Raw genomic sequence first — 117342 nt, 5'->3', positions numbered from 1 at the left:
CTCTTGTACTTCACCACCAGTGAATGAGGATCCTACTTTCTGTGGCATCTTCACAACTGACTCTGCTTGCACGGGTCAGCCTCTGTCGGTGCCGGTGCCTAGTGTTGCTGATGGGAGGTGTGAGGTACCTGGAATTTAGCATCTGCTCACCTTTTTGGACTGTTGTCTGCTTTTAAAAATTATTCCATATGAAAATGTAATTTGCTCATTAATAGCTATTCCAGCATCATCCACAGGGTGGACCACAGCCTGGGGTCTCTGCTCTGCTTGGAAACAAAGCAACCAGCTTCAGTGGAAGATTTGCTAAAGTATAAATAAGAAATGTCAGTTCTGCCCCGTGCTATTTTTCTCTGGATGTTCATATATGGGAATGAAGGTATATGATGTTGGTTGTACACTTGTGAGCTGATTTTTCTCATCACTGAAGAGGGGTGATGATTCCCTTTCTCTGTGCTTCACCTCCCTTGCTCTGGGGACCAAGATACTCAGTGACAGACATGAAGTCTGGAATGGTGTACCACAATGACATCTTAACGTCTCCAGTGCTTTTAAACATGCTTAAAATCACTCAAAAAAGTACAAACCCCTCAAATTCATTAAGCACAAAAGAATTTTTCTGACCATAAATTTGGTAGTTGTTTAACTGTGACCAAAGAGCAAGTAACCTACCCAAAATTCAACCAGAGAATCTTGCAGAAGCATGTGAAAAGCCTGGCTTCTTGCACCAAAGTCCAGCCCCAGTATCTTGCTGAATTAGGTGGAGAGATGAAACATTATCGTTGAAGTATGAATAATCAGCAGGCTACCGTACCTTCCAGACATCACCTGTCAGCCCTCTTGGTCATGTCCTGAAGAGCAGGCTGGGGGCTGAAACTGGCTGCTTCTCATTTCCCACCAGCTACCTGCCCACCCTGGTTGCAGTGCTCAAAGCCAGGCCTGGAGGAGGCCATGGGGTGGCCGACCTGGGTGGAGCGTCTCTCCTTGCTGGTTTAGGGAAGTATGGGAAAGCACAGCCCTTCCCTTAGGGTTCATCAGAGGCTGTAGGTGCCAAAACAGCGTGTGACTGACGCCGCAGCACTGGGACATCTTCACCAGGCTGCATTCCGCTGGCCAGGATTGACCAAAAGCCCATTATCTGGGTCTGCCCAAGCTGTCATTAGGAGAAATGCTGGCAATTCACCCGGTTTCTAAAGCAGAAGAGAGTTCCTCGGTGTGATCCAACTAAATCATGTTAGAAATCCTCTTCCATCTCTTTAAATGGTTCAAATCTACCTCTAATTAAATCCCCATTAGTAATGCTTTTGGCTGTTTAGTTGCTGCAACAGGGTTAAACATTCCCTAAGCCTCTTGGTTTAATTGACTTTGATAATGTAGCTAAAGCAGCTAAAAGAGGTTCAGCGTACCTTTTGCAGAGATGGGGTTTGTTTCAATGTGTATGAGGAGTCGAGCCTTTGGGTACACACCTGACCTCCTAAACGAGCCCGATGTTTCGTGGCTTTGCCGGGCGATCTTTCTGCTTCACACCGTATTTTCTGTCCAGAGCTCAGAATAGTTTGCTGTGAAAGCCTGGCTCAAAAAACCCCTGAAATCTGATAAAATGTATAGATTTATTGTCGGTTTCCAGCCAGGTCAGGGGCTGAGCTCTAGACAGGAAGTGGTTTCGGTTTTCTGACACGTTGGATGATTTGGCCAACACAAACTGAACACAAGCTGTCCCAAGCCTGTTAGTAAGTCAGACGATGGCACTATCAATGCTGGTTTTGAGACCGATAAAAGACTCTTTTTAATGTGCTACTGTTACGCTGTTTTTTCTTCTCTAAACTGATTTACTGATGTGTGTCTCTCCAATACAGGCTGAGAACCAGTTCTCACAAATAAGCTTGATGTTGATCCACACATTGCTTTTTATTTTCCAGTGCAGAGGAGAAATTAGCAGTAATTCTTTGATGTAGTGAGTGGATTGTGCTGGTGATCTCAGCACTGGCACAACAGTTATGTAAGAAGGACTTGACCACCTTTAGAAGCAGCAACATCTCACGGAGGCAGAGATGCTCCTGGGCTCTAGGGATGGCCGTTAGATTGCCTGACTGACTGTGGCTTTTTCCCCCCATCTGACATGGAGCAAAAGCTCCAGTGGAAAAGGGATTTTTGCTTTGAGTGTCTGTGTGTTGCTTTGAGCACTTCTGCTTTGTTTAATTTCTTGTTCTTCTCTAGGCGTTCTGGTGCTACCGCCTCCAGCTGGAGGAGACATGTGTCTCCCTCTGCTCTGTAAAAGCAACCAACCATGCTTCACTGGTCTCCCTGTTCCACAGAAAGGGAAACTGAGGTGTGAAGGAAAAGAAAATAACTCACAGAGTATCATGGACCCAGTCAGAGGAGGGAGGGAAATTGCAGAATGGGTGAGCGTGATCCTGGTCTGCTCTCAAAACCAGGCTCAGTACCTGAGACTGCAAGAAAAGCCTCTAAAGGTCTAATCAAATCCCTAGAGGCTGCCTGCAGGTAGATCTCATGGCTGGGGGAGACGGGGTTGTGCTCTATGCCGTTGCAGAAGTGTTTTCTTTTACTGACACAGGAGAGCCCTCCTTGAGGCTCCTTCCCTCAGCCTTGGGCTGCTCCCAATGAAACAAGGCTGCAAACCCCGGTTATGTGCTGGGAGTGCTCCCATGCACCATTCACAGCCTTTTAGTCAAACCTGTCCGCTGATGGGAAATGTTTTCTCGTGACGGTCACCAGCGCAGGTTGCTCCAACAACCCAGGGCACACCTTTTTTGTAAGAGACTCTTTGACATGGAAACGCACTAAAACTTCTGATTCTACAAATTCTCCTGGATGTTAAACAGGGCCAAAGCTGGCAGAAAATACAGTGTCAGTAAAGCCTCGGGAGGATCGGAAACAGTTTTCTGGTGCTGGCTTCTATCAGACTTTGAAACGGCATCCGGAAACATGATGGAACTGCTAACATCTTGGCAAAAACAATGCATAATGCAATAGGAACAACAGTGCTCAGAACCAGGCAGCTCAAGTCATCGCATCCACTGTGATGGAAAGGTCTCTCCTATCCCAAGGGTATTCTGATGTCCGTGAGTGGGTATAAATAGACCTTGAAGAGGGCAAAGACAGCAACTTGGCAGCATTCCCTGGCATCTCCTTGAGCTGATGTAAGCCAATGGGCTGCCTGGCCCTGGAGCGGCGGAGGGAATCCCGCGTGATGGATGTGTGGCGTCTCTCCAGGAGCCTGTCGCTGCAGACTGTCCTGCACCACGGGGACCGTGCTGCCCGTCTTGGTTTTCCTGCTGCCTTGGTTCTTGCTGATTTGAATGACACCTATAAACCTCCCAGGATTCAGACCCCCAGAGCCTGGGACAGGCACCATTAGAATTGCATAAATCAAACATCAAAAAAAAAGACGGGCTTTAGCTTTCCTGCAGACAGTTCATTAAGATAATTACTCGCTTATATCACTAGAATGAAGTCGCTGCAACTGCTGTCCCTGGTGGTGGGCCCAGAATGACAGAAATTGGCTGTGTGGTCATGCATCAGCCCAAATCCTTTTGCTGCCGTTTGCTTTCTGTCTCCGCGCTCATCCATGGGCCAGACGCCCCCGCGGCCTCCAGCTGAGGAGCGCTCTCATCCATGTGCCTGCCCGCAGGATCTTTGCAACATTTCTGCTCGTGAAAGTTATTTCACAAAGACGATCCCAGAGTCTTTATTATTACATCTTCCTACCCTTTTGCGCGCTTTGCCTTGATCCAGCCGGTGCGTTGGCTCATTCGCCTTAGCGGAAAAGAGCCGCCCACACAGTGACCTTCATCTTTACAAATGATGTGTCTTATACTGCTGTGTCATTCAAGCAGTTCTGTAGGACAGAGACATCCTGAGGGACTCCTGGGCCCGGCCAGCATCGCCGGTGGCACTGTGCAGGTGGAGAAATCAAGGCACGGAGGGAGGCCGCAAGATGCCCGAAGTTTTGCAGGTGGTCAGCCAGGAATAGCACCCAGGAGGCTGCTGGGTCCCAGGGGGAAGGTGTGGGCAAGGTTAACATGGCAAATAAAAAATGATCCCTCTAAAGTAAATGTGACCCATAAAATACATAAACATTGACTAGCCATAAACAGCATTTACTATTTACAGCATCAGAGCACAAGGCTATTCGCCAGCCATTTGCAGCTTAAAGGATAAACAGCAGCTCTTTTGATCCCGAGTTGTCGAAAGGGTTATATTTAACACCATTCATTTCTGCCCAGTCTTTCACCCTTTACATCATTTGTTTTATGCTTTGCGCTGATCCCACGGCTGTAAATATCACTTTTGCAATACAGTGGTGGTGCAGTAAATATCCTTGCTGGTAATGAAGGAGGACTCCTCCGCTCCCTGTAACAAACTGAAATAGAAACGCTGTGGGGATGAATTGGAGCTTTGACTAAATGGCAGGTTTTGTCACCATTTCTCTGAGCATTTGAAAAATGGAGGCTGCAAATCCAGCTCAGAAACACTCACCTGGGAACATCAAAGGAAGCCTGAAAAAGATTAAAAAAAAAAATAATAAATAAATAAATTACTGAGCATTTTGCTAAATCTTGGAGTTTTCTGGTGCCTGGAGGGCAAGAAAGCTGTGCTTACTCCAGCTAACAGGTTTGTTTAGAATAAAACAAAAATCAGCAGTCAAGTACTCAGGGTTTGGCTGTTTGTCCCTTCCCAACCCTCTTCTTGCTCTGCTGCCACAACCAGCATGACTTAGCCACATCTCCGCACCCCGGCTAAGAAATATTTATTGTCCAGGGCTACAAACACTGCACTTTTTTTTTTTTTTTAAAGAAAAATCCAATATTTTAAATGCCTTCTGCCTGAATCTTTTAGAAGTTTGGAAATTTCTTGAGATCCCTGAAGTCTGATTTCCTTTTTTCCCCCAGAAAAACCTTCACATTCTTCTGTGTCATTTACATGGAAGCGCCTCAGAGACTGATTCATTTTGACTTTTATAATTTTGGTTTGTTGCAAAGTAAAATTTATACTATTATTAAATGTAATAATGGTATGGTTATCAGAAATATGTAAATATAAAGCTAAAAAACTGTTTTAAAATAAAACCTGAACAAAACATATTTGGAAAGGAAAATGCCAAATCAAAACAGAGCATGTCTGCACTATTGGAACTAAAATGTCGTTTCCCTTGGCTTTTCCCATCTGATCTACATTCCCGTGAAATGTTATGCTTATAGTGATAGAGAAATACTCTGCATTTATATAGTTTATGCCATCAAACTTGGCATTTATATAGTTTATGCCATCAAACTTGCTTGTCTTATGACAGATGAGAAGTTACCACCTCTCCCAGCTGTAACACTGCCCATCTTAGTATGTGCTTGGTTGTTAGCACTTTTAGTCCTCAGTCTTAAACTAGGCTTTGCTCTTTCCTGGCCCATCTCAAGGCTGGCCGATTTGGCCACCCAAAGAACAGAGGCATCCACTCAATACCACTCTGGTATTTTAGCATCAGGATTTTACAAACCAGGAAAAAGTTGTTAAAGCACAAGCGAGGCTCCGAAGGAGAATGCACGACAGTGAACAAAGCATGACGATGCCTGGGGCACCGCGCAGAGCTTTGAGGCACCAGCTACTGAAGGAAAACCACTCTCTTGCCTGGGTGCAGAGGATGATGCTTCCCTGGTTGGTCCTGCTGGGGAGGACAAGTTCCCCTGCCTGTCTTCTTGCTGGAGTCTTCTGCCGGACCTGAGTGCCCTTGGAAAGCTGTTTGTTTTAATTCAGTCTCATTCACCTGCAGGCAGAAGCCTTGGCTGTGGTTAGGCTGTGCCGGTTGTTAGGGCAGTGCAAAGGCTCTCCAGCCCTGCTAAGCCCTTACGATATTATTATTTTCCAGCTGAAGTCTCCCAGCAGTTTAAGCACGCTGCCGGAGAGCTTCACGCTGGCACGTCTCACCTGCGCTGTGGCAGCCAGACACTGCAGACAAGCTTAGTGCAGCCAAACTCAGCCAGCCGAGCTGGCTGGCAACGGGCATCAGCAGCCATGGTCTCACACCAGCGGCAAGAAGATGGCCCCAGCAGCTCCAGCCCCTCTGCCCACCCGCTGGTGGGAGCACGGAGGCTGCAGCTGCCTGCAAAGCGCTTTTACCCATAGTGCTGGTGGAGCAGAACAGATCATCCCGTCGGGTATTGGCTAGTTCTCCAAAAAACGATGTTTGTCACCTCCGTCCTGAGGACAGTCCCAATGGTCACGCTCTGAACAGAGATATGGAGAGCAAGGGACTGGGGTGCAAACCCAGGCCAGAAAAAACCCATATGGGTGCAGGCGTTGTCTTTCACTGTCACCTCCTTTGCCTTGATACAAAGCACCTACACGCCTTTTCTCCTCCATCTGCAGGCAGAGACTATACAACGGGACTGTTGTTTGGGGAAGAAAACCCCCTGCATACGCACACAACAACTGCCCGTCGGTCTGAAGCATTTGATTTCAGCAGGAGCAAGGTGGGACCAGGATCTTCTGCTGCCCATCCAGCAGTGGCAGGAAAGAGGGGATCTGGTATTTAAAACAGGCAGGTTTTTTAGGAAGGAGACACGGACGTGAGTGTGTTGGAGGCAGAGGCAGGGCCTCCTTGTGCCAGGACACGTGAAGCTTACAATTGTGGCTCTGCAGAATGGCAGGGCCGCCCTGGGGCCAGCATGAGCCGTTAATGGTTTGTCTGTTTACGTTGCAAGCAGGCTTGGGAAGAGTCTTAAATGCATATTTTCCTCTTGAAATATTGAATCCAGTGTTTTCATTTTTGGAGGCCTGGGGAAAAATCATGTTTCATATTTTAAAAATAAATACCGCTTTTACAGAGGTATAAATGCAGACCTATAGTATCCAGCACACCTTTGCCTCTCGCCTTATTTTCAAAGCTTTAATGTTGCTTGTGTGCCACAACCTCTGCTAATGAAAATATTCACCTGAAATGTATTTATCTTTCTTTGCTAATTAACAGCAAAATGACACAGAGCAACTTTACAGTTTCCTGTACAGCCATAGAGACTTCATTTACGGAGGGCTCTGAATGATCCCTATTCATGGCAAGCAAGTACTGTCTGCACCAATAGATCCTTGTATGCATGGCAAAGCAAGAGGAGAAACCCCATCGCAGACAAGGCTGGAGGTAAAATCTCCTGGATTTTGTGCTTTTATTTCACTTTGTTCCCGAAAAGTCATAAACACGTGGCTGTAGCCATTCTACATATTTGGGGAGCAAATGTACCTCTGTGCATATAAACACACAAGGCTATCGGTGAGTAGTATTTATACATATTAGCACTCATCTACATTCACGCGTATATAAACACATGCATGAAAAGCATGCATGGAGGAGAGTTATGTGCCCGCATGTATGTGCCCACGTGCATATTTATATACATAGGCACATTCATGCGATCATGTTTATATGCATGTATGGTCAAAGGCATATGAATTTATGCACCCATTCACAGGCATAAGCATTTATATAGTTTTCATACCGAGCTCTTTGTGCATGCCCATGTATACACAAATGTCTGCATGTGTTTTCTATACTACTCCATGGTCATAATCTGCAGTTTCACATCCTGCATGGCAGCCCTTTTAATCCCAGGGGCTCTGAAATAACGAGCAAATAAAATAAGATGCCACCAAGCTTGGAAAAGAGCCTAAATCACAGAAGGAGTTAAAATAAGAGAAAAAAAAAAAAGCTCACTTGGAGCATTTGCTCCTTCTGGTTAAAAATTTCCAGGTAGGTCCAGAGATGGAGGAAAGGCTGTGATTGATGGTGTGTACCTGGGAATATAGCGGTGGGACAAATCCATGCTGATTTTTGCACGAGAACATAACCATCTTTTAATATTTTAATTAACACTTTTAATGTTGAAAGAGTTAAGAATAGCCTGGCAACTTCACTAGGGACAGGTCCTTTTTTTCCTAATCAAAGAGCCTTTCTCCACAGGAGCTCTCGGTCTCTGTTGAAGCACTTTTGGAGTAAAGAGTGACTCTGGATAAGGGAAGAGAAACTGGACTTTGAAGTAAAGGTAGTTTGCCATAGCACTGCACTAACACAATGCAGATGAAATGGATGAGTGCTGCAAGGGTGTGCATCTGGAAAGGTGAGCAAAGAGTAATCCGTCAGAGGAGAAGGGCTTTAATCAACTGACAATCGTGTAATACAGTAGTTAAAAAAAAGAAAATAGATGCACTGCTTTGTGATGAACCCATCATTAAATTCATCTTACTCTAGTACCAAATCTCCCTGCTGTTCTTCCATAAAGAAAACATTGGCTTTCTGCTCACTTGCAGCATCATCAGTCTTATTTGTTGATTTAGATTATTGGCTTTTTGTGGCAGGAGCTGTATCTCCCTCGTGTGTACAGACCTGAACGCTACGCTGTAAAAAATAAATCAAACTTCTAATCTGTCTGTCTATCCTGAGTTTCTTGTCTATTTATCTAGTTTAGGCTACTGAGTTCTTTCCTTCCCTCCCTGCTCTCCTGCACAGGGGCACAGCCTCATACAGAAGTAACTGTTTCCCGCAGGAAGAAATTTGTTCCGCATCCTACGCATTCGCCCCTGCCTCCCCAAGCCTGGCTCTCCTCTTCCTCTCCCCTCCTCCTGCGACTGAGCATTTGCCCGCAAATTGAGCCAAGGAAGCGAAGCCCCCCAGTCCCACAGGCTTGTTTCCAGCCCTGTGCCTGGCAAACGCAGGGACTGAGAGATGATTTGTGTGACCCTACTCCTGTCCCCCGCCTCGCCACCGCCCCCTCCGTGGGCTTTGCTGCAGGAAGGACACGAGCCTGGCACACTGCAGACCGTTTGCTTACTGTGGCAAAGCTCAGGATTTGCAGACGGGAGCTGGTGATTGACAGGTTAACCCCAGTTCCCCAGGGCTGGTTTCACTGGTCCCACTGTTACGGTCCCAGATTCCCCACATACCACGCCGTTGCGGGTCCCTTTATAGCTTCCCATCCCCTTCGCTGAGCAATGAAGCCATTGTGGAGGGGCTGGGGGCCAGCAGGGCTGGACATCCTCCCCCTCCCCACCTTCATGCAATATTTTCTCTTAGTCCTTCTTGCTTGTCCCTCTCCCCACGGTGCCCCCCGCCCCCAGCACTTCACACGTGTCAGGGGCTGGCCCCATGCCTCCCCGAGGAAGGGCAGGTTAATACCTCTGGGCCAAGGCTCCTGCTTGCCACTCTTCATCCAGCCTCTGGCTCCTCCGCAACCATGGACAGGATTTTCTCTGCCTTGCTGCTCTCTTTGCTGCTTCTCCTCCAGAGCTATGGAGTTTGCGGGGCACCTCCACAGCCAAGAGGTAAGTGGGAAGCTCAGCGGCGGGATGCACGGTGTCGGTACTCTTCCTCTTTGCCACCAGCCTGCTTCGGAACTGGGAAGCAGATGAAGGAAAAAGAAATACCCAACATCAGTCAGGGAAGCAAAGGAGCTTTCTCAAATATTTTCCCAAAGCAGAAAAACCTGGAGATGTGTTTGCTTCTGCCCTGTCGCATTGTTTTAGGGAAATGGCGGGGGGTCGGGGGTCTGTAGAGAGGCGCAGCAAAGGTGGCATCAGGTCAGCCCTGGCCCCGCGGGTAGCATCAGCCTCGGGGCTCGCTGCTTTTGGCTGGAGGAGGCCCAGGCAGGAGAGAGGCTCCGCAGCTCTGCAGCGGGCTGTGTTTGCCAGGAGCTCGAGGAGGAGCTGGCCAGACACCCCGAGCTCTGGTTAACCTCACTGAGCAGGAAGGTCTGGGTCAGGCTGCTTAGGATGGGCCTTTCCTAGGTTTTACTTCATCCCTTCTTGAGCAAAATCCTGCTCTGTTTGTCTTCCAAGTGGGGTGTGAAGCAGCCAGACGGGAGATGAGCTGCCTGCCCTTTGAGGTTGCACACTCTCTAACTCCTAGGCTGCAATTAGTGTCAGCAAGTACCTGGTAGCGAGGCAGCACCTCTCCTCTGCCAGGGGCAGGATGCTGCTGGGGGCTCCGGCCAACCCGGGGAGCTCACTGCAGGAGAGGTGGCCAAGGCAAAAATGACTGCTGGGCTTTAAAAATGTGTGAATGAACTTATGATGACGCATAATGCGTATACCTGGGCAGATTGACAGTTGTAAAATAGCGTGACAGCGACTGCAGTCAGCTGTTGCTTATGAAGGGCAGTCTCCTGGTGCACTGGCCAGTTTCTCCTCAGTAATTTGGAAAGGGAGCGTTACCTCTGCTGCAGAACCGCCAAGCGCTACCGAAGACAGGAAACTAAACAGACCAGTCATTCAATTCAGCTCTACCGTGAGCAATTGCTATTTCTAAAATAAACACCTTTTAATTCTGAGTTACTAGGCAGGTTTCCTGTTCTTTTAAGGAATATGGCAAAGATGCCCTAAGAGATATTTTCTGCTAAATCAGTGCGTGAAGTTCAGCTATTCCTGAATAACTTCAAGTGTGGACATTTTTAAAAATAGAAGACGATTTTATTTTCAGTTTAATTCAACTTGAAAATAAACTATGCTGAGCCAAGATGTCGCTCAGCGCAATCGTGCCTGACCGTCACCTCCCGCAGATGACCAAGGCCTGTCCTGCAGACCCTGATGTGCACACAGTGGCTGTGACCAGACAGGCTGAAATCCCAAAGTTCCCATCTGATCTCTCCTCTTTTCTCTTCAATTCCCTGAAATATACTTCACTCATAAAAAGAGGTTTAAAATGTTATTTAGGGCAAAATCGCAGAGCTTCCATGCAAAAAAGAAAATATACTTTAAAAATTCTATTGGTTCCAACTGTTCCTAGGGAAGAAAACCACATTTCTTCCTTGGTTTTTACTAAAAACAGAGGCGATTCGTCAGCAACTGTGGCAAAGGGGAATCTGCACTTTATTTCTGGAGGAACTGATTGCAAGAATTTGAGCCTTTCTCTGTACCTTCATTTCTCACCTGTAAAATGGGCATAACCAACCCCTGGTAAAGGGTTTGCAATGCTGTAGATGGACTGCCAAGTGGGTTTTTCCTTCCTCTGCAATGAGTCATGGTGGCAAGGCAAAAGTCACCCACATGGGAAGAGGTTATATTGCATTTGAGTGGAAACTGGAGCATCTGACAAAGTAACCACTGCCTGCTTCCCTTCTACACACAGCATCTTTTAGCAAGACCTTTCTGGGCGCCAGAAGCAAATTCAGCATTAGTGTCTCTCAGGAAACTAACCTGATTATATTCTTTATGGATATATCGCTGGGTATTTATTTTCATCTGTCTGAAAGACTGAAAGCTCCATTAGATTTCACACTGAGGACTAGCTATAATATTTATGTCATAATTTGGAACAGATTTGTTGGCCCAAAAGCTCACATTTAGAAATCTGTCCACAGAAATCTCCTTTATGATATAACCTATATCATCCCTCTCTGCGGAAATCAAATATTAACAGAGCACTTGATGCCCTACAGAGACAGGCTAAATGATAGAAAAAAATTAACGGAACAGAATGCTATAGATCTGGTGGGGAAAATGGGACAATTCATTTAGAAAATCATAAAAAATATCAGTCCTTTTTATATTTTGCCACAGCTGAAGATTAGGATGGAAAACAGTATTAAACAGAATTTAAAAAAAAAAAAATCACTCGGTTCTTTGCATTGCTAATGCTTCCTGTTTATATCATTCACATTTCACAGTGGATATTCATGTCTTAGTGTAGAGTTGTAGAGATTAACTGTCAATTACGTGGTTCTACATCTCTCTATTGGATTCTCCCTCACCAGCCCACAGAAATAAAACAGGGCTGGTCTTTGCTGTGTTACAGTATTTCATTATTAGTGCCATTAGCTGAAAAACAGGAGACTGGTTCATGTTATGTTCGTTAGTTAATCTGGGTATCTTGATTCACAGCTGAACCCGAACTGCTGAGTTTCATGCCTGCTTCTGGTCATGCATGATGAAGATATAATCTCATTAATTAATATCCATGTGGATTGCTTATCCATGTCTGAAATGCAATAACTCCTTTTGAGATTTTGATGCAGAAAAGCACGCAGAGGCTTCAGGTCACAGCTTTATTGCTCCCTCCATGCTGCCATAAGTGAATTAAGTTTCATGTAGACACTAGCAATAGCCTGGGCTTACACGTGGGTAGCCCGCTCCCACAAGAGCAGCGCTGCTTTCTCACCAGCTCGCTCCTTCAGAAGTACAGGTTGTCAACTGGTGGCTGGGCTTTTCTTACAGACACTTTCCTGTGAAAGGAAAAAGAACATTTAGAACTATTAGGTTAAAGTGGTCTCGCTGGGCCTCTCTGAGACAGGCAGAGAAAGGATTGAAGCTTGCAGGTCCTCTAGCCTCAGCTTCTGCTCAAAGACGACCATCCCCTCCCTCCTGGTATACTTTTCCCTTCTTGTTTTATTTTTCTCCTCCCTCCTTATCCTTTCCAGGCACCCTGTGTAGAACCAAACCCACCGATCTGGTGTTCATCATCGACAGCTCTCGAAGCGTGCGCCCACAAGAGTTTGAGAAAGTCAAGGTCTTCATGTCCCGGGTGATCGAGGGGCTGGACGTGGGTCCCAACTCCACCCGGGTGGGTGTGATCAATTATGCCAGTGCTGTCAAGAACGAATTCTCTCTCAGGACCTACCAAAGCAAAGTGGGGCTCCTGCAAGCGGTCCGGAGGATAGAGCCGCTCTCCACTGGGACTATGACTGGCCTGGCTATCCAGTTTGCCATTAGCCGGGCTTTTAGTGACTCAGAAGGGGCCAGGCTGAGGTCTCCCAATGTTAATAAGGTAAGCAAATTATCCATTTCTTGGACACTCCTTCTTTCATGTGGCGCATCATGGAGCGATTGGAAAAATCAGAAAAGGAGGAAAGGTGATTTTTTTCTGTGCTTTGAGTGTGGGGGGTTTAATTGTCAAAGGTGACAAACCTCTGGGAGGAAGAAACCTCCCAGCTCTTTGAAAACAAAGCTCAACTTTCTTTTGGCCACAGCTGGCCACAAGTTGCCGACATAAATTTAATCCAGCCTCGCTCTCTCTCCTGTCTGCATGGAGGGTCTGTCCTTTGGGACGTGGCTCCCTGCTTCCAATGTACCTGCGACACCATACCACCCTGAGATGATGATCTTGGCCAGGTTTGCTGGGCGTGAACCATGCTCACCTTCCCCAGAATATTGTAATAAAGATGCTTCAGATTCCACCATAGTAAAAAGTGAGGTGACCTTCTGAAAGCTCCCACTGAAATGGCCCCTTCCAGCTGCAGGATTAAAGCAAAGTGCTGTTTCGGTGTCTTCCTCTGCTCTTCCAGTTTCTCAGAGGCTGGCTGATGCCTATGGCTTCCATTCTGGGTATTCTTTTTAGGTACACAGTCTTTACGGGCCATTTAGGGTTTAAGGCTGTGGTATAAGGTCAGCTTAATTCTACACGTGGCTGCAACAGGCATTGCTGCTCCCGACCCATATTCCCTGTCCAGAAAGCTCAGTCTTAAAAAAATTATTCCCCAGATACTTCATTCATTCTCTCTGGATGTGACCATGAATGAAACCAAACCTCAGGCCTGTGACCGTAATCAGGAAAACTCTCTTCTAAGCTTGTGGAGAGTGTATATTCTTGACAATAAGTGTTTTAGCTAAACATGGTGAACGCACTTTCTAGGCCTTTATGTCCCATGCCAGCTCCTCTGGCTCTCTGCTATGAGACCAGACAAGAAAAATAAGCAAAGGCATTAGCAAGCAGCTAGAGCTTTCCACCAGCTGGACAAAGCCCAGCTGGTGGAGCGAGGAATCTTGGAATTTTTCTCCCAATTACAATATTTTTGGAACATCAGTCACTTTCCATTTCTCTCACTGTTAGTACTGCTCTAGGGAGGGCAGAGCAGAACATGGAAAACCTCCCCAGGGATGGCAAGTCAAAAATAACACTGAAAAGTAAAAAATAGGCACTGGCAAAGATGTGCCAACTTCAAAAATCAGCAACCTGAAGGCTCTGCTGGTCTGGAATTCACAAGATATCTCTAAAAATGAGGCTGTCACCTACAAGGATGATTTAATTAGATGCCCTGTGTGCTCCCTCACTATGTTGCACTATAAGCAACTTGCAAATATGAATGAATCAATCCTCATACAGTCTTTTATTGCGGTACTTGCAGGAGGGAAAATTCTATGTATCCTTAGCCTAAACCTGGTTTGACACAATAGGAAGAAAACCAAGAGTGATAACAGGAGAAAAATAATGCTCCAATAAACTTTCACTAAGTCTCATTGACAATCCGCTCCAGAGAGAGAAGCTGGTGCAAAATATGATTTGAGAGCCCGGCTCTCACAGGGGAACTCCAACACCTAACTGCAATGGTTTTTATTCAAAAGGAGTGACATCAGCTTGTTTGCCAAAGTCTCTGAGGTTCACCGAAAGAAACCATAGAAAAAATGCAGGCCATTATTAATATTATATTGTTGTTATCATTATTTTTTTAGTAAAGAGCTTTAAAAACCTTTAAGTGCAAGACTAATTGTTCTCATTCATTTCACTGAACTACTTCAAAGAGACTAAGTGTGGATTCAGCCTTTAGCTCAAATCTGCTGTTTTCTGGAGGTTCAAGCAACCGTCTGTTGCTGCCAAGATGTGTTTTGCTCCTCCCCGCTTTCCCAGCAGCAGAAAGTCTGCCTCAGGGCCGCGGCAGAGACAGCAGCGATCCATGCTGCCACTGCTCTCCAACGCCTTTGGAAAGGACTCATTTCTCAGCTCAGGGCTGCCCAGTTTCTCCAGGGATGACTTCACTGAAGAGCTGTTGCAGCTATTGCATGGGAAAGAGATGTTTCCTCCAGTAAAACCACTCCAGGGGAGCTGCTGGGAAGGTGACAGGTCTCCAGCAGAGCCCTTCTGCTGTCTCAGCCTGGACAGAGCACCCTATGGTGGAAAAACTCGAGCAGAGTGGGTGCTGCAGGTCTCCTCTAAGCAGGATCATCCATAGCTACACAAAACCAGTGTCCTTCTGTCCAGAAGGAAAAAAAGTAATGGGAAATGTTTGATTTTGTTGGGTATTGTTTAGCACAAAACCAGACAGCCAAACTGAAACCAAAACAAAATTATCTGGATGATAATATCTGTTTCTGCTTTTGAGAAATTTTTACTCTGATTGAAGTGCAAAAATTGTTTAATAAGAAAAAAAAAACACAAGAAAGTCCCAACAGTTTGAATGTCAGACCACAGAAACATTTCAGTTCTTGAGTATTGATAGGCCAAAAAAGACATTTATTTCTCGCTACTTCCAATATGCCCTTGCAAAAAGGCTTATTTCTCATCTCACGCCATCAGTCATTGTTCCAATGTCCAGAAGTGCCAGAAGCAGCTCCAAGCAGCAGAGAGGTTCAGATGTGCTTCTCCTGCCTCCTACAGTGTCAGCAGTGGCTGCCCACTGTGCAAGAGTAAAAGTGGGAGCGATGCGGGAGAGGGCGGAGGCTGCTCCTTCCCCTGGCAACGGTCAGCTCGCGCTAGAGGTGTGGTTAGAGTATTTGCTTCTGAGATGTGCCTCACAGGATCACAGAGTCGCAGACTGGTGGGGGTCGGAAGGGCCCTCTGGAGCTCACCCCGTCCCACCCCTGCTTGAGCAGGCACCCCCAGAGCAGGGGCACAGGGCCGTGTCCAGGCGGGGGGTGAATGTCTCCAGGGAAGGGACCCCACAGCCTCTCTGGGCAGCCTGTGCCCCTGCTCTGGCACCCGCACAGGGAAGGGGTTTGTCCTCACGTTCAGGGGGAACTTCCCGTGTTCCAGCTTGTGCCCGTGGCCCCTTGGCCTGGCGTTGGGCACCACTGAAAAGAGCCCGGCCCCATCCCCCTGACACCTGCCCTTCAGATATTTATAGGTATTGATGAAAACCCCCTGCAGTCGTCTCTTGTCCAGTCTCATGTGATCAGACTTCCAGTCAAAGCTGCTGAGCACCTTTACAGATACATGAGGGTGCATGAATGGTGCCAGTCCATGCACAAAGTTTTCTTTCCAAAACCTGGGAGCTGTTGCATGGCTGTGCATCAACAGAAATCACAGGCAGTTGCTCATTTGCCATTAAGTGGCCTTTGGGACCTGAGAGCTCAAGGTATTTGAAGGGCTCCATCCCTTTTGTCTGTCTTCTTCAGTCCAGAAGATTTACTTGTAGGGAAAAAACAGTCAGGGGCACCAAGATGGCTGAAGCTGTTCTCCTCACCATTTGTCCTCTGAGCAAAGGAGGGTGGGCAGAGGGGCAGCAAAGGGAGTGAAGAGTGTTTCATGCATTTGCCATCCCCCACATGAGGAGCTCATTACTGGAAGAGTAATTCCAGTGCTCTCCGTGGCACCGGTGATCCCACACTGAGCACAACCATGGCACAGCCCCAGCAACCCCCACAGGGCCCTCAGATCTCTGACTTGGGCAGACATCCTCACCCAGCAGATGGAGGAAACCAAGAAACAGGAACCCTATGGCCAGTCGTTGCACGTAGAATGGTACCTGGGTTATAAATGAAGGATCCTAAAAGAGGGGTCTGATTTCCAGTCTTGTTGTATGAAGGCAGCTCCCATTGATTTCACTGGTTTTCTTGTTGTCTGCCTTTCAAATGGAACAAATAATGGGATCTTTTCAGACTCACTTTCCTCTAGGACGGCTGCCCAATCCATTCACGACCCTCAGACATCTCACCCTATTTCTTTATTTTCTCCTGTCTTTGTCTAATTCCCCAATGTCTATTTTAAGTAAAGGCGACCATGTTAGGTCAGGACTGGGACACAATCCTGTTTTCTACAACACTACTATAATACTTTCAGTATTAGTCTCTATTTTTTCCTTAATACAGCCTGACACCTTACACGCAGCATTGACCATTACTGTAGATTGAAGAGACATTTACACAGAGCTGTCTATGAAAATGCCTGGATCTTTAGCTAACTAGTCCCTTCCACACCATTTAAGTAACCCCCTTCCATGTGCACTACTTTTCTGCTCCTGTCTACTCTGCAGCTGGGCTGCCAGACAACTCACTCAACAAGCTCTTGCAATCCTTGCAGCTTCCTGTCATCTCAGTACACACAAGAGCTGCTGATATGCCAAACAAGCCTTTAGTTTAAATATCTGAACACTTCAAAAAAATCTGATTTCTTTAGTGGCTTACTGCAGTAGCATGGCTGAAGCATGAATCTTTCTGTGGACAGTGGTACAAAGACCTCTAAAGCTCTTTTATCTCCCTGATACTTGCTGGACATCTGAAAAAACAGAATAGGAGTGGTCTTTTTAATGATTTATCTTAAGCATTAAAAAAGAAAAAAAAATCACTACAGGTTATTACCTCTCTCCTTCCACCTTGGACCTGGTCAAAGAACAGAATCACAGAAAGGCTGAGGTTGGAAGGGTCCTGTGGAGGTCATACTGAGCAGCCTGTCCCTGCTCAAGCAGGGCCTAGAGCTGGTTGCTCAGGACCATGTCTGGACAGCTTTTGAATACTTCCAAGGTGGGAGATTCTACAACCATTTGCGTTCCTTGGTTCCCTGGTTGTTTTTCTACTTTTTTCCATAATGCCTTGAAGTCCAGCAAACTTCTCCCTTCTGTGACCCTCATGCTGCTCAGGGTGACCCCGTCATCTGCCTGGGAGGAGGAACAGGTCACGCAGTAATTCAGGGAGGTGAAGCTTCCCGAAACATTGGACACAGTCTGTGCTCCTTCACACAGCAGACATCCAGCCAGACCTTGTGAAAATCGGTGTGATGATTGTCAGCCATGTGGGACACCGGTCAAAGCATCACGAGATCATTCGGTCTGGCTGTGCTCTGTGCAGCAAATGTCACCCCGGGACAGGGAAAAGCACTATTTGTTTCTGTAGGAGCTCAGAGTAAAGTCTGTTTATACCTTTGTCAAAAACTACAGGGGTTCCCAATTACTTTTATCTTCCTTTAGGAGGAACAATAAATAGATCGTCAAATTGCCGAGAAAATCAAGGGCTTATTCAACTTTCTGCCCGATTCTCCTTTCAGTGCTGCTACAACGGTCATGTTACCCAGGGCATAGCGAGACAAAGCTACCTCATTAGCTGCGGGGTTGCCTACACATGGCAACCCCCAGGTATGAACACATAGGGATGCCCGTGAATACCTTGGTGTCTTAGTTAACCAAGAATAAATTGTGTCATGAGAACACGGGGGATTTCTGTAGGACAGAACAGGAGAAGGATCCAGAAAGTTAGGAATTCACAGGAAAATGAAATGTGGTTGGTTAAAATGAGTAAAAGTTTTGACCTTGAAAAGTAAAAGTTTCTGAGTTTCCTCAGGGCAAAACTGGAGATCCTGTTCACCTATTTGAGACAGCAAAAGCATTCACCCTTTCTTAATCCCTCTCACATGGCTCCCTGCTAAGTCCAGCACAAGCCCCGCGCCGCAGAGCAGTGCCAGCCTCTCCAGGATGCAGCGGGTGCTCCTTTCCTCCGACCTGTCTCTTGCTCCTTACCAAACAAGGCACACACCAGGACTCTCAGCTTTTTAAATGAGACAAGGTCATAATACAGAGAATTACAAAGAACCTGTGACTGCAAATAATGTGGAGGTAGGTTTTGAAAGCAAAATGATGGGGTTTTCTCATGCTGGAACTCACTGCCTCAGGCTGGCAGGGAGGGGGAATCCTAAGAAAAATCAGAATTTCCTAATTATCAAGAAAACAACGTATGATACCAAGATCACTTTGTACTTGTTCTACTTCTTACATTCTTTCTGTAAGCACCTGGTCCTGGCCATGGTCTCAGAGACACTCCCTGGCTGGTTGGCGCTTGGTCTGACTCACTGGTACATTCATTTTAGCTGTGGGTTCCCTGGTTAATTCCCGATGCCTGATCCAGACTCTTCATACCCAGAAGTTTTGTTTTCTCTGACAGCAGGTCAGAAAGCAACATAAATTTTGAGTGCTGTAGAGTAGATTTTCACACAGATGCATTATGAAGACCTTTCCCACCACATCCAGATGTGGATGCTCCTCCTGGGTCATATCAGGAGCTCAGGCCTATGGGAAGATGCCACCCTGATGTGAAGAACCAAAGGAACGGCTTAAACTTGGAGAATCATCTTATTTAGGCAGAAAAATGCCGGGAGGACATGCAACACCTCCATCCTGTGACAAACACTGCAAGAAAGATACACAGCTACTGACAGGAACCTGTTCATAGGGCCGTGTTCCTCGCAGAAGCTACTTGATAATACATCTTGTTTCCTGACAGGTTGGCTTTTGATAAGCTCTAATTGGCGGCCCCTGTCTCAGCGCTGCGGCCTGTTCGCAGCGAGCAGGGCTGCTTCGGCGGCGGCTGAGCGGCTGAGTCGCGGGCTCTCTCTCCTGGCAGAAAGCACGACTGCACGGCGGGCTCTGGTCCAGAAGCCACCCGCTGCTCCTCCGGGCGAGCTTTGATTTCCATACTCATTCCCCTTTACAACACACACTGACATCTGCCACGGGTGACACTTTTCCTTATTTTGGCCACAAGCAGAAGTGAAAAACTTGAATTTTTTTCCCCCCTTGGAATCAGCCAGTGACAGAATTATGATGCGACCCGGAATTTTTAATTCTGTAGCCCTTAGGAAGTGCAGATAATCACCTGAACTTACAGCCCTGCACCTCCAGACTGAAAAGCTCTACATTTTTCCTGGTTCACCCACATTTTGCATAGAAGGAAAGCTCTGAACGGGGCAGCGGATTACTTTAATATTGCAGTATTACTGCGGGACAGATGGCTGCAGCATTCAGCCAGCCCTCGGCTGATGGGTGGGCAGAGGGGGAAGGAGCCGCTTCATCTGCATGGCCAAGGCCCCTTGGGCACGTGGGGCAGGGAGCCCCGCTCCTGGCCTTACCCGAGATGACTTTTTCTCCTGCCTGAGGATGTAAAACACCCATCACACTGTCCTAATGGAGCAGCTGGTGGGTCTGATTTTATCCTCAGAAAGATGGAGAGCATATATGGCATAGAGGAGAACAGCAAATACTGCCTTGATGACCAGATGACAGCTCATTCAAACTCACTGTTGCTGCCAGATAGATTTTTTCCCCCCCCTTTTTTGTTTGATGTTTCTTTACTTTCTATATTACTGAGCGCATTTGCCTGTGATGTAGAGGTTTTTTCTGCTTAGTGGCTCACCTGCTCCTGCTGATTCTATTTCTCCATACTGCATTACATCCCGATGATTTGCTCTGGAGCTGACAGTGGTGTCACAATAAAACAGTTGTGAGGAAAAGTGGCAGGAGTAAATGAATTGGCAAAGAACAAAAATGAAGGTTTTTGTGACAATGTCACTTAGCAGAAGAAAAACAAAGAGGAAAATGGACAATCTAGCAACAGGAGCAGGACTCTTGGAGGCTTTCCACCGGTTCAGGGCTCCATCTAATCCAGGGTGAAATCCAGTTCCCACTTTAAAAAGCTGTCAATTTAATGTTAGCGTTAGTAGGGGTAGGATTTCACCTCTTCTATTTATTGTGGAACAGGGAATCAGAAATCATGGCAGGCACTGACAGGCATCGTGACCTTGGGCAGATCTCTTCCCCTGTCTCTGCTTCAGCTTCTCCATCCATAAAATGGGGAAAAGTCTTCATCTCATGATGCTTCCATTACATTTCCTGAGATTCTTTCAAGTTCCATACTGAGTCAGAGCTGTCCTTAGTGTCAGCTGGGGGTTCATGAAGACACTTAGATTTTGGCTTGAGCATTAGTTTGCATATGAAGAACATAACCTTTACTTTGGTTCCCTTAGGGGCGAGATGCACCAGTTGTCCCTTAATTAAATCAGTCACATCCATGGCAGTTTAACCTTTCCACTGCAAAAAGAAACCCCACATAAAAAACATGGCTTGTGTGACCTCAGGAAGAATGGGAAGAGGGGGAGGAGGGGTTGACATTTCCTTTTTCTTTAATTTTAGAAATGCGAAACCTCCTTTACTAACCCAGCCCGTTCCACAGCAATAGTGCTATTAACACCTAGTCAAGCACACACCTTGCCTCTGCCCTCCTCTGCTTAGGTGGCGATCGTTGTGACCGATGGGCGTCCCCAGGATGGAGTGCAGGATGTGTCAGCAAGGGCCAGAGCAGCTGGCATCGAGATCTTTGCCATCGGGGTTGGCCGGGTGGACATGCACACACTGCGGCAAATTGCCAGCGAGCCCCTGGATGACCACGTGGACTATGTGGAGAGCTACAGTGTTATAGAGAAGCTGACCCACAAGTTTCAAGAAGCCTTCTGTGGTAAGTCCTTGCCACAGCCCCGGGTTCCTAGCCAAGAGGTACAAGTGGCTGCCAGCAAGCTTTTCACGTGGAGGTTGTAGGTGTGATCAACCTTCATCCAGCTGCTTCCTTGCTCCAAGGACCTGGGTCTGCAGGGGCACGAAGCAGCAATGGAAGAGAGAGGCTCTTTGAAGTTGCCTTTCAAGAATTTCAGGGGTTTTTTAGGGAATTTCAGGCTTTATTTAGAGAAGTCTCCAGACTTCATTTGCACTGAAGAGTTTGTAAACATGACTGACGTACTCCTTGAGGCATTGAAAAAGAACCTGGGAAACATGATCTTTATATAAATAAAATCATTGTCCTTTTGTTTAAGCCTATCTGGGCAGTTCCGAGAATCTGGCTTGTAATTTCCCCCACCAGTATTGTCATCTGAATTCCCAGCTGAGCAAGGGATGGTTTCACTTCCCTGCTAGAGGCTGAACGGCCTTTGCCCGGCTATGCTGTTGTTTTTGCAAGCCTTGTGAGGCAGGAAACTCTCCTGGCTGGTGCAGTTTCTAATGCCTTTCTGCATAGCATATAAAAAGAGCCTGACTATCCTACAAACACATATTCACTCCTACATGAACCGGTGAATGGAGTGAGAAAGCTTTATTACTTTCAAATGTACTCACAAGACTGTAGGAGGTGGTCTATAAATATCCATTTTATGTGCCAGCAAGAGAGGCCTGGGGGTTTCGCACACACATCCTGCCGAAGCACAGACGTGTGGCAACACTTTTTAAAAGGTGCAATACACCACGGTGCCTGTGGCAAGGCATTGCGAACACATACACGCAGATGGACCTGTAAAACTCTCCGAGACCAATTTCTTCAAGAGGTGTAAAATTTCATGATTCAACTTTCAGGCTGAAAATGATGGGGGTGAGCAGCTTTTCGTCAAGGAAAATATCTTCCTTCGTAGGAAGGAGGAAAATTTTGAATATAAAGTGAGTCATGTTTTATAATCAGGTGTCACTGCACCAGAAGCTCATGAAAGAGGGGAACAAATACTACATACTAAAGGGTGGATAGAGACAAAATTTGAGACGGTGGAATCCAAGCCATGAATATTTGTAGGAGGTTGTGTTGGCTGCCCTGGAGTCAGAAGTCAGCTGGAGACGGAGAGGCCTCACAGTGTGTTTTGAAATTCAGGCATTGGTGTCATTTAAAAAGATAAAGACAAAAAAAAATCCTTTCTGTGCCTTGCTTTTCAAATTTGTAACATGCAGATGACAACGTTCTCCCCATGGTAAAAACCCTCAGAGATGCATCTGACGGAAGCGTTGTGCTAAGGATTATTATAGCTAACAGAGAACAGCACCATATTAACTGCCAAGTGGGCTGTTATCGTGCTATGCAAGCAGCTGCACAAAACCATCCTTGGAGATGTACCCAAACACCACCTGCTATTGCAAAGCAGGGTTTGTGGGTACTGACAGCAGGAAGAACTGTGCGGCACTGTCCAAGCTGTTTCCCATAATGCTCAACAAACACATGGGAAAAAAGGGAGACCCTTGGCAATCTAGCCACTGGTTAGACTAGTAATATCTCTGTAGGCTTCAGAGAACTCAACCTGAGAGCCCAATGTTACAGCCACCTGCATGGTTAGTAATATTCCTAAATATACAAGCTACACATCTGCTGAAAAGGTCTACCAGTGTTGGCACAATATGCACACATGGGACCTGGGAAGGCCAGAAGAAGTACAAAATACATGCAGAGCAGAACACAAACAGCTTGAAATAATGAATAGAAGCCCCTTAACTTTGAAAGACTTTGCTCCACTTCCCATCATTATGACAGAACCAGAAATGCTCATTTTTCTCCACAGATTTCCCTGGTATCTGTAAACTAATTGCTTCAACCAGATCTGTTTCAAGTTTGTGTTCCATCATCATTGCTGTAGCCATGTCAGTGCTGTCGGTCACCGAATGCTGCTGGCTCAGACTGCTGCAATTCAGCTTCTGTTTGCTCAGCATCTCAGGCGTCACATCCAGGTTAAGATCAGCAGGCAGAAATGTTTGTAGAGAGCAAATCTGGAAGCTGAGCGTGCAAAGATAGCTCCGAAGCGAATTCCAAGTACGTTTGGACATAAATCCCACGCAGTAAAGAAAACTGTACACGGGGCTGAACTCAATAATCATAATTGTGCTACATAACTGAAAAAAATGGGTATTGGCCAGCCCCAATGGTAGGTTGGAAACAGATCTCAAGCAGTAGCTTTGGAGACTGAAGTACCTTGTGATATGCTCAACAGGCAGACGGTTTTTGCCCTCAGTATGGAGACTGTTTCTAGGCCGGGTGGTGCCGTAGAGTCAGGAGTCCTGTGAAAATTTCTCCGTGCCTCTTGTATCTCAGTCACTACCCAAAAGTAATGACCTCTGCTGCCTCGTCTTGCTGCAGAGCGCGTTTAGTTGTCACTGAGCGCACGGGACAAATATCGTGCCTTGTGGATGGGCTGAGCAGGCGCTGGGTTGAGAAGCCTTGGCATGGTCTCTGATTTTAATCTGCGCCCTTGCTTGCAGTGGTATCAGACCTGTGTGCCACTGGAGACCACGACTGTGAGCAGATCTGCATCAGCACCCCAGGAGCGTACAAGTGTGCTTGTAAAGAGGGTTTCACGCTGAACAGCGATGGGAAGACCTGCAGCGGTATGTAATGATTTTCATTTGCGCTGAGCTGAGCTGTGATCTGCAGCGATATGGTGGTGATAGGGCTGCGACAGGATAGACCTGTTCTGTTCAGAAAAGGCAGAAGAGGAAACCATGCATTTATAACCAAGAATTATTTTGAAAATTTTAGCGTGCTTTGTTGTTAAGTTTTGATTGATTAAACCTATTTCATTAACGATAAAATTACTCTAGGGTTATATTGTCCTACATAATTAATTGGGGTCTTAGTTGCTGTCTTCTTTTGCCCTCTTCTCGTATTTTGCTTCAGCTTGCAGTGGTGGGTCAGGATCTGCTCTGGATCTCGTTTTCCTGATTGATGGCTCCAAGAGTGTGCGGCCTGAGAACTTTGAGCTGGTGAAGAAATTCATCAACCAGATTGTGGACTCGCTGGAGGTGTCAGACAAACAGGCCCAAGTTGGTCTGGTTCAGTACTCCAGTTCTGTCAGACAGGAGTTTCCACTGGGGCAGTTCAAGAACAAGAAGGACATCAAAGCAGCAGTCAAGAAAATGGCCTACATGGAGAAAGGAACGATGACAGGCCAGGCTCTGAAGTACCTCATTGACAGTTCCTTTTCCATCATCAACGGAGCTAGGCCTGGGGTTCCCAAGGTGGGCATAGTCTTCACTGATGGGCGGTCACAAGATTACATCACTGATGCTGCTAAGAAAGCCAAAGACTTAGGTAGGTCTCCTGAATTCTGTGGCTTGTTTCTCCCTTGCCCCAGGTACTGCATCTAGTGTCAACCTAGGTATGACTCTTCCCCTGGAGATGTCTCTTACTTTGGATAGAAACAGGTTACTAGAGAGGGACTTTGTCAGGCTGTTGCCTGACTGTGCTTGCACGCTCATAAAGAACTTGGAGCAGCTCTGGCTGGGGTTCAGAGAAATCTTGGTTTGCCAGCAGCTGGTTTTTGTTCCCACAGCCCCTCTGTGTCTTTGATCTAAGTCTGCTGCAGGTGTCTCTGCTGGGCAGGATGGAGTTTCACACATTTGGCATGGGGCGCGTGCTGGTCTAGCATGCTTCACACAAATGTGAAGGGAAGGACAGGGAGAAGCTGAGGATTTGTCTTAAGTTAGTAATGAAAGTCAGGTCAGCATCAGTGGTACTCTCGGAGAGGCAAAAACGCCCATCAGAGAGCCCCTGGGAGAGTAACAGGAGCTGTAGGGCCAAGTGTGGCTTGGCTGTAACAGCCTTAAGGCCTGGAAAAAGAAAAAGAATAAATAAAACAATAAATAAAGCAAAAACACAGATTAAGGGAGTTACTCTGGACTCCCTGTCCAAATCCCAGACACACTAATAAGAAACTTTCTTCAGCTTCTACTGGAATATTAAAAGTGCACAGCGGGTCCGTATTGATATATTTATATGTCTAAACACTGTGAAGTATAAATATCTTGAGATCTGCCCCTTTGCTGACCTGCTGAATAAGTTCCCAGTCTCCTGACATCTCTGTGTTAAATGGATGCAGCCCATGTGAACATGCTCATGAATTGCTAAATCCTCTACTTCCTTTTAACTTCAGTCGACCACTAGATGGGACTAGGGTCTAGCACATAATAATAAAGGTCAGGTACGAGCTCATGAAAAGCTGATGTTTACAAAGCATGTTGGTATATTATGTGGATGTTTCGCTTTTACAAAACAGAAGGTCCTTATAAATGGTATCTACGGAAATTATTCCTCTGTGGTGATAAAACTTTATGCCTTGTTTCTTCCTCCTCTCTTGTCCCTACGCAGAAATCTCCAACATCTGCTCATAAGTGATTCTAGTGGTATAAATAACAAGATGCTTATAACTAGACTCCAAACATGCTCCTTGAGTTGAACTTTGAAAAAAACAAATATTGGATACATCCAGAGGCAGAAAGACAAGGCAAAAAGGAGAGGAGGGGAAAGCATTGCCAGTCCCTAGACATGGAAAAGTAGAGGCAAATATTTTAAAATAGGGGTTAAGCAATGTCACCGTTCAAGTCAATGGGAAAACTGCAGCTCAGTTCAATAGAAACTAGTTTAAGCCAGAGATGGCCAATAAATCTCCTGGCAGTGAAGCATAGTACCTGGACATGTTCTTAACTCACAGTATGGGTTGCTCTTGACAGTCTATGTATGACTTGCAATTTTAGAAAGAAATTCACCTACAATTTTGCTGAACCACAGGTCTCCATTGCACCAGGGACTTTGCCACATAGGTTAATTAATGGTGGCTGCGGGCTATTTTGAAAACTTCCAGTTTCCTTTGCTGTTTTCCTTTGTTTCCCTACTAGCTGGATGCATGATCCTGTCAAGGTGTTATGATCATCTGTCCTTTCTTGTGTCTCCAAAACATTGTTCTTGTGGTGAGAGTGGTCATTGTCTGGATAATTCCAGTAAGACTTTGCCTGCAAAGAGTATTCTGGAGCCCTGGTTGACCGGCTTGAAATAAATCTAGAATAGTAGAGGGTAAAGGGATTCATTTCCCAGTTAACATCTGCAGAGGTGTGTGGAGACCGTGGTCCAGCAGGTGAGCAAGGATGCACAAACTGACAAGGGGTTGGTACCAGAGCAGCGAGATGCTCCGTGGCTGTCCAGCTGACAGGCTCCCATTGCTTGCAGGCTTTAGGATGTTTGCTGTGGGAGTTGGTAACGCAGTTGAGGATGAGCTGAGGGAAATTGCTTCAGAACCAGTAGCCGAGCACTACTTCTACACGGCTGACTTCAGAACCATCAGCAAGATCGGGAAAAAGCTGCAAATGAAAATCTGCATCGGTAAGAGTGGGAGATTGGGGAAAGGGGGGATTTAGTCATAGAATCCAGGCTGGAAGCAGAAGGACAAAAATGCCCCTTCAAATGGATGTTACAAACTCACTGTATCGAGTTTGTAGGGTACTTGGATGGATCATGAGACATCGACATTTTGGGTGGTTACCTGAACCACAGCCATGCCTACACCTACCTCATCCATCTCCCCTCTCACGAACTGCCTTCTCCTTCCCTTCCTCCGCCCTTCTCCCCTTCTCTCCTCCTCTCCCTTCCTCGTCAGTAATGATGACTTCATGCTGTACCAGAACCTGAGAACAGCCAAAAGTGACATAAGGAAAGAAGAGTTGCTCTTAAAAGAGAAGCTAAGGGTTGATTTATTGGGCATCTGAGTTGAAGCCTGCTAACCACTGGCTGCTCCTACAGTCAAACAGGCACCACAAGGGTGATGCATTTCAAGCCAAAATAAGCATCTACTATCTTCCACATGACTCATAGGTGTCTAAATTTGGGAGACATGAATGCTAAGTTGCCCAGGTTTGGATAGCCTAGTGAAGCAAAGGCTGAGAGGACTGACTGGAACACAGGCATGACAAGAGGAGGTAAAGAATAACATAAAAGTTAAAGAATATTAACCTGTAAATAACCTGAGTCTAAAAATTGTTAAAAAAAAAAACTGTCACAGTTATTCTGGATTTTTATTTTGAAGGAACCATATACCTCCTATGAAATATTGGCCCTTGCAATGCATCTGCTTGATCAGGCAGACCACGGTGAATGTGAAACACTCAGGCTTCATTTCAGACATTGAATACCTTGCAGCACTGCTGAGAGCTACGCTGCCGGCCTCATCAGGGACTTGGCACTCTCTTGTGGAGACTAGGTGCTCAGGCTCCTTTATCCTGCCAGGCAAATATTTCCTTCTAGTTCCCAGCAAGATACACTGCACACAGCTCTGATGGGGCCCATTTAGTCCCCAAGAAAGCTCTGCCAAGCTCAGCTCTACTTTCAATTAGTGTAGACCTGCTCTTGAGTGCCCCATGACCTCCACTGCTCTCATGGCATGCAGAGATGCTCTACAACATCAACTGGACGAAATAAGACACATTGCCAAATGTTAATCTGCTTTTTCCTTTTCTTCGCGATTTCTATCATTATTTGTGCCAAGACTAAGAGACACCCATGTAAATATTAGTGGCTTAGCAGAAGGTGACTCATCTGTTTTTCTTGCTGAATGTATATTAGAGGGAAAAAAGTACTGAGGAAGTTAGAGGCCTTGCCTCAGGGAAATCATATTAGGTTCTTGCTCCACTATAGACGACCTGGGCAAGCGCCCTGCTCTCTAGATTCCTGAAGATGGGACCCTCCTTTCCTCCTGGGGAAATCCAAGAGGGACAACACCCTCCAGGGTCCTGTGTCTGCAGAGCCTGGTAGCCGGCTTGCGAGACAGAGAGTCTCTTTGCCATGGCTACTTTAAAAAGCAGGAGTCAATCCAAGAACAAGATGAGAGGATCCATATGAAAACCCCCAACATGTTGTATTTAAATATCTTTTGAGAAAGCAAATACTTTTAGACTTCAGCATTCAAAAGAAGTAAAAATAGGTTTTGGAAAAAGTACTTGTTTGAAAAAAATTCCCTTAACATTTGAGTTTAAAGAAAAAAGGAAAGGAACTATCTGTATTTGTTTGATTTCCAATGCCAGCTTGTATTTATCAACAGATGGCTAGAAATCTTCTCTTAATATCCAGCTTTAGTTTACTCATGACTGGTTAAATTCCACTGCATTTTTGTGCACCTTATGTCCTTTCCCTTAAGAAGTCCATCTCCGGTTTACTGCTTCCATTTGCCAGGCAGTTGACCTGAGTCAGAGTGATCTTGTAAACACCCCCTTTGTTTCCCCAGTCATCTCAGTACCCTTTTTTGCTCCTATTTCAATTTAAACTGATTTTTCTTGAAGAACATATGTAAATTATCGACATAGATGAGCAAACTGATTGATGCACATTGCTCCGCCTGCTCAAGAAACGGAAAGCTTAAACAAGACTTGACTCTCAGCCTGTACACAGCACCTCCAAAGTTTCATTTCACAGAAGTTTACCAGCAGCAAAGCGTACGGCCCTCCATGGTGATGTTATTGGGCCTAAAAGTGGCAAACAGATTGTTTTGAGCACTGTATGTCGTAAGATTCAAATTCTGGGGGGCAAATTTGAAGCACCAGTAGCAGAGCTCAGTGGGTTTTCAGGAAACTTGGAAATCCAGGAAAGACAATTTTGTGCAGAGCTTGGCCTATATAACAAGAAAATGTGAGATTCTTTAGTCATCTGAGGTTAAAGCCAATGTGATCAGTCAGATAATTAGAAGGAAAGACATTTTGATTTCCTTCATGTCTGTGACAAAGAAAATAAGAGTTGCTTTCTTTCACTTGTCTCAGTGATTTTGATTTAATCTCTTTTTTTTGTGCAACTTAACGCAACTTCTTGATATTCTGATCCACAGAGGAAGATCCATGTGAATGTAAATCTATTGTGAAGTTCCAGGCCAAAGTAGAAGACCTCATAGATTCACTGCAGCAGAAACATATCCTTCTGAAGCTGTCTTTGTTCAGAACTCAGTGGGTCGGGTTGTGCTTTCAGGGGGGACCAGTGGGGAAGGTCTACACGTGGGGGAAGGGAGTTGGGCAGGTGTTCAGGAAGCTGGGAAAAAGGCATTTGGGTTATACGTGTCCATAACAAGAATCCCTGCACCAGAGTGCGCAGCTACTGCTCTGACACAGAATAAGTAGAACAAAACCAACAGAGCCAAAGTAGAATATGTCAAACCATTGCAAGATAGCAATGAGCTGCGGGCACCAAGACCTAGGTCAGTTTTTAGAAAGATGCTTAAATGCTGCCGCTGTGACGGCTGTGGAAGCATGGCTCATGCACGGGCTGCTGCTGCTGCTCCTGCAAGCTGCGGGTCCTGTGAAGCAGGCCAGAATGTGAGGGCTGAGAGCAGCGGTGGGTGACGCTGGCCTGTGAGCAGATGGCACCACTGGTGCACACGTGCAGCTGATTCACCCAGTCATTAAAACTCCATGGACTGGATTCTTTTTATCTGACAGGAAATGTCTACAAGGAGAACATCCGAGTAGGCTGCCTAAATTCCTCCACAGCACTGGAGGGGAAGAGGGTCTTCTAAAGCAAACCACCTCTGTATAGTCGAGGGTCTGGATAAACTCAGAGGGATAGGTCCAGTAGTCAGACGGACTGGTCCAATTTCTCCCAGCTCTCTAAACCTCAGTTGCGAGAGGCTGACTCTCATGTACCTGCTTGCTGCAAACATCTCCAGTGAGGCGAGTTGGATCCCATCCGAACTGAGTTTGTGGGACTGCATTTTGCCATGCTGGGTCCTGTCACATTGCAAAAAGAACATAAGTAAGTGATTGAAAGAGAAACAAGAAAGAAGTTGTCGATAAGATGCAAACGTCTCATGAGGAATTAGTGAAACCTTGGGGGGGGCTCACACAGGGCTAGGGACATTTTTCATTACTGACAATAAGGAGAGAATATAATTTTAAAAGCAATGTCCTAATTTATTCACACATTTCTGTGCTTTGCTATGGCAGTTGCACGGTATATTTTCTACTCTTTAACTCAAATTGAGTGAAATCCACGACTTAGGTTATGCGAAAGGTCAGAGTAAATCAGTAGTTCTCACCCAGTAGGTTGCCGCTCTCAGGCACATCATGAAAAGCAATTAGTGAAAAGAGCAGGAAATTGCAACGCACTATATAACTCTAAGAAAAGCACTCCGCTCCACTCTTCATGCAACCCATACTGCTCAAGGTCAGGGATTCTGTCAACCACTCAAAACACACCCCAATCATCCTCACATTTTTTACCCTTCCTTTTATAGCAAATTCATAGGTGCATGCGAGCGTGCGTGCCTGCATGAATATTTCTACCTTCAATAAATGTTCATCAACCTGGACAGTTCTGGAAATGCTGATGACAGCATTCCTCTGCTACCTGCTCCCAGCAAGGCAGCTCCATTCGTTACCTGTTCTGCAAGCCAGGGCAGGACTTGAGCAATGAATCACTAATGTGCACTGTCATTTTTTCCCCTTAACTTAACTTCCTCACTGGAAGCTGTGGCAAAAAGGATCGAAGCCCTGGAGAACAAGATCATCTAAGATCCCGAAGCAATATTATTTCCCTCCTTCCTAATGTAACAGAACTAGAACTCCTTCACTTACAAAGGAGGGCAGCTCAGCCACAGTGTTATGGCCAGCTTGTATTGTTTTAAAGAGTCTAGTCTACCTGCATTTGTTTAAAAGGGAAGAAGTATAACAGTAGAGCAGACATTGTGTAACGGGCAGAGCACCGTGTGACTGAGCGCTACACCATGCTAATGTTTGTTGCGTCATATAGAGTGCATATATTAAAAAAAAACTGGAAAGATTTGGTTTTGATTTAAAGCTTAATATATATATGTGTGTTAATAAGTACTTGACTACGAGTTCTGTGAATCCTCGCTGTGTTCTTCTGCATCTTTTGTTTCTATGCATGGGATAATTTAATTTAAAAGTCACAGTGACTTGAAATCAACTCAGATGCTGAGTGTAAAATGTCAAAGCCTCTGATCAGCTTATTATTGTAAGCATGACGCATTTGTTGGTAAGTAGGTGAAATATAGTAATGATCTCCGAGCGTGCGTTGCGGACAAGATAGGATAGGATGCTGCTGCTAGCTGGGTTTATCTATCGCTGCTGTACAATATAAAAAGGAAAAAAGCTCAGCTTTCCTAGCCAGCGAATGCTCTCACAATGTCTCAGTGAACTAGCGCCTGAGCTAGACCTGTTCTGGGAAAGCCCTGATAACGGGCAACGAGCCAGCGGCCGTGGCTCTGTGTAACCAAGGTGGTACTGTTACACCAGCCCCAGGAGATGAGCCCCCGCTCCTCACCTCTAGTCTCCACGTCCTCAGCTGAAGCTACAAAACGTCAGTAGCACCTAAACCGCAGGGAGCCGCCGCTGGAACTGCTGCCGATGGAAGCGGTGCCTTCACCTCTGCGGCGACCAGCGGCTCGCTCGCGCCTTCCTTACCCCACAACTCTAAGCACCTTCAGAGCCAGTAAGTTCATCTCAACACCTTTCAGACTCTTCTTCTGTTCCTGGATTCCTGGCACTGGCAGGACAAAAAACCCGGTGTGGGCTGGAGGCATCTAACGCTGCCTGTCTCCTATGGCTGTGGGCCGGCTGGGCGTGGAGCGGGGAGGCCACGTCTATTCAGGGCACGATGGCACGCCATTGAATGTGAGCACAAGGGGTTGGGTTTGGAGGGGGGGGATTTTTATTTTTTTGTATCAAAATATTTATACTTGAGACTATGTGAAAAGCTTTTCAGAATAACTTCGGCCTGTTCACAAATGTCACCACAGCAGATGTGTTTTGGGTGAATATTAAAAGTATGCTGAAAATATTAAAAGTGAATTTAACTTCTTTCTTTGTGTAAGCTTTGAGGTAGTTGCCTACATCACCACCTCTCTACAGTCTTGGTAGTGGGTAGGAAAGCCTCCATCTCATGACACAACCTTTTATTTCAATGGAAGAGAAGAAACAGTTCCATAGAGAAACTGAGACCCTTCTCTCAAAACAAAAAGCTTCTTTTATAACAAAAATCATTTATTGTGCTCTTGGACTTGCAGGAATGAGTCAACACATTTCCGAGCATTAGCTCAAGGACTGGAGTCAGTTCTTGATACCAAGACCTCACCCTCTCAGTCAAATCTTGTATACTGCAGATCCCAGAGTAACCCCTACCAGCTCTGATCTTCTAGGGATAAGTTTTCTGTTGTCTAATTTTACACATATAAAATCTAGACCTCTAAGCTTGAGCTTATTGTTTGTTTCTCAATAGAAATAGACACCACAGGGCACGCTTGTCAGGATTATCTAAGGTGCACCTCTTAGGGAGACAAAGCAGCACCTGAGCTTATTTCTCTTTATAGATCACCACTCCTTCAGACTTACCCAACTAACTTATAAACACCTCACACGGGGCAACTGAGTCTCCTCTACTGCCATCCAAGGGATCTTTTTTCCTGGTTATGTGGAAACACCTTTCATCTTAAAGAGAATATATTTATAATGGGGGAAGGAAAACCTCCACATTAAGCAGACGACAAGACGCTCCTGCACGCTCTGGTTGTCGAATTCTCTTTTTCTCAAGGACTATCCGCAGCTGAGCTCCTGATACAGTGCAGAATCTCACCTTGCTGTTGAATAACATTGGGATTCAGCACAGCATTGCAGCCAATTCCAGGAAAAAGCATTTGCAAGCCAGGATCCTGAATTCGTGCAGGCAAAAAGCATCATACAAACAAGCTATGGGAAGGACTGGTGAGGAAGCAAGTGAGTAGCAATCCAGGAGGTGGGTGTGAAAACAAGGAGGAACATACAGGGCTGTAATGGTTCATCTCCATGAGTCAGGAATAATGGCTGTGGATGAGAAGACCTGGAGGTCCAGTACTTGATTAAACAAACCTATGTGTCATCTTTTCACTGATGCTTAATGAGTTGTTGATCCTATTATCTCTCCCTGTTTGAAACCAGGATTCAAGTATAGCCCAGAAAACATCAAAGATGATGGAAATAAACAATTCTCACCATGGCCCCTACTGGCTTCGCTAGGTAATGGACTGGGCTCAAAAATCCTTCCAGCACCGTATGCCCAGGGATGAGTCAGAGGGTTTTTTTTTACCATGACAATGCCAGGAAAACAGATAACAGCAATTCCTGACCAAAGGAAAATTCAGGAAGCAACTGGGCTTTGAGAAATGCGGAGGGATCTGTGCAAACCACAGCTCAGGGGCTGGAAACCTCACTGCTTGTCAGGCTGCTCCCACCAGATGAGGTGGGGATGAAGCCATGGGTGTACCTGGGAGCCATCAGAAATGAGATGAGACTCTAGCTACGTTGAAATTGTTGTCTTGTGACACAAGGTTTCAAAGAAAATAGAACTTTCTGGCCAGTAAAGTGGCTGTTTCTGTCGTGTTCATACAGCCTAGTACTCATCTGGTCCTCAGGGAATACATGGTTTAATGCAATGTCCAGGTTCCCTGGCATATTTCTGGACTTCTTAATCTTTACTCTGTTTTTCTCCTTTTCCTGTTTCTCCTATGTCTCTTTAACCTAACAGCTGATCAGAGGCAATTCACTTCCATCTGATAAGATGATGACAGTATTATTTTTCTGGGTTTTTTTTTCCCAGCTATAATCAGTTTGGCAGTCATGGAGATGAGCTCCTGTAGTTAATTTTCTTATATGCCTATTTATTCTTTAAATGCCTTGAAAGTAAAATTTAATAGTCTCAGAAACTAAAAGATAGATTTGATTTTAATTCCTGTCATGTCACCCATGGAAACATCTACATGATCAGATATTACTGTTGTTCTTCGGCGGTTTAAGCTGTTTGGCTGACTTTCTCTGATAATGGGATAAATTCATGTAAAGTGAGGGCCGGATCTTCACCTCCACAGGAAACCGCATCCATTCAGCCTCCCTCGTCCATTGCCGGTGTAATCCAACGACTTCCATAACTGTCTTTGGGGAGCAAAACCATTCTCAGCCCTTTCTAGGGAGGCTGATCTAGGTAGGACCATGCGTGGGGGCTAGTGACCCAAACTGGGGTATGGATATGCCAAGCATTGCTCCTCCAAACCTCTGCAGGCCACCTTGAGGAAGGACCTAGAGGACACAGTGTCTTCCTAAATCACCAGCTCCCTTATTTCAGAGCAATACTCCTGGATGCTGCAAAGACGCGCCCCTACACGCAGACATAGCAGCTCTTGTTTTCAGTTTTTTGGCAAGCCTAGCGTTACACCTGTCTTTCCCTAGCTATCTTTCCATCCATCCGTCCAGCCACCCATCCATCCCATCAATGGGTCGAGTGGCAATCTTCGTATTTCTCTGTACTGCGGTCCTTACTCATTGCAAACCTCAATCCAAGCCAACCTTTTGGCATCACCAGACCTACTTCACACAGCAAAATCCTCCTCGAGGAACACAACGTAGGAGTGGGCGATAAATAACTTGCAGGTGTAAACAGAAAAGAACACTTTTGCGGTGCCCTGCAATGGCAGGAGGGCCAAGATATATTATCAGGCATAGAATTGTTTCTGTAACTAATATTTTGTTTTGTGTTACAGATAAAGCAGAACTAAACTAATTAACAATTATTTTTCCTCCCTTCTCTCCTGGCTTAAAACAACAAAAGAGCTCTTGCATCTCCAAAGTCAATTAGTCACTGGGCTAGAACATAGGCTTTTGACATTGTAATTAGACTTCATTAATGGATCGCCAAAGGCAGCAAGATGGAAACCTACTAGATGAGCCTCCCTTTGCATTTTCATTCAGCTAATTACATGCTTATCTTGGAAACAAAAGATGCTGCACACAACGAAAAAAAAAACACTTCTTTGTCCGAAATTGTGGAGCAGTGGGCTTATAGCGAAAGTCTCCCTGCTGGAGGTTGTAAAATCGTCCTTCTGCAGACATGGAAATTCTTTTCCCTCTCTTTGCTGCTGCATCCTACATATGACCAACGTTGCCACCAAGTCCCAAGTTCCTTTAGATCTTTTGGCGGAATAATTTATAAAATTCTGTCCTTTGGGTATGGAAAAAATCCTTGACCACTTTTTCCTCACCTCCCTGTGGGTGCTGAGCAGGCCCTTGAAAGACTGAGGCCCCCACTGCTCCCAAGGGCAGGAGGAAAGCTCTGTCTTCCAGCAGAGCTCTTTTGCCAACAAGATCCCACTGGGGAAGCAATTTTCTCATGCAGGTCATTGATATTATAACACAGGGCCATTAGTAATCAAATAAAAAAGTGCTTTCAATTAAACCGAGGGCTTCTAGCTTGGTAACATCTTTCAATAGCAATTTGTAACACTAATACAGTGTAATTGCTGCTAATGAATGGGTAGGTAGCAGACCAGTTATTATTATGATTTTTCTCCAAGCAACATCAGGCAGCGAAACCTGTCTCAGGCTGTATGAATTTACTGTTCTTTGTGAAAAGCAGCGAGCTTCCTCCCTCTTAGTCCTCTGAGGTAATTCAGTGAACAGACAGTTTAAGGTCCTGGTAAATTTATGTTGTGCAAATTATTATTTGTCGTTTTATGTTCAACTTGGGAAGAGTCTTCAACAAGCCAGAGTACGCTACCCTGCGTAATTCCTTTAATGATGAACTTGCTAAGGATCAGAGCTCTGGCCATAAATTGTAAGTGGCTTCATACTTCAGATAGTCGTTTGGACTTATTTATTTTTTAATCACCCATCATGGCTGGAACTGTTTTGCGAGTTTTACAGTTGTGGTACTTCACTGTTCTGTGGCCTCTTCCCACTATTATATACTGTGTAGATTAGACTAGAGGTAACTGCTCAGCATTTATTGTTATCTGTCCTCAGGTAGTGCTGTGTTCTTCGGTGGAGATCAGATTGCTATCACTCTCCTCTGGATGGAGAAAGGGAGCCCTAGGGATGCAGAGCAGGCAGCATCGTGAAGTGCTCGATGCATCGTGCAGGGCACTGTAGGGATGGGGAGGCAGGGAGAGTCCTTGCTCTCCAGGGCTACCCGAAGGCAGGTGAAGGACAAGGCGCACGGGCAGTTTCACAGCGAGGCAATGAGGGGCGTTACTTCCTACAGCTCTGAGCACACTCACACACCTCTGATTCTCCACCCCGGATGATGGAGACCTGTCCACAACCAACAGACTCTTGGCACAGCGATGGAGGGCTCCTGCCGAATTACCATGTACGAGCATCTCTGCAGGCAGCAAGGAACATGAATGGGTATTGCAGCGGTTGCGCTCGCATCGTGTGCCACGGCTCCCCGGAGCCTCAGGGACTGCTGTTAGACCTTTCAGAAAGGCAGAAAATTAATAAACCACCTACATGGGGGAAATCACTCCCTGACCTTTCACACAGTTAAACTTCAGAGTAATCACCTGACACTTCTGGTTTTTATCAGTGTACCCACAAATTAGCCACAGTGTCTCACCAACTAATAGGAAGAAAGTAATTACTGGTGCTACCGCTAGAGCTGGTAGCAAGGGCTACTCTGGGAAATAAAGGATTAATTTCAAATATATATGTAGGAGATCTTGATAGCAGCAGGTGTAAGGGGAAAAGAAAATTTAAGGTAGATATAAATGCGGGAAGAGAGATACAATAGCAGAAGTGAAAGTCTATTTGGAACTGAAGTGCAATCTTTTTAGCATATAGGACAGTGATGGAAACTTCTCAAAGCCAGAGGTCATTTTCTTTTAGTAATAACTGAACGAAGTGAGAAAGCTCACCGAGTCTGTAGTGACAGAAAGGTGTTTTTTCTTCATGTCTCCGGGCCTGTCCCTAAAATCAGAACTGGGGGGAGGGAGGGGTGAGATCGGGCTGGCATAAGCCAACAGAACTCCATCTGCTTAACACCGACCGTCCGAGATGACACGTTGTAGAAAACCCCCATGTGCTGTGCTGGGATGGGGTGCAAGGGCAGGTAGGAATTTGGCTGAAACAGGATCCAGCCTGTGTCTTCCTGGTCACCAGGGTGTACCAAGGGGCCTGGGATGCTTCTCCTCTCCCCACGCTGGCCCCTCAGCATGGCTAGGCTCGGAGAGCTGCGTCCTCTTCCAGACAGGCAGCGGGGGCTTTGAGAGCACGTCTGGGTCACAGCCTCACACTCTATAGGATCATACTGGGCCACGTTTTTTAACCGAGACCTCCAGTTTCTCCATATCCCCAGCCTATTCTGGAAAGCCTCAGAACACCAGATGCTGAGAAAATAGGGAGATAGCTGGCTGGGTGTGTAAAGGGGAGCGTGATGGATGTGGGACAGAAAGGAGCATTGCTTTAAAAGGCATGCGGCTTCCTGGCCTGGATGAGGCTGGCTGCCTCGGAGCATGAATAAAAGAAAAGAAAAAGCTGTGTTCGTACTTTTCAGGTAAGTTTTCCTGAGCAGAGGACATTTGGGACAACAGCTACAGCAGAGAGGGGCAAACCCCCCCCCCCCAGCAGAGCAGCTGGTGGGCTCAGCGGCCCCCACGCCACGTGCGTGCGGTCAGATGCAGACCTGCCCTGCAGGAAACCTGGCTCCGGGCGACCACCCACAGCCTTGGCCGTGTGCTGAATGAAGAAACAGCTCTGGACGGGCGAGACACAGAGCAGGAGTCAGGTTGGCTTTTCTGACAGTGTGTTGCACCACAGGGTGGACCCAGAGGTGGGGAGGGACTGGGCGCAGCCATTGCCCAGTGCCTTGTGAAATGAACTGGGAGCATGGGGACCCCATCCCTCCCGTCTCCCCATGTTACACCCTGGCACGTTCAGTGGAGGCTCACACAACGCAGACCCCCTGGCGTGCGGGAGCATCCCTGCCACCATGTACATCCCTGGGCACCCAGAGGAGCCCAATGCTTGTGCTGGGCTCTGCTCATAGGGCACATCCCTTGCCCCACACCGCACTGGATGGAGCCTGCTAGGGAACCTGTGGTGGTGACTTGGCTTTGGGGAAGCCCTGCACCGTGGCAAGAAACACAAAACCCCACAATCCTTTTGGAGGCAGCAGGATTAGGCCAGCAGGGTGTCCCTGGGACACCCTCTCAAGGGTGCCCTTCGCAGCAGCAGGTGAAGGTGAGGTGGGGGGAGCAGCGTCAGCAATGCAAAAGCTGCTTTTCAGGAGAGCAAGGGGGCTGTAAGCCAGGCTTTCCATCTCCCTCACACAGTGCCGGGATGCTCAATCCTTGCAATATGTCACCGTGGTCACTAGATGTCCCCATCTGAATACAAATGACAACGTGCCGCCCCCAAACCAGACCTACACCCCCACACCACTACCCAGTTGTTCTCCTTGACACTGACAGTAATTAAAGATAACACCACTTAGCCTTCTGTCATTTGCACTGAATCAGTAATGTTTGATTTGTTTAACCTTTGCATCAAAAAAAGGTAAACAAACAACCAAGCACCTCTGCCGGGTGTGCGGCGCTGATCGGGGAATCAGCGGCGGCTGCGGGTAGCAGGGGGCTACAGGAAGGTTGCACCGAGGCCGTGCTTACTCCTTGGCCCCAGTTTGATGCACCCGGTTCGTATCTTGCATCCTCTGTGCACCACCGGGCCGGTAGGACTCTTCCCCTGTGCTGCCTCTCGGCCCTGTTCTTGGAGGGAACAGGAAGGAAAAGACGCTGGTTCTTTCCCGAAATGGTGCTGAGCCGAGCCAGAATGGCAATAGCGAGCGCTCCCATCTCACTTTTTGTGTTGGGAGCATTAATTAACCCTGAGGTTGAGCAGAGTGGTCCGATTGCCTCCCGGTAGCCTGAGGTGAGGGAAGGGAAGGCACAGAAGCGATGTGAACTCCCCGGGTCCAGGGAGTGACGTTGGAGGTCGGAAACAAGGACGGCCAAACCAAACAGCATGAGCTGGCCACGAGTAAAGGATGGATGTGAGCTTTTCAGTTATCAGAGGTTCAGGAGAGGGCGTTCATGGCAGGGAACACTTGAAGTGTTTGGAGATGAACTGGACACAGCCTTGAGCAACCTGCTCTGTGTTTGCCCTGCTCTGAGCAAAGTGCAGAACCAGGGACCGCCAGATGTCCCCTCCCACTCATACCACTCTGTCCTGACATCCCTGCTCCAGACTCTTTCCTGGCCCCTGTTGGTACAAGCCTGTAGCTTGGCTGCCGCTGTCTGGATCCTGACGTTACCCAGCTGGCTGTCACCACGCTGCACCACTGCACAGAAGTCCTCGCAAGAAGATTAATGGCATTACAGCATCCTCTGCAACCACTCTGTCCTGACCTAAGGCCTGCGCCAGCAGGCTTTTGGTCCCAAACCGGCTTCTCTACCATCAGACTTCAGGAGGGCTCAGAAAGCTGTGACCTCCTCTCATATCTCCCTGTCTGCATCCCTTGACGCAGTGCATGAACAAGACCTCATGGAAAGGCGTTGGATGCCTTGTTGCACAGGCTGTTTCCTCCACAGGGGCAACCTCCATCCTTGATCTTATACCGAGGACAGCCAGAACATTTTCTCCCACGGTGGGCTGGTTCCCAGACAAGGATGGCGATGAAGGAAGCTGGGCCGTTCCTCTGGCCGAAGCCGGCTGTGGGCAGTCCTTGTGGCAGCACTAAGCTCTCCCCTGCTGCCCGCACTCCTTTTTCCAACTCCTCTGTCTTGTTTCACCTGGCTGCTTATCTCAGACTTAATATTTCCAGGTCATTTAAGCTGCTTTATTTCCTTAAGGAGAGGCAAGTGGAGACTCTAACTGGAGTTGATAAATCCTTAGACTTTGACCTCAACATTTATCTGCTTAGGCCGATGCTTTCCATTTCTCCAGGCTGTGCAGAGGAGGACAAGTAGCTCCATTTCCCTTGGAGACAGGTTTTCATTTAATGGCAGAGGGTGCCTCCATGGCAGACCTCCCCACCTCCTCTTGCAGAGTGCCCTCCTTGGGGATGCTGATCTTTACGCTCAGGGTTTATTCAGCCTGGGATCAGCCATTCCCTCTTCAGTGGCCTGATTTTGTTATGCCAGCACACAAACGTCCCACAGGGATGATGTTGTTTTTTCTCTCTCAAAAGAGAGATCAGAGAACTGATTGGACTGTGTGACAGGGCTGATCCCATAATACATCCAGGAACTGCAAGGCATCGTCTCCCACATCACAGGAAAATGGCCCATGGCCAAAGGAAGAAAAAAAAAAGCAAAAAAAACCTCTAATAGCAGGCCATTATCTCATGACAATGTCTCTGTTAACACACGCTAACCCTTCCGATGTGCTTAGAAATCTGAGAAATTAAATGAAAGGTGCTGTCGCTAAGGAGTTTATATTTAGTGTTTCTGTCCAAGTGGAGAAATGGGAAGTGGAATTTGAGACAGCAGTCCTGCAGGCTTAAGGAAATAGATTGAAAAATGCATTTGGAGTGCGGAAACAGCATAAAACATGTTGCAGTTTGGCTCATTTGGGATTCCAGTCATACGGGCAGCAACACTGTGGAGGATTTAGCTTGCCAATCAACATCTTATTTATTTCCTCTGAACAGGATATCTTTATTCTGTGGCCGTCTCTGCCTCCAACATCTATGGAGATTGCAAAATCAAGCGGCTTGGCTCATTTTTTTTTTGTTGATTTGTTTTGTCCAGAGCAGCATGAGAAGTAGGAAAATATCAATACTAAGGAGAGAGCTCCTTGGCACCGTGGGGTGGATGCAGACTCATTCACCTCCAGGTCACCCAGCTGTGTCTGGCTCAGATACAGGGATTACACGGTGGTGAGGCTCGAGCTCAGCTTGACAGGGATCATCTGCTTGGTCTTGGGTAGAAATACCTGCCTTAGGCTGGGGTGGATGAGGAGAGGAGCAAAGCGATTTAGAGAAGGACAAAGACAGACTGGAAAAGAAAATCCAGCTTTCCTGCCTCGCATACTCTCGCCGCCTGAAGCAGGGTCCCAGGTGCGCACGGTTCACGTCTGGTGGCCTGTGCGACACGAGTAAGGCCCAGAGCTCAAGCGGGGAGCAGTTCTCAGCTGCCGGCACCGGAGGCACAAACCCCGGCAAAAGGCTGGACCCAGAGCCTGCGGGGTCCTGTCCAAAGCCCAGCCTCTCCCCAGCAGGGAATGCGGTACCCAAGGCAATGCAATGGAGCCACTGCCCCCAGGGTTTCCAGCCTCTCTGGGCTGCAGCAAGAGCGTCCCTTCACTCCCCTCCAGGACCTCTTGGATGGCTTCAGCTTCATGGGGCATCCTCATGGTCTTCCCGGATCCCTGGAGCTCCCAGAAGTCAGAGGGGGTCCTGCTCTTTTGTAAACGCGAGGGCTGCCCTGGCAGCCAGGGGACAGGTATTGTTTCGGGGGGGGGAAACAAACCAGAACAAACTACTTGAAACAGAAACAACTGTTTGAGGTTAGCTCTTGTTTTGGTTTGGTTTTTTTTTTTTTGAAGCTTCTCCAGAACTCCCAGGGTGGAAGAAAGCGTTTAAATTCTCATTTTCATTCTGCTCAAGAAAAAAACCTTTTCCTGCAGTTGTTCCCTCTAAAAAAGAATCTGATTTTTTTCCACTAACCCCCCCGAATCAAATAAAGAAAAAGGGTCATTTAAATGAAAGCCAGTGCTCAGAAGGATTAATACATTAAATTAGATGTAGTGATATAAAACCACGCTGGAACCATTTCTTCAATGAATTATTTAGATAAGAGACCTTCCTATTAAAAATGAATTTTTGCCATTGTTTTTCCCTGAAAATATTTGAACTCTACTAAAAAAGAAACAACTTTCCAAAAAGAGCCATCAGAAAATATCTCTGGATTCAAGTTAATATAACATTATGTTTGGTTTGGGATTTTAGAACTGGAAAAACAGACTTTTTTGCAGACAAAAATACAGTAGCTGCAAGGCAGTGGGGAGGAGGGCCACACACCAAAACATTTAAGCAAAAAATGTTTTTTGCATAAAAAATAATATCAAGATTCACAGATTAAGTTAGAAAGAAACAGTATCATTTCAGTGTGTTGAAACACAGCCAACTGTCATTTTTTGGGAGGTTGTTTTGGGGTTGGGTCCTCCCCCCAAGTTTCATGTTCCTCCCACTTAAAAAAAAATAAATGCAGTATACCAAAATAACGTCCCTCACTTAAACCACTTCTAACAACAGGTTTTCCTACCTCATTTTCTGCAGGGAAGGTGTTGGTTTCCTGAGGAGCTCTGCGATGGCCCAAGCGTCTCGGTGGTGAGCAGACCTCAGCCTTCTACCCCTCCGGGCAACCAGCCTGCTCCCAGCTCAGCTGGGGTCAAGGTTTCTCACAGAGCCTAGCGGACAGCTCTTTACAAAGACTAGCACCATGAATTTCTACTAAATTAAATTACTAAATGCTGCAGGACCTCTGAAATGCTGGTTATCTTCAACTCTCCACATTCCTTCATCGTTTCGGTTCATCGCATTGCAGCTTCAGGCGGCGCCACCTCCGCTTTCGCGCTGCTCTGCAGCTGGCCCCGAGAGATCTCGCCCACCGCGGCACCCCCGTCCTCACGTCTGGAAGGCCGAGAGGCACAAGCAGGCACAAGGCTCGACAGCATCACTTACGGGTAGAGCTGACAGTAAAAGCCCAGGTCCCAGCTGTGAGCGTGAGCTCATCTGGAGCAGGCTGAGCGCCTACACTGGTGCATCAGCCCCCCCGGACCCAACGGAGTTCGGGTGCTGATGAACTGGGTGCTGCCCTCTGACAGGCAGAGAGGTGCCGTGTCTGAAGAACTCGCAGCCTGACTGATAAAAGACACCTGTGTGGTGAAAGGGCCACGGGGCAGAAGGACGGCAGACCTGACGCAGACTTGCCTTGCTAAGAAGGAATGGCCCACAAAGCTACTTTACGCCTCAGGGCAGCACCAAAGCCTCCCCAGGAGAAGCTTCTGAAGGAAAAAAATGTTCTGTGGGTGAACGTTCAGAGGGTGAAAGTCAGCACAGGGCACATCACGGTTAAAACCTAAAGTCTAGAGATGTTGCCTAGCAAAGCTAGTGTCTAGGCTTCAGAGGAACTGGTGTGACCCAGAGGCTCATTCATCGCCTCTGCATGGGAGTCGGTCCCACCCAGAACGGATACTTTTTCTTTCTTTTCTTTCACTCATTTGTTTCATCCTTCAGGGGAAAAAAAAAAAAAAAAAAACAAGATAAAACATCAGTCCCTTTTTAGCGTGGGGCAGAAGGGAAGGAATCCTATTGATAATAACAAGTGCTGATGAAGAGGAAGCACATCTGCAGAGGATACTTTCCAATAGATTATTGTCTGCTGGGTGTCGCCGGCCCATTTCCTCCCATCTGAATTCTGCTGGTGGAAGCACTCCCGAGAGACACAGCTTCACATCTGTACACAACACCAGAGCTTAGAAGAAATGTGAATCCTGGCTTTCAAATGCCAGTAATGAGAGGAGAGCGGGGGAGTAAGAATTGCTTCTTTTATTAATCAAATTCCCCCCTCCCATCTGCACCGCCTGCCATCATCCATTCTGGAGAGCATCATCTAAGCACGAAGGCATGCCTGCCTCGCTGCTTGTGAAGTCTATTGGTAGAGTAGCCTCAGGTACCAGGTACTCAATTTGACAGTGCTACCACTGCCAGGGCTCTGGCAGCTAATGGAGGACTTTGTTTAGCTGCCTGGAGGGGTGATCCATCACACAGAGTTCAGGCCTGACTGCAGATGGAGGACGCCTGGCTCACGAGAGTGATAGCAATCAGGGTACCTAGGGTAAGGACAAGGAAAGAGAAGCATTCATACTCATCCGTTTAATCATCAGCGATTCCTAACCCATCACTCCTCAGCACCAAAGCGCTGCGATGCCTGAGGGGAGAACGCAGCCTAGGGCAGAAGCAGACTCGCAAAGAGGAAGCTGTCAGGAAATACAAGGGAAGAGCAAATCGTCAAGGCACAGGCAAGGTCAGAAATCAAAGATCTCCTAATGCTTCCTAGCAGAGGAGGAAACCCAGCTTCAATTTATTGCAAGGGAAATGGATAAAACGAGGATGTCTTTGCAGGGGAAAATCATAGGAGCTGGGTCTCAGCCAGGTCTCCAGCGGCGCTTCTCTTGCGACGGGCGGCTGACCAGGGATCGGTCATTCCCGGGGGCTCAGACAAGCAATACAGCCATTAATTCCACACGGGGTACAGCTGCCCACCTGGGACCAGTAAGAACCAGTTTCGAATTTTCAAATTCTTGTCATAGCCAGTGTCACTGAGAAGGCATGGGGCTGGGAGTCCGGCGTCAGCACCTCTGGCCCAGGCCTCCATGCACTGCTGGCCCACTGAGCCCTGAGCACAAGGCAAGGGCAGGAGCGGGGGTCCAGGCTGTTCCAGCACGATGCCTCTGCTGACAAGCACTAACCAAAATCATGTCAGCACCGAAGTGGAGGTGTTTCCTCCAGACTGCAGCTCAGGCTCTCAGCACAGCTGTTTTGCTGCCGTGGGCTGCTCTTACTGTAACCGCCTGCGTCTGCAGACGGTGCTGTCTCCCCAGTGACCGGGATAAGTGACATGTGGGACATGGGGCAGTGTCCACCTGCAACACCCCTGGTGACCTGAGGCCGTCAGCTCATTTCACCGTGTCAGCGCTGGCCAGCACCAGCTGCTGCTCGCTCCTGGACTGACAGGCCTCGTGATTCCAACCCTTTTTATTTTTTCCTTCTTTTTTTTTTTTTTTTTTTTTTTTGAGATTTCTTTGACAAGCCACTGAGCTCAGCTGCAAAGCATCAGCTTCTCCCTGGCCTACCAGGGATATAATTTACACCCTCAGAAGTGAAGCAGCTGTGAGATGATCCACGTATCAGAATGGGGATATCTCCACTGCAGAGTGGCAGCAGGAGCAGAATACCCGTGGCTGACGCCAGGAACACCCACGGTCCAGGGGTGGGAGAACCAGCAAGAGAGCACTGCTGCTGCAGCTTTTTGCTCTCTCCCCAGTGCTCCTCTTTCGGGGTCCAACAGCTCCTGGGAACTGAGTTTAGGGTTCATGTACATCACGGCATCTTGCAGCCACTGGTACAGGCCTGTGGAAACCCCTGGTGCTGGCCAGGTACGCTGGAAGGCTGATCTGAGCATCAGCCTGACTGACAGAGCTCCCATTCAGGGCACTGTGCCATGGTGGTATCAGGCCTGAGAAATTGTACCTGAGCACTAGTCCATGCTGCAAAACTCCAAAGAGCGCAGGTCCTGCTTGTTCTTGGAGGGTGGAGATGCTGGAAAGACCCAGATCTGCATTAGATATGATTCAAATCGCTTGCAAGAGCTGACTCTTGTGAAAAGTATGAGGAAAATCGGGTCAGGAAAAGGGGGTTAGTCCTGCTTTTGCAGGTAAAAAACCTTCAATGCAAAGGGTAAATGACTCACCCTACATCACCACACGCCTCTTCAGCAGAGCAGTCTCTCCAACATACTGCAAGACCCTCTTCAGACTGGGGCGCTTTCTGATACATGCACTCTATTATTCTAGACAAAGCCATTTCCAACTTGACTTGAGGATAAAAGGATTTGTGTAACTTTCTGTGGCCCTGTTTACCAGCAAGAACGTGTGATTTCCATTAGCATCAGCAGAAGTGATGAACCTGCACCTGTGAGGGGGAAAAAAAAGGAAACGCACGCCCCAAAATAAAAGTGACACCATGTAAAGCATAATACATTTGAAGCTTTTCATCAATCCCATTAAGGAGAAGTGGTATCTGCACTCCTGCAGTCAAAATCCTACCTGCAACACTGCCAGTCTGGCTTAGACGAGCTTGTTCCTCCTTGAAGCCTTTTTCAGATATAAAGATTGCCTTGTGCTGAGGTGATATTGAACTGATTCCAAACAAATTTTAGGATGTTTCAGGCATTAAAGTTCTTCACGAAGGTCACCGGTTATATGGTACAAGCGGCTCCTTTTCAATCTACCCTTTAGTTTCAATTTACAGTTCTGCAGAGAAACAGAGTGCTGATTCCTGGTTTCAAGAGAAAATAAAACAAACTCGTGGGGAGCATGGGCAGAAGTCTTTGAATTTGATTGCAGCAACTCCTTTGCAGTAGCTGGACCTTTGATCTTGTGTCTAAAAGCACGTTCTTTGCTGGTATGAGATTAAAGAAAAGTGCAAAACCAAAGAAACGTCGCCGCCTTTGGGTCTCCTTGGTGTAGAGCCGTCAGCCTGCTCGCTTACCTCTGGGCACGTGGCAGGCCACCAAGGGGCCTTGTGAAATCCAGGGGGGAAGACAGGGAGGGCGCAGGGGGAAAGTCAGAGACTGCCGGTACGGAGGCGGACTCTTGTGCGCGGTAATGCAAAAAAGGTCATGCCTCTGACTCTTTTCATGGGCTGCTGAGGAGAGAAATGTGACAGCGAATGATCGGCGGTACGAGCCTGCAGAAAGCGGGGGCAGAGCTCTGCAGGTAGGGCTGCTGGGAGTCTCCTGGAGGACAATGTGGTGAGGCACCCGAATGATGGAAGAGTGTTAATGAGACAGATGTGCAAGAGAGGAAAATGGTAGTGGTGCTTTGACCATGATGGTCTAAGGATTCCATGGAGACATGGTGTGCAGGGAGAGGTAATAGCTTCTATTAGAACAATTGGTATCATTGAGGGGAAAAAATGACTAGCTTTTGAGCACCCGGTCATTGCAGAGCTAGGAAAAGGAAATTGGGGTGAAGTATTACAAAAAATACATGGAGAGAGAACCTGACATACGCATTTGTATAGCTGATGGGCTGGGTGGTAGATCTGTTGTCTGATGCTCTTTTGGGGCATTTCCATTCATGCTGGCAGGGTGTAAAATGTTTCTGAATCAGAGTGGAATGACTCACATTTCCCTTGTTCTCATGTTTACTTATGTAAATGATAACAGTAAGCTCAGGACAGATGGAGCTGGATCCTCCTTGCTCTCACACAATGTACATTTTTCCTTCAGTAGCCAGGACTACTGCTATGCGTTGTTATGTACTGCAGTCAGAGATACATTGGTGCAGTGAGCCGTACAGGAGATGTATAGACAGTAGGAATCAAACCAAATATCCTCAGGGTGAGAGCCAGTGTTCTCTATTTATGGGGAAACAGGAAATTCACTTATTCGAAAACAGCAGGTTAGAGGCAATTTTCATTGCCAGGGGCAGCTACTAGAGGGAGACATTGCCACACTCGCTAAGCCGGGGCTGCCTAATTCGTGGCAACATGCCCGTAATATCGCTCAAATAATGAGCAAAATGAATGCATTAGTATCAAACCTAACTGAAGAGGACCATTGACCCAACTGAATCACCAGCAGTCCCTGGTATCGTCACATCTGCTTCCACCTGCAGGTGGTCCCCCACTACCTCCACTGCTCTAGAGGCCACGGATTGTTCTGGGGAGCCTGAATAGCTTGTCATTTTTCCAATGTTAAAAACCCAACCTTTCTCTTCTGCTGTCATTTTTGCCCCTGTTTAAGGAAGGTCCCTCCCCATATGATGCATTCCTTCAGCAGAGGGGACTCTGCGGTTGTTTGTTGGCTTCCCCTGTGATCTCCAGGGTCTTCTGCTTTCCAACTCACCAGCCTGTTTGCACACTGAATTGTTCCTTTTATTTCTGAAAAGGGCTGATGACCTCTCTTAGTAGAGCATCTTGGAAGTGTCGCTTGTCTGCAGGTTATTTAGCATTTCAATGCCAGCACACAGTGTAAAGCAGCACCAGTACTCTTTTATTCACTAGCAGTCCTTAAGTCAACTTGATTTGTTTCGAGGGCTTTTTTTTTTTTTTTAATTTAGATTATATTAAAAACTAACACGAGAAATTTTAACTTATTATTTATCCTTTGATAAAGACGAATAAAGTAAGATAAAACGTTACCGGAATTTTTCACAAAACAATGCCACAACTGCAGAGTGGATTTCCTTCTTTTCTGACCACTGATGGCTGGGTTTAGGTGCCAGCAGAAACTGTTTGTCCTCTCTTCATTAGGACAGAAAGCAAGCGCAAATACGATGGAAATACTTGAGACTTGAAAGCAGAAGCAGACAATTCTGTCCACCTCACTTGTCTTTAGAGAAAGCAGGAGCCATGAATCAGAGGGAAATTGCTTTAATCTTGCTATATATTAATAATACTCAATTTCATTTATTGTGAGCAAGAGGAATACAGACCCCCCCTGCTCCTGCTACGTTCATAATTTATCCCCAGCCAATTAACTCCTGCTGATGCAGAATTAATAAACTATTATATTATTGATGCCAAAAAGTGGGCATGGCATTCTCTGTCTTTCTGACAGTGTTGTGAAAAGTTATGTGCATGATTGCAAGAGCAAGGAGAATTTTCCACACTTCCTTTTGAGCGAAGCTGTGGGAGGCGATGCCCTGTGGGAACCATGCCTCAGTTCTCAGCCCACTACTAACGCTGTGGCCACCCTCACCTGGCTTTGCTCAAAATGCTGAAACCTATCCACGTCCCTCAAAGTTTCCAGGGGCAATGGTATTGCTGAGGCCAATTAACGAGGTCAAATGGTGGATTTTCCATGTTTGCCTCATGACTAAGATGCACAGCCACTTTAGATATTAAAAATAATTAAAGGTAGCAATTAAGTTCAGGATAGGATTCATCTCACTTAGCTAGAAGTCAGTGAAGTGTGCTGCTACGGCTCAAATCGACCCTGCAGACTCCTTTCAAAGTCAGTGAAGAGAGAAAGGCACCATGAGGAGCAATTCTTCTAACCAGTGTAGACACCTATTTCAAGAAGAGGTGAAACGCACCCCAGGCAGCCCTGACTCCGCCAGCTGGAACCGCAGGCGAGAGGCCTGCGCTGCCAGCACCCGCACGGAATGGGAGAAAGCCCCTTGCTGTGCAATCCCGGTACTTTCAGAAGGTCACCCATGCCACCTTCTCCTGAGGTGGGTGAGGTGTGGAAGTGAAAAGGGGACTGCATGACTAGCTTATCCTGGTGCCAACCTTTTAGACAGCCAGGGTTTGGGCAGGTGAGCCTCAGGACCTCGGTGATGTGGGGAGGCAGCCTGTGACTATGGTGATGAGGTGCTTAGTGATCCCAAGATGCCTTTTGTAAAATACCGCAGCCATCTGGTCCCAGGTGGCATCTTCAATTCCCTTCCTACCTAATGACCTGCACAATGAACCCACCCATTACCAAGAGACCGCTGATGGGAGCTGGCTCTCTTCTAAGTGCTACAATCGTTTATGCTGCTTGTGCAATACAAAAGGATTTTTAGTGCAGTAAATGTAAGTTATTCCCACAAAAAAAGCCACTCTGCAGTGTCATGACGATGAACAGCTTTTATATTGCCTCAGATCCATACCTCCCCTGCCCTCGTAGGAAGCTCTAAAGCGGTGGGTAGTGTTGGACAAAGCCATGGCTCTGCCAAGCAGGTCCTTGTTTGGAAATTTGGGTTTGTTCAAACCTAACCTATTTGAGGGAATATATCTTTTCTGTAAGCAAACATTTCTTTGACCTACAACACCTCTTTTGTTTTGGCCAGAAACAGTAAACGGGGCCTGACTGCCCCATAATCAAGGACAGGGCTGTTTTCTTTTTGGCTATGACGGAGGTCAAAAGGCTAAAGGCTCCCTAGGGCCTCTTCAGTGTCTGCACTGGAACCTCTGGCTTCTGTGGTCCAGGCAAATGCCCTTGCTGCCAGCCCGTCACCTACTCTGGATGAGTGACCTTGCTGCTGCATTTCTGTCGGAGCTTCTCCATTGCTATAACTGAGCCTTGCAGCAGAGACTGTCCCTGCTGAACACCCAAACTCTTACTGTCTCTTCCCAGACACAATTCTCAACTTTTCTGGTCTCTCAAGGGGGAAAAGTAAAGCCCATAAAACAAATAACTCACTATCTAGCCAACCAAGCAACTCGCCCCACCTCCCCAAATATTTTTGTTTCAGTGCAACATGAAATAGAGAAACAAATGTTGAAATATTTGTTTAGTTTCTGCAGTGATAAATTCCTCCCTGCTCTGCAGTGGGCTCAAGGCTCAATATCTGGCTCATGTAAAGTTTTATTTAAAAACTGAAAAGTCCATGTAAACAAAGTTGAAGTGCTATTGCTTCTAAAGACAGCTCTGGGCTTTTCTCTATGGTAACCTCGCAGAAGGTAATTAGGGAGCCATAGCAACAGCTACACCTCCTAGCATACTGTCTGCTCTCTCTCAAATACTGTGCAAGCTCCAAAACATACAGGCAAGCATCCTGGGGATGCCAGACTGGTTTACATTATGTAAGAGGCAATTGATGTTTCCCAACATCACTTGGGGCTTTGTTTTTGGCAATGTTCTGTTTATTTCTGCTTCAGTGTGTGAACAGGAGACGCTGGCCAAAAGCTGTAATCATGTGTCCCTGCCTTATGTGGGAAGCCAGGCATGCCGTGTGTCTGTCCATGCTGTGCTTGGATCCATGTCCTGCAGCCATCGCTGCAGTGGGGGTGATGCTCTACAGCTGGGGCGAGATCATGGCCTCAGTGTTCAGCCCTCCCCAGATTTGAGCTGTGTGCTTTGGAGCTCTCGGGATTTTGCGCCATTGCTGATCTAGGTTATATGGCCTTTGGAGTTATTTCATTTGTATTCTATGTCCTATTGTTCCCTGGTGAGTATCTGCAGCACTGGTACCCGCTCCTCCCCAGTGGGCCCCTCTTGTCCCTGTATAAAACAGGAGCTCTGAGAAGCCCAAAAATGCTGTTTGGCAAAAATCCCCGAGCAGGCGTGGAAAAGCAGGGAGGCTTTGTGCTAGTTGTGACATCCAAACACCCGGAAGAGTGATCTTCCCCGGCTCGCCACAGGTGCCCTCCTCGTTGTAAATGGGCCAACACTGCTCTGCTTACAAAATTCTTACAAAGACATTCAAAAGCTCTTTTGTTACAAGAGGGCAGAAAAAAATGTCCTGACAAGGTGACAGTTTCCATCCCTCTTACAGAGCGGCTCCATGTAAACTGCGATGGAGAGTGGAATATTGCAAGTAAGGTAAGTTTGACCATATAAATTGGGCATTGCCCCCCTCTCAGGTGCACAGGACACAAGGCACAGGTGTCCTAAATAAACCTTAGACTTCGCGTTCTCCTGGGCATACAACCGTGCCAGCGCTCCTGCTTTCTTTGCTTTGAACAAGCCCATGGAAAGCATGGCCTGCCAGACTATAACTTCTGAATTAGGATGGACAGTGGGCCTGGGAGGTCCCAAAAGAGAGGTCTTCAGAGGGGTGATTCTTCTGAAATAGGATGCTCTTGCAGAAGCACAATGTGCTGGTAATAAATGAAAGAGGCAGAGATGGCAAAGCCCTTTGAGACACAGAGTGGGACTCGGGGGCCTGGGATTCACATCACTCATTTTCCCCCGATCTACTGTTCTCAGGTTGCTTCTTGTGCCTCTTGCCTTCATTTCCCATGCCTGTAAAAAGAGACTTCCTTTGTAACACAAACCAAAGCCCAGTGGCAGGACAGCAGCTGCCAGAGCTGTTACTAGCAGCATGCACATTCAGCCTAGAAAGGCAGCGCATCTTCCAGCAGCTGCCCACCGTCTTTAATTCAGTGGCCATCTTCCACCTCTGCAATGAAACTTTTGCTCACCCGGATGAGGACGGAGCTCAGGGTGTTTGCTCTTCACTGGCGAAGCTGCTGTGGTGTTTTAGAGACAGTCACTTCTTGGTGCTGCCATATGAGGTTCAATGACGAGGCACTGGGGGCCACAGGGGAAGCAAACGCCCTGTCCACCTTCCACGTACCACTTGTGCCTCTTCCCAGACACCGAGGACAGCAGCAGCAATTTCTGCTGAAAAGAAGGATGATGTGGAGTGGTTTTAAGCCTATCCACCCACTTAAGCAAGGTATTTAGACGCAACAGGTCCCTGGTTTGGAGCTGACAGGCGTTTAGTCTATGAAGACATGAAAGCTGTAATTTCCCATAATGAATAGCAACTGCTTATTAGCTGATCTCTCCTTTCCTAATTTTGTTTTATGTGCGATCTTGGCAGAAGTGCAGCCGTTCAGCTGCAGGTGGGAGATAGGAAATAAACTTAAATATGCAGGAAGAAAGAAAGAGTTTATCAGAAAAATGCAGTAAGAGAAATTTTTAAAAATTGCAGAAAGGGATCAGGGAAGGTGGGCTCAGGAAACATTTTCCGCCCTGGATCAACATTTCGGTCTGACTCACCTGCAGGTGGGAGCACAGTGGTTTTGGTCCCCTCTCTACAGCAACTTGTACCCGATACTGCTGAATGCGGCTCTTCAACATCAGGACTGGACGCACCATTTTAATTTCTCCTCCTCAGGAGGCTGTTAAAAAAATACAGTTGTTTCAGTTCAAGGGCCTAAGTGGCACCCAGTGAATCGCTCAGCGGTTCTTCCAAGAAGAGGGCATGGCAAAGGCTTCTCTGCCTGCCTGTTTTTGCTGTCTGATTTCTATTTCCGATATCTCTGAGCCTCACCTACAGCTCTGTTTCCCTGAATGATCCCATAAATGAACACAATTTGAGTGTTTTGTGACCTCTATCTTGTTGGAAGGAATGGGTCTTTTTATCTCCCAAGAGCCTACCAGGTCACAGGACTGTAATTACCACCGAATGATCCCGACGGGAGTGAGACAGGTGGGTCTGAAGATAAAGGACAAGCAGCCACACCATAGTCATCACAACCACTAAAGCCTAACTAGGACTCTGGGGCTGTCTCTGTGGGAAGGCTGGCTCTGAATGGACTGTGGAGAGAAAATAACACTCTCATGCCCTCTTGGCAGTCCCATTAGTGTTGTCAAGAGACTGGCAGAGCAAGGCAAGGGTTTGAACTGTCATTGTCTACCTTGCAATCATTCTGCAAGGGGAGTAGCATCATCTTCCAGGCTGTCCATCAGGGAATAAAATTTCCTCTCCAAGAAGAGGAGAATGGAGAAATGTCTCGATGAGGATCGTTAACACATAAATGCCGTCACCCTGAGTTCTTATTTTGCTGTTTTCCCATCCCAAGAAAGTTCTGCTTGTTCTAAACTCTTGGTTTCCCTGTTTGCAAGAAGGAATAACGCAGACTTGGTTCCCACTCTGGTCTTTGAATGGGGTTACTGAAGGAGGTGGGGTGGGGCGATGTTGGTAGTTGGACCCAGCCCTTTTCACTACCAACAGCACACAGACCGGTGGTTACACCAAAGAGTTAAAAGCAAACCGGAGTGATCAGCTTTAGAAGGTGTCATTATGTACAGAACCTAGTGTCAGACACCGCAACCTTAATCGTTACCTTCTAATCCGATCTACAAGGGGAAACCCCGGAGCCCAAGAGTGTCCCCAATAGGTGAACCAAAGGAGCAAACACGGTAACAGGGCGATAACAACCAGCTCCCACCCTGTGTACATGAAGTGACAGCCCAGGTAAGGCTAAGGGCTGTGTGGGGTGGAGGGCAGAGCAACAGCCCAGCACAGGCTCTGTAGCAGCCTGCTGCAAGCAAAACAGTCTCAACTTGGGGAATTTTTGCTTAATTTAATTTCTTGCCAATTAACACCAACTTCTGGTGTCTGATTTGGGTATTGAGGGGAAAAAGAAAAAAGAGGAGACTATTAAAAAACACTTAAGAAAACACATTACGTCCTATTCCCTGGGGCTCAGCTGAAGCCAAACGCTTTCTCTCTCCCCCCCACCCCATCTAAGTCTGTACCCAGTAAGGGCTGATGCTGCCCTTTGCTTGTTACTGGTTTTCCTCCACTCAAGCATTGGTCACCCACGTCCGTAGTCCCTCGGGTGTGCTCCTCTCCCACTGTGGGTCACCCGTGGCCACGTACCTGGCACGACTCAAACCCTGCGATTTATGCCTGACACAGTGATGATCGAGCCCTGCAGAACCTTGACAGGAGGCTTCAGCCTCCCCCGGCGGATCTCTGAAACAGAGGTTGGGACATTAATATACATCCTGCTGTCGTTTCGTTGAAACGACAATGGATTGATTGCATTAAGTGCCCTGTCAGCTATTCATTAAACGCCTGATTGAAGACTGTCACTGATGCCTTTTCTCTTTTAATTAAGACAGGCACTTCTGAAGGCCGGCTGGAAGCCCGGGTGCGGGATGGGGCGGCAGGCACGGCTCCGGGCTCCTGCTGCGGGTGCTGGGCTGGGGGAGCACCAGGAGGACCCTTCCCCTGCTCCCCGCGCTGGCCTCGGATTCTGACTTTGGAGAGAGTGTTAATTAAAAACTGTTTCAAGGATTCATCTGCTGAGGCTCCTTTCTTAATTAGCACACCCTATTAGCAGTAAAACTGTGTAACACAAACAAGGTTTCACATATCTTCCCATTTTCTTCTCTTACATTTGCTGGAGCGATAATGGAAGATGGATGATCTGGGGGTGTTTCAGCTGATTAGGAGCCAAATTTTTGTTTTCTCTGTCCCTTTCTGCCCCAGCGTTACAAACATCCAGCTGCGGGAGATTTCCTCCGTGTGAGCGGCCCAGGGAAGGGACGCTTGTGCACGCAGAGGGCTCACTAATGAAGAGGTTTGGATGGCAGTAGGCACACGCCGAGCGTGTTAACATGGCGAAGACCAGCTCCCAGAGGTGCCCCAGAAGACCAAAACAGCAATAGCAAAGAATAAGTATATTGAGCCAGAAAAATGGCTTTGTTGGTGCTGAAATACATGATCTCGAGCCTTTCTGCACGCTTCGGTTACAGGGGACAGCATTAACCCTTCTGGAAACCACAGCACCTCACTGAGGGAGGGAGAAACGCTGAGTTATGCCCCACTTTGCACGGCTGCGGCTGGGTCGTGGGAGATGCAGCCGTGCATCCTTCTCTGCTCACTGGTGCCTGCAAGGGGGTCCCCTCTGAAGCAAAGGGCACAGCCCAAACCCCCGCTGTGGAAACCGTCACCCGGCTGGCGGCTCTGATTCATACCGGTGGTGTTTATCCAGAGCCACATGCCTGTGGCTTGAAATGATGGAGGGTGGTAATTTCTGAATTCTTCAGAGGAATACAAAGCCCAAATATTATATTCAAGTACAGAGCCTTCAAAAACCCTGTTAACAGGCTTCTCTTCATTATTCCTTTGATTTGCATAGTGCTGTCTTAATGCAGACTAAATGTAATTATTTCTCATTGTTGTTTTCCCTGTATTAGTAAAAGCTAATGCCACAGGGCCTTGTTCAAAAACTGCCTGTATAAATATTGTTAAAAATAAATGCATAACATTAATTCTCCATCGTTCATGTCACTTTATTTAATGCTCTAAAAAGCTAATTACCACTAATTTTATTCTACATCTTCTACAGGTCTTACAGTCTTGGCACTATAAGATAAAAGAATTAATTGTTAATTAGCATACCTTTTTTTGGAGAACACTTTTTTCTTTATCAAAGATTACAAGAGGAGGAAGAGAGGGGGAAGGGGAAGAAATGAAGCTCTCAATATTTCTGCCAGCCACGGTGCCAAAATGGGCTTTTTCTTAAACAACACAAAACTTTTATCTGGCCCCGGGGAGGAGTACAAGCTATGGTGTGTGAAGCCAATAAAAAGCATCAGTATTATTATTAGTTTTCCTTGCACTGGATGTCTGAACACATTGTACCCGACTGTGTCTGCAGCCTGATGGATTTGTAAAATGGGAAATGATGTCGCCGGAATTTTAGACATCCACCACCAAAAGCCAGGGTGCCCTTCACTGTGAAATGACCGGGGCGGCAGCACGAACGTTAACTCTGAACATTACCTGAACATTAGCATGGTGGTATTGCATTTGAAGGAGCGTTGGTGGGGGATGCCAAGCATTGCGGTGCCCATTCCCAGGCATCCTAATGCCCTGGGGAAGCCAAGAGACCTCCAAGCCGAGCAACCAGGCATGAGATATTTCACATTACCACCTCAAAAAGTCTTAAATACAATCAAAACCACCACACAGGATTAGATTTATGGCACTCCCCTGAAGGCCTGTGCTCGTTGCCTCACGTTTCTCCGACCCCCCCGCCATAGCCGTGCCGCTCACAGTCAGACAACACGGGTAGAGCCCATGTAGAAGACATCCAGGCAAGAGGGCAGAGGTAGAACTGCAGCGTGCACCGCCCCACAGTGCCTATATGGCTCCTGCACCCTTTTTATCCTGGGGAGGAGAGGGTGTCATAAATTTCTACAGAACTTGCTTAGCACGGACTACCCGACCCTTTGGGCTCACCTCCACACGTAGTGCCTCTCCTCTACGGAGACCTCTATGGAGAGACCATAGGGCACAGGAAACTTTTCCACCTTTCTACCCTTTTCTGGGGCCCCCCTTGTCCAGCCCAGATGGGATTTCAGGGAAGGGATAAATCAGGGGCGGGGGGCTCCTGTGGGAAGGCAGTGGTCCTCTTCCTGCCCTCGTTTCACGGCGCAACCCACTGGCCTCCATTCCTTCGCTTCAGTGCAGTTGCCCATCTCGCTCGTGTGTTCCGGGCAGAGATGTTTACAGTGAGCGTGATCCTGACAGCAGCAGCTTTGCAGGTCACAGGCAAGTGCGTTTCATCAACTTTGTCTTGCAGAAGCCAGGACCCTGCGGAACATCACCATGCTGACGCACCACATACTCCCCTCCCCAGCTTAACCCTCAGCTCAGCCGGGAAGGGCAAGACTGCGTTTGGTTTAGCCTTAATGGCAGTTTCTTTGCCCTTGCGCCCAAATTTTCAGCCACCCCCCACCACAAATTCTCTAATACCTTCCCAGGGCAATGGGCCACCAGGCCATTAATCTCCGCTCCAACAAGCACACCTTGGAGCCTCGCCGTTCGGTGTCGCGATGGGAGCGTGCTGTTTATGCCAGAGCAGACTTGCTGGCTTTGTGATATATTTATAGTTGTGTTGCTTTTCTCTCCAGCTAATTGGAAATGTCAGGGAACTTTTAATTTGTAACAATGAAGTGAAACTCTTCCGCCTCCGTATTTACATAAATTAGGGGGAGTTTGCACACATACATTTCCTGGAAGAAAAGACAAAAAAGAAACAAATTCAGGATGAGTTTCCTACTTGAAATATTCATGAAGCCAAGCATAAAAATATAGCAACTCACTAGACAGACTTGTCAAAAAGGAAAATTAAGGACAGAGCCATGGGGACAGTTTAAAAGCACATCTTGGTCGGCTGTTTGCCCTTCCCACTCATTCGGTGGTGGATTCTGCCTGCTCAGGCTTCATCACGGGCAGGAGGGGACAGTCCCTTGCACCGCTTCTGGTGCTGCCCGGTCAGGAAGGCAGCACATCAGAGGTGGGCTGTGTCCGTCCAGCCGCTCAGCCCCAGGTCGTGGATGGGCTGGGGAGGGCTGGCCGGTCGGAGCAGGACATTAAATCAGTCTGGCACGTCGGTCAGGCTCAGGGCCCGCGGAGCAGCCTCCCCCGGCCCCCGTTAGCGCGGGTCGGGACCCGCCGAGAGCTCCGCTGCAGGCGGCAACCGCAGGGCTGCGCCGGGCTGCGGCGGGTCTCTGCCTCAGGCCACTGCCGAAGGGGGTTTGTGGGTTGTTATTTTTTTTGGCTAAAAAGATGGTTTGATTGATTGGCCGCTGCTCTGCAGAGGTTCACGCAGCCTTAATGAGATGCCTTTGTGAGGAAATACGAACCAAGTGCCCCGGCCCGGGCAGGGCTGAAGGAAACGGAGGATTCTGGGGTAGAAAATGAGCATCTATTCAGCAGCAGCCAGCAGTGGATTCTGTTACTTCTCAGCAGGAAGGGAGAGCCTGAAAAATTCAGTGCTTATGGCTTGTCCTAGCTTCCTCTAAGCATCTGTCCACATCCATGACCTATCACCTACTCCCAGTAAATATTTAAATCTCAGATAGCGTAGCATTTTTGGCTATTTTTATTGCACCTGCAGTCAGAGCACAGCAAGGGTCAGTGATTCAGCTGCTGGCATAATTCATACACGGTATTCTCCAGCGTTATCCTATGAATCTACTATTAACCTGCATTATTCCATTAATTCAATATTTATCTCTGGTGCTGTTAATGGAGTATTTGATTTAACAGTACATGAATATTGCATCCTGCAGCAGTAAGAAAAAAGGTGAAATTAGAATTTAAAACCCGAACAGGATAATTGCTAATCTAATATACTTGCAAAATTGTTAAACAGAAATTCTGCAAGGCTTACCCCAACCGTGGGGCTGACATTTCAATCCAGTTAGCACAGATGGAGCATTTTGTAATTTGTACAAAGGGACATATTCCAGGAAGGATGCTGGAACCCTGATAAGTTCACATCTGTTAGACGTTTCATATGGTTTGCTGCAGCTACACAAAAATTCAACTCCAAGGGTAAAAATATGTCTTGGAGGAGCAATAACAGCTTGATTTAGTCTTGACGCTTTGTCATTTTCAGTTGTGATGGCACTAGGACGCAGCCTGTAGAAAAGGTCTGGGCCCCACATGAACAACCCATATGGAGGAACTGGGCCTGGAGAACTGTGAGTCGATTCCCTATTCGTGTGTTCTTGTGTCTTCAAAATTGCTCAGAAATTCTTGCTTGCAGACCTCGTAAGTTCCCAGACAGACTGAAACCAAGTAGTGATGGTAACATAGGCTTTGAGAGAAATCTGATCTCTTGGATAGCTCTATTTTGGGCCGAACGGTGGACACCTGACAGATGCTTGGCTAGCATCTCCCAGATAATTGCCACATTTTCATTTGAAACTGCCAAAGATGGAGAATCTTCCACTGTTTGTTTTAGTGGCTGATCATTTGCACTGCTGATGTGTTATGGCTTCTTTCTCGTCTCTCTTGCTGTAGTTTCCAAATACTGGCTTTTGTTGTTCTTTCCTACAGTCCGCTTCAAAAGAGCCGAAGACCAACTCACCTTTAGGTTTCCAACTTTAAGCTATGTTAAGAACTTAGCATTGGTCTGAAATGTTTGCAGAAAAATACACAGCTGGAAAAACATAGAAAGGGAAAGCTGGCCAAAGCTGTCTGTCAGCGCTGCCACCCCGAAGCCCTGTGTTTCATGGCTTGGATCCAAGACCTGCACAGAAGCTCTGTGCTGCCATCTGGGCCGCTGCACGCTTGCTGAGCCGGTTCCACCTGGCAAACCTTCTTCTTCCTGAAATTTCCCCTCCTGCACTAAAGACAAGGACTTTGTTCATAAGTTGACAGCCTGTCCCGCACCTCTTACTGCACTCCTAATGCGCAGCTCATGGGAGGGTTTGAACATCTCTGTTTCCTTTCATTTGAAATACTCTTGCAGATTCCTGATCAGAGCTTTAATAAACAAAGAAGATGCTGTCTGCAGACAATCCCTTTTGAGTTTTATCTTGATTCCACTGCACGCTGGGAGAGGGGATTTGAAGCTTTTACCAGGGCTTTGTGGTTACCCAGGCAGTAGGGATCGATAAAGCTTGTTGATACATACCTCATTATCCTGTCTCTGACACAAGAAGCTCCTGTTTACCCAGGTCATCAGAGAATACCTTTAAGTAGGTCAGTCTGGGGGAGGAGGGGGCACTCACCCACCCTGCCTGTTTAGTAGTCAAAATTTGCACTGAATTTCCCATCTATCATGGGGTGGTGAGTGTTAATTACACGGGTGATGAGAAGCCAGGGAGGGTGAAGGCAGCATCAATCTTGTCCTTCTGGTACTTGCCAGAATATTCATGCAGAGTTTTTTCTTTTTCCCAGATTTGCTCAAGCGTGTAATGACGAGAGCTTTTTTTGTGGAAGTTCAGACTTCTCATACCACGAAAGCCTCCTGTTCTGACATGATGTTTCCAGCACTGCACTCCTGCAGCCTGCGGAAAGAAAAGGACTGTCTTGCTCTTGCAGAATACAGAGAGCATTTGCAAGTTGTCGGTGTTTCTCCCGGTCTCCTTTCAGCATCTGAAGATGTTAGCAAGCAAAGCTTTTATGGGGAGTGTAACAGACCAATGTTGAAAAGAGATAGCTGCTATCTTGTACGCGCAGGCAGTGATGAAAGGAAATCAGGGTCAAGGATCAGAGACTTTGTATAGAGCAAACGGATCAGACATGCAGTGTATCAAATTGATGAGATAGCTCTCACCTAGATATTTACAATATCAAGGGCCTTGCTGGAAGAGCAGTACAAAGGGAGTTTTTTCAGATTCGCTTGCTGCAGCGTGGTCAGCCACGTCAATATGCCACAATTACTGCCACGTGTAGAGGACCAAACTCCTCCTCACCTTCCCCACAAAGTTTGATCCAGGAAGAGATTTGGACGAAGTGCTGAATAATAGTTTTCTTACTGATGCTGCATGATTAAAACTGAGTCTGGGCTTTGGTACTGGACCTCGTCCAAAGTAACACCTTGGTAAATGTCTGCAATTGTTTGTTGCAATAGAAAAGTGCTAGTCAGCCGGTCCAGTGCCTTCCACAACCATCTCACAGCTCCCAGCAACGGCCTGCTTGGACCTTCTCATTGTTTGGACCTTCTCATTGCTTGGACCTCAGCGCCTGTGAGCAGTCCATCTGCTGATTTCAGTCATGCCTGGGCCTCTTGGCTGAGGTGTTTTAGCTCGGGGGTTGCCCAGAGTCAGGGCTGCTTTTCCTCACAGAAGGAATATCAAACCCTCATTTGTTTAATCCTTAAACATTAGGTTTTTTGAAATACCAAAAGTTCCCCACAAAGACATATAACCTTTCTCTGTGCAATTCTAAAGAATATTAAATCTAAGGGCTGCCGAATGAGGTTCTAGCTTGGCTCAGGCTCAGGCAGGCGTCAAACCACAGTTTTACATCTCAACAGCTTCCTGATAAAATACTTCTGCAGTCCATGCTCTACCCACAGGCCAGCCTGGGCCCGCAAGCAGTGGAAATACTGCATCTCTGAGAAGCTGGGTGCTCCCCACTCTCCTTTGATCTCACTTAAGCATCAGCACCAAAGTAGAATTAAAAAAATGCAGGATAGAAGAGGAAGGCTGCTGAGGTGATCAGCTGCTTTAGTGATGAAGGCCCTGGCTCCATGGATGGACTCAATTTGGTTCCAGCTGCATTTAAGTCATATACTGCAGCACATTTTTGTTTGGAATCATTGAATTTTTTAGGTTGAAAGGAACCACTGGAGGTGTCTGGTCCAACCTCTGGCTCTGAGTAGGCCAAACTGCAAGGTTAGATGCAACTTTATGGTTTTAATGAATCTCCCTTGATGTCTGCCGTCATGTTTGTCCTTCCAGGAACAGGGAAAATGCAGCTGTTTTCAACCAGTTTTCCCATAGTGTCTACACGATGGGGGCAAGTTTGGGAAATGAAAGAATTACATCAGGTGACAATTAGATGTTTCCCCTTCTGAATCCAAGCTGTCATATTTTTCCAGTTACTATAAAAGATACACCTCCAGATATTAATTGGCAGCTGTGTGCAATGGACTTGTTTCCATTAACACCAAAAGAGGTGGAAACCCCCTCACGCCAGGCTCTGTGGTGCCTCTGAAAATCAGGACGATACCTTGACTTTTACTGTCAGACAGAAGTGGTTAATATAGCCTGGTGACCTCTACCAGCATTTCTCACCTGTAATTCCCTCTTTTTTTTCCTCCACTGCTTGTCTGTATGTCCTGAATCCCTGTGTGAGTGAAGGGTGCCTGTTGTTGCAGGTAGTCCCTGATTTAAGACTCCATTCCCATGTTGGGAACAGATTTGCCTCAGGATATGTGAGAAAGTGATTAATTTAAATCACATGCAGTGATGAAAGAACACTTGTCTGACAGCAAATGTATCATCGTTCTTTGGTGGGGTACCTTTCTGCCGGGCTGAGGCATGAATCTTTGCCACACTCAGCCAAGGAACTGCTTTCCTTTGGGGCTCCTCAGGGTCCCCCGCTGCAGCCAGTTCTCTCCCCTCTGAGCATATCTGCGCCACTTCAACCTCGTCTATGCTGGGAATCAGGCAGGTTTTCCAAAACTGTTAGTCAGATACCACTGTTGGTCTAAATGAAACCTCTTTTTTTCCCTTTGTGGTCTGCCCCGCAGATCTGCAGTTGCGCCGATGCTGGCAACGTCTGATAAAAACTAAGGCTTTTTTTTTTTTTTTTTCAAACAAAAAATAGAGTAAGAGCCTTGAGTTTTAGTCAGAATGCTTTTTCAAGTAAACATTTCCAGCTGGCTCCAGTAATTACCTTCAAGGAAGCTGTCTGTTTGATTACCTGTAGCTAAAGGGAAACCTGCACCAGTTCACATTAATGCCCTTTCTCTCTCTTCTTTTGTTTCGCTTTCATCACTCACTAGAAAATCACTAATGATGTCAAACTCAGGGTTAAGAGGATTTTTATGATTTTTCTTATTGTAGCATTCTTCTGATCCAGGAGATTGAGCTGAGATAACTGGGACCTGCACCCAGCCCTTCAGCCCTTAGCAGGCATAAGCCTGATAATTCCACGTAGGCACAATATTCCTGTGGAAGACAAATCCCGGCCTTTAGCCGTCTCCTGCTCCTGTCCTAAGACAAAACCTCTGAAAGAAATTAATGATTCAATTTCTACTTAAGGCATCAGCCAGGAAGAGAGGCAAAACCTGTGAGTTGCTCCCTCCGTGGCACGGCCAGGTAAGAGCTGGCAGTCGGTGCTCAGCCGGCCATTGCAACCCTCCTGGTGCTCCATGGAGAGAAACAAGCACTTCCACAGGCCATTCTTCCTTCCACTCGGTCTGAACATGGACCAGGTGCTCTCTGAAAATGCCGCCTTCTTTCTATCCACTATTGGCATAGCTTAAGCAATTCAAATGAAGTGCCTGACTTTTAAAAGGCTACAGTTAGGTGCAATGAAACCCAGCCTCCCCTAGCAGAATGGTGAGAATAAGCGAGGGTTTGGTTCTCTGATCAGCCCTGCGGAAGCCCCCGCTCATCTTAAGCAGATCGAAAAAATTCAGTTTTGCTTACCTTCTAGATGGAATGAGAAAAGCATCAAGAACGATCTGGTAGGTCAGAGAGTACCTTGGGTTTAAACTAAAGTGAAAGGGTTCAGGTTGGAGGTTTCTGTATCCCTTTAAACCTTTTGAAAAGTTAAATTTAGGCCAATATCAAAGTAAAACACCATTTCAGCATGCCAAGGCAAAGTATTCATTTTGCCAGTGTAGAAACAGACTTTTAAAATTTTGATGCATTATTTTCCCTTTTTCCCTCTCTCTCTCTCTCTGCCTTTTGCTTGCAAACATTTGTCAAAGGTGGTTCAGATTCACAAATAATGATTTTTAACCTGGCCAGAAAATGGAAAGAGCAGAGCTGAAACTCACAGTCATTTCCCCATCTACAGCCTGCCAACCTGCCCAGAGTATGGACTTCTGTGCTTTGAAACAAGAGCAGTACAGATAAAGGATCACTTAAAATGGGTTTTTTGCCCAGTTTCCCCTCTGCCAGGGTTTCTAGCTCCAGACACAGCCTGAAGTGAAAGGTGATGACGGGATCATGGCAGAGGATTCCTACTTACCTATTTATTTACTCACCTGTTTAAAAAAAGGTGATTTCCCCACTTGCACATCCCTCACCACAGCGATAACTGCAACAGAGCATCGCCCATTTTCTATTAGAAATTAATTCTGATGTATGAACGTGCCAATGTTTATAATTAGCACAGTAATGTATTGGCCCTGCTCTTCATGGCTAATTTTTCATCTCTAGTATTATTCACTTGTTGGTGACAGTGACTGTTTTCCACCTCATAAAGTGACAAGACTCGCATGTCAACACTGTTTAATGCATTAAAGGTGTTTCACATTAAAAAGATCCACAAAACCCAGATGCACTGTAAACAAGGTAGAAGAGAGCACAGTTAGAGTGGGGCACCGCATACAAAGAATTCTTTCCTGTATAGGGTTTTCTGATGTTATTGCCCCTGAACAAACCCAAAGAAGCCCATGAAGACGTGATAAATACATCTGTCAGGCCCAGGCACCAGGAACATCCTTCTCCTTTAAGCATCAGCATTTCAAACAGCACAGTTGTCATTTTTGCATCAAAATGAATGGCTGGATTTTCAAGGGGCTCGGTGAAGATATGATGGCTGCTATGCAGAGACAGCTGACAACACTTCACGCAGGCAAACTCTGTCCAGATACGCAGTCCCATCAGGACAGAAGATTATGCAGAACTGTATTGATACCATCAGTATTTTATCTTAGAAGAAAATCCTGAAAATATTGACATATCCCTTTCAAGGCTGCTTTTATTTTAGTAGAATATTTTCATTCTGCAGTTTGAAATTACTTTTCACTTTGTAGTTATATTTTTAATCTCAAAACTGACCTTAAAATTAAGTATATTTACTCACTAATCTTTGTTTTCAAGATCAAAAGTCCTGACTCAGATTGAACTTCACCAGGAAATAAGTGGTTTCATTCAGGCTGGGAATAAGTTTTAACTTAGATTTGGCATCATAAATACAGAATTAGGCTTTGAGACAGTTTTGGAAAGCAAATTGTTAGTGGTTTCCATAATTAGAGGCTTTCATGGCTTGAAAAGTAACCTTCAGATCTTTCCTAGAACTCAGCTTTTTATCACCCTGCTGCCCACGGAATATTGCACCCGTTGCTTCCACCCACCCCACACAGGTACCGTCCACCCACCCCAGTCCCCGCTCTGTTCCCAGCTGCAAGCCCGCCCGGGGCGCTGGGCAGGCAGGGTGTCCCCAAGCACTCCGCTTTGCATCTGCTTGGGGGGTGGATTAGAAACCACCCGTGCAAACGTCGCTGAATCTCCCTGAATCTGCTGTCGCTGCACCTCTATCAGCCGCAGGGGAATCAGATTTACCGCAGGCACCAGTCTCCCCTTTCTAGCATCGGGGCAGGCACCCCCAGTGCTCTCCTTCGCAGAGCCAAAGAGCTGCAACACCGTGAATCTCACTTGACTTATTGCTTTCCCAGGGCTGAATTCAAAATTTCCATGTCTCATTAAAAGATGAGCTTTAAAGAGTAGTCCTCTCCCAGTCATCAGCACCCCCTCTGGATTCACTCTCCGGGCTGTGCAGTGAGGTAGGTTGTACCCATATTGTGGTAAATGCAGTAATACGCATTCTACATGACCCAGGGGGCTAGGCAATGATATTGCACAGCACAGTAATGTTTCATTCAATCAGATAAGGCACAAGAGAGGACCATGTTTTAAAACGAAGGGAAAAATTCTATTAGTTAGAAATTGGTTTCAAAAACAGAGCCCCCACTCAATTGCATTTCTTTCTCTCTTGGCCAAACCCTTAAATGCTGAGAGTCGACCCCTTGACTGGTGTAAATTGTGAAAGTTAATGTGGCCATGATACTTTATGATGAAGTTCTGGCTTGTATTAGTTGTATGCCAGTGTAAGCCCTCTGAGTGCCAGGAAATTATTCCAGCTTATAATTGAGATCTGTATCTGGCCCCCAAAGAGTAACTGCAGTCTATAGCATACAGGTAATGGTTTTATTAAGAACTTTTCAGTTCTCCTGCTCCTTTATGGGAACATTTTTGCAACAGATGAATAAGTATTTTCTCACTAGGAGCAGAAGAGAAAAATACTCCCTAAACTTTTCTGGACACTAGAATGCCTACTCGTAAGCAAGGCATTTTCTCCGTGCTGAGGAGCAGCAGGATGAGGTGACGTCATTACATGACGATATAGCCTAGGGTGGACCTGCATGTCTAGCCAAAGTGCTGTCTCTTTTAAAATAACTGACACATTTTCTCCTTACCCATAAGTATTTTTATCAATTATGTTGAAATCCTGCATGGATCTTATGTTCTGCTTACTCTGAATCGGTGAAACGGAAAGACCGTCCCATCGTATCGCGCTTTTCTTGTGCTTGCTCTGTATCTGGCTGCGTCTAAACTTTAAATCTTCTTGTGGCACCTGCTGGACGCCAGAAAGACACACGTCAGCATCAGCACTATTACCAACGTGTCCGCTCCATGCTGAGGTGCCTGAAAACTAGTGGTATTTGGGTTTCTCCATCCGTTTTTAGGCTTTTTAAAACCCTACACTCCTCTGCTCCCAGTTGCCGAAAACACAAGGGTAGTTAGTACTTAACTAAATGCAAAACCCAACATTTTTTTCAGCTGAAACTTGAGGTTCAAAATGCCCCAGAGAGCCCTTTTTAATGCCCATGTCTGTCTCTTCTGATGCAGACGCTTAGTTCTCGCATCTCTGCCCTCCTCCTCCTTGCGACGATGGCAACTAACTCCCCTCCTTTGCATTTTGTAGCTGCTCTTCTACTACAGCCCCTTTGTCAGGAGGGATTACCCCAACCTCCTCAGGTTGTGCGCGCAAAGTGCTGCGGAAAGAGAGCGAGCCCCAGCTGCACCCCCGCGGGGCCCCAGGGCGAGGGAAGAGCACCCGAGGAGACGACGACCTGATGCCTGGCACACAGTGGGCTTATGATTCTATGCTGATTCCCATCGGCATAGAATCATAGAATCATAAAATATTTGGGGTTGGAAGGCCAACTAATCCACTCCCCCTGCAGTGAGCAGGGACATCTTCAACCAGATCAGGTTGCTCAGAGCCTTGTCCAACCTGACCTTGAATTTCTCCAGGGATGAGGCATCTACAGCCTCTCTGGGCAACCTCTTCCCATGTCTCACCACCCTCAACATAAAAAAAAAAATAATCTCTTTCTTCTATCTAGTCTGAATCTCCCTCTTTTGCTTTAAAACCATTACCCCTTGTTCTACCACTACAGGTCCTCTTAAAGTCTGTCCCCATCTTTTTTATAAGACCCTTGAAGTACTGAAAGGCAGCAATAAGGTCCCCCTAGAGCCTTCTGTGCTCCAGGCTGAACAATAGGCTTTCCTCATATGAGAGGTGTTCCAGCCCTCCAGTCATTTTTGTGGCCCTTCTCTGGACCCACTCCCACAGGTCCATGACTAGCATTTACTAAGGCTTCATTTAGACAAGAGGCGTTCACTGAAGTGTTTAAACAAGATGCTACATCATGATCCCCTTTCTTTCCACAGAACTGGGAAATCTGGTTTTTGGTGACAGCACACCTGTAACTCCTGCTGTGGAGGATGCTCTGCACTTCACTGCCATTTATGCAAAAATATTACAGTGCTCATGAGTAATTATGTCATCTGTTCACCCTGCCAGCTCCAGCACCCCTCTGCACACAGAGGGAAGCCAGGCAGGGCCGTCCCGTGGGGAGCAAAGCCCACAGGGCTCACGGCACCGCTGCTGCCAGCCAGGGCTCGATGCAGCAGCGTGCCCAGCCCCATCCTCGCACCGGGACCGGAGAGCCTGCCCGCCCAGCCCAGAGCCACCCTTGGGTGCTGGCTCTGCATCGACACCCTCCCCTCTGGATTCACAGAGGCCCAGAGAGGCAACAGCCATCACCAGAACCCCCTTCTCACCTCTTCAGTTACACTGTCCTGCAGAGCGGCTCTCGTCGAAAACAGCAGAACAGAACAGCTCCATTGGAAAGGACCTACAATGGTCATCGGGTCCAACTGCTTGAACATTTCAGGGCTGACCAAGAGTTAAAGCATCCTGTTGAGGGCATGGTCCAAATGCCTCTTCAACACTACCAGACTTGGGGCATTGACCACCCCTCTGGGAAGCCTCTTCCAGGGTTTGACCACCCTCTTGGTAAAGAAATGCTTCCTAAAGGCCAGTCGGAACCTTCCCTGATGCTGCAGAGAGCAAGAGGTTGCCCCTCAGCTTCCTTTTCTCTAAACTAGACAAACCAGGGTCCTGAGCTGCTCCTCAGAGGTCGTGCCTTCCAGCCCTCCCACCAGCAATGTTGCCGTCCTCTGGATGCATTCAAGCACCTTCACATCCTTTTTAAATGGTGGGGCCCTGAACTGCACACAGTGCTCAAGCTGAGGCTGCAACAACGCTGAATACAGTGCAGCAATCCCCTCTTGACCAGCTGGTAAGATTTTCCTTACAGAACCACAGAAAAGTTGCAAGGGGAGGCAGCAGTTCCTTATTTGTGACTCAGAAGTGCTACTGAGCCCCAGCTTGTGATCAGGGATGGCTGTGCAGCAAAGGCAGCGTCCCAGGGAGTTTGATCCTGGAGGCTATGCCGGTGCTGCTCTGCAAGGCAGGGGAGCACAGGAGCAGCCATAAGCTTGACTGCTTTGCTTCTCCTCTTCTCTGCGGCCACCCCTCCAGCCTGCCGAGCATGTGTGCCTTTCCAACACAGCAGGCTTGCATAAGGAAACGTGCTCACGCAAACTTTTTTGTGTGTCATCAGACGCAACCACCACCGGATTCAGGAGCAGATGGTCCCTAAAGCAGATTTACCCATGCAGCCAGCAATATTGGGCCACGCTGAGAATAGATGAGAAGAAATCAAATATCTCATTTATATTTTCTCTGGTTCTGCGTTGACCTGTACAGCATGCAAGGCATAGCGTGCCACGGAATAGGCTACAGAAAGCAACATGCCCACAGTCATCTAGAAGAGCATAGCCCCCATTGCCCTGGCTCATCACAGGGGGGTTGGAGGAGATGACCTTTAAGGGTCTCTTCGTTGGAAAACCACTCTATGATTGTAACAGAGCTGTCACCAATAGAGAAAGTTGCTTTATTTCCCCAAAGCAGTGCCCAGCACCTGTAGGCGAGCCTGGCCCTCGTCTTCTGCAGACATCCAGAGAAAAACGCTGTGATCTCCTTTTCTGCTACTGCTGCCGGGCGCAGGACGGGACTTTTGATGATGTCGCAGCAGTGGGCCACACTGTGCTGACTGGGGCGGTGTGAATCTGGGGTCCCTCCTGAGCGGTGCGGAACGGCCCTAGGATTGCGCTGCCCTCTGTTGCCACACTGGAAGTGGAGTAATTGGAACTGAGTTGACAAAGACTTGGAACAAGGCCATCGTTAGTGTTCATTAGTAGAATATATTTTTTTAAATCTACCTCTAAAGTAAACAGCAGTTCCCCAAGACCAATTTAAAATCTATTTTTACTCCCATCCCTGAGAGTCTGGAAAAGAGTTTTGAAGAAAGCTTCTTTCAAAGTCTCTGGTGACTTGACTAATTAAATCAGGGGCCTCATGTGGGAAAAAAGAGAGATAGATACACTTTTGTAGCCTCATTTTTTTCATTCTGCAATGAAAAAAATCTATTTTAGAGCTTTTTTTTTCCTGTTTTGTGCTCTACAAATTCATGAGATTCCAGGAAAGCTGCTAAAGCAAATTACTGTCAAGAATAGCTTCCTACTTTTTGAAAAGGTGCTCACTAGCCCTGAAACACCACATAATTTAGAGATGCAGAACATGAAACTGTGATGACTTTTGTCATCCATGTACTCAACCTTCATGTTTCCAGGCATTTAGCAACCAGCTCATTCCCACTGTTCTGCAACTTTTTACAAAGGACTGGCCAGTACGGTGCGCTCTCTTGGACACTCTCCTTTCATTATTTATACTTTTGTCTAAAATATATGCAGTTTTAGATTGCAAGGGCATCTGGTTTTCCTCTTTTAAAATGTAAGTGGGTATTTAGTAATAGCACTTTACAGTTTTCTAATGGCTCCTCTCAGAGCGATTTGCAGACACTAATGACTGTTCTCTAACAACACTCCTGAGAGCAAGCCCTGTCATAATACTGTCCTCGGTTTTAACAGATTGCAAGACAGAAGCACCGATGTGGTGTCTGTGGTGGTGGTGAATCCACATCACCTAACCAGCATCCATGGAATCAGGAGCTCAGTGGTTGTCATTCACAGAATCCCAGGGTGGTGGGGGCTGGCAGGGCCCTCTGGAGCTCACCCCGTCCCACCCCTGCTTGAGCAGGCACCCCCAGAGCAGGGGCACAGGGCCGCGTCCAGGCGGGGGGTGAATGTCTCCAGGGAAGGGACCCCACAGCCTCTCTGGGCAGCCTGTGCCCCTGCTCTGGCACCCGCACAGGGAAGGGGTTTGTCCTCATGTTCAGGGGGAACTTCCCGTGTCCCAGCTTGTGCCCGTGGCCCCTTGGCCTGGCGTTGGGCACCACTGAAAAGAGCCCGGCCCCATCCCCCTGACACCCGCCCTTCAGATATTGATAAGCATCGATGAAACCCCCCTCAGCCTTCTCTTCTCCAGGCTGAACAAGCCCAGGTCTCTCAGCCTTTCCTCCCAAGGGAGATGCTCCAGCCCCTGATCACCTCCGTAGCTCTCCGCTGGCCTCTCTCCAGCAGTTCCCTGCCCTTCTTGAACTGGGGAGCCCAGACCTGGACGCAGAGTCCCCATACAGTCCATCACTGGAGAACAACAGACACTGTTTGAAGCTCTGAATGACTTTCTGAAATATCTCACTTGCTTGTAAATGGAGCAAAGTCCATGAGGACGGTAACTTAAACATCTGGTTTTATAGTGACCGTTTCTAGCTCTCCCCCTCTCTACCCCTTTGGGAAGACATTTGCATGAGGGACACTCAGGAAAGAAAAGGCAATTTAATGAAGAGCATGAAGGCAGCGTAGGGCTCCTTCCCATCATGCTTTGACATGTCCAGGTCTGTGCTGGCAGATGTTTTCCAGCAGCGCTTTCCATATTCACCCACGGACATTTGAGCAAAGCCCTCTGTATTTCAGCAACTCTTCCCTGAGGAGCTGAAAATGGGCATGAAAAATTGGATCTTCTCTCCCCAGCATTTGCCCCCATTTCCCAATCCAAATCCAGACTGCTGGAGGTATGGAAAGATCAGAGCTCAGTGATGGAACCCTCCAATAGGCCTCACTGCCTTGTGGTGACATTTGCCATGCCAACAAGCAGACTGGCATCCCAACAGGGCCTTGGGTGACTTAGACTTGAGCTATTGCTTAAGCTCATCCATGTCTGCTGAAGGCCAGCCCACGGCAGAAGCCTCAGATGAGGCTCTCCATGAGAAACAAAATGCCTTTGTTTGGGAAGGGAGGGAATTAGCATCCTGTCCCGAGTTATAGCCATCCCTGGAGTATATAAGATATTTTTCCTGCAAATGGTAAAATTGCAGCCTCTTCAGAAAATTCCTATTGAAAGGAGTATCAATGTATGAATAACAAAGAGGGAAGCGACTTGTTGAACTTGTCAATTTGATTCACCATTTGCAAAGTTGACGCAAAAAAAATACTGTCTGCACAAGGCTTTTATTCTCCCAGCATGCAAAGCATTAGACATAATTAAATCCATATAGCTGAGCGTGCCTGGCTGAGTTGCACCTGAAGCATGTTCAGTCCTGTTCCAGTCCTGACTGCTGTTTTGTCTGTCGGTTTGCTTCACAGAGAGCAAATATGAAAGAAGTATCTGAAATACAATACCCGTGAAAAATAAAATAAACTGCAAGTGTTTTGTAGCTTTTTACAACCAAATCCCATATTTCTTTGAGTAAACAGACTTTTTAAAGTTCCCTTACCCTTTCTGGTTAGAAAGTATATTAAAATTAAACAGAATTTGGTTGTGGATTTTAAGTCCTCCAAAACACAGAAGACCTTCAAGCCCTAGACAGTGAAGTGGCCCAGAAGAAAGCTGGACACCATTTCCCAAGCACAGGCCTAATTTTGAGCCCATTCCAAAGTCATACAACTTGTCCACTGAAGAGGTTTCATGGTCACAAAGGCTGGGCCTTTTGTCTGGAGGAGGTCCTTAGTGCAAGAGTTCCTAAGCAGTCACATGTGAACTGCTCATGATACAGAAGCCAGGACAAAGTGGCGCAGGCGTTAGCTCAGCACGGGGAGCCCCTAGGCTGGCCAGTCACAAAGAAGTCAGTCTTCTGGTCCTGGGGCTTTCAGTCTAGCAGATGGAGCTATGAGAGATCCAGTGACCTTAGAAATAGTCTGGACCATTTCAGCAGTGATACTAATTAACCACTGGAACAACTTCCACAGGTTGACAGGAGATTCTCCATCATTGGAAATTTTTAGATGATCCGTGAATGTTCATCCAGGGAATTTCTCTGATTACCTTGCCCAGAAGGTTGGATAGGCTTATCATTGTGGCTGTTCTGGACTTATTATCTCTAAGTCTTTATAACATAAATTTAGCATGTTTATCTTGGTCTCCATTCAGTCTTACTATAAAACTAACTTCATCTTCATCATCATTCTCATTATAAAATTGACTTCCAAACTGGAAACTATCAGAACGCTTCGCTAAATGATTCCCAGGTATGGCTTATGCAATGATACGATCTGTAAGGATATATAATGTATATACACTCAGACAGATATACTGTGAACTATATACTGATCATCACAGCAAAAAATATGGAAACAATGTTCTTCTCTCACGAATGGCATTTAAATGCCCTCTCGTTCCCCTTTTACAGAATTACCATACACGTGGTAGTTTTGGTTTATCACGTGCTCATTCACACGAGCACAAGTACATAGTTAGCATATACAAACCCTGAACTGGTAATTAATGCCTGTCTGAGTACTTGGAGCGACAAACTGGGGAGGTTATAACTTATACCAGGTCTGCACGTGGAGCACCTTCCCCTCCTGTTGCCTTGTTCTCTCCTTCCTCGGCTCTGCTTGCACCTGCCCTGTGAACTTTGTTTCAGCAGTCACCTTGTAAAATTACACAAACAAACAACAGAAGGAGGGAAAATAAATAAGAAACAATTTCAGGTCTTAATATAATCTGCTTCTTCAGTGCTGCAGTTCAGAAGTAAGCCTAGTTCATCTAGTCACTGTATTAACAGCTTTACCTGGGGAAGATCACAATCTCTTTTACGTTTGCCGTGGAAAAAATTGACAAAATATTCCCTTGTTCGTGCATTTCTTCAGTTATTTGGAGAGATTCAAGGGAATCACAAAAAGTACATGCTTGCTTTTTATCTCTCTCCCTTTTCCCAGCCTCCACCTTGATTCATCTTGTTATAAACTTTAGCGATTTAACACAGTGTGTTGTCTCCCGCTGAGCAAACGGAAAAGTGACAAGAGACAAGGTCGAGCTGCCCTTTGCTCCTCCCGATACACAAGCTATTTCATGTGTCTAAAGCTCTGGCTATAACAGGACTGGAAAAATATCAAAAGATATTAAAGTTAAGAAAACAAGCCACCAGGAGACTGTAACCTTCATCAAGTGGGAAAGCAAAAAGATTCTTATTCTTGGCTTTCCTGGTTGCTGTGCACTTGTCTGAACCCACAAGGCTGTTTTAATGTTCTTTTTTATTTCACCCACTCTTGTTTGAAATGTTATAGTTTCAGAATTGAAAGCAATTTTTGTGAATTGATAGCTGAGAGCCGCTGGAAGGTATGTGTGTGTGCATGCATGCGCCAGCCAAGAAACCCTTAGTTGTCCCAGCAGAGGGACAGTAAATATGACCATAAATGCCAATAAAAACAAAATGCTGGGTTTTTTCTGATGATTGATTACAGAGAAGACTTCTGTGAAGATAGTGATTACTGGTCCCTCTTGGATATTTTATGCAATTGTACAAGCACATCAGGGCAACACTGATTTTTACTTTTGGTGCATTCAAAAGATAGCAGCAATAGATAAATAAATAAATGTATTTTGACAGTCTTTGTTTTGTCCACAGTAAATGCAGACCTGGAAAGAAAATCTATAGTTTTTTCTTTTATTGCTGCCATTTCAAATATCTAGTAGTTTTGAATGGGGAAATATATCTAGAGAGTGATATGCTTTACTCTGTCAAAGGTTTCAGAGGTAAATAAACAAGTTTTATTGGTTGCTTTTACATCTAGATGTAGTATTTAATAGATATATTAAACAGTGATACAGCTGCCAGATATTCCAAGGAAATATTGCGCATATCACAGCTAAGACTTACAATGTCATAACAAATCTGTATTTTACTAATGGAAACAAGGCTTTCTCACATAAACTGCTCAGAGCTCTTGAAGCTCATTTTCTACTGCAGCCGTTTCTCCCACACTCTCCCAGACGCTTTGCAATTACACCCAACCACTGGTGCAAACACGGCTGTGCTACACAAATGACCTTCATTTCCTAATGGTCGTGTTGACATGTCGAAGCAGGAAATGAGATGTAAACTCGGGCTGGAGTAAGGCCTTGGCTGAAAAGATGCGAACAGAAGGACTCTTTAATGGACCATGGTAGCTCTTCAAGCAAAAAGGATGCAGGAGAAGTACCATATCAAAAATAAGACTTAAGCAACTAAAGTAGGACCCAGGTAGGTGAATTGTCAATGGCTAAATGGAGAATTAAAAAGAGACAGAGCCCCTCCATATTCACCACATCTCTATGGCAGCCAGGCTGTTTTCTTAAGAGCAAGAAACAGTGAGTTTTAATCTTTCCAGGAAGCAGAGAGAATAAGACCCGAGTCTCCTACATCTTTGGGCTATTATTGCTATTTATAGCCTTTAGTCTAAAAGGCTCTGTGCGTTGGAGGTGGATTTCAAATAATCTCTTTCAAAAGAAGAATAAATCTCAGGCTTTCCCTTTCTTCTCTTTAGGCAACGGCAGGGGTACCTGCCCTGTGGGGAAAGTTTCAGGTCACGAGTCCTGAGTGCTTCGAGTTTTGGAGCTGGCCTCGTTACACCTATCTAAATTAATCCCAGAGGAAGCACCTACAGCAATGATCTGACCCCTATTGCTGCAGCTCAGTGCCAAACCTCTCTTCCTTCTCCCCACCCAGCTGCAGTGGTCATGCTGACGGAGTACCAAAGGCCATCAGGCCCCGTGCCCCTCCTGCCCCCACGGCTCCGTGGTGCCCTTGCATGGAAACCAGAGTCCTGTATCACGCAGGGTGCCTGCTCTTGCAGCCATGTGGCTCTTCTACAGAGAAAACCCACTGGGGCTGGATGAAGGTCAGCAGATGATCAGACTCATTAACAATGTTATTTGAGCATAAGTCCAACCCACTCAAAACCAAATTCATTCACCCATTGCTCATGTTACAAGTCCACACGCCTGCTTTGAGAGGTTTTCTCAGCCTGAGTTTTGGAAAAATCTGCAGGGAAAGGGCTTGGGCAAGGTCAGTGCAAGGCAAGCCAAAGGTCTTGTTTGTTTAGGCAGCGTGTACAGGACTTGGCACAAGTAGTGCAGTAGCACAGTCTATCAACAGATGCTCCAACTTTGACTCTTCCAAACCTCCATGTGAATTATTTCAGTCCAAGATACAGTCATACTAGCTGCTAGCAACAGGGACATAAAGCGTAATGCTCATGTAGCTAGGCAAAATTAAACCTGGATTCAAGCCCACTCTTAATCTTGTAGAAGACTCCTGTCATGCCAGCTTTCCTTCTATATTACAGAAAGCACATTTTCATGCAGCTGTTGTCTTCTGCCCCTTTCTTGTTGATGCCAAGATGTAATAGCAGGGTTATATTGCTGGCCCCTGGAACAAAACACTTATAGTCACAGTACTGAAAGTACTAAAAGATATTTGAGGGCAGAGAATGTAATAAAAGAATGATCATAGTCAGCTTTAACTCCCTACATATTAATGGGCCAAATGTCACTTCAAGTTGCAATTTAGAGAAGTGATTTCTTGACATGAACACTAGTTCCTAGGAAGAGTAGCTCTTTGCTATATAAGCAGAGGGAATAATCCTAGAATTAACCCTTACTGCAGATTTCCGTCCAGAGAAAAATTTACCAGGATGCAAAGACTTTATAGAGAGTTTCTCACAGATTCTTGGGTGATTTGGACATAGCTTTTTGTTGCTTCATCATGAAGGCTTTTTTTTTTTTTTTTGTGATTAATTGCAGAGATATTTGTCACAGCTCAAAGTCTTTGGCCATGGCAGATGTAAAATAAAGCTCTGCAGAGTGCTCAGTTCTCAATGACTTCTTGCCGCATACTGACCAGACTGACCACTAGTTTGAGATGTCTTTTTCAAATCCAAGGTTCAAAAGGCCTCCATAGTCTCAGGATAAAATATGCTCAGACCAGCAGGCAGGGCTGAAAGCACTGTGCTTGGGGAATGCGCTTATTAGGCTGCTTATGCTCTCTAAATGAAGTGCCTGAAACTAGGAGAAATAGTCATAATTTCTGTGAGCTTCCTAACAGAGCCACATCTAAGGTCAGTGACTCTTGTAACTGACACTAATAAATACATCAATCCTAAAAGCCAAAATCTTTTACCTTCCTCCATGAGAATTTTGAGGAGAAATGGCTGAACCTTCATTGAGTTCATCTGAAACTGATCTGAACACTCCAACACCATGTGTCTTCTTCACTCTTATCTTCTTCTCCTTACTCATGTAACCAATCTCTGAAACCCCCATGGGGCTTCAGCGTGGATGAACTTAGCCTCTCACAAAACTTTGGTTCAAGGCACATGGACTATGAGAATCCCGCTGAACCTAAAGGTTTGCTGTGGGATGGATTTCACAGAGGCTGAGTAAGACATTAAACCACCCTTGTATCAAAGCCTCAGTGAGAACCTGAAGTTCTTGAGACCATGCCTACATAGGAAATTTTTCGAAAGGAGGTAGAAAGGTGAAGTCCAGTGAAGACGGGATAAAAAATGTATCAAACTTCAAGGAGAGTGGAAGAGATGAGAGAAAAACTAAAAATGAGGAGCAAAGGGAGGATCTGAAGAAAATTCTTTCTGATATAGTACTCAATAATAAATAAAATATGTACTACCACAATATGCTATAGCAACCTGTCTTTGGGCTGTTCCTTCTATATCTGATATAAACAAAGTTCCTACTGCTTATTAAATTTATCATAGCCATGCCTTTGCTGCCTGGAGCCACTTGGTCTCCTCAAATACTTGCATTACAAAACTGCTTCAGGGATTTCATTTCTAGTTGTTATCAAGATCTGCTTTCATCAGGATTTCAGACCAAATCTAATCATCATGCTAATGAAATGCTATCTTGACTGTACACCGTATGCTTTGCTCACAGCCACTATTTATTTTCCCCCCAAAACAGTCCTTAAGAACAGTCTTCCAGATGCAGGGAAGAAATGTCACCATTACCAGGGCCAGTAGGTCTTTCCATCAGTGTTGGGTCACTGTAAGTGTTTCTCTGCTTGCTGGTACGCTGTCAGTCACACTGTATTCTCTGAAGTCCATGCTAAGAAACCACTGAGGGAGGGGCCCTGCCAGTTTGATACCTGAGTGTGGCTCCGACCTTGCCCACCTGTGTGAGTTAGTCATGCCACACTCAAGCTACGAGCAGCAGAAACAGGCAAATGGTAGGGCGCAATGTGTTCATTTCTGTTCTTCCTTCATTACATATAATGAGTGTATACATTGCATACAATTATATAGATTGTATAGCAGGGCGAGGGAGGTTCTCCTCCCCCTCTGCTCTGCCCCAGTGAGGCCACATCTGGGGTGCTGCATCCAGTTCTGGGCCCCCCAGTTCAAGAAGGGCAGGGAACTGCTGGAGAGAGGCCAGCGGAGAGCTACGGAGGTGGTCAGGGGCTGGAGCATCTCCCTTGGGAGGAACGGCTGAGAGACCTGGGTCTGTTCAGCCTGGAGAAGAGAAGGCTGAGGGGGGTCTCATCGATGCTTATCAATATCTGAAGGGTGGGTGTCAGGGGGATGGGGCCGGGCTCTTTTCAGCGGTGCCCAACGCCAGGCCAAGGGGCCACGGGCACAAGCTGGAACACGGGAAGTTCCACCTGAACATGAGGACAAACCCCTTCCCTGTGCGGGTGCCAGAGCAGGGGCACAGGCTGCCCAGAGAGGCTGTGGGGTCCCTTCCCTGGAGACATTCACCCCCCGCCTGGACGCGGCCCTGTGCCCCTGCTCTGGGGGTGCCTGCTCAAGCAGGGGTGGGACGGGGTGAGCTCCAGAGGGCCCTGCCAGCCCCCACCAGTCTGGGATTCTGGGATTCTGTGATTCTGTATACATATCGATATATTCCCAGTGGCAGTAGTTGGCACTAGAATAGGACCTAAATAAGCTATGAAGTATCTACATATGTTTAGCCACCTTAACAACGTCTCCTCTTTCTATTTATTGCACTCAAGCCTCCTATTCTCTGCTGTAAGAGACATCAACAGTCTCTGCTTTGTTATACTATAATTGTGTACTTTTTTGGTGGATCTATAAGGGCTGCAGCTTGCCACTAGCACCACGCATATATTCTGTGATGGCGTTCTGACCATGCAGCTCTGCAACCCATACTAGGGTTGGAGTCACCCCTTTATCACAAAATTCTCCAGAATGAAGTTGTCCGGTTGCCCAGGCAGAGAGCACAGTATTCCTGAGATTCAGTCCCCTATTTAATAGACAGAGCAGTAGCTGATCCCTTCCTTTTTTTGATATCCCCAAAGTCCACCTGGGCCCTGGAACGGCCCCTCTGCTTAACATCCAAGTCTTGATCCCAACACAACAATATTGTTCTCTTCAAGACTGCTTTGCCTTGGGCAACCTGCTAGTCACCTCCTACCAGTGTGGGCAGAAGAGCTCAGTGCTCTGCTGTTCTGGGGACATCATCTCATGAAGCTATGGCTGGATTCATTCTTCCCCGCCTCAGAAATGGGTCCCTCTGGATGACAGATATAGGCTTTGAGTGACATAGGCTGGACTGAATATCGGCAGGGCTAGGAGACAAAACACCAAGCAAATGGAAAGGACCTGAAGACAACAGCAGTGGGGATAAGTGACATTTGCTTATGGCTGTAACAGTACCCAAGGGAGGGCACTGCACGGCTGTGTTAGGATAAAGACAGCTGCAAAAACAGATGCTCTGTGTTCTTGGTCTGGTATAAAAAGAGGCTAAGATTGACCCTAAATAAAATGGAAGGCAGGGCTCTGGATCAAAACAAGCTGTGTTTTCCACAGGGGAAAAAAGCCTAACTAGGAGAATGAGTCAGTCCAATGAATGTCACAGAAAGGGAATCAAGATTATATCAATTCCCAGTGACATATGGCACCATTAGATTTAGACTAAAGCTGCAATGTCCAGACCTAGTTTGGGCCTCCTGATTCTTGGTGTTTCTAAACCTTCAGACTGGTGCAGCCAGTAGGAAATACCAGGCACAGAGGTTGAAAAATGTGGTAACAGATGGAATCAAACCGGTAGCGTAGCCACAGCCTGTCAACGTTTCACAGCTAGGACCAGAGGCAAATGGACTCAGCTGAATCTCTAGTTTTAATTATCTATTGAATCTATTTTGATAAGAATTGCATTTTCAAGTAAAACAGACGTTCTTCTGAAACATTTTTAGTCCTGAAAAAAAAATACTTTTTTTCACTCCTCCAAACTTATTTTTCATTTTTAGTAGAAAAACTGGTTTGAAACAGTAAAATCCATTTTCCCCCTCCCACAAACCAAAACCTTTCTGCCACAAACATACTGCTTCCAGTTTCTGAAAATAGAGACAGGGCTTGGGATGAAGGAACTAATAGAGAAAAAAACCCACTTTGGTAACACCACATCTACAAGCCCTAGCTTCTGCCTCCCAGACACACTAGGGCTTAATTTTCCTCTCACGTGCAGATGTAAATCAGCGATAATTCTGCAGAAGATGGTGGTGTTGCTCTGATGAGAAAATTATGTAAGACTGTAGTAGTATGAGGTCTTTTTTAGTTTAAACAAATCAGTTAAATGTAGAGTGTTTTTTTGTAAAATTCAACCACTTTTCTTGCTCCAGATCCTTACAGTAACTCAGACTCTGGTGAGCCCTTACAGCTTGGATAAACAGCAGAATCTGAACTAAGACCTCGAAAGATAAAAAGCAGAAGGAAACTTCCACAAAAAAATAATTTTATCTTCAGAAAAAATGCATGAGAAAACTCAGAAACTAAGATAGAGAAAATCCCATGTTCTCCTGGTGCAGATCACATCTGGTGACAGTGATGGGGCTGGCAGGCTTTAGGGGCATTCTGCCTAGGTGGGACAAAAAAATCATCAAACCTGCTTTTTGCAATCTCGATGCTGTGGGAGGCTCAACACAGAGCCATGCTTTGCTGACAAGTTACCTACCAGCATGATTTTTTAATGCTAGATGGAATATCAGAGAACTCTATCTTCTTTCACACCCTCCCTCCTTGCACTCATGTATGCAACATTTTTACTAACTCAGTGTATTTTCTTTTCATTTGCAGTTGAAAGCAGAAATCAGTTTTGTACTCTCATGGAACTCTTCAAATTCCCACCCAAATTATTCTAGAGCTGATCTCCTAACCCAGAGCAGCTCTGCTGGCAGTATTTTCATCGAACATCATTTATATTCCCACTGAGTTCAGCGGTAAAACTCTCCCATCTGAATAACTGAGGTCAGCATACAACACTACCTTGCTGAGAGAGTCCATTCCCAATCGGCTTCGTGAGCCGTTACCAAGTTAGCTGTCATGCTGTTATGAAGCCGCTCTCATTTGGATCCTCTCATTTGCTTGCTGAAGTATAACAAATTATTTTTCTCTTCCTCTTTCTTTTTTCCAAATTATACACAATTGCCGAAAGCTAAGCAATGGCTTTTGTGTGAATGTGCAATTGAAGTGGGATCCTTGCTACTAGTTATTATTCTGTTTCAGTAATGGTCATACCTTGAAAAGCCAAAGGAAAGCAACAGAGCATAAAAGAGAAGCTCAATGAAGCAGAAAAGGTTTGATATGATATTCAAAGCTCATGTTCTGTTCAGCGGACAAGGTGGGAGACTATCCTATCCAAATATCAACGCTAATATACCCTCCTTATGCCGATCTGGAAATCCAGCTCCTAAATATTATTTTCTTCTTTCTGAGCCATGAAAACCCAGATTGTGCGTTAAGCACCAATGGCTTCTTTCATCAGATATTAGCCACAAGGACTACACACGTTTGAGGAAGAGAGGGGAAACGGATGCTGGGACTCACAGGCCCTGACTCTGCTATATCACACTCAGGGTCGTCACAGGACACTGAGGTGGGAGCTCCCACAGATGAAGATTAACCCAGAGAGTCACATCTGAACTTCTGCTGAGGGCCAAAGGAAGGAGAGATTTCTTAAAGGGATTTAGAGCAATCAAAATGAAGTTCCGGATCGGGCTTAGCCTGTAGAAGGGACGATGTCGCTCCCCGCTGACTGTAGATATAGGCTTGTATTTCACCTTTTCACTGAAAGCTTGCAGGGGAAATGCAAGAACAAACACATCAGAAACTTGTCTTCTGCCAACATCCATCAATAGGGTTTTCCTCCTTCTGAAAGGCAGACTCTTTCTCTGCTCGTCCTCTTTTTAGGCATGTAACTGCAGGCTACTTTTGGCAACCTTTTCTGTCCCTTGGTGGCTGTATCCCACAGAGATCTGGTCTTTTGTACCTATGGGTTGTGCTGTCTGTTGTTCTAGATCCAACCTTATCCATCTGTTGTAGTCTTCACCTTCTGTATTCCTCCTCTTTGAGGACACTGAAATGTTTCTCATTTAGCCAGGCTGATGTCTTCGACATCCTTCTTTCATTTAGGAATAATTTCCACTTGTACCTGTAATATAATGCCATTAAAGAACTGACAGGATTATTTTTTTCCCTTTAGACTTGTGTCTTATGAGCTCCTACCCGCCAGTTATCAGGGTGTATTTTTGTCTGTCATCTTGAAGTCCACCGTGTGAATACTCTGTTATCCTGCCAAAGAGTCATGAACTTTCACAGTCCTTGGATGCTCTCACTCAAATTGCCTTTCCCCTTCCTATTCTCGACCAATTCCTCCCTCTTGGTTAGAGTCAGAGCTGGGAAAGCCACCTGCATAACTCATACTTAAAGACCCCATGATTACCAACACACTGTAAAAAGATGCTGGACAGCTTGTGTCTGGCTGTATTTTACTAATCCTCCCTAACGGTCTCCTGGGGTTGATGTCACTCTTGTCATTACACAGAACCTTCAGTTAAGTCTAGCCCCATGTGTCTCAAGCACCACAGACACACCGCACAGCAGCTCCTCCTCCCCCAGGCCTAAGCAATCTTGTATTAGCTATTTTTGCATTAATATAGTTGAATTGTTCCACCCAGTGTCTCTTACGCCAAATTCATTGTCATGTAGAGCACTGAGACTTCCCTTGGACAGATTTCCTGGGCAAATCTCTGATAATTTTAATGAATCGCCATCAAACAGATAAAGAAAACTTTTGGCAATTTTTAATCACACGGCTTAATACAAACCAGTGTTATCCACAGATATTAGAATGATGAGAACAGCATGAAAATGCACGTGAAGCAAAACGACTGGGCATTTATCCATGTAATGAACCTACTAAGAAGTGACACTGATTGGACTTTAAACACTTTAAAAAGAACTTGTGGAATGGCTCTAGGCTCTCGTGTCTCAGGAATACAGCATCAAGCCATTAGGATTCCGGAGGTAAATTTCTCGGAGGAAGGGTGCTCACTGTCTACATCCTGCACTGCTTCTTCTAGCCTTCCTGAAACTTCTGGTACTGGCCAGCAGAGAAGACCTTGGAGTGACAAGTTCAAGGTCTCAGCGCATGAAATCTTGCAGTGCCGTGGCTTACCCGCACCGGCGTGCATGCAAATTTGAGTCACAGAATACTTAAAATATTATTTCAGTCACATCTTCTTGTTAACTATTTCTTACAGGGAAATGTAATCTTCGTTATTCACTCCTGGCTGAGATATTGATAAATGTATGTATTAATTTACTATTTCAGCTGTGGGGTTTTTTTATTTAGTTAATTATGTAGCAACTTAATTTATCTTTTGTCAATTTGTTTTCCCTCAATAAATGATCCGCCAACAATACGTTATTTTTAATTAGCCTGCAGCAAGTGTCTCTATGAATGTAAATCAAATGCTTATTTGAGCCATTAATTGAAAAGGAGAGATCATTGGAATTCATTTTGTGTTATTCTTGGCATATTTTTAGTTTTCTTATTCTGAAAGGATTATGACAAAACAGTGCCTGCAGCAAGGAATTGACAACACACTCTGATAATCAGAAAGAAACAGGAATGTACAAAAAAGACATAATTTTTTTTAGCAGATAATAAATGCCAGGTGCATAAAACGAGAAATATAATGGAAAAATTCATTTCTTGATGATTGCAAAAAACAGAAACCCACTTCTCTCCACCCCTTCTCTCATCCATTTATATATATATGTATGTGTGTGTGTGTGTGTATATATATATTCTTTAGATGTAGGGAACAGTCATTCTCTATGTATTTCCATGAGGAGGTGCAGAAAACCAAGACACTCCTGTTGAAGAGTGTTCAGCCCAGTGGAGAAACAAGAAACTACTCAGGAACTACGTATGGGGACGAGTATCGTTTTGCTGCATGCAGGGTTTTGCAGCTGCTGGGGCAAACACCTTCTGGATCACTGACCCGGACTGTGTTCCACCTCAGCATGTACCTCCCTTCTTGGATTTTTCTCCAAGGCACTTATTGACCCCGATGGGTATGACGAAATTTTCCTTAGCCTTTTTTCATGCTAGCAAAATCCTCTCGAGGGCTTGACCACTCTCTTTCCTTAGTTCAGCCGAAGAACTCTGCTCCATCTGGTTCTTATTCTACAGTTTCAATTCAGATTGCAGGAGCATCAAATCCTGAAAAAAATATATGCAGTGTCATTGTGTTTTATTTCCTCTATGGTTAATTACAGCAAGATTTTCAGGCTTTAGATGTCACCTTAAGCAAAACTATTGCTGATCACATTTCAGTCAGAGAGGTGTTTGAGGTTTTTATTGCATTTTATAATCACACAATTCCCTCTCTTTCAAGCAAAGCATCAATGGCCCATCTGGCACATAAACAATAGTTCAAAATAAAACCATTGTCTTACAATAATGAAGCAGGAATCATTTTTAACCTTGATGTTCTGGGGTGTGTGAGTACTTCTCCATGAAAAGAGTGCTTCTGGGAAAACCTCTTGGTCGTTCAGATTTTCTGAGGCATTTAGTACAATGGTCTCCCAAAGAGACCTTATCCTCGTAATTATCTTCGCTATTGTTTCTTCGTGCTGTGTGTCACCCTACTGCACTACTCCACCTCAAGTGTCCTTGATCACTGTGTGGCTGCATGACAAAAAGCGTCAGGTACACCTTATTTAGTGGAGGGTTTGCTTAATGAGGGTTTATAATGAAATCTGAAGGAATCATTGTTTTTGAAACAATACATCTTGTTGTACTGAGATGAGGGCGTACTACAGCAGCATTTTATCACCCGTTGCTTCTGCAGTGTCACTATGACTTTTGCAAAATGGAAAGCTGTTGTGATGGACAGAGGTTCTTGATTTCAAAGGGCAGCAGGATTAGGGCCTGAGAAGCAAGTTATGAAAAATATTAGAAAAAACACTTAATGAAAATGTCATAGAAGTGAAAGACCTGGAGAAGAACCGATCAGGTTCATCTGGGAAGTTTCACTTCCCAGAACAGGAGTGCTCTTTGCCATTTCTATGTCATGCATTCCTATGAGATCAGCATCCCCTGAGTCCCGAGTGCATCATCTGTCAAGACAACAGTTCCTACTCGATTGCTAATGAGTGCTTTAACACACACTTAGTTCTGCTGAAGTCAAGAGCTCACCGATAAGATAAGATGTCTTCAGAGTCTTGGCACTTGACTCATAGTTAGATGCCTACAGATGCAGATGAAACACTCTGTAAAAGCTCTCTGCTACTTTCAGGACCTAAATCCCACAATTGAGGGCCAGTAAAGTGCTTAAAACCCCCTTTCAGATGCTGCCTAATCCACTTTCCTCTGTCAGTCGGGTGAGGCTCAGCAGGGGTGTCTTTGGAGGGGTACCTGCTCTGACAGGGGTCCTCCACCAGCTGCAGTCCCCTTAGGGGTACCTCTTCTTACACAGAGTACCTCCTTCTGAACTGGCATCTCCAGCTGGATGTCCAGCAATGTCTCTTGCACAGGTCCCCTCCATTTCTCCATTTTCTCCTCTCACATCTCTTAATGTGTCTCTTTTTCTCTAACCTGTCTTGTCCTGTGTGTCCTGTCGCCCCCTCACCTACCTCCTTTTGTGTCTCTCTCTCACCGCACTTTCCTAAATATTTTTGGAGAAGCACCATGTGCTTCTGTGCCTGGCTGAGGTTCTGGCATGTAATGCGTTGTCTTCATCTGTTTCAGAGCTGGCTGAAACTGCCTGTGACCAGCACAGGCCCACAGGACAGATACACAGGAGAAGAACAGCTTTCCCGAGCCCCTGGGGGAGTTTGTGTGAGTCTCCCTGCTTCGCAGCTGTGATGCTACAGAAGCCCTGCAGCCCATACTTAGGAACGATGAGGATTTTACCAGCTGAAGTGTAGTGCCAGTAGCAAACATGCTGAGATCCAAGACAACTCCCCACGAGCCAGCTTGCACCTAAAAGCTGGGCACTCACGGTCGGTACTAAAGTGGGCGAAGCAGGGCTTGAAGGTTGGTGTCCTCTGGGCTTGTGCTGCTATATCCAAACGGTGCTGCTCTGTGCCAGGAGGGACCCGAGAGGTCGCGGCTTCTGCACTGCGCTGCACGGCACACACCAGCACTTTGCTGCCTGAAAGCTTCATGTGCTTCACGGCTTAGGCATCTGCAGAGCAATGATTTTGAGATTCTAAACTTTGGACTGAGGTACCCAGCATAGCTGTGAGAGAGGAATTAAAACAGATATTTAGACCGGCTTACAACTTTGAACACTCTAAGCAGGTGTTCGCCTAATGCTGAACTGCTTATGGGGCTTCCTAACTACGGCATTGTCCAGAAGAAGCCTAAAATTTTGTTGAAGACTGGGCTGAAGCGATCAGGTCTAGGACTTCCATAGGACTAGAACAGTGCGGTGCTCAGTGGCCTCCGATCAGCAGCTCTATCCAAAAATCCAAATCATCTCATTTGACAAAACTCAGTGAACAAAAGGCACTGTTAATCCTCCACCCCAGGTCTCTCCTAAAATTGCATTTATTTGGAGCATTGGCTCTTAACTTTGAGACTAAGAGGCAACAGAAGATAGAAAAGAGGAGGAATACTGTCACGTAACAAATGGGCTTTTCTCTGTCAGCCAGCCCCGCTCCTGTGGGGAGACTCTCAGATGCAGAGAGATCAGTTGATGCTGGTGGCAGTCATCAATGAAAAACTCAGCCAAGCCTTTAGGGTTTTTTGCAAGACGTCTCTCTAGGGCATTAACAGAAACATGTCTGAACAGAACTGGCATAGGCAAGAGCAACTCGAGGCAAGCAAAGGGACAGATTCCTACCAGGGATATAAGAAATAATTGCCCCTTCAAAGTCCAAGGTGAAGAATAGTTTGGAAATTGCTCTTCTTTTTCTGCAAGTACAATTTAAAAAAAAATCTGATTAAAGTTTAATTTTAAGAATGCCCTCTGTTTTCAAATTCTTGATTGAATTACCCTTTAAAAATTAAATTGTAATCCTTTAGGAGTTATTGATTCAGAAGGAAGAAAATGCCAATAGTACCATTCTGGCCTGAAACGCTGCCCATCAAATTGACATAATGCTTTCAATTTGCCTAAATAACTCATTGGATCTGACTTACTCCCATGGCTGGCTTTTCCAGCATTCAGCATCCACTTAGGTGGGCAGAAGGAAGGATGCCGGGGGCCTCATCCTCAGTCTTGCACAGTGACAAACGCACCACTTTGACATAGAACGATTCCTTGACATCCTTGGCTATGGGAAGACCCTCTTTTAGCAGCTCACAACGGGCATAAGGGCCTCCTTACAGCGCTGCTGCGAGCCGTTGGAGTCAGCAGTGGCCCAGAAATCCTTTGGGATGTCTGTGAGCATCGAACGTCCTTTACTAAAAGGTGGCTGTAGAGGGCATAGGAAAATAAGTTTGCTCCAGTGCAGCCCTGGAGATGTAGAGAACATGCACGTGCCATGCTGCACAGCGACACAGAGGAGGCTTCTGGCTCCTTCTGGCTTCCTGCCCATCCACCTAGCTCCCACGTCTGAGACCTGAATGACTAAGAATCAGACTCAAAACATTCCTCTCCCTTTCTTGCTTGTTAAATTACACCTCCAGCAACAGTGAAGGCATCACAAAAGAAGAAATAAACCTTCCATTATGTTTTGCAGGAGTCTCAGCTCATTCTTGAGTTAAAACACCAACATGACAAAAAAGTCAGAATGAATAGAGCTACCAAGATATAAACACGGTCTGTATAATTCCGATTCCCAATGCGAACAAAAGGTTGCAGCTCTCGAATAGAGGCACTGTTGAGAAAGCACTTGAAAAAAGGGATGAATCAATTAATGCTTCTGATAGTTTGAATGTCCCACTATCTAAAAAACAAGCACCACTTTAATAATGAGATAATTCAGTTTACTGAATCCAATTACATGTAATTGGCTTTTTCCCTCTTTTCCCCCTCCTTTTTTAATTGCTGTTGGAACCAGGGCTCTGATGCACTTCTGCTGGCTCTGCCAGATGTTTCTGTTATTGGTGTTGCAAGGGCATGCTAGGGATCACAGGATTCAATTAACATCAGAGGTGCAGCCTTCAGCCTGAATGGCCACAAACACATCAGCTACTTGTAACTTGTAGCCCTGGATAAAAAAGTGCTTATGAAACCCAGCCAAAAAACCACTTACGAAAGTTCCCAAAGAGGCAAAATATCAGTTACGCTTTCCATCTCTCCTTTGGGCAAGCAAGCCTCTTTGCTTTGGTATGATGCTCGTGTTCTGGGACATGAAGTTTTTAATTCATCTCATAGGAAAATGTGCTGTGGCAGCCAAAGGCGCTGGAGGCTGGGGGAGTCTAAAAGCTTTGTGGGACCTTTATGGAAATATTTGCTTGCTTGCCTGGGACCTCTGCTCGGCCCTGGGACCTCTGCTCAGCAGGATGGTGTCCTCCTTCCTGGAAGCTTTCCAGCCCAACCCTCCCTGGGACCCCAAATCCTTTCTATAGCAGAACTACCAGTTTGCCTCAGACATCATCAACATCATCAACACAGGGACAGCTCACCCTTGTAGCTCTTTGGAAACGCTCCACCCACTGCCGCTAATGAGCATGAGAAGTGTTAAGATACACCAGTTTGCCCCCCGAAAACTAGGGGCAAACAGTTTGGCTTTTTGGGTGCATTACGCCCTCAGAGCTGCAGGTGCCCTGCAGAGGCCCTGCTGCTGGCTCTGGCCGCGGTTCCTCTCACGCACATCACCTCACTTTGAAAACAAGCAGGCAAGGCGTGCATACCCATTGCTAACTAGGGTGCTTTGTGGGACACGTTGAGGTGGGGCCTCGGGGCCATGGAAGAGAAACAGGTCGGAAGGGGCATGAAGTGCAGCTCTTCTGGACATGGCAAAAGCATTTTCAAGACTGACTGTTGCCTTTTTAATTCAAACACTGCTCTCCAAGTTTTACAGTAAAACCTTTTTTTTTTTTTAAATTGAAACAAGGAAGAAATATTTGACACTTATTTTCTTAGTAAGATGACCGTGTTGATGGAAATATTTCCCTCGTCTTATTCATCTGCAACTTTTCCCTCCGTGCCCATTCTTTACTGCATGACATTTGAACAACCCGCCAGTGAATGAATTGTAGTGGGATGGGAGGACGGCAGGACGCTGGAAGTGCTGGGTGCCGTTACTAGCGTAGCAGTGATTGACAAGGCGATTCACGCAAGCGGATGTAGCTGGCGAAGTACTGTCAGATGCCCGGGGATGAAAGGTGCTCCAAGCACGCCGAGTGCTGCTCTGAATTAGCATCAGCATCTAGCAGCCAGGGCACAACGCTGTGTGCTAAGTCCCGAAATACTAACTTTATGGCTAGACAAACAACCTGGTACAGGAAAGCACATGCTGGAGGATGGGTCAGGCACCGCGTTGCTGTTCAAACACACAAAATCCCTCCCGCCTGATCTTTCCTATACTTAGGCTGTTTTTCCCCTCCTTGTCTTGCAAATTATGAGTGCTGCATGCTACTGTCACCCCAGGCTCATTACCACTTCAAATATGCAATGGGAAATTTGATTTAATTAGCCACTAATAGAGAGTTAAGGAATTTAGCCCAGGAACTGATGCATCCATGCAGGCACGGAGGGTGGCTAATCTGTATTCATTTTAACTGACTTTGTGCCTGAATTTTTCAACCATCTGAGCTCAGGAGATTTCAGGAGGTGGGAATAACAGTGACTGACAGACCTGCCCCTCCCAAGAGACAGCATCTTTTGCACCGTGCCCAGCAGAAACACTGCTACATCTTTTGGCTGGTCTACATCTTGCTGTTGGATGCAGAAGGAAAGGGCGAAGGGGCTCCTCTTCACAGAAAGACCCTTAATCCACTGCCCTGTGCACAGAGGGGTTTGCTTACACTCCTCTGCACCTCCCTATCTGCTCGTAGCTGAAGGGTGGGGAAGAGTGGGGCCTCCTTGCAGCTTTTAGAGACATTTCTCCATTTGAGAAAGGGGGATCTGCACTGGGCAGTCCCAGGAGAAGACAGCCCTTCCTCCCTTTGCCTTGGGGACTGGCAGGTGGCTGCAGAGTTGGTCTTTGCCAGCAGTGGAACAGTAAACACAGGCATCCTGTTTTCCAGGCTTGTGCTTCAGTGCTGCTCTTTGGAAGCATGAGAAATATGAAAGGGAGAAGATGATCTGAACCTTTTCAATCCTCCAGAAGAACTGAGCTTCAGGTCAGTTTGAGTGTGGGGGGAAGAGTTTGGGTCATTTCCTGTTTAAGTCTAATGGGGTCATCCACTTCTGATCTTGAAGATTTGAGGAGAAATGTAGAACATTGTGAACCAGCTGGGAATCCAACTCAAAGCTCCTTCCAAACTCCTCCATTGGTTTTTAAGACGGATGCTTTGCAGGATGAGCACCAGCCATGGGGTTAGAAGCTTTAAATACAGTGTGCAAGACCTCCAGGCTGCTTTGCAGTTGAAGGCAGGTTGCTTTTGTACTAGCTGCAAAGAATTCCTCCGAAGTTATATTCAAAGAAAAAAAAGTTCCTTTCTTACCTGGGCTGTTAAGAATGTTCTTTTCACAGAACATTTCTTTGACATTGTCCAGGTCAGGTGATTTATCCCATGCCCTCTGTTATGGCTGTGTATTGCCTTTTGCACTACCTCTTTTCTCCTGTGGCCGTGGCCACATTAAATAGGATTTTGTATGTGATTAGTGAGAAGCTGCTAAGATGAATGCTGATGGCTTTCCATGTTTATTCCTCTGTAGTGTTAATTCAGTACAGAGAATCTCATCTCTGAGAAGAGGACAGATGCAACTTCTTCCTGGTATATTGGTTCTGCAAATTTAATCTATTATTGTTTGATAGTTTCATCCATAACTTTATTTTAAAGGAATTGCTTTTAACAATTTGGGAATGTCCATGCAGTCAGGCACAAATCTGTCTTTTCCTTCTCTGCACTGCTGCACTTTCCAGAGTCTCACAGAAACTCAGCGTGACTCCAGACACACAAAAAGTGCCTCTGGGAAGCACTAAGGCTCTGGGAAGTTCTCGCTTTGACAGGCTTTGGCAGGCACCATCTGGACACAATTGTCATGTTCTGTGGAGTCTGATGTTACACAGCCCTGGCCAGTCTGAAACACCAAGATCTCTTGGCTCGGAGTGATTCCTGAACACCGCAGAGGCCATGAACTGGCTTGGGGCTGTATCTTCTGCAGGAACCAAACCCTTTGCTCTACTCTCTGTTTCCTACCTTTAAGCCAGTTATCCACGCAGTGATATTGTGTCTTATCCCATGGCTGCTGAGTTTCCCTAAAAGCATTTTGCAGGAGACCTTGCCAGGAAACTTCTAGTGATCCACGCAGGCCACAGCCAATGGACTCCTCTTCCCTACATGCCTGTTGAGCAATTTGAAATGGGGCTACAGTTCCCTTTACAAAGCCACCGAGACTGTCCTGCAGACTTTCCAGGTCTCCCCTTGCCCTGTTCTTTATCCCATTTCATACAGTTTTGCCTACTGCAACCCTCAGGGTCCCCAACGTGTAGAGCCCTCTATACACATGTATGCAAGCATCCCTCCTAGTGCAGACACCCTACCACCCAACAGAGGGAACAAGCAATGCGGGAACAGGAACTCTAAGTGGTATCTTTCAGTGCTCACTGAAGTGCCCTTTCCGCTGCTGCTCTCCAGGCTGAGCTCTGCAGGCCTGGGGATCCATAGACTATTCGGAAGGGGTTTTCAGGAAAGAAACTAGGAACTTCAACCGGCTGGCAGCAAGCTTAGATCAGGGGCCTGTAAATGAAATGGTCAGAGATCCGCAAACTAAAGAACTCTGAACCTCCCTGAAGAGCAGCCATTTTCCCTCCCAGGGACTGGAATGTTTCTTCCTCTTCAATTAATTTTTTTTTTAAGCCACATTTCTCAAAGATGCCCTTCATGCAGTAACACCCTTTTCAAGGTATGACACTGGATCTCATTGTCTTTTGAAGCCTTCAAGGTGGAGAATATTATGTCACAGTGTATAAAGGCAGAAATATCTGGCACAAAATGGCTTTTATCATGGCTGGGCCTTCATATCCTACCATGTAATGACAATTATAACAATAGTATAGCATATGAGGTTAGAATCTGGCTGTTCTGATCCAGAATCTGGATTTGGCTGCTCATCTGCAGCTCCTCAGGACAGGACAGAGCTGACCTGAGCCATATGTGTTCACAGAGATGTTCAGGGAACAAGAAAGCCGAACGTTCCTGTGCTTGTATGTTAATATGCGCTTGTACGGTACCACCCACAGCAGAGAGCAGCTGGGTAGCCACCATGGACTGCGGCCCACAGAGCAGCACACCTCCATCAGCTCATTACTCATCCAGAATATTTATCCTGCAGTCTGGCACACCCGCTGCTGGGGAGATGAATTGCCATAAGTCATCTCAGGCAAAAGAAAACAGTTAAAGGAAGCTGAAATGGGCAGCATTTTTATTTTTTTGCTTTGTGTTTTGCAGTTTCCCAGAGGGGGATGGAGAGTGCTACGAGCTCCGCAGAGCCCTGGGTGGCAGCAGAGCCCTGCAGCTTCCCAGGGCAGATGCAGCACTTGCGGTTTTCACAGCACCGTGCAGGTTGGAAGGCTCAGTTGTCCAGTTCGGGGATTGCTCATGGGGCAAATTATATTAAACTATGGAAAGTGGCTTACTGGGTGACTCAGTATAAACTACATCAAAACATTTTGGTGGTGTTTGTTCACTCTTATGCGATGATGAGCCTCTGCCAGAAATGGGATCTGCCTGGAAAATAGATTTTCTGACCCATTAAAGATTCTTCTCTTTCCACTCCAAAATAGGGAAACTAATTCCCCTGGAATAATCCACTCCTCAGAAAAGTTCCAGGAAACTTAATATGGAGGGGCAAAACTAATTTCAGATCAGCCCAAATTTTTTGTTTTCCAAAAGTTAATTTCAGTTGTGAACATCTTTATCTGAAAATACGTGAATTGGGGCGATTTCCAGACCCAACCAGACAAAGCCCTGTACAACACCGTCCGAACTGAATGCCTCCGAGCAAGAGGCAGGAGCGGGCGACCTCCTGAGATCCCTTCCATGATAACGACGTTTTGACATGACCTCAAAGGCCACACCATTTTCTGTGAGCAAATGACACAGCATTTTCTGCAATTCGGGTCTCACATAAGAGGCACTGAAACTGCCTAAGTGCTTTTAATGTCTTCAGATTTTAGTTTTTCTGTCAGTACATCTCCTGTGGGTCACCCCCGCCCCAGCCCCCGTAATCTGCAGCCTTTGCATTGCTTGTCATCCCAACGCAGCGCTTTGCACCTGAATTAGGACAAGAGGAAATGGCCTCAAGCTGCGTCAGGGGAGGTTTAGATCGGATATTAGGAAAAATTTCTTTCCTGAAAGAGTGGTCAGAAACTGGCACAGGCTGCCCAGAGAGGTGGGGGAGTCACCGTCCCTGGGGGGGTTCAGAAAATGTGTAGACGTGGCACTTGGGGACATGGTTTAGGAGGCCTGGGGGTGTTGGGTTGGTGGCTGGACTTGATGATCTTAGACGTATTTTCCAACCTTAACAATTCTATGAATTATAAGAGCATGTGCGCTTCCCTATCTTGTGTAAACTAAGCCCTTTTGACCTCTTTCTCTTAATCTGCTCTGCCAAGAAAATGCTCATCCTTCCAACCCTTCGGGCGATCATTAGTACTGGAATGAACAGCAAAAAAAAAAAAAAAAAAAAAAAAAAAAAGCCCGGAGGCCTTCGGTAGCAGCACCCGGCTTCCTCCAGCCTGCGAGTGTGAGCCGGCAGCCTAACGGCCTCCCGGGCAGCCCCTCTGGTGGCCGCGGCTGAGGGCCGGCCGAGCCGCCAGCCCCCGCGGCCCGACCACCGCGCGCCGGTCCGGACCCCTCCCAGCCGCCCCGAGCCGCCTGAGGGGCGGCGGGGCGAGGGGGGTCTGCGGCGAGCCGGGGCTGGGGGGGCAGCTGGGGACGGCCGGAGCCGCGCCACGCCGGGGCAGGGACACCCGACCGCAGGCTGTGGGTGACCCACGCCGGGGCACGGCCCCCCGCCGAGGGACCGCGGCCTGCAGGAGCACACGCTGGAGCGGGGACAGCCCCGAGAGGCGCGGGGCTGCGGAGGTAACGCGGTGAGGGGAGCGCCGTCCCGGGCGCCACCCGCCCACGGGGCGGCCGCGCGGCAGCGAGGGGCCGGGCCGGGGAGGCGAGGGCGGGAAGGCGGGAGGAGAGCTTGGGCGCAGCTGGGCCTGCGAGGGGGAGGAACGGTGCTCCCCCAAGCGTTTCATTACGGATGTGCTTTTCTTCGCAATCGGTCGTCAGAATTCAGTGCTAATTGGCAATAAATTGGATTAATTAAAAATTCCTCCAGTTGGGACTGTTCTGACAGCGACACCTCGTTAACCTGGCCACTCTGTTACCGCACAACGGGGAATTTGTTTTATTTTTCCAATGAATAACTATCACCATGTGCAGGTCGTTTCCTCAGCTGGACGTGAGGACTCAGACCTTGGCATAACAGGGGTCATTTGCACTCCCTGAGGGGATGGCGTGACGTTTGCGTACTTATCTAAGATAAGTTACCAGGGACAGCAAGAGAACCTGCCCAGGTGGTGGAAAGGTGGGAATGGCTGCAAGCATCGAGCGGGTTTTGCGGAGCTTTGCGTTAAGAGAGCTGGCGGTGCCTCCGGGACCACGCGCCTTGCTGTCGCGTTCGCCCAGGGGAACTGCCTGGCTGTGCTGGCAATGAAGTTGCAACCTGAGCAAAGCAGAGATGCTTCTGTGTGAAGTGGCAGGGGAAGAGCAGGGACAGAGGATATTCATTGCAGTGAAAATAGCAGAAATTTCCTCTTTCTTTGAAGAGCAGTGCTCTTGCAAGAACAGACTCCATAGCCTGCAATTTCATGCTGGTCTAATGGAGAAATACACAATCAGGGTGCAGTTATTGCCTGACCTGGCTGGGTGTTATTTCTGCCGAGTCCTCTCCCTGGGGAGGGACACTGCTGCGGTCTGGCGGGGGTTCACAAGATGGTCCCCAGCAGCCATGGAGGCTCAGGCCACGGCCTCCCTTGGGTGGGCGCCCATCTGAACGCAGGCAGGAATGTGCAAGGAGGCCAGGAGAGGCTCAATGTGTAAAAGAAGAAGAGAGAAACTGGAAATCCTCCGTGGCTTTCTTGGGACCTCCTTTTTGAAGGTGTTTCTAATTTATTTGAACCCACTGGGGTTGTGGAGCTGTTTGGGAGCAAAGACTGGAAAATGCCTTCCAAAGACATCACTCACTAAATCGCCGGCAGGTGGCTGGAGCTCCCCCATGCACGCGTATCCCTGGTTTCTTACCTGGAGAAAGGGCAACAGAACAGCATTACTCATCTTTCCCTTCGCACCCGTAGCATCTTGTTCCTGAAACAAAAGGGACCTTGCTGGCTCCTTAGCCAGGGAAGTGGTCTGGCTTTTGGAGGGCCTGCAGGGAGTGTAGGATGTGCTGCGCCAGAGGAGGCTGGTGGAGGGGTGAGGGCTGAGACCTGGCTTCTGGGTTTGAACTCCTGCTGTTGCTATCAGTGTCCTGGCTGACCTTGGTAGTGTCACGTAGTTTCTCAGTGCATCGGTTCCCCACTCTGCGATGGGAACCCGCAGGAATAGTCCTCCTGCCTTTTACTCGGTGCTGATCTTGACAAACAGGCACAGTACACTTCTGGTGTGGCTGTTGTGCTGGGCTTGGTGCTGGTTTGATGGGAGGGAGTAAAGAGGAAGGAGCGAGTCTCTCTTCTGGGGTGCACTGATGGGAATACAGGAGATTTTGTTTAAACATAAGAAGAACTTTACTGTGGGGGTAGGCAAGCACTGGAACAGGCTGCCCAGGTCGGGTGTGGAGGCAGTGCATGTGTACCTGCAGGCGTCCTTCCAGGTTTTCAGAAGTTGACTGGACAGGGCCCTGAGCAACCTGCTGTAACTGATGCTCCTTTGAGCAGGAAGGTTGGACTAGACCATCTCCAGAGCTTCCCTCCACCCTCAGCTGTTCTGTGATTCATCCCTGCAGGTCCTGCTTCACTGCAAGAGAAATAAATCAAAAAGTCTTTTCTGAGGTGACCCTGAGTAGAGGTCTGGTAGGTGTTGTCCTCTCTGGAAGAACCTCTCTGTGACGAAGTGCACCTAATGCACACAGGAGGGTGCGTGCCCTGTGGCAGTAGGTGCTCAGGGTGAGCGGGTGAAGTGAGGGCTCTGAGCCGAGCCATTCCCCTGCACGGCCAATACCCTGGTTTTTGCTGGTGTCTGTGGCTATAACGCTTTTTTGGGGTAAATCCAAAGGTCTCAGTGTTCAGTGCAAAAACGCTGTCCCTGCTAGGCAGCTGGTCTGTCATATTGTCCACAGCTCGGGCTTGCTGGGCCTCTCTTCCTTTCAGCCTTGAAATCTGCATGTGAATGAGATCCTGCCCAATCTCTCTCCTCTCATCCTTGCCCCTGAAATGTCTGTGTTACTGCGTGCTCTGTGGGGATATTTAGGATCCCATCAATCCAGCTCACTTGGTTTGTTTACACTGAGCAAGATATTTGAGTTCACTCCCTGAGTCACCTTCTGTGGGCAGAGGAAATGTGAGCACTCAGACGTCAGTGCTGGAGACTGAAGTCACATATGACCTTAAGTAAAAGGTGTAAATAGCCTTTCTTCCCACTCCCTTGTGTCAACAGCAACAGAAACCAAGACTCCCACTCTCTGGAAGAATTAAAAACCTCTCAAACCCTCAGGCTTGTGACTCTCACTCTGTTTCTATGTGTGTTTCTAAGCCCTCTCAGTGTTCTGGCACCTGTCCCACTGCCTTTGCCATTTTGAGGGCAGGATGCTGCCTGTGAACCCCTCTGTTTTGTCCTGGAAAGCAGGCCAAAAGCACAGCCCTGTGTGCCAGGTCCTGAACAAACAGATGAGATGTACCTCTGTGTGCAATCAGAGGTTTGGCTGCAGCGTTTGTGGTACTTAACCTCACTTTTACTCAGGGTATGAATAGCCGTGTGGCCATAGCAGCCTCTCTGAGCCACCTGAGGCCCTGGGATGAACTGGGATCACTAACGATGGGAAATCCATGATGTTTTGCTGTTGGTTTGTGAGTTAAAGGTGAAGGTAATCTAAAGGTAGATTAAAGCGAGTTTGGGCCTGTCAGTGCTCGTGCCACAGTGACCACAGAGCAAGGCTATCCCTGGCTCAGGAAAAAAAGGATGCTTTTTGCAGTGGTCTTTTCCTCCACCCCTTCTCTGCTCTCTTTGAGTCTTCCTCTCCCCCTTGCTCTCTCATGGCCTCTGTCCTCCACATTTCTCCATTTCAGATGATACTTCTTAGATGCGGGACTGACCCCAAAGCCTTTTTTCAGGATAATCAGGTCAGCAGAGAAGGGCACTCCACAAACTTGTTCCCAACGCTCCCTCCCCCCCCCGCCGGTTCTGGGCAGCTTCCCCACATCCCTGACCTGAGGTCAGCGTCCAGTCTGATACCAGTTGATACTGGAAAAAGCCCCATCTGCTTTTGATGTTAAGTCTGAATGGAAAAGGGTTGTGTTCATTGCTTGTTTAATTATGCCTGAATAAGAAATCTCCTTGGGACCATTTCATGAAGGACACTTTACAAATGCTTTGTAGTATTATTGTAATAATTCAGCGGGAGTTACGCATGCATGGAGAGAATAGACCTGAGCAGTGCTGCCTTGCAGGTTTTGGAGAGTTGCCAGTTGCTGCCATGGAAAATGAAGAGGGCACGTTGCCCTCCAGAGCTGTAGTTTCATGTAGTGGGGGCCTTCGCTGAGTCTCCACGATGCTGGTGGTTTAGTTCAGGATGCTCTTCACTGCAAACCTCTTTAAGGGCAGAGTTAAAGAGGGGGTGGCTCAGTGAGATGAACCCTCGGTCTGAACCAGTACTACCATTTACGTGGTCTTCTGTTACCTGCCACTGGGAGCACAGCATTTACCAGAGGTGGCTGAGAAACTGCTGGTAGAACAAGTTCTTGTAGGAAAGTGGAGACTGTTTTTACATAGGTGAGATTTCTTGATGGGGCGGGGGGGAATGTTTTAAAGTTGTTGTCCAAGTGTGCTTGGCCAAACACCCTTAGCCTGTTGTCGTGTTCAAAGAAGAAAGGTCTCTGTGATCCACTGTCAAATAGGTGTCAGCACCCTCCTTGACCTGGGTTTGGGTTGCACTGTGAGGGTCTTTCCTGGCATGTGGCACCGGCGGGGGCTGCACATAAGTGGGAAGCAAACTGTCTTCAGAGGCCATCCAAGCAGAATGACCTCAGGGACAGAGTCATTTGTGGCTTGAAGAATGGAGATTTGGGGTTTACTGTTGGTTCTGGTGAAAGGAAAGAAGGTGTTTTTACTCCCTCAGGATTTTTATTTAATGCAGATTGAAATATTTCTTCCAGTGCTGAGTGTTTTTGCTTCTCAAAATTTTCTAAAGTAAATGTGAAGGCAATATCCAAGTAAAAATGCAGTGAAAAATAGGAAATGTTTATTTCCAAGGCTTCCCTAAATATTTTTGTGTTTTTTTTTTTCTTGACTAAACAACCTAGTAAGCATTTGTGAAATAGACGAGGGTCACCAGGTGCTTCACCTGATTCGCAGTAAGGCTGCAGCTATAAATAATGTTAACAGCAATAGCAACTTGATCAGTAAAGCTTGAAAGCAGTGTTAAGATATCAAATAAAAGAATGAGTTGAACACAGGTAGCATGTGCATGAGGTTCTGTGAAAGAGTCATGTCAGCATTTGGTCCTGTGGCTGCAGAGGAAAGAAAAATCTTCAGATTTCTGTTAGTTCTGTTTAGTTTGGGAACAGAAAGCTGGACTGAGACAGAGGCAAGAACATTTTCTTTGAAGCATTCTGCTGTTTTTCTGCAAAGTGTTTCTAAGTAAGAGCATCTCCTGAAATGCCTGGATTCCTGCTACAGATTAAAAGTACATGGAGATGGAGGATAAAAGGGGCGTTAGCAATTAGCTCTGGTGATAAGTTTAGCTGCTAGAAAAGTTGGACTAGCGAAGAACTATTAATTGAAATCCCCAGTTAATATAGAACTGTCAATAATGAATGCATAATGGAGAAAGTCCATTTAATTTTTAATTATCACCAGCCCCTTCCAAACAAATACAGTGCGTTAAATCTCCCTGTCACCTTCACCCATGCAAAGGGTGTTTGATGGAAGTCTTCATTAACCCCAGGTCCGCTCACGGCGTCCTGCCAGGCCATTAGCTAGTTAGTTACAATAGCAATGACTGGCACTTGGCAAGAAAAAGCCCAAGCAGACATTGCCAGATCCAGGACGTGGCAGGAATTAACTCTGTGGGATCACTGGGGAAGAGGCTGAAATCCCTTGACTGAGCTCTCTGACATGGCGGGGTCTGGAGCTCCTGATGCGTCTGATGCGGGTTGGGGTCCTTGGGAGTTAATGTAGACAATCCTGATCGAGTCATGATTCCCAGCGGAAATCACTGCTGGTTTGGGGGTCCCCTCTGTAGAATAACCTCCAGGCAGTCACGGCAGGTCAGTCAAATCAGTGAAAGCACCATGAGTCCTCTATAAACTGAAGAGTATGGGTATGCATATTTTCAGGCTTGAGTAATGGGGTGTGGGTTGAATGAAGACTTCAGTCTTGAATGAAAGCACTCACATGGGGGCCTGAACAAATTTCAGCCTGTGCTAGGAGGTCTCTGCGTGGACCACATTTAATGACCCTATTTAGGATTTGACAAGGAATCTTCTACTGGAAACCACCTTGGGAAGAAGCTCCCATGGGTTTTTGGTGAATCACAGCCTGGCCTGGGATTTCCATCTCCTCCAAAGCACAACTACTGCAGCCAGTCAGTGCTTACTGGCCACATTAACTCAGGTGGGATAATAATGATAATGCCCAGCATGGTGGGAGACTGAATTTTGCTTTTCTGGTGATACAAACCAGAACTGATTCTCCCAAGTTTGTTAGTATTAACAATGTGAAACTAATGGAAGCTGGGTCAAAATCAGTCTAGCCTGTGCTTCTCTGTTGAAAGTGTGAGTAGAGGCAAGCAAGGAGTCCTGACTTTACAGGAGCACTGACTCATAGAGAGTTGGCAGAACTTTATGCTTGGGATGGGTGTGAGGGAAGGGTTTATAGCTCTGAAAAGTCACCTTCTCTTAACGCTTGTCCCAAATGTGTCCCAACACTTAACTATTTTTAGAGTCTTGCTCTCAAATGAGTTTGTCTAGGGACAGCCTTCTGGGGATTCAATTAAACTCTAGAATAAAATAAACACTATCCCTTAGCAAGGGCTTGAATGCTAAGCAGAATCATTGTTTGAACAAAGTAAGGCTGTAAGTTTCAGTGTTTAAATGTCCTATTTTCATCAGCTAGGGGTCAGAGACAAGTGAAGATGGGAAAAACCTGTTCATTAACTCAGCTCATCCACTCCCGTAGCCTTTTTGCTACTGCTCTGAAGTGATCAAAACACCTTAAGGGCATTTCCTTTGGAAAAAATTCTACATATTAGTGACTGAGTTTCAAGTCACTGAAACAGCTCCTATTCTTTTTCAGATGATAAACCAACCGCGTTTGTGTTGGCAATGCAGTGACACAGAGACCTGGGGTGCGGTACCATGTGTCTGTTGAGTGACCTTAGGCAAGCTCGTGTCTTTTGGTTTTCCTCTAATTAAAAACTTGCTTGCTGCAATGTGATCCAACAGTCATGCCATGGGCCAAGTCTCTCAGATGCTTCTATCTAGATTTGTGTTTTTTTCCTGGAGAAGGGAAATGGTTGTCTCAGCATGCGTAGAGGTTATGTGAGCTGCTGCAGTAGAGCAATATCCCAAAAGCGGAGGAATCACCAAATCCACATGTCACCTCAGAGATACTGTGTTTGGAGTCCCGGATTTAGACTTTCGGGAAAAAGAAGTTCCCTGAGATGGGTTTGACAGTGTCCAGTGCAGTGCAGCTGCAGCTTATGTGAAGTCTCTTCAAATTCATACCAGAAATTCTGATCTTGTGCAACTTCTGGATGATTCAAGTTCACCTGAAGCTGGGTTTGCAGCTGGTGAGTAGGTACTAATATAGTCCAAACACAACTGTCACTCTTTGAAGGCTTCTACTAGCAGGTCTAAACTGGAGTGCAGCTTGCGAGATGTGTGGAGTCAGCCTTCTGCTCCGCTAAGCACTGGGAGGCTCGGGCTGGGTATTGTGTCCAGTCTGGGGGACTGAACTTCAAGAGTGATGGAGACCAATTAACTGAGGAAACTGCAGAGGAGACTGATAAAATGATCAAGAGGTCTGGAAAACTGAGGCCGATGGTAGAGAGAAATAATTGGGTTGTGTAGCTTAGAGAAGAGAAAACGAAGTGATAATAGCCTTAACACACAAAAGGCGGGTGCAAGAAGGGGAATGATGCTTTCTTCACATCTGCTGTGGGTAAGAAATCACAGGCACATTCTGCAGCGAGGAAGATCCAAGTGAAACATAAGCAAACTTTAGTGGAAGAGGAGATAAAAGCCCTGGAAAAAGGAGGAGGAGTGAGTGACTGAAGTCCACAGGTTAAACAAATACGTGGCAGGAGTGCTGTGCAGAGCTCGTGCTGTCCTGGGACAGGAGGATTAACTCAATAACACAAACCATTCCTATTTCTCACTGACCCCAGCTACACAGGTGCATATTAAAACATTCACAATCGTATCTGGCTGGCTGTACACATGTGTACACACACTGCCTTTGCACTTTTCCCAAATAGATGCATACAGATGGTTTTGGAAAGCAGGGATCTGTCTTTAGATATCTCCCTTTCAGGCTCTTCTAGGTGACTTGGCCTCATTAATTGTAATACTTATTGTAATAGTGTAACTGTTTTAGAACACATTTTCTCAGGAGCCAATTCATACCATGAAGTCAAGTAGCAGTCTTAGCAGTGCTCTTTTGTTGAGATGCTACTTTTTATTTATATCTCTCCATATAAAAGAAGCTAAAATAAAAATTGCGAAGATTTTTTAATCCAGCTTTGCCGTCTCCTGCTGCTGCGACTCCACAAAACCTTGGGTGCATCCATTCCTCCAGATGACAGCTAATCCCTTTGTCCTCACTGTTGAAGCAAAAGCAGCTTAGGAAGGTTTGGAGAGGAAGCATCAGTGTTTGAAGGAGATGTCCCCAAAACGCAATGGTACAGAGCACCTGTGGACTTTGCTCTCTTCTTGGGCAGAGAAAACTGCCCTCGTTTGTGCTGAGGTCAGTTAAAGTCAGTGTTTTCCATGGGGACCCGTGAATTTTGGAAAAAGCTATACGGGAAGGATTTCTTGGGTCTAGGTCCAAATAGAAGTCTTGAGCCTGGATTGCCTAATAAGTTACTACTTCAGCTTGTTAGTTCAAAGCACTATCATGTTATATTATAGCCTGGGAAGGCCGGACCCTAAATACTTCTTTCTTGTCCTTGGAGAATAGAGACAGGGCAGGTCAGAGTGTGATTTTAGCATTTGGGCAGGAGTGGGACTAAGCAGGTACTGAGTCTGTCCTTGTGGATTTTCCGGGTGTCAGTATTGGTTACCTCTTCCACTCCCCTCCTGCTTTGCCATGTGCTTGTCTTAGTCGATAAAGGCAAGTATATTCCTTTTTCACAGAAACTTTCATAAGTTCTGAATCCACCCCACTTCTAGCGTGGGTCAGTTTATGAGATTACAGAACTTTCTGCAGGATTTAAACATCCTTTCCTCTCCTAACACTGCTGGGGTTTTGTTTGGTTTGGGTTTTAATTACTGTACTCCAGAAGTGCCTGAGCTGCTCAGAGCTGAGCAGATGCGGGGCTGGGTGGGAGAGGTGGCGCGCTGGTGTTGCCAGCCCTCAGCCCTTCATTTGGGACACCTGCAGGGATCTTGTTTCACGAAGGCCTTTCCGGAGTAGTGTCTGTGTGCTTGGCGACTAAATCCAGCACACACACTGGAATCAGCAGTGCCCGTTCCAGGTTACAGCTGGTTGAATGAGGACAGAATTTAGTTCCCAGGCTTTTGTTTTGGTCACCCTATTCCTTTAATTTCAGTTCCCAGTTTTAGGGCTCGCTGAGATCCCAGAGCACTGTACTTACCAGGAGTTTGACTGGGTCTATAGTAATTTTTTCTGGTTCACATTTTCCTGTTTCCTAGAGGTCTGAGTGACACAGTGTGCTGTGACATGTTGTGTATCGAAATAAAGCCAATACTAAATAATGGACCACCTTTTTACTTACCTCTTTTGCATTATTAATTTTTTGTAGCACACAAATTGTTAATGATTTCCCTTTTAAACCAAGAGTTTTGGGACCCCTCATGGATGAATTCCAGGGGTGCATCATGGCCTCGTGTCCATGCTGATGCAATTAAAGGCAAGATTCCCGGCAGGGTGGAGGGTGAAGCAAGTTGGAGAGTGGAGAGGAGCTGACAGTGCAGCAGCCTGTCACACCTTCAGTGAGATTCTGCACTCCTGTCTGCTAAGCGGGTGTTGGCACTTAGCAATAAGTCTGGAGGAAGCATCTTTCTGTTCTGAAAATACAGCCTCACTCCTTTCGCACTGCAGCCGCATTGCTATCCACATGAAAGAGCAAGCTCTGGGCCTTGCACCCAGGCTGGTGTATCTGTGCCAGCCCCAGGGTGTAGCCCCTGAAAGTCACTGTCCTGAGTTCAGTGTCCTGCTTCCCTCACCAGTGTAATGAGTTGGTCCATACTATGCTGGGTGTCAGGGTTCCGTCTGCTTAGGGGGAAGGCTGGAGCCCTGGAGCAAAGAGAAAGGGCACCAGCTTGATAGTATAGATGTGCCCACTGGTATGCAGACTTTCCAGGCTAGAAGAGAGTGGTTGGTTTTGAGGTGGAATGCATCTCACTGCTTTGGTATCTAAAAGATAAGTAAAAAACATGAACCGCTCTTTCCAGACCCTTTTTATTTTCAATGGAGAGGTCCTCACTGGACCTGGCTTAGCAGCATGTTTTGGGAAGAGATGACTCACTTTTCTCTCCCCTGACTATAAAAGGGGCATTAGAGTGAGTAGATCAGTCTTAGACATCTAACTTGTAGACACACCTGAAGTCAGAGCCCCTACTTGCCCTTTTAAAGAACATGAAGGCATAACTTCCAGGCAAAGACCGACCCCAGAGCTGAAGATGTCAGCCTCCACTGGCAGTTTACTGCAAGATGCATCCCTCTCCATGTGAAGTACAACATGCTTCCCAACTTCACGGAGAATTTAAATGCATTGGGAAGCTTCATCTCTCTACATCTGCCTGTCTCATTCCACTCCTCTCCTTTGCCAGAAGCGAGCTGTAGCCGAGACCCCCGCAGGGCTCCACTGGGTCTGCTCAGTCACGACCAGGAACAGTCGCTGTTCGACTCTGTAGCAAAGGTGCCCGAGTGAATTTACAGGTTTTACACTATTAATTTTTTCCAAGCCTACTCAAGGGGTTGAGAGTTTGATAGATTACTCCTTTCCTTGTCCCTGGAGTGCAGAGATTTGCTGTGTTTCTGTACACGGCTTTCATTACCGCTGTGGGTCCAGAACAGAAATGCTCCTGTGTACAGCAGAGAACTTGCAGGAGAGCACGGAAGAAGGGTGAAGGGAGAGTGTGGTGAAGGCAGGGCAGGCAGGCATGGGCAGCAGGAGCTGGAAGTGCGAGGGCAGGGTACAGCCTAACTCAGGTCGTGCTTTCTAATGTGGAAGGGAAATTTTCTGTGCCAGCGAGTGCCTGGCCTGGGCTGTTGGTACCATTGTTGCTAGCACCACCACTTAGTCATTTTCTTGCCTTTTCATAATTTCTGTTTGAAGTGTCTGAACATTACAACATAACAGAAAACAATCAAGGAAGAAGATGGCTCTTCAGCCCCTCCAAAACAGGAGGGGCAGCAGGATCTCACCATAAAAACCCAATACTGGAGACAAGAATGGGGAAATGTGAGCCCATGTTGACTGTGTCTGTGTAGAAAAGCGAAAGAGGGAGAACAAACAAATGACACATGCTCTAAGGATTGTGCTGAAAGACTAGTATTTGAGTTAACATGAACACAGCACATCTGTTCTTGTTAATTCCCTGCGAATTTAATTCCCTACCAAACAGGTGCTGTTTGTACCCTCTCCCTTGCCCTGCTGCCCTCTTTAGTCAGGAAATGCTGGGGTGGCGTGGCTTGCTGAAGCTGCCAGTGGCAGAGCTGGGCCTAGACTTCACAAGTATTAGGTGCCATTTGATGTCTCTTCTGTAGACACGATTCACTTCTGCCAGACGGTGAGCAAAGATCAGAATGAGGCACAAATCCCTGCTCTGCAGCATGTCCTCTGTTTCTGCCTCTCTTAAATGGAGATAATTAGCCTTTCCCGCTTGCATAAAGCACATAGAAATAACATAAAAGCAATGCTCCATTTTCAAATTAAATGCTATTATTAACATCTAGTGTTTGATGGATGATTATGGTGTTACAACAACATAAATACTTCTCTGGGGGCATTTGGCCAGTGATGTCCTAGGATGCTTTGCAGTTCCAACCTGATTAAAACTGAAATTCTATTACACATCTCTGAAGAGATTCAGACCATTGAATAGCAATCAGATGGAGTTTCTGCCAACTGTGAGGCATAAATACTGACAGTCCGAGCTACAAATGTTTCCAGTTGGTTTGGTTTTTTTTTATTTTTTGGTAGGACAAACTTATAAATTAGAAGAATGTGCCTCAAGAACAGTCTGGGAACGTAAAAAGGAAGTAAATGATACAGAAGCTCCAGAGCTAGACTATTACAGCACTATGGTGTAGACAAGCGGAACCTTTTTAAAAATCAGTAAGGAATGTCACTGGCAACCAGTGTGGATTTCAGCACCAGGGCAGGCAGATCAAAAGGGCCTGAGAAAAGGATTGCAAGAGTTTGAAAGAAAGGTGGATGTGCAGAAATAACATCTGTGAACAGGGATTTTCCTTGGTGGCTGGAACAGTGAGGTGTAAGGCATTGGTTGTGGAAACAAGTCTCCATATCCTGCTGCTGGTCAGACCAAGGATGGCTTACTCACAGCTTCCTCACCCCTAGGCACGGACATTCGTCTCAGAGAAGCCTGAGGAATTCAGGTCCCAACATCTCCTTGATTTCAGTAGGGTTTGCTTGTTTGACTTTCAAATTCCCTAAAATTCTACACTACATTACAGATATGCAGCAATCTGCAAATCACGGAGCTGGTAGGGGTAAAGGAGATAAGAACTTGGTAGCTTGAACTCAAACAGCTCTCATTTCTTTAAAACCATGTTTCTTGCCAATTAGCCTACAGGTAATCCATAACCTTCCATAACCCCCACAAAAATCAGCGAAAGTACAGCTGTTGGGACAGAGTAACTGGTTGTGCAGGATCAGGACAGGAAAGCAGTCACAGAAAGAAGAAGTAAAAAAGAAGCAGAAGAGGGAAATTTAGGAACAGGGAAGCTATATTATTTGTCTGTGTCTAGGACCTGCCACGCTTCTGTATGTATGCAGGTAGATATATGTCTTTATTTTCATATTTATGCATATGTTCCAGAAACTCCCTGGTTTATAGACATGCAAATAGGACAAGCATCTGCGTTGCCCCAGCAATGGCAGGGACCACTCAGCATCCAGAGCAGCCTGTGATCCAGCCGTGGCAGGGGAGTTAACGTGGCCTTTGCCTGGTATCAGGCCATACTGACTGACAGCACGGGGACGGCTGGCGGAGCTCAGGGTACGACCAGGTATCAACCCTGGTAGCAGCCTTCCTCATCTCACAATGAAAGCTCTTTTGTTTATTTCCTTAATTAGGCTCAGGAGTCTTCATGAAGAGGGAAAGAACTGTCTGCTAAGACTGGATAAGAGGAGTTATTTCGTATTCCTGGAGCTGGGATGAGACTAAAACTCTTTATGAGATCTTGATGCTTTGTGTTCATTTCCAGGAAAGCCCCCTAGACATTATAGGCACAGCTTTGATTGTTTTTATCACACATGGCAGAGGAGTTAAATATATAACGAGATGATTTGAATACTTCACATTTTTAGGAAGTTTGAACTTTAGGTCTGGGTGCAGATTTAAATGGAACTTTAGCAGTGGTGGGAAATGTTCAGATATTGTTTTTAGCCCTTGTCATTTCCCGTCTTTATAAAACTGTTTTGGCATCAAGCCAGACTCAGAAACAAAAATGTCAATAAGGAATCATTTTCCCTTGAGATTTCTGCCCCATTTTTACAGACCTGCGAAATCTCCATGGGTTGATTAAGCAGCCAAACTTCGGTTTGCAGAGCATTTTTACAGATTTGGGGAGATTCAGCAAATGTGTAAAGTTTCATTTTTCACTATTTTCCGTAATTATCTGTTTCGTGTTTGCTTTGTAAAATTCAGGCCTGTTTCCTTTAACACACGTTTTCATTTTCAAATGAAAATAGCCTTGAAATAGAATCTGCACCTTCAGAGTAAATATCTAGTCCTGAACTGTATCTCTATCTTCAGAAAGTAATATAAGAAAACAGAAGAAACCTCTGAAACTTGAAGGTAAAGCCTTTGAAAACTAAAGAAAAAAAATATCCACAAAACCTTAACAATAAACAGCCAATGCAATATGTTTTGATATAAATTTTCATTGAAAACTGGAATTATTCTCTGAAAGTCCAACCAGTGGTTTTTTGTCTTTAAAAATTATGGATTACCATGGTCAGCAAGGATCTTCCAAATATATCTACTTATTGTTATTAAAAGAACATATCTGTGAGCCAACCAGTGCCACTTACAGCACAGATCCATTTTTTTGTTACCGTTGCAACGTTGACAGTTACAAGTGCAGCCATGCAAAATGACTCGGAGGAAAGACACGTACTCTGTTCTGTTTCAGCACCAAGTTGCATCATGTGGGAAGGAAAAGTTGCCTGTAACGGGGGCACAGACAACATACCTCAGTTTCTTAATCTGCAGAATGATGATAAGGGTAATGACTGACTTTGTGAGCAGAGCAATAATGACTAAATATTAAGAGTGTGCTCTTATTTCTGTACTGCTCTAACTAGACCATCTTAAGGGTGAACAAGCTCATTCCACAGTAGAACTGCCTCACAGCAGGGTGGATTATGCTAATATTCCATGGGAATAGCTATGGTCTGATGAATCATGTTCCCAAGATGGGCCTGTAACCATCCCAGGGATGGTATACTGCAGGTTTCTGTTGGTACAAATGGTGTGCTTTATTTTGCATTGTAAAAATGTCCTGAAAATGTTCTGAAGTGAAATCCTGGCTCCTGGAAGTCAGTGGGAGATTCACTGTTCTCTCTCAGCACAGGCAGGAATTCCCCTGAGGCCCTTGGGGAAGGAATCCAGTGTTAGCTAGTGGAATTCATCCTTCGGTGGAGGTAAAATCTCATGATTTTCCGAATGAAGAAGGAGGAATCATAGCTTAGAGTTCAAAGTCTACTCAGTGAGCTCAAGCCAAGCTCAAGCCGAGAATAGGTGGGGACTTTTTTTCCCTTTAATGACTTGTTACGGATGCGGGTCACACCATCTTTGGCTTCAGGAAATAAGAAACCTCCATGTGCACAAGCTGCACAGACTGTGACTCTCCAGCAGGTGCTTTAGTCTTGGTCCTTTCCAGCAGCAACTAGTTCCTTGACTTAAGCTCAGAGTGCTTGTTTATTTGGGTTGCCTCTTTTTGTTGGCATTTGATTTATAAGTAGCTGCACAAGGAAGAGAAAAGCCAGCCCCTGGCCTGGCACTGTTGTGATTCAGCGAACGCACAGAGCAACTGCTTCTTACGCTGTGAGCGTGATTATGTGCTCCTTTGGGAACAGGGGAGCCACGTGTGCATGTGTGTATGTCTTTGTACAGATTTACAGCCTGGTGCACACAAATAAACAAACACGCGCCTGCACGTTTTTGAGTGCATGCAGAAACCCAAAGCCAGCAGTTCTCAATGCAAGGCTTATGTCGCCAAGGTTAGTTGAGGTGTTTGCATGGTACAAATAAATACAATCCTATCCACAGGGCTTAGCTCTAAAACGTGGTTTTAGATTCCAAATTCTCTCATGTTAGTTTTGCTCCTGTCCTCCAGCTGTTAATTGGGCTGGATCAATTATTAATACTTGCATTTTGCTGTTGCTGAGAATGGAGTTTTATTGTGTCAGATGCCCCCTGGGAGAGGCCACAAGTGCCTCTGAACAACTCACAATCCAGTTACACCAGAGGGTGAACTGAAGCAGGGGACCAGGCTGGTCCCACCTCACCCACCAGACAAGAAGCAGGACCAGAAGCTGTATCTCTCCAAGTGGAAGCTTGTTCTGTCTCTGCCTGGTATAGTCTCCACTTCCTAAAATCTACTGTCCCTTCTCTAGGATTAACAGCCACTTCTCGCTCATGGACTTACAACATGGATACAGTAAAGTTCTTTCTGTCGTTTCTCTGCAGTACCCGTAAATGTTGCTTTATCTCAGAAGATGGATATCCAGTAGCCATGACCTTATATCAGGAATCAACAATTGTCCCAGGGAAAATAGGACACAAGTCCTTTATTTTGGGAAAAATTATTTAAAAAAAAGCACACGTTCTCATGGCTTTTCCTTTCCTTATTCTGGAGACCATGCAGTCCATTTGCAATTAAATTGAGTCTAGTTACCCTCAAAAGTGAAAGAAGCGATTCTGAAAATTAGTAGTATGAGTCTCTCTACCTTTTGACAAATTATTTTCTAATGAAAAACATCTGTTCAGGCTAAGAAGGTTCGCTCATCTTTACTTCCACCTCATGCAGATGGTTTCTATTTTGCATATTGCAAAAAAGTGCTTTGGTCATATAGCCAAAATGGACAGGAAGGTAGTGATAAAACGCAGCAATGCTGTGAGTGGAATATAATTCTGTGTCCGTCCCCCCCATTTAATTATCCTTTTTCTTTCTAACAGGTGTAATGAGCACAACACCTGATGGCTAATGATAATCCAGATGGCTTGGAATTGTATCTCCATATGCTGCATGATTTAATGCAGAACGAGGCTGAAGTTAACTCTATGTGGGTTGAAGAAACAAACTCCATGGTTTGTTTTGGAGGTTTGTTTTGGCAAACAAGGAAGAAATCAAAAGAGCCACCCAGGGGTCTTTGGTTAGTAGGGAGATGTGGAAGGTGTCCATTCCACGCTTAGTCCAAATCATGGGCAAAGAGGAACGTACTCTTCCAGAGACTGCACGGCTCTGTTTTGGTGGATGACACCTTCTTAAGACGTGGGTTTATTCCTGGCAGAGGTCAGCGCTCTGCTGTGACTACCTGAAACCCAAATCCTGAATGCTCTCTATGTGCGCGGTTTCAAGCAGCTTGGTGGTGCCCGTTGACTTCTAGCAATACTAACTTTATATGTTCCTCTCTGAGAAGAGCTGGGGGTTCTGCTAACGTAGTTCTGATCAGCAGTAATGGGACCATTCCTGGCTCGCAGCATTTTAGGGCTTGTTGCTGCTCTGTTGCTTTTGAAGGTGTCTCTTCTGATCTATTTCACCGAACTGGGACCACAATCAGGCTACAATGCCATGCAGAAATATTTCTGGAAATATACCTTTACCTTTGAAGTAATCACAGCTGGAGCCAGGCTAACATGAATGTTTCCTCCTTAAGGAAGAGTTAATCTGTAGGTCCTAAGGATCCTTTATACAGAGAGATGTCATCATTGTCCTCATGTTGTGAGAGGGGAAACTGGAGCAGGCTGGCTCTGATTCAGCTAAGCACTGAAGCTCCACAGGACATAAGCACATGCTTTCGTGTTTTGCTAAACTGGTACCATGCAGAGACATCACGATTTGCCCAAAGTCACACAGTGAGCTGAAAATAGGAATCAGGAGTTCTTTGGACAACTACTGCAGCTATTTACGTCTGACAGGTTTTCTTTCTGTGCTGCCCAGAGGACAAGAAACATTTTTCTTTATAAAACAGAAGCAAAGGTGCCTTAGTAAATATTGTGAAATTCTGGAAAACAGATTTGTAGCCTGCGCTGGGAGGTCAGGACCTGTTTCTCTACATCAACAGCAGCATCTGTCTGTGGTGAGGTCTGGAAAAGTTTTTGACTGAGGTGACTTGGTGTTACTGTTGTTCAGTCCCAAGCCTGGCACAGATAGCCTGGCATCAGTTGACTTGTCAAGAAGGATTTCTGGTGCATTTCAAGCAGAGATTCTTCTTTCTTTCATAGGACACGGGTTAATTTCTACGTTGAGAAGGGAAATAAATCTCCTTTTCTTAATATCCATTCAACTTGGGGCTGATCTAGGACCTGGTTTGTAACAGTGATTTGATCCACAGTGAAAATGGTATCTCTCCAGCCCTGGGAACAACATGCAGCCCATATACCTAGCTGGAGGAAAATGTCAGCTTTGTTTGTGTATTTGTGCTGTTCCCTTGTAGGAAGGACTTAGCCTTGGTAGAAGCCAGTATCACGAGTTTCACACTCACAGCCAATTTCTTCCCTATCTGAATCAATGCCTGACAGCATGTAGAGAAAAAAGTGTGGCCTTTGCATTGAGTCTTTGTGTTGCTTGAACAAGGAATGATTTCAGTGGATACAAACCTACATGTGGAGTAGTAAAATTCATACCTGCAAAGAGACCCAGCCCAGTGCTTTTGTGGGGCGACACCAATTTCTCCTGTAGGTAGACAAACAGAGTAAATGCAGACGGTCTTCCCTGCTCTCCTCCCATGGCATACTATAGTTTAAACAGCTCTTGGCCTTGGGATATAAAAGAATTTAATCTTACTCCAGGGCAATGTACGTTGTGGGGGTAAGCTGAAGTGGAATTTTTAGATTCCTGTTCCTGTGATTGCCGGGGACTGACTCAGAGGGTCCTTTCTGGTTGTTTTTATTGAAGGATGTAGGTAATTTACCTCAAGAAAAAGACACTACACACATTCTCATTCCATACCTGACAGAAAGCCAGGGCAAGACGAATACCTCCTACTAACGTTACAACGGTAACAAGTAGGTAAAAAAGCTTTTGCTCTTCTCTGTCTCATAAGTAGCTGATGATGCTGTTAGAGGACAAATGTTTCTACAGTAGAGGCTTTAATACAGGAGATTATGAATTTAAACCCACCCATTTTGCTCGAGGGACCACTCACGCTGCTGAGCTTTGGATGTCAGGAACTATGAAAAGTGCTGCTGAGGCACTATTCAGCATCTGCATTTGTATTCAGCTTTGCAAATGCTGGGTCAGATCCCCTGGCTGATGTTGGTGGCTGCAGGTCTGCTGAAGTTATAGAACTCCACAGGTTTACTCCTGTGGGGAATCTGGCCCACTCACGGCAACCTGCCAGCCTGGAGGGTGTTATTAGCCCCTTGCTGCCAGAGGAGAAGTGTCTCTCTTGGAGCCTGGAGAGGCCTCCGTCGTGAGGACAAATGAATTCCCAAGATGTGATGCCCTCATAACAGTCCCTAATGCTTTAAAGCCATGAAAAAGAATGAAATGAGGAAAAGGAGTGGTATTGCTGTAGAAAAAAGAAAATAAAATATATTTGAGAACTGTGGTTCATGCAGACACAAAACAGGGACCCAAGACAGGAATTGAGGGGCCAGATTTTCCATAGCATGTAAGCATGTTGGACACTTAATTCCCACCTTAGGCCTGGGACTTGTCTGCCGTTTGAAGAAGGGAAGTCAAAAAACTAGTAGTGAAGGAATAACTCCCGCAAGCCTCCGCTCTGATGGGTCCAACGCACTGAGGCTCTTCAGGTCTGTATCAGGGAAGCACAGCCCGGCTGCCAGCAAGCCAAGCGCAGGCTGGACTTGCCTCTGCCGTGCTCTCTGGGTTCTGGAAGGACGTTTTTGTAGCCTTGTCCTATCAATGAGGTGAGGTTGAGAGATGCTTTTGCATCCCTTCTTTTTTCCTCCCTGTTAGAGGATAACATTGTCTCTTTGGGACCAGTAACGTCTTCAGCCTTGGGGTGGCAGCATTCAGCTTTGCCTGCGCTTCTGGGAAGCCCAGTGCTTGCTCTGCTCCTTCGAGGTGCCTGAATAGCTTTGGAAATGTGGCCTGGAGAGACATGGACTACACGATGCAGTTTTCAGCACTGATACTCAAACTACAATTCAGGAAGAAAATGAAATACCAAGGACCACCTCACAGCAGGCACTCCAGAGACTTTCTGAAGCTAAATTGCACAGACCAAGCAGGGATGCTGACTGAGTGAATGCAGACAAAACATAAGGCACCCAGGCAATGAAAGAAGGAAATGAAGCTAAACAGAGGTGAAGCTGCAGCTGAATAAAGAATGTACTCAGACACTACCTGTGGTTAATTCAGGGAGAGCTACAGTGGATCTCACCGTGCTCCTTTCTCCTGTGCTTCAAGTGCTTATTTACCCAGGTGGAACAGGGACGACATCCTCTTCTTTATGAGAGCTACGAGTAATTTTAGATCTGTTTAAACAAGTATTAGGGAGGTATTGAGATGATAGCAAGAAGATTAGATGGTCACCGAGTACCGTCAGGAGAGCTGGGCCTACGCAAATTCCTCATATCTACAACAGAGCTTTTCAGAACACTTAGAAATAAATATATTTTCAAGCTATATTTTTCCCCTTCCATAGAATTGGATGAATTTTCCACAGAAAAAACCAAAGGGTTAAGGATGCAGACTAGGCATTATTCCTGTATAGTGAAATTCACTGCTGAGCAAAATGCATGGGCAGGGTTGGAGCTGTTTGTTGAGTTTAGGAGGAGCAGAGCCCAGCCTTGCACTCATCCTGTGCCTATGAAGTGAACAGAGTTCCTTCCACACATCTCAGAGCATGCAAGAGGCGGAGGTTGTTTGCATCACCTCTAGGGGAAACTGGGAAGTAGTGTGGCTGGGTGGAAAGACTCAATAGATGTGGCTTAGAGACAGTAGCAAAATCTGGCCTCCAGCCTCCCGGGATATCATCACGCATGGTGTGAACTGTCTGCTGTTTGCAAAGGGCACCTTATGTTTCCATCACTGTAAGGCCACAGAGCTGAAGGGACTCGGAGGTCGGAGAGATTCAGTCTCACTTTGTGCAGCTACCCGGAATCCATCCTTACAAAAAAGGGCAGGCACAAGAAATGGGCTCTGTGGGAATAAACCATGAAATCGTTCTGCCTCCAATTCCTCTCAGTGTGAGGGCTGTGCCCCATAGAGAGAATCTCACAGTTTCACCCAAGACCAGATACCGCCCCTCCCGCCCGGCAGTGTTAAGGCCATTTGGTTATTTAGCCAGTAGCCACAGAGAAGTACTATGGCTATGTCAAACCCAATCAGTTTTAGCTTTCCAACACTGTCAAATAAGTTTAGCTGGGATCATCTTTTAGCAGACACTTGAAGTATGACTCAAACTTGCGTTTTTGGGACATTAAAAAGAACCCCGTAACTGCTCTGCACCCAGTCCTGTCCTGCTGCATCTCACAGCTCTTGGCTTTTACAGTTGCTGTATTGACAACACAGGCACTTTCAGATTATTTATCCTGCCTGTGCTTTTTCATTTAACATCTCACAAAGTCCATTACCCTCAATGCCACTTCCAATTGGCATTTGAATTTAAGGTGAAATCTAGACCTTGTAAGAAATAGGTTATTTTGTTCTTCTTCAGATGGTTCTGTCTCCTACGCAATGTCACTTTGGCTGATTCATTTATACAACCTGACAAAAATCTCCCAATTTTTCATGAACGACTTCTCTGTGAGTGTCACACTGAATTTGCTCAGTCGAACAATGTGTATCTACCAGTGAACTGGAGAACAAAGCGCTAAAGCTAGATGGGGAAAGTACCCTAAGATGGTATTTCCTTTCCTACTTTTCTCCTGAAAGAGGCTTTTTTTCTTGTTATTTCTGTTCTGTTGTCCTGTTTGTGTACTTGCCTGCATTGCATTGCATTGCGTCCTCCTTACACCTCTGCCTTAGGCTGATACCACACTGCCCTCAGCTAGCTGTGTGAGACAGGTCTTCTGTCCATCACATGTCCCCAGCATGGTAAATTTTAGTTACATGTTTGATGACACAAAAAAGATTAACTCTTCTGGCTATCAGTGTGAATATTTTTACACATACAACCTGCCTTTGACTGCAGTGGGAAAAAACCTCCATGCATCTCAAAAGAGCAAAGAGTGAAGTCAATAATACCAGAACCAGGGTTGGCTTGGGTCAGGTAGTTGTCACAGGATCTGATAATCACCTGAATATTCTCTGATCCCCTCCAAGCTAGCAATCTCAACCGGATAATCTCACCAGACATCATGTATTCGCTTAATGCTGGCAGTGGCAACAAAGGGTGATGGGTAGAGCATTGTATGGGAGTCACAAGACGTGGGTCTGGGTCCCACCCTGCCATCAACAGGTGGATCAGGGCAGCGCCACTTGACCTGCGTGTGTGTACGTGTCAACCCCAACATCTACAGAATGACTGGTGTCTATAAGGAGAGGGGGGTGTGGGTGCCAGGAGGAGCATGGTAGGTTGATCAGGGTACTCTTGCCTCAGAAGCAGCGGGATCCCAGGCTGGGTGGTTTGGTGACTCACCGGCTCAAGGGGAAGGATTTGGTCCTACCCTTCAGAATATCCCCTCTTTGGGGAAGAGGCAGTAGGATGGACAGGCAGGTGCTGGGTACATGTTGTCACCTATATTAGGGGTGTGCTGGGTAAGTGAAAATCAGTCCGCCTGCAGCTGGAGGGATTTCCCTGCTTTGACTTGCCTCAGCAGCACAGCTCAGGCTCTGTGGGAAGCAAGGCCATGTGGAGCAGTGGTGTCTCACCACTTTGTAACCAGCCGCCTCATTTAGTGCATAAGATTATTTATTTTGATACATAATTACATGGGTTGATACTTTAGTCAGCAATTAATTAATCCTAATTGGATGTAAATTAATTAAGAACACAGTTTGTCAAATTGAGTTTGCACTTAACCAACTCTACTCTCCCCTGGAGCAAAATTGATGCTATTGGCCCCAATCCAGTGTGGCAGTACTGTTCAGCGTGAGCGTAACACAGGCCCATAGCCAACGTGCCCAGAGGGTACAGTGGAGGTCTTGGGGTGGACCTTACGCTTGTTCTTAAGAAGTTATTGTTCTTAAGAAGAGGTGTTCTAGGGGATACTTTCTTATGAGAAGATACTTGCTTATGGCAAAGGGATCCAGACAGCTGATCTAATGCTGTGTAAAGAAGGGAATTAAGATAGGAAGAAGTGAAACAATCCCCTTCCATATTTAATCACTGCACAAAACCCAATCATTGTAGGTAAGATCTGCCTGGCAGGAGACGTTAGAGCAATGTCATGCTTTATTCTTCCTTGTATCATTTTGTCATTATAGTAAACCTCGTTTATATTACTGTTTCCTGTGAAGTTCAACTCAGATGACAGTATCATGTGCTAGACATGGTTCATATGCAGCAAGAATGATTACTGAACCACCTCAACTCCAGCAATCTTGAGATTACACTGACAGCGCGTGAAAAAAGATAGAGGGGGAAGAAGAATTATTTTCTGTTTCAACACTGGGCAAATGAGAATATGATATGTGCTAACATGGCATGCAGTGAGCAGCATCGTGGGATGACAATATTCATTAGTTCAGAGCCAAAGTAGGACATTTCTTATCAAACTTTAGCTCTTTAAATATTAGGTGTGTTGTCCAGGTGAGTAACCACAGCACCATCTGTAGTTAATAGAAAGAGGGAGCAGTGCACATGTTAGGTGGGAATGAGTTACCCTCCTGGAGGTGCTAGTGTCTCTGCTGCTGACAGCAGGAGCCCACACAACCCACGTGAACTGCGCTTCCCAGCATTCAGACAGCTAACGTGAGCTGAGCTGGAGGCCTCCTGCCCATGTTCTACACTTGCTTACCCCTCAGGAGAGAAGGGCTAAAAGTGGGGCAGTTGGAGCAACAGGATTAACAGAAAAAGGTGCCTTTTCTGGAAGCAAATACCGATAGGCTATTTCTGCTCTACAGCTACTCTTCTAGAGATACCTGTGCACTCTCACCCCTGGTAGCTTGTCTGCATGCTCATATATTAAATGATGAAAGCAATGCTCCCACATTTTGGGCGGAAAATTGTGAAGGCAATCAACACACGCTCAGCTCAGCGAATCGATGTGTCCGGGATGCGTCAGGCATCCAGCACACAGCTGATCTGTGTATGAACAGTGATGCTTTGTACAGGATTTCTGGGCATCAGGCAGCCTGGTTAGGGCTTCTGTTCCAGCTGAGCTGATGGACACAGAAAATCTCAGACAAAGGTCACACCACTTTTTCCACTCTAACAGTTTTGTAAAAGGCTGGCCATATAATGCATTCAAATGTAGGACAAGATTTTGTAAAATAATTTAGTATCCTTATATGCTGAAGGACCTTTAATAATTTAGTCTTCAAGGGATTGGTTTCACTGACTGCGGAGCCCAGCATTAATCTGACCTTTTCTTATTCTTCATCCAATAACTCATCTACAGAGGCTATTCTTGCAGCATTTAGTAGGTGTCTATTCTTATTTAATCTGTCTTCCAGATCAAAGTTCTTCAGAAGAAATTTTCCATGTCACTTGTGAGATATTAAAAAATAAAGTAAAATAAAACAAAAAAATTTCCAACTTTTAGAATGTAGATTTTCCAGCCAAGCCTGAAAATCAGCTCCACTTGTGTGCATTTCCAAAATATATCACTGCAGTGCCAATCATCTAAAGCAAGAGGGGGGGAAAATGTCAGCAAAATTCACTAGATGCACAGAGTCATTGAATAGATTCATGGGCAGCCTACTGTAATGGCAAGTTTGCAGGGGCTATCAAAACTCTTTATACATCAAGCTAAAAAATGACAAAGAAGCTGAAAAGAATGATTTGTGCTCTGAATCACAGGATGGTCGAGACCACTCCACCAAAAGAAGGATGTAATCTTGTTAAAATATGTAGTTAACCCCACATTCTTTGTCAGACAGGTATATGTATAGAAGAGCTACAAATCACCGTGGAGAGAAATTGATTGATCTGTAGGACTTTGATAATGTAAATCTTTTTCATTTAAATCTGCGTTGGACCATTGGACCCGAGGACACTTAGGAGAGTAACAAAGCTGCCAAGTAAAGCAGAAATAAACCCAAATGGCCAGACTCAATAATGAATTGCCAGGTGGAGACAACCCTATCCAAATGCATTCTAACACCCAACACGTCCTAGCTGTGGACTCAGTTTGCGTCGCGAAGCATGATGCACGAAGCAGGGCACAGAATGAAGGACATGCTGTGAGTAAGAGGGACCTGCAGCCTGGGCATTGGT

At 46.3% G+C, this 117342-nt stretch overlaps 1 protein-coding gene and 1 long non-coding RNA gene across 2 annotated transcripts; one reads left to right on the top strand and one right to left on the bottom strand.

The window, feature by feature from the left end:
- Positions 1–9122: 9122 nt before the first annotated feature.
- Positions 9123–32076, top strand: MATN1 (matrilin 1). The gene is made up of 8 exons (XM_064471159.1): positions 9123–9321; positions 12411–12757; positions 20976–21198; positions 23742–23867; positions 24157–24570; positions 26482–26634; positions 29123–29203; positions 30748–32076. The coding sequence occupies exons 1-8, from the start codon at positions 9234–9236 to the stop codon at positions 30795–30797; spliced, it is 1482 nt and encodes a 493-aa protein (XP_064327229.1). The 5' UTR covers positions 9123–9233; the 3' UTR covers positions 30798–32076.
- Positions 32077–50963: 18887 nt separating this feature from the next.
- LOC135316754 (uncharacterized) lies at positions 50964–68748 on the bottom strand. The gene is made up of 7 exons (XR_010376007.1): positions 68551–68748; positions 56766–63527; positions 53877–53972; positions 52909–52973; positions 52268–52389; positions 51685–51883; positions 50964–51505 (listed from the first exon to the last, which is right to left on the bottom strand). It is a non-coding gene; the product is annotated as an uncharacterized LOC135316754 (long non-coding RNA).
- Between the last annotated feature and the right edge of the window lie 48594 nt (positions 68749–117342).

Source organism: Phalacrocorax carbo, chromosome 22, assembly GCF_963921805.1.
Source record: "Phalacrocorax carbo chromosome 22, bPhaCar2.1, whole genome shotgun sequence".
In the NCBI taxonomy this organism is placed as follows: Eukaryota; Metazoa; Chordata; class Aves; order Suliformes; family Phalacrocoracidae; genus Phalacrocorax; species Phalacrocorax carbo.
The sequence above is the reverse complement of the archived record's forward strand: the minus strand, read 5'-3'. Positions and strand labels throughout refer to the sequence as shown.

Excerpts from the sequence above, each read along its gene's own strand:
- MATN1 (XM_064471159.1), top strand. The coding sequence starts at position 9,234 with ATGGACAGGATTTTCTCTGCCTTGCTGCTCTCTTTGCTGCTTCTCCTC. Across the intron at positions 12,758-20,975 it reads GGTCTCCCAATGTTAATAAG|GTGGCGATCGTTGTGACCGA; the intron begins GTAAGCAAATTA and ends TCCTCTGCTTAG. Across the intron at positions 21,199-23,741 it reads GTTTCAAGAAGCCTTCTGTG|TGGTATCAGACCTGTGTGCC; the intron begins GTAAGTCCTTGC and ends CCTTGCTTGCAG.